Below are 141,302 nucleotides of genomic sequence, written 5' to 3' on the forward strand. Positions count from 1 at the left end.
TTCTAGACACCATAGCTAACTACATTCCAGTCAATAAATGCCAACTCACTTACTGGAAAACAAAAAAACATTACTATAGAAGTCATTTCACAGCTTACCACTGACCTTCCTGTAATACAAAATGAAATACTTGTGCAATAAGTCATTCTCAATCATGGCTGTGTACTAGAGAACTTGAGTCCATTTTACATCCAGATGTTTGGTTTCATACGTACAGCACCTTGAGGTCAATGTTAAGAAATGTTCTGTGCTGCACACGTTTTACAGTGATGCCATGATGGCCTCTCTTAGATGCATATACAGATTCACAGCCTGATATGGGTCTGTTGGTGGAGTCCGATGGGACTCACTCATAAGGATACTGCATAGTTCATATACATCTTGATCACATGGTTTGGTCTGCCGAAAAACACACTCATTTTTGCACAGTTCAACATGCTCCTCCTCAACGTGGCAAATGAAGTCTCTTGTCCTGTAGAGCTCAGGTAATGTATACATCACATTGGGCCGGCCACTGGGGATGTTGATGTTTTTTGATGGCCTGATGGAGTGTGCATTCCAAACCTGTGCAGTCTCATCCAGCTCATCCTGTTAAAAAGAGTGCATAAATTGAGGAACTGTGCGTATATGGTGGTCTAAAAATAGATGCTAAATATAGCAATTTCAGTTTTCATTGTATTTACTGTCCTGGTCCTCTTGATTCTGTTAGGGATTATTTTTTACTCAGTGAATAAAGGACAAATGTTTAAAGGTAAACTCCAGTAAATTAAATAATGAACAATGGATCAACCAAATAATAAACAATTAAACAATACATTAGACAGAGAGCAACAGATCAGAAAGTAGTAGACTAACTTCTCTGTTTCAGTACATCTTATCTTGAGGACTAGCCACAAGGACACATAACTAAAACATCTGGAAGATGATGTGCTTCATGACTCCACAGCTGAGGAATCATGAGTCATGAAAACCAGCTTGTGATGACGGTCAACTCATAGCGCCCAGAGATTGTTTATGTTTAAGATAACAGAAGGCTGACAGTATAAAAATGTTTTGGTTAGACAGGAACACGAGCTCAGAGAGAGAGAGAGCACACAAACAAGCCTGTCTCTTCTGAGTCCCCGCATGCATGTGTACTTTTTCTGATCCTTTAATACAATAAATGATTTACTTTTTTAATTAAAGTGTCTCAGGTGTCTTCCTTCACAAAAAACCTGTTTACCTGACAATTCCTCTCTCCCTTTTCCATCTCCCCTGTCTCATTGTTCCTCCAAGTCTGTCTATTCCCTCTACCTGCCCCTACTCTCATCTCTCGCTTTACTTTCTCTCCTCTCTCTCTATGCTTCCTCCTTTCTTTCAGCCCCCCACTTTCTCTTTCAGTCACATAGACATACATTCACACACGTATGAAAAAAGCAATTTATTAGCTCACCTGGATAGGGCCCATAAAACAATACTGAAGGAGGTTTTTTTCCAGAAATCCACCATCAAAGTATCCATTGTTTCTGATGTCTTCAAACAAGGACAACCAAAACTCCAGACACTGGCTGCGAAGAAAACGCCACCAATATTCAATTCTTTGATTGCCAGAACTTGCTCCCTCCAAGTAACTGTCAAGGGTGTCATTTGGGTTCACGGGCACAAGAAAACGCTGAAAGCCTCTAACATGGCCATTTTCGGTTCCAAGATCGCCCCTCACAACTCTAGGGCAGCCCCTTAAACGCTGTACCGCTTCTATGTAATAGCCCTCAATAACCTTTGGATTACTATTTGTTGTATAGGCATTAAGCCAGACTATTTTCCTTGAGAAACCATCAATACTCGCATTAATACAAATGCCATATGGCTTTAGTTTATCATATGAGTCCAGGTGCCAGATGAAGTTCGGTCCTTTGGAAAAATAGTTCCTTCGCCTGAGACGTCTTGCTTGCCTTAATGCCACTCCTCGGGGATCCATCTCCTTCAATACCAAGCGCACATCCTCTTTTCTTACACGTAGTCCATGTTCTCTGCATTTAGCGTACATCCATCGGTATCCGTGAAGCTGTCCAGAGTACTGCAGCTCGTTGCTAATGAAATCAACCAAGGCTGCGAGGTCAGAGTACGCTTTGCGACGAGTGTGTCCCCTTGCGCTGAGAACTCTCTTCAGATGTCTCTCACTAATATGAAAGCCGTGTCTACTACCAAGCACCGACGTAATGTCTTTATAGTTTAAACCAAGATCGAAATAAAAATCTATGTATTCCCCCCATGGATGTGCGTCCTCCATTATTGTGATTGTTTCTAAGGTCGCAAGACTCACCCGGAAGTGCATGGCCTTAAATTGAAAAGTATTGCGAGATCTCGCAAAAGTAACTCGAGATCTCGCAAAAGTATTGCGAGGTCTCGCAAAAGTAACTCGGGATCTCGCAAAAGTATTGCGAGATCTCGCAAAAGTAACTCGAGATCTCGCAAAAGTATTGCGAGGTCTCGCAAAAGTAACTCGGGATCTCGCAAAAGTTTTGCGAGGTCTCGCAAAAGTGCCTCTTTTTTTTTTTTTTCCTCCCATGTTTTTTTTTTCCCCCATGTCCCTTGCGGGGTTCCGTAAGATCATGTTTTGAAGCCACTGTCAAGTGACCATTCAAGGAACTGCAGTTTTTTTGCACTTGTGCACTGGATCAAGTTTTCAGCCCTGGTGCCTGCTGCTTGCCTGGTGGTCCCTTCTTATTTAACAGACAGATGAAGTTGTATTTAATCTCCTTGTTTAACTCTTGACAAGACAATGTAGAATGATTCCTTTATATTGGATGAAGGATAATATGTGCACAGGTGAGGTTAAATGAGGAGTTACAGTTAGCACTGTGTTAGCCACCGGATTCAAAGTACTTTGTCGTGCTGTCATTTAAAAAAATTTTTTTTTTGGCCATTCCCCCCATTTCACTTATTCTTACCTTTCTATTGGCACTGCCACCGACACAGTACGAAGGCAACAGACTGAATGAGGAGGTGAGTGAGGGTTAGGAGGGTACGTTATTGTCTGCTCTGTGTGTGTTTCCTCCCCCCGTTTGTTGGAGTGCAAAGGAGGAGGTGGGCCTGGGATGACAGGCCACGGCCCTCTGTCCATGGTGATCATGCATTGCCTGAGCCAGCATCTCCCCTCCTTGGTTTGGTCTTTTGTGTCGACCTCTCTCCTACATATTGTGCACATACATTCTGTTTGGTTCATGTGTTCTCTAGAATCCCATCAAAGAGATGTGCCCAGATGTGTTGCAATCCTGTCTTCAAAGTTACAATATTTGATGCATTTACAGTTGCAACAGTCTGTCTGCTGAGACTGAATTGACACTCGTGTTTAAGATGCATCACAGTGATTTGGAGAAGGAAGCAAAAACATTTGAAACTCATGACTCTGCCCTAGAACTGGATGTTTTGGAGAGTGTTTTTCTGCTGTGAAGGACTATGGCAGGTTAAACACAGTCTTAATGCGTTTTCTTCTTTGACAGGCTGAACTTACTTTCTGTGTCGGTGATGTCATGACAGTTTTTGGTGAAATAGATGAAGATGGCTTTTACTATGTAAGTACACAGAATTTGCATGACCTCATTGGTAGACAAAGTAATATGAAGGTTATGGAAGAGAAGTCAGCTAATGGATTTGGGGCACTTAAAGTGAACGTGCTTTCAGAAAAACATGCCATGAATAAGCTTTATAGAAATTTATAGAACATGCTGTAGTCTAGTAGACCACCTTTTGTCTACAGCACCAGTTTGTTAGATTTAGGCTGTCTCTGTTGCTTCTGCTGTATATAATCCTGGACTGAGGCCAGACATTGAGCTCTTGGCCAAACTTCTTATGTTCTTTGTCTTATAGCTGAAGGTGGTTCATTAGGGGTTGGTGATCAGATTTCTCCCTGATTCACAGCTATGCACATGATCAAATAATACCCTATATTACATTTATTGTTTGATAGTTCAAAATACCATGTTTCTTTGTGAAAGAACATATATGATTACCAAGATGTTGTCTCATATGGGATGATTCTCTGGCAGTCAGAGGACAAAGATATTGTTTAGAACAGCTAAAGATGCATATTTTTGAATGAAATAATATCAGATGTATCAGAAATATAATAGTAGAGCATTAACAAGCCTAAAACTGCAACACAAGAACAATGATGTGCCTTTATTCTCATTCAATGGATTATCAACTCTGAGGATGATGAATTTTAACACGGGACATGCAGCTTTGAGCTTCAGCCTTTCAAAAATACTACAGATGTAGCTTCTAGGGCACACTTAAGACTTGTTTCTCAATATAAAAGTAACATGGGAACATTAAAAGGCAGCCTGAGACAAATTCATAATTATACATGCCAAAAAAGAAAGAATTAAATAAAAAAAAAACACTTTTATATAAAACATGATAATTATTTAATTTAATATTCAAAGGAATGGTATGAGTGATTAACACTATGGTAGGAGTTGAGTGGCAGGTGGGCTGATTAGGTTTCGGGGGGGGGGGGGGTTTGGAACGGTTCACGTGGCCCCTTGTGTCTCTTCTTCCCTTCCCCTGCTAGAAGAAGTGCCTGATGATGTGGAGGTTTTTCTCACTGACTCACCATCTCGGTACCCCCAGGACACTCCAGCACGGATAAAGACCAAAAGGGTACATGCTCCTTCGCAGTACTAGCCCTCTGTCATCCTTTTTTTTTCAGTTCCCTCTATCTCCTTTAGTTTTGTGTCTGTGCATGTGTGTGTGTGTGTGTATGTGTGTGCGTTACATTGATCAAAGGGATTTCTGAAGATGAGTCTAGTGTAGTTCAACTTTTGTATCTGCTACTGAACGCCTTGTTTTGTAAATTGCTTTCTTGTAAAGTAGCACAAAGGTCACTTCACCTATGTTGCCATCAGAGGAGCATTTCAGAAGTATCTCTTTACTAAATGTAAATATGTGATGTTATTTTTGTGTTTAACAAATAATGCAATTGTTAAAATATTAATAGTTGTCATTAGATGTTTCCTTCCATGTGTTCTAATTTGCCATTGTCATAGTGCAAACTATTGAAATGCCATCACCATATATATATATATTTTATTTCTTTTCCTCACCTGCTTGGCAAAACAGAAGAAGAGTGTTCATTTCACACCTTAAAGGCTCTGTTTCCATCACATAAGTGAGCAACTGAGGATACCAAGATTACGCTCCCCTCGTCTAATGCAGATGTCATGGGTACCCTTAGTTTCTGGTATGCAACATGTATACTTTGTATGACATTCCTGTAGGTAGTTTTAGGAAACCTCTCTGTGTCACCAAAACACTTGATGCTGTTTGTTGGTAGGACATAGCAACCCTAGCCAATGCATTAGACAAAAAAAACAAAAGTGTGGTATCTTCAGTTGTTTCTCTGAGTGTTGTACATGACAATGTCCGTCTCCTGAAGCAAGTCTCCTGCTGTAAGTCATGGTAAGCTAAAAGGCCATTGTTGCACAATAACCCTCAATTGTGGAAAATTAATATTTGCTATACTAAAAGGAAATGCAGAAAATCTACCAATTCTATGCAAAACTACACACACACACACACACACACACAAAAACCCCCCAAAAATTAAAACAAGCTTCAAGTTGTGGCTTTTTAAATTATTATTATTATTGGTTTTTTTTTTTTTTTTTTTTTTTAATTTGCAAACTTTGTTCATTTTTTTCTTAAAGATTGCCATTAATAATACCTAAAAAATGAACAGCTTTTAATCAAGTTAACAAACCTGCAAATGTTATTTCTATTATTTTTCTATTATTATAGACCTCTATTTATTTATCTATCCATCTATAGCACAGTAACAGTGTTGTAAACACTCAAAAACAGAACATGCAGGTTTGATGCCTGTACCCTAAACATACATGAAGTATTTAAAATTTATAATTATCAGAGAAAGTTATTATTATTTTTGGTGCCTATCAGTTTTCCAATATGTTTTAATGAATATGTGAAAAAGACACATTAACATAAAGAACTTTGTAGAAAGGTGCTTTATGAAGTTCAGTCCATTTATTTGCATTACTTTACGGCGCAGATCTGCCACATCCAATATGGCGCTGACCTGCAGTGCAGCCTCTACTTTTATATGTCTGTGCACAGAAACAGTACTATTTCAAACTTTATTGCCAATTTCTGAGGACTTTTTTGTTTCTGTGCTTATAATTTGGTTTGGTTTTTTTTTTCTTTTTTAAATATTATATATAGATAATATATATATTATATTATAATATATATAATTTGGTTTCTTTAAGGATTTTGATATGTACTGTAGACTCAGGAGGCCCACCAACTGCCCTGGGGCCCCTGAGGAGGTTGATCCAGCCATGATGAAGACTGTGGATGAGGAGATGCTGGAAACAGACTGGAGTGGAATGAAATGTTCAGAAGTGATGTTACCATGTAACCACTCTGCAACATTCTATAGCAACTAAAGAGAGATTCACATCACCTTTGAAATTCAGTGTGTGAAGACGTACTCTCCAGAGCTCGAGGCTTTCCAAGCAGTTTTGTAAAAACATTTTACAATATAGACCAGAAGCACCTCTGAACATCATTGGTAAGTACTTATATAGGCAGTTTTAAGGTAATTTAGGTTTATACAGTGGAATTCTTCATCCACAATTTGAGTTTCTACATAAATATTTTCTCTAAATCTTGTCGTTGGCTGTTGAACACAACCCTTGAACACAAATTGTCAAAAGAACAGAATGTGCACCAGTATTATCAGGAAAAAATATACGTAAAGGAGCAGCTTCTGTCACACAGTACACTGTTGGTACAAATTAATGAACTTTTGGGATGATTTAATTTCTAACAATGCATCAAAACAGTATTAGTTTGTCACAGGAATGCCTGTAAAACTTTAATCTTCAGAGTAACTTGTTACTACAGCTGTTAAATAAATGTACTATATTTCCCTCTGCAATCTAGTTCAGTTTAATCAGTTACCAAATCATAGATGTCAGTATTTGTATTAATGTTGTGAACTGGTTGAGCTGAAGCTGAACTAAAAAGAAAGGAATTTTTTGAATCAAATCAAAATACAGATACTCATGTACCTTGTTGGTATTATTAAATTAATAAAGATTATATATATAAAAAAAGAGGGGTGACTATGTATATCTAAAACAACTGAACTGAACATACATATATGTAAAAAACAAACTGAAAACAAATCACTATATTATGTATACCTGGGTAACGGCATGTGTCACAGTGCATTATACTTGACTCTGATTGTGTTACAAAGTACAGAGTAAGAACTATAGCTTGGTTTCAGTTAATTCATAAATACAACACTTTTACAGGTATTTTACTTCTTTATATAAAGTTAAATCTCAAATAAAAGTTTTTGCTTAATACTCTAAAACTAACTGATTTAACTGGTAAGTTGTAGCTTGTTTCCACAAAATTCTTGGCCGTAGTTTAACTCTGTAGGATGTTTAAGATGTTGGTCCCATTCTAAGAGGATCAAAACCTCCTATGAATGTGTGCCACAGGATCTCAGACAGTTTTTCATTCTTTTGTTCAGACACACAGCACATGATTGAGATGAAATCCATAAGACAAGAGCTCAAAAGTGCCATTGAGGGATTGGACTGGGAAGAGCTGGATTCTATGTTCAATTGTGCCTTAAATGACCTGTGTGGTGAAACAGCCGATCCTTCACCTCCACCTGGTTTGCCTGCTGAGCCACCCGCCTCCCCTCAGCCAGCAGCAGACAGTGCCATTGAGGAACTGGAGTTGGAAAAGATTAATTTTATACTTGAGAGTGTCATAAATGACCTGTGTGGTGAAACGGCCGATCCTTCACCTCCACCTGCTTTGCCTGCTGTGCCACCCGCCTCCCCTCAGCCAGCTGCAGAGAGTCCTCCTGCAATTGTGCAACAATTTCCCCCAATGACTGCTCCCCCCACCACAGTGCCAGCTCACCTCTATAGTCAGCCGGTGATAGGTAGCCAGGAACAGGTAAGACATGCAGAGGTGGTGACCAGTGTCATTAGACTTTTATTGATAAAGGTACTTAAAACTGTTGGATGCTTCAGGCCGAAGGAAAAATGTCTGCTGTCACCTTCCTTGTATTTTAGCCGTGTATAACTGTGGTGTGATGCTTTGCTGATCAGTAAATGTAATCACTGCCACTGAGTCATAATTCAAAAGTAATAATTGAGGAGAGCAAAGTGAAGCTGTCAAGAACAATAAAAACTATGGATGAATCTAGTTACATGAAGATGTTCTCCTCCCATTGATCACTGTGCTCTGTGTTGTTCATGTAATCTTCTCTGCATCTGGTGACGATTAGATTACCAAGGGTTCAGTCTCTCTACACATACTGTATGTTTCTATGGTCCTCATCATGTGGTCTTTGAAAGGCTGTACTAAGTGTCAGTATTGCGGATTTTGAACTTTCTCCATCCCTCCACAGAACCTGCTCTATCATTGGCCTGTGAGCAGCATTCCCACAGCAGCCACTGCTCCTCCTGCTGCTCCTGTTCTCCCTGCTGCTCCTTCTCTCCCTGCTGCTCCTGCAAACCCAGTAAGCTCCTGTTCTCCCTCATATTACTGACCTTTGTGAGCCTCAGCAGAAACATTCAGGCACATTGTGATTATTCACCTGCATATTTCAGCCCCCCACATGTGTTTTCATCTCACAGATGTCACATGTTCAGAGTCAGTATTTACATCTAAAAGAGGGGGTAAATACTGCCATCTAGCGGATAGATGATACTATTGCATCTTGTGTGATCACCTGTTCTGTGGTTTTAATGTTTCCAGAATAACAACATACTGCAGATTCCAGACAGCATGTTGCCATACCTGCGTCCTGTCACAGTATTGTAAGTAAAAGACACAAACACATAAGTGAACACAGCTGCTGAACATCTGTTATCTCATACCCGTCTCTCTGTGTCTGTGTAGGAACGGTGTGTTGGTGTGCGACTTCACTCCACCCTGTCCTGCAGTCAACACACCCACTCCAAAGTAAGTTTGCTCTGCTGCTTTTAGACTTTATTGAGTGGGACTGGATCACGATCTGCAGCTATCTGTCATTTATCTGCAGATGCCTGCATGAATGTATTCAGCCTTCTTTCATGGAGCTTTGATTCAGCTATACAGCTTCACTTGTGTTTTTAAAATCCATTCCTCAGAGTTGTACACAGTGGTAACGTGTGCTCTTACTCTGTGTTATTCCTATAGAAAGAGGAAGCGTCAGGACGAGCAGGAAGAGCAGCACATCAAGAAGCCACCAAACGCATTCATGATCTTTCTGAAGGAGCAGAGGGCAAAGGTTAAAGCAGAAATGAAGATCAGTGGGAATGCCACCCTTAATGCAGTCATGGGAGAGAGGGTAAGTGCATGCATCTGTTAATGTTTTATGCTCATGTTTGTGCCTGTGTACCAGCTGTCCTGTAGTTATGTGTAGTAGCAGTGTGGATGCTGACAGTGTGTTCTTCTGTCCACAGTGGAAATCGCTGTCGTCGGACCAGCAGGCAAAGTATTACGAGCAGGTGGATCAAGAGAGAAGGCTCCATGCCCAAAAATACCCAAACTGGTCTGCCAAAGTTAACTACGTAAGTCCAAAGTGAAAACATACAAGTCATAAATGTCCACATCACTGCACTGAAGCTGATGAAACACTGTCACAGCACAACTTGTATCAGCTCATGAAAAGTCTAATGTGTTTGTTTTCAGGGCAAAAAGAGGAGGGGAAGCCGCAGCTCCACCTGCAGCTCAGGTAAGAGGAGATTTCTGTGAATCACAGTGACTTTTTCATGGGAAATGCCATGACAAAACAACTTCCTCCAAAACAATCCAACTGACGTACAGAACCTCCTCATATCCTGAAGAACTGACCTCGTTCTGATTTCATATCAATTTATTCAATATATCCATTAAATGTTGCTCACTGCGGGTTTAAGAATCAACATCTTGTCTTGAAGGTGGTTTTAAAAATCTCAGAAGACTCACTGCATTCTTGTTTGTGTTGCAGTGTCTGCATTTGAACCAGGAGCCATTCGACCCCTTTAAACCATTGCCACTGCAGTGCTGTCACTTCTGTCTGATCCCTTAGTCTGCTTGATGTATAATTTTCTGCTGCTCCTTCTCTCCCTGCTGCTCCTGCCCATTATTTCCCCCCTCAGACCCCTGCAGACCTGTCCCCATTCACCTCTATCCACTTCTATCCTCTATCCATTTCTTAACTGAATGTTTAAACTTTATTCAATTTAGTTTAGCTTTTTTACCTTGTATTTGTTAATTTTTATGAACTGTTGAATTTTTTACTTGTTAAGTTTTCTTTTTTAACTGAACTTTTTTTGTTTATAAAGTCATGCTATTGAATTATATTATTGTTATTTTTGTTCATCTTTATACGAATAAATAATTGCAAACTAAACAAAAGTGTTTTCTGTCAGTATGTACAGCAGGATGAGAGGATATAGGAAGAACTAACTCATGGCCTCATCGCTTCATGAACTCATTTGATTTATAGCTGTTTATCACAGTATTTTACTGATCCTATGAAGTGCCTCCACAAAAATTGTTTTGTGCATTTTCTGAACACTGCACACCTTATTTAATTCTTTTGTTTTCTTTTCAAACATATTCCTCATATACCACATATCTTCTCTCAGTGTCCACTACGTGTCAGGGGAAAGCTAGATAAAAACACTCAGGTCTGTGGGGACACATTCTCATCGGGTTTAGATGTTAACATTGGTGTGACTGTTTCAGTTGCTCAGTAGTTCAGTGGAAGACACAAGAAATCAATTCACAAACTAAAATATACTGAGAAAAGATGCTATGTTTATTGTGATAGCCACACAGTTGTTCAGTCGGCTTCGGTTTTTGCCAGCCTTGGAAAAAACAACTAAATGAAAGTTTGGATGTGTTGGGTTGACTTTTAAACTTTCTGGGTGTTCATGTCATTAGGTTTGTTCTACACACTGTCAAACAAGCCTGGAAGCTTTTGGCTTTATTTAATATGCATTCAAAAATAAATGTTTAGATAAAGAAAAGCTCTAAACCTTTTCCTTCTTTAAAATTCAATTCAGTTGAACTGAATTGAATTAAACTGAATTGAACTCAATTCAGTTCAATTCAATTCAATTCAATTCAATTCATTTCAGTTCAATTCAATTCTATTTGTACAGCACCAAATCACAACAAACAGTCGCCTCAAGGCGCTTTGTATTGTGGGTAAAGACCCTACAATAATACAGTGAAAACCCAACAGCCAAAACGACCCCCTATGAGCAGCACTTGGTGACAGTGGGAAGGAAAAACTCCCTTTGAACAGGAAGAAACCTCCAGTAGAACCAGGCTCAGGGAGGGGCAGTCATCTGCTGCGATTGGTTGAGGCTGACGGGAGGGAGACAGAACAAAAGACATGCTGTGGAAGAGAGATAGAGATTTATAATAACTAAAGATTAAATACAGAGTGGTGTATAAACAGAGTAAATAAGGTGAATGAAAAGAAACACTGCATTATGGGAACCCCCCAGCAGCCTGGGCCCATAGCAACATAACTAAGGGATGGTTCAGGGTCACCTGATCCAGCCCTAACTATAAGCTTGATCAAAAAGGAAAGTTTTAATCCTAAGCTTAAAAATAGAGAGGGTATCTGTCTCCCGATTCCAAATTGGGAGCTGGTTCCACAGAAGAGGGGCCTGAAACCTGAAGGCTCTGCCTCCCATTCTACTCCTAATTATCCTAGGAATCACAAGTAAGCCAGCAGTCTGAGAGCGAAGTGCTCTATTGGGGTGATACAGTACTATAAGGTCTTTAAGATAAGCTGGGGCCTGATTATTCAAGACCTTGTATGCGAGGAGAAGGATTATGATTTACAGTTTTTATTGATTGCTTTGACCTGTTTGAAGAAACTGGGAACCTCACAGTCTTCATCATCACCATCTCAGCAGAGCAAAAGACACCTCTTGTAAATGTGTTAACCCATTCTCATTGGATTGACACAGTTTTCCCACCCTTTTGCAAAACAGTTAATGCAGATGTCATTCAAGAAATCTAAACTCCATTGTTTTAGCTGTGGTTACAGAACAGAAACCATATGCTCCGAGCTCTTAGAAACTCCCTGATCAGTATGAAATCACTGAAAGCACCTGTTTGACACTTCTTCACAGAATTTTTCAGTTTGCAATCAGTCTGCAGGCCTGTGTTGTTCTTTGCAAGCATGGACCATCAAGGAGGTCTAAGGCAGATGAGAGGTAGAGTGAGAGTAAGAGGTAGAGGGGTCAGAGGAAGAGGAGTCCGTGTGCGAGGTGGAGGTATAGCTGGAAGGGCTCAAGTTACAGATGAAATTCGGGCAACTGTGATTGAGCATGTCGTAAATCATGGCCTTTCACTTAGAGAGGCTGGACAAAGAGTCCAACCTGTTCTAAACAGAAACACTGTTGCATCCATTGTTAGAGTTTTTCAACAGGAGAACAGGTAATGTTGCTATACAGTATATACAGAAATATCTGCAGTGATATACAGTACTTCATGTAATTTTTTCCACATTTCATGTATTCTTTATAGAATCGAAAGGCTACCAGTCAGTGGTGGTAGGTGTCTGTCCATTATAGATGCACATGCGCCACCTGCACAATAAACTGACTTTTATCCTGCCCAGCTGGTCTGGACACTTCATTTGACAAATGTGTGTTCAATTGGGAGTTGCTGTGTGTAACAGCTGACAGCAATGTTGGAGTTTTGTTCTGATTCTCCTGCCATTGTCAATGATTTTTCAACACGCGTGTGAAATGACTGAGACTGTTTAAGGTTCAGCAACACATGTGTGAAGTGTGTTTAGTGACTGAGAATGTGTTTGCTGTTGTGCAAAAGAGAGTGATTGAGTTGCTCCGGATGTGTCCAAGTGCCTGAACTGTGTTCGTGGTTTGGCAAAAAGAGTGTGTGATTCGAGAAATTCATTTAGGCTTCTGTGAATTTGCTTTAGGGAATGGGGTTTAGTGTTTTGGCGATTGAGAAACGCTGTAAGTGTTTGATGGACACAGAAGTAGCTTTTAAAACTAATGACATCAGTGTTTTCTGATTTCTGATAGTTACTGTAACACTTTGCAGTGGTTTGTTTATTCTCAAGTTATGAATTTATTGCACTAAACTTTTTGCTGTCTAAAAAGTTATCAGCTCTTTTACTTACAATGTAGCAAAAGTGTAAAATTAATGAATTAAAAGCAAAATATGTAGATTGCACTTTTAAAAAGTATAAAATTACTTTCAGGCTCAGTTCACAGTTTTTTAATTCTGTCAAATAACAATTGTCAGATGCCCAAATCAGAAGTAATAATTCCTTGTGTTCACGAAAGACACTAAAAATGCAATTTTTGTTTCTCAATAACCACCGTGCCTCTGTAAAAAGAAATCTACTTAAAGTGGATTTAATGTGGAATTTCTGTTGTCAAAACAAGTCTTTTTTTTTTGTTAAATCCTCCTGCCACAACTCAACAGTGCTAACACTGCAAACGAACAAATTCAGCATTGTAAATTTAACAGTTATTAACTTAATATAACAAACTCAGACTAACCCACATTTAAAACACAATGAAGGGGGATCTTTCAAGAGAGATGGAATGACCTGATTGTTAAGACAGGTGTGAAAAATTAATAAAACCAGGTGTTCTGTTTGGTATAATTCATCTCTGTGTCTCAGTTTTTAGACAAAAGCATTTTCTTTGGCCCACAACACCAGTATTTTAGAGTGGATTGAATGACATACCAAAGCCTCTGCTGCCATCTGGTGATAAAAATTTGAACCACAAGATTTAAAAAAAAAAAAAAAAAAAAAATATATATATATATATATATATATATACACACACAGACACTGTTTCTACCTAACAGAGGGGGGGTGGGGGTGTAAACTTACCTGAGTGCACAGGTCAACATCCAGGGAGGGAGGGAGGTAGACCTCAGAGCTATGCTGGCCCAGCTGAGACAGAAAGGACTTAAGAGAAGGAGGGGGAGTAGTGATAGAGACAGTTGGCTTTTTAACACCCTCAACTGTCCCTTACGGGTCTCCCATTAGGTCCCGTTGGAAAAATCGGGTTCCCCCAGAAGAGCAGCCTCTTCCACAGTGCGTCCACACATTGCTGGCTCTGGCCCTGCAGTCCCATCAGGGCCCTAATGGACATGTACTCCTCCAAAAAGAAAAAGGGACTGCTCTCCAAAGGGAAGAAACTATTGCAAAGACTTGGCACTGTAAAACAATTCCTTGACATACTTGGAGAGTGTCGGCCGCATCCTTGTAGTGTTTTTTTTAAAAAAAAGAAAATCCAAATATCATACAGTGGACAGATGGCATTTGTGAGCTTAGCAAATGCTTTATTCTTGTACATCTCTTGTACACTAGAATATTTGTATTTTGTCAAACAGTATCAACTACATACTTTCAAAAACACATTTCATATTACGGTCCCAAGACCTCATGGTGTCAGACGATGTAGTAATGAGCATCTTACCTCCAGTTCTCTGGCTGATGAAATTTAGCAGTAGAAAGGAAGGGCAGGGCCTGCAGCAATTTCCAGTTTCCACTTGGTCGAGGGTGACACTTAAGAGACAGCCTGGGTCAAAAGTGTTGCTGTATACAGAAACCAGAATGTCATTCAAATAGCGAGGGCTCAGTTAAACCTTGGAGTCCATTTTGAATCTGACGTGAGCAAAATAATTTGAGTTTCTTTACTTGAGCTAGTTCAAAACAGCCAGTCATAAATCGTACGCAAGGTTTGCATGCTTTACTTCAGTACATTCCCTCCTGGCCCCTTCAGAATACATACAATGCTCAGTGTGGAACCTACAGCATGCAGTACTTTAACAGTGTAGCTGACATACTGTGCAGTATAGTCAGACCAGTCAGCAGGATTAACTCCTTCTCTTCTGCCCTACTTCAACAGCTGTGATACAGGAATATTTCCCTCCCCAGAGACATGTCGGCAACAAGCACATACTGTATCTACTACAGGGTCTTTGCAGTGAAATCAGCCTAAATGACAATGCCTGGTATATCCAACCTCCATGTATTTGCCTTATAATTGCACAATGGGTAGTACGTTGTCCAGTAGAGCATGCAGTTTCATGCCTACTATTCACTGATGTTGTTACTTCATTATATGTTTGCAGATGTTAATCCCAACTTGTGACATGCAGGGTATTGTGTGACTGTTGTTTCCATAGGATCAGAGCTTACATAAAACTGTCTCCTGTGTTGATGTTCACCATCCATTGTTAAACCCCTCAAAAATAAACATTTTTGTAATCTTGGGAAATCCCTTTTGGAAATTGTCCCCTCACAGCAAAATTATCTGTGGAGAAAATGACTTTTCTTTTGTTTTTATTTCACTGTCACACTAATGCTCCCAATTTAAAACATAATCGACTATAATGTCACTTTAAAGAAATAGTTACTGTGTAATCAGCAAATTAAGTCTGTCATCGTACCGCTGTGAATTTGTAACATGCAACACTTCTGAGCTATAGGTTTGACCATCACAGTAGAAAACAGTGAGACACAAGGCTACCTCTATGCTGCCCCCTCTATCCCTCTGACCCAAAATCTAAAAGATCTGAAATACTTTTTTTTCCCAAGCCAATCTGTCAGTGATGCCTGTTCAGTGTCCCACTTTATGTTGGCGCAGGATACAAATACTGTAATATATATATATATATATATATATATATATACACATACACACACACACATATATATCTACACCTTAATGTAGTGAATGTACAATGAATTGAAGGCCAATGTATTTTTAAAGCTGCCCAAAAGAATTGTGCAGATGTCCGTCTTCGTGCGTGAAACGGAACTGTCCACCTCCTCCAACCTTCCCCACTTCATCCTCATCCTCCCATACTGCTTAAAATCTATTTTCTATATACGAGTTGAACTGAAACTGCCAAAAAAGAAAAAAAAAAAAAAAAATGTATACAAAACATTCTGATACTTTCTGTACAACTCTCGGCCAAACAGCCATTTTAACCTACAATAAACTATTTATGGAGCACTTCCTCGGACATTGCTTCTGTTCATTTTGAGTGACTGTTGCTTTTTTTGTACTTTGTCCATTTGTAAAATTGTTTTTAAATGTTTATACTTGATTTTTAGACTGCCTTTTTTGTACATTTAAATTTATAATCAAACAGCCTATATTGATGGTGACTAATTATTGTGTGGGTGTGCATGTGCAATCTTTTATATAAAAAAAATAAATTTGATATTTTGTAATGTAATGCTTGTCTGAATTATTTTGAAATGCCAGAAATTACAAATGCAAACATTTATTTCAACAGTTTTTTTGGGAACCAAGTACAAAGAACTTTTAGGCAGAAATCACAAGAACCTCAAACAAAACACAAATTTGGGGCAAACAAAGACTTTTCTCCTTGACTACACAACAGCCAAGTACACATTCCTATTACACTTTCCTTGGGGCGCATTTGTGGCACTTGGACCCAAACAGATTTGAAAACTAGAACAGATCAAAACTTCTGTGAAACATACTTAACTGAATCAATACAATACAAATGTATAAGCTGAAAGAACAAAAATGATCAAATAACAGTTGTTTCAATACATTGGATCCTTAAAGGTAGAAGAGGAAGTCATCCAGTTTCACACTGGGCTCTCTGTGGAGGCTCTGACCCACAAGGAAGGCCAACTTGTGAGCGTACTGGCAGGGAGCGGGCACTCGGATGATCCCCTAAAGCACAGAAAATGAACGCAATGTCACGATCAGTGACATTTATGCATTTCCTGGGGTAAATTATACAGCTCATCAGAAAGGTAGTAATAGCTTTCACCTAACACTAGCAGCCAAATGTCTCCAGATACACATGTACAATTCATAGCAGGGAAATACTTTTTTTTTTTTTTAAAGTCTATTTGATTGAAGTTTATCAAATGTCATGATTTAATGAAGCCTCCCCACAAACATTTTGAATAATAATTTTAAAAAGAGCCTATTTCCTGTCTGTAAGAGCCAGGTTAGATGAGGACATTTTCAGTGTAGACAAATTTCTAATTTGATTACTTTCCCAAATAAAAAGGTCACTTCAAAGCCAGTCTACCTGCCAGTTGTAGTACATGTGGCACAGCTTGTAGGTGAGCCGCTGCATGTGATCAGGCTTGAGTCCGCTGGTGTCATACACGACATTGTAGTGGGTTGGTGAGACGCTTCCACAGCGAACAGCTTGGCTCACAATGTAGAAGTCATACCTAGGAAACAAAGGTGCAACAGTACTAGTACTACCAGTAGTATTTAAATAGAGCCAAAGATTAAAACCAAAAACTATACATACCACTCTGGCCGGGTGACCTCTGAGTCGACGACGGTGCCGGGGGGAGGATTGGACACCTTGGCATTGAGGCGGGCGAAAAACCTGCTGCTTATGCGCTTCTTCACCACCACCACACTCAGCTTAGGGCTACAGCAAAAGGACAGAGGCTCTAGCAAAAACTCAATCTGAGCTTTGTTCTTCTGTTCCAGTCAATTTCACTTTACTGGCTTCACAGATTTTTTTCATTGCAATTCCCAAATCAAAGGAAATTTAATAACGTGTCATCAGTAACGCTACACTGGAAATGGAACCGCTTTTAAACATACTAATTTTGGAGATGGAAAAACTCACACGTAGTCATGCCCCATTGACCTGATGGAGTCGATGATCTGCGGAACCTCATAGCTAACCACACTGTGCAGCTGGCCATCGCCCACTCCATCTCTGTACACAATGATGCGTGCAGGCAGAGAGTTGTTGAACTTCAGGTAGTCTTTCAGGGCACCTGGAAAACAGTTACGACAGTTTTGCCAAGATCCTTAGTGTGAATATTAAAGTCGAAATCTCTGAACTGAGAAAAGAAACTTGCCAGTCAAGGCCATCTTCAGTCCATCCATGATCTCCTGGCCTTTATGCTGCAGCACACACTTTGAGTACCACCTTTATGGGAAACCATAAAAACAAGTATTGTAAGGCCAGTTTTTGCACATGTGAAAAAACACTGAACTCTGTGGGAAAACTATGGTCACAATCTGGATCAGCACTGCACTGCTCACAGTATGGATGCCCACCTCAGTTACACATACCAACCTGGTCATGGTCTGGTTGAGGCTGGCCACTAGAGCTCCAATAGATCTTTTCCCAGCAGCAGTGTCATGGTAGCAGTCGATGCCCACGATCATCAGCTGTTTGAGCTGCACAAACGTGACAATTTAACAATATAGTGTTACATCCCCATATTTGTACAAGTATTTTGAGCTGCTCCCTCATTCACAGAGGGTCACCACAGTGGGTAGCTTCACATTCGATTTGGTGATGATGATGCACTTCCAGACACAACCCAAATGGACTAGTTCTTATATAGCGCTTTTCTACTCAGTATGAGCACTCAAAGCGCTTATACAACCTGTTTGCATTCACCCATGCACTCCCATTCATACAAGCACTTCCATTTTTTATGAAGCTAAGTGCTTTTAATTAACTAACATTCACTCACATTCATACTCCGACAGAACGGTCGGAGAGCAACTTGGGGTTAAGTATCTTGCCCAAGGATACATTGGCATGTAGACCGGAGTAGCCAGGATTCGAACCGCTGACCTTCCGATCAGTAGGTGACCTGCTCTACCTACTGAGCTACAGCCACCCCAATATAAGGATCCCAAAAGGATCAGAGATTCATCCCCAAATTCAAACGGGGGATCTTTTGCTTGTAAGTAAAATAAGTAAACCACTACACTAATGAGCCACTATAGGCCCATCTTTATACTTCACTGTTCTTGACCCCTGTCTTAACCACTGACCAGAATCAGAAACTGTCAGACCAATGCATGGTTACTCCTGCAGCTCTACAAGTTATCTAGGTTCACATATTTAGACCAAATCTATTCTCATCTACAGTACCTGAAGGTTTAGTTCATTCAAAAGCTACTAAATTTTTTTTCCTCAACACCTCAATATTTATTTTCTTCAATGTCTAAACTATTTAGTGTGCACAGGACTTACAGGGATTTCCACGCTCCAGAGTTCTCCTCCCATCTTGCAAGCCATCTGCAGTGCAATCTTGGTAGCCACAGTCATGAGTGCCTGAGGTCGGCTGAGGGTACGGGACAACACGCACTGGCTGGGGGTGGGGCAGTCCACACAAAGGTACTTCTTAACACTGTCATACTTATCCTTCCTGTTGCTGGGGAGAACTACCACCACCTAACAAGCAAGCGCAGAAGTTTGGTACTATTTCGGTGATCCTTGTCAAAATTAAGATATTTATGACATAGATAACTATAATACACTACTCTGTAACTGAGCTGAAGTTCCTGTCAAATATGAAAGTGCAACTATGGTTGATAAACACCATTACAGAACTAAAAACACTGTCAGCTGTCACTGCAACCCCTCAGCTTCCTGGCAGTAGTCATTAGGTGGTACAAATCCTGTGAAAATATAAGCTCTAGAACACATATGTACCAGGTCTCAGTAGATCCTAATGGGGTGCATACAAGCCTTTGTGACTTAATCCACAATATCTATCCAAAAGCAAATGGCTAAGAGCGAGCCAGGAATTAGAAATGCAAAAGTCATAATAAATACTGTCACTTTCTGTGATTGACCCATTATGGTAAGAATGAAGTTATCCCAGATTTTTAGCAGAGGTGTGTGGTGTTATTTTAAACATGCTAGGTCACATGGTTCTTGAGTTATTGCATTCAACGTTGAAAATTGGCCGCCCGCTCACCCAACCAGCGGGGTGACAATAATAACCCCACAACAATACCCAGGCTGAGGGGTATGTAAAAGAATCTGCTGTACTGCCAGTGTACAGTAGATTCATCACCAACCATCTGTGTTTGGGGTCCAACATTGTGCTGCAGAGCTCTAAGGAGAGACTCCTGATGATCTTCATACTGGATCCTAAAGAAAAAGATTCATGCATGATTTAAAAGAGTGCAACAATACATCAAATTTTAAGTTAAATTAAAAAAATAAATAAAAATAATCAACTCACATTATAGCTTTCACCATGTGGATTCCGAGTGGGCCTGAGACTCTGCTGAGGGTGTGCAGAAGACCGCTGGCTTCATTGCTGTTATGACGGGTGTGAAACAAGAGCCAATTACTCAGCGGGGGACAGCTGATCAGAGGTACTCCACGCATCTCTTTGGACCAGTCAGCTGCCCAGGCGTTGTACTCATACTAGGTGAGAATTCATTATGTTAATTTCTACAAGCATACAAGTGTATGCACTTAATAAACTGAGAAGAAGAAATTATACCGATCTTGGCCCCTGGTAAATCCTCTCCACTGGGAGGACTCTGCCAGTCAGACTTAGAAGTTGCTTATCAAAGCTGAGTCCCCACTTATCCAACTCAGCCTGTGCGTCAGCATTCCTGTGAAATCATTTTCAAGCTGTAAATCAAAGCCAGTGATCATACTGACAGGAAAGTTTGCCATTAACTTTTGTGCATATGATCAGATTAGCCAAGTGTGGCTGAGTTGAGGACAACTTCTGGGAAAGAATGAAGAACTTTAATCATCATGCTCAACTAAAAATATACATTGAAAACCATCTCTTCTTTTAGGTAGGCAGATTATAGATGTGATCAACTCACTGTTAACATTGTTAAAAACACTTGTGATGTTTGTCATGATGGCGCTAACAAGCAGCAACTAGTCCTTCAGTTAACAATTGCTTGCAACAGAGTTTGACGCATTTAGCCCTAAGCAGACAGTCAACTGTTTAATTCCACTACATTAATGACCTACTTCTGGATATTAGTCATAAATCTGTTGAGGCGTCCCTCCCTCTGCTCTGGGGTCAGTCTGGTGTGGGTACTCAAGTCCTTCATGATGCTGAAATCAGCCCTCATCTTATCAGTCAAGCCTGTTAAACATGATCAGTTATGTTAACATTTTATGAATGATTTCAAATGCTTTCAGATTAAAAGGAAGACCGGTACATGTGAAAAGCTCTCAACACAACAGAACAAGATTAAACCTGTAAGGTAGCACAGCTCTGGGATAAGCATGGCTGGGCCAGGAGGTGGAGCTCCAGCAACAGCCATCTTCTTCACATAGCTGATCAGCAGCACCTGGTTTCCATCACTGATATCCAGGCCATATTGCTATGAACACAAAGTTAAATATTTAAGTGTGGACTGCAGCTCAGGCCATGTGCCACTAAGGTGGTATTCAACTTTAAATGCAAATTGTTTACATTTTGCACAATCCCAATTTAAGTCTAATAATCTACTTTATTTCTCAGATTTGCTTGTGCAAATCACTGTTTGTGTATTGAAATAAAGTTTGTGTCAAATATTTCTCAGCTACACCAATACTTATGCTGAGTGCATAACACTCACTCTCTTGTAGTAGTTCTTGAAGGAGATGTCTGCCTCTCCCCTCTTGAATGTGTTGTTGGGAGTGTGATCCCAAGCAATGCCATCAACCCTGTAGGTTTTGTTGTTGTACCTAAACATTGGAAATAAACACAAGTAGCAAGCTGTGTATTATACAGATGTACTGTGAAACAAATGTATCTGTCAGAGTGATAACCTCTCAAGTACTAAATAATCAATGCATGACTTGGTGGCGCTTACTTGGTAAGGACTATGAGCCCAATGAGCTCTTTCTCACAGATGTCATGGAAGCGTTGATCTCCACATTGCTGCCTCAAGTTGACCATAAAGTCCAGGACCGTCTCACTGCGCAGCACCTTGTGGCTCACGTCAGTGCACATCATGATGGACGACTCGTAGTGCAAGATGGCGCTGCTATAACCTGGCCAGATGGTCAGCCTAACATAAAAGGACAGAATCTCTCTTTCACTCCATATTAATGTTTGATAAGCTGAAGAGAACGGATGGATGGGAAGCATCGCATTGCTTTGATCAACCAACACAGAAGATATTTCAGTTTGATATAGTGACCAAGGAAAGTAGCAAAATATGAAGCTACAGAAGTTCTTTAGAATAGTTAGTACATTGTTCTCTTTTGTTTTTTTGTTATTAATGAGTTTGAAAGGCTCCAGATGTAACAGAATATCACACAATTTAGGCTGTTTTTTTAAATGCCTGTAGATAACAGGGTTTATGCACCTTTTCCAGGGTCAATTTCAAGCACCTTTTAAGCACATTCAAGGTCTTCAAGATTTTACTCAATTATATCACATTTTTAATCACATTCAAAGATGGTATTATGCAATTAGTCAATTGACAGAAAACAACTACTGATAGTTAATTCTGGAAACTTTTTTTCTCCAGATTGTGAGCAAATCCGGTTTAAAACAGCCCTCACGTTGCTGCCACGGTCTAACGCAGCAACATGAACTATCTATCAAAGTGATCAATCTCCATAGGCTCCGCCCAAAGGTCAAAAGTCAGTTTCTTCACGGGCAAAGAATTCAGCTCTGCCCTCTTAGTTTCCTGATGAGAGCGTGAACCTGCAGCAGCGCGGGCGCGAAGCTTCTTTGTGCGCGCGGCTGCTGAGTTCTAAGCACGTCAGTTGTTGAATTTACTCATGAGGAACGAATACCTGCGCTCGCAGAAAGACATCATTTGTGCGGATTATGTTTATTCTCACGTGATTTTTAAAAAAAAACAACCTAAATTCCATACTGGTCTTATCCATAGTTGGAATTTGCAGTTTTCCAGCCAACACTCATTAAAACAAACGGCGACAATTTGTCTCCAGGGGGAGGGGCGGGACTGACAGGCCACATGCAGACGTGCAGGCCAGGCAGAGAAATTTTCATTTAAGACTTTCAATCTCATTTTCTTTCTCCATCTCATAAGCAGATATATATATTTTTTTATTTAAAAAAAATTATAATTTCAAGCAGTTTCAAGCACTATATCCAAAATTCAAGCACTTTTCAAACCTTGAAAATAATATTAAAATCCAAGCATTTTCAAAGATTTCCAGCACCCCAATACGAACCCTGTGATAAGCAAAAGTTGATAAACAATAATCGTCTCAAATTAAACAGTCTGTGGGAACCGGTTCAGCTGGTAAAACTACACCGTCCACAAGTGGGAAAAAATTAAGGCCTGGTGTGGGAACCTATTGTGCTGTGAATATGTAATACAAAGGGTCCATGCTTTTCTGTACTGACAAAATGAAATACAGTATATTTGTTATGCCAATACATACCAATGTTATCTGTATGTTAGGCCTCAAATATTAAAAACCATGATATTTTACATTAAAAAAAATTACTATACTTGTGCTGTGGGATGTTAAGTGGATCGCTGGGGTTGTAGTAGTTGCGTCCAATCTGCTGCATGTTGAGAATTCTCAAGATCCTGTAGAAATTAAACAGGAGACATTGAAGTTTCCAGTCATCTGAACCACTTTGGTGAGTTGTACTGATATCAAAACTTTTGTCATCACACGTGATGACTTTAACAAGGAACAAATATAACTACAAATCAGCAGCGAATCAAATCATTAAATTGGCAGATGCATTACAAATTATTGCTGTGCATCACTTTTTGAAGAAGCCCTGAACTGTGGAAGACCTACCTTCTGAATATGATATTGTAAAACTGAATGCACACTAGTGAAGAGGGTGGCAGTTCATTGGTCAGGGTGATGGTTATCTGAACCTTCTCTCCATTCTTGGTCTCGCTATAGACCACCGTCTCCTAAACAAGGGGAAATCCAGGTTTGTCCAAAGGACACAAGTGTTTTCAAATTACCAATGAAGAGCCAACAAAATTCTAAAATCAAATTCCAAGTAACATTTCTGCAAGTGGCACAGGAGTGTCAGTACCTTGCTGTGCAATCTGTGAGGCAGAAAGAGCAGAGCGCCATCAAAGCTTCGTGCTGAGCCAAGTGTTTCCTCGTGCTGGAAGAGGAGGGCAGATCTCAGGCGTCGAGACTCCATTTGTGGTTCAAAGTCCACATGGTACTGATACAAAACCCACTGAGGGCGGGACAGGATGCGAAAGAAGTTTGCAGTCAACTGGATTGCATTACCAGTTACTCCTGTGGAAGTGAACATGCAAAGAGTTTTAAAGAGTAATTTACAATCCTCCACAAAGATGATATCAAGTTACATTTGTGTGTCTTGACTTTGAATGACAGACCACATTTGGAGTCCTTCACATGCACCATCTCCTGCCTGGTGTGAACTCCTGCATCATGAAAATCCCGGCGGCGTCCACCTCTTTCTCCAAGTTTCACCTGCTGAAATCCAGCCGAAATCTGTAGAACAGCTAATGAAAACAAATGAAGACTGTTAACAGTCGACATTCATTGATATGAATGTAAAAACAAAATGCTAACAGAGTACAGGTCTACCAATTTAGAATCTGCACATTTAGCAGTTGTAGGAATGCACAGAAAATGTTTTAACTAATCACAAGTATATAGAGTGTATTTTTTTTCCAGTCCAACTCCCAAGTTTAAAGAACCCAGTTCCCCGTATTGTGATTAACATCTCGGTCTGCAGGTTACACTATACTGAAGACCTGTCAGTTTACATTTTTAACAGCATTTCTACATGGATTAAAAAAAAGAAAGATCATTTGACACAAATACAAATGTAGCACAGCCTTCTGTTTGAGCGTACCTTCTGCACTAAAGGGCCCTGGAGCACCTTTCTGTCTCCCTCTACCACCCAGGTCTCCTTCTGTGGAAGGAGAAGCTGATGGTGCCGGCTCTTGGACCTGGCTCTTAAAAAAGAAAGAAAAAAAAAAAAAAAGGCTGGAGATGTGATGTACCGTTAAGCATGTCAATTCGCTGCAAGAACGGTAACGTCTTTGCAGACACATTTTCTCTAAGCAGAATTAGGCTTGGACAAACATTTTCCATGTCTCTTTAATAAACACGGCATCCCTCATAGAATCTACTCAATTTGCTTCTGAATTTTGTGCAATACAGTGTCCTCACAAATATTTCATACTAGGGATGTTCCTGGCAATTAATTTCATAGTTGACTAAACAAGGGAAAAAAAAACAAAAAAAAAAAAAGAGACTGACTAGCCTAAAACTAAGAAACGCTCAGATATCAAATTAAATTTTATGCTTGTTTAATGGACAATGACAAAAGCTGTCTAACCAGAGGAATCTGAAACCATTAATCGCATTCTTCTTGATCAATCACTTTAAATGCTGCTTAACTGTGCAGCACCGAACATCGCGCATTGTGAACACTGCATGTTATACTCCAAATGACAAAGGATAAAAGCATAAAATCAATTGATATAAATATATGAAAACGCGTTACTGCAAACGATGTTCACGCATCATTGAATATGAGAAAATAACATCCAAAAAAAAATTAATAAATTGCGAATTAAAAGTGTGCCGCGCATTATCTTTCTTCCTCCTATCCAGGTTGGTATCAGCAGAGCCCAGCCCTCCCTCTCGCCCAGCCTCCTCCTCCTCCAGCTTACCCCGATTCAGACTTCAGCTGCTACGACATAAGTGGCCGATGTTGTTGCTGCGTTCATACCTGTGCCGGTGCATTGTGTGTGTTAATTACCTTTCGGTTGTGTCCCGGTGTTTTGCATGCAGTTTCGGCCAACAGAAACATAAAATGCTGGCACTTTTGTCCCCTCCTGGGTCCTACATTCAGTGTTTAAGGCACAAACACATTTGTCCCACTAGTTTTTTTGCTTCTTTCTACAAACTGGAAATGCAGGGCAGGAAGGGTGTTTCTCAGGAGGTGCGCTTACATTATGACATTTTTCTATAATGATGTAAGGGCTGCAGCTCCATCTGGTGGCAGATGGCTGCATAACATTTAGGACAAACTTACCAGCACTGGGTTAATTAAAACCTTAATAATTAGGCTAACAATAGCTACGATTAGTCATCTTGTCGAGTAATCGCGGATATCCCCATTTTATACTGGTACAAAAATAATGACATTTCAGTTAATACAGGGAAGGAGAACAAGTCCATTGTTATGGGCAATAACAACAATGAGCCCTGTGGATGACAGATGTGACATTTGCAAATGTTTAATTTATGGCAACAATGCTGCAAAAACATACACCCTACACAGACTTTCTCTACTTTTCTTGACATTCACTTCACTTTTATTTATACAAATACCAGCTGTCGAGATTGTTTTGTCAGGTAGACTTTAATAATGGACACCAGAGCAAAAGGAGTGACTATGCTGGTGAGTGAGATAAATTTCAGGGGGGGAGGGGGGTGACAGTGGCAATTGCTTTTTTTTTTTTTTTTTTTTTTAACATTACAGATACAGAGCATTACAAATGTAATACTGCAATGTGGACTGCCGTCTTCCAATCGGTCATGCCGTTTTAGAAACTATCAGGGTTTATACAGGAATCCTAGAGTTTAATTTACTACCTTTTACTACCTATTTTTACTACCTCTAAAATATTTTTACTACCAGGACGAAATCGAGCAGCAGCCTTTTTTGTGGTAGCGGTGGATTCACAGCACTAAGCCATGTAAGATGATCGCCCATCTCTCACCAAAGATAAGACTTTATCCCACTTACTTGAAGGTGTAACTGTGACCTTGTCTTGACTAAGACCTCATACACATTAATATTCCGAACACATTTCAAAAAGTTGCGCAGTAGGTAGGCGCCTGTCTTGCAGCCGGTGAGTTGCCGGTTTGAGTCCCTGTGCTGCGTTGTGTCCTTGGGCAAGACACTTAAACCACATTGCCCAGCAGTAGTGCCAGTCTCTGGCTGCATGACCGCAGATGCTTGTCTCTGGATGAGTGATCTGGAACAATCATTTCATCGTGTGCCTTGTGCGCACAATGACAATGAGTTGAATCTGTCTAAATTTGTTTTTTTAAGAATATAAACAAAATGCAATGAAATTCAAGTTTCACAAGCTGATGATTTATTTTTCAATACAATATTCAGGGTTCGTACACCTTTTCCAGGATCAAATTCAAGCAACTTTTAAGCACTTCCAAGGTCGATTTTCATGATTTTCCAGCACAATAAGGGGTCATTCACAATTATCAACATTTTCCAAAGTTTACTCTTTTTCAGACCCCCTCCCCAAAAGTGTACAAAGAAAATGTTGATATTTTTTCATGACATTTAATTTCTCCTGGTTTGGTGGTATTTTAATGTAATAGGAAGTATTAAAAACACATCCCGGTGTTGAAAAATTCTGGATATCTTGGTAGTAAATATACTCTTGCCTATCCATTAAAACATTGTATTGCACTGCATGTACGCAAAATGTACATGGTTTAGGGGAAGGATCCAAAAAGCTCTCTCAGAGATTTCAGCTGTCAGTTTCCACTGTGAGGAACATAGTGAGGAAATGGAAGACCACAGGCACAGTTCTAGTTAAGGCCTGAAGTGGCAGGCCAAGAAAAACCTCAGATAGGCAGAGGAGAAGGATGGTGAGAACAGTCATAGTCAACCCACAGAGCAGCTCCAAAGACCTACAACATCATGTTGCTGCAGATGGTGTCACTGTGCATCATTCAACTATTGAGCGCACTTTGCACAAGGAGAGGCTGTATGGGACAGTAATGCAGAAGAAGCCTTTTCTGCACACACGCCACAAACAGAGTCGCTAAAGCATATTTGGACAAGCCAGCTTCATTTTGGAATAAGGTGCTGTGGACTCATGAAACTAAACTGCGTTATTTGGACATAACAAGGGGCGGTATGCATGGTGGGAAAAGAACACAGCACTCCAAGACAAACACTTGGTGCCCACAGTAACATTTGGTGGTGGTTCCATCATGCTGTGGGGCTGTGGGGCCAGTGCAGGTACTGGGAATCTTGTTAAAGTTGAGGGTCACATGGATCCCAGTCAATATCAGCAGATTCTTGAGAACAATGTTCAAGAATCAGTGACAAAGTTGAAGTTGTGCCGGGGCTGGATACTTCAACAAGACAACAACCCTAAACACTGCTCAGAATCTACTGAGGCGTTCATGCAGAGGAACAAGTACAACGTTCTGGAACGGCCATCTCAGTCCCAGACCTGAATATTATTGAAAATCTGTGGTGGGATTTAAAGCGGGCTGTCCGTGCTCAGAAACCATCAAACCTGACTGAACTGGAGATGTTTTGTAAAGAAGAACGGTCCAAAATACCTTCAACCAGAATCCAGACTCTCATTGGAAGCTATAGGAAGAGTTTAGAGGCTGTTATTTCTGCAAAAGGAGGATCTACTAAATATTGATGAAATTTTCTGTTGGGGTGCCCAAAATTATGCACCTGCCTAATTTTGTTTAAATAATTATTGAAGACTTTCTGTAAATCCTGTAAACTTTATTTCACTTCTCAAATATCCCTGTGTTCATCTGCTTTATGATATATTTAACTGAAACTGCTGATCTGAACAACCAATGATTTATAAAGGAAAATCATGACAATTATCAGGGGTGGCCAAACATCTGCATACCACTGTATCATCTGAATAGCGGGTCTTGTGCCAAAAAATGATTTCCAGTATTTTCCAAAAAAATGATTGCTGGTATTTATATAGTTGTAAATTACTTGCTGACGTATGGTCTGTCAAGCATATCTCGAATATTATCTCTCATGAATGATGTCAACTCATTTTGAGTCATAAATAACACTCCTGTCACATGGTAGAAGCTGCAATTTTTGGCAACACCGGCAGATAGTGTTGCCAACTTAGTGACTTTGTCACTTGGACTTTTCAGACCCCCCTAGTGACTTTTTTTTTTTGTCCAAAAAGTGACCAGCATCAAATTTAGTGACTTTTCCCGGTGTCATCGGGGACTTTTGAGGAGTTTTAGAGATATGCCGTGTTGTTCCAAAAAAATGATTTCCAGTATTTCCCCCCAAAAAATTATTGGTTGTATTTAAATGGCTGTAGATTAATTTTTGGCCTAACATCTGTGAAACATCTGTGTCAAACACATCTCTCGTGAATGATATTATGTCATTCTGAGCGAGAAACAACACTCCTGTCACAGGTAGAAGCTGCAATCACTTCTTGGCAAAGTGCCTTTCATATATTCTTTATTAATGAAGGTCAAAATTATCATTGACATTAAAAATGTATTTTTTCCTGAGAGATCTGCCAAGAGGGCTGCAGAAATTGCAACAAATGTAACATTATAGTTCTATAAAGGGTAGCCAAAAACGACTGGACTGATTATAATGCTGATACAGTAATGCAGTCATAAATATATTTGCAAAACAAGTCATTTCTTCATTTTATATATAAGCCCTTCATAAATCCTGTGCAGCAGCACGGTGGCGCAGTGGTTAGCACTGCTGCCTCACAGTTAGAATAACATCTGGAAGCCCTGGGTTTGATTCCACCTTGGCCTGGGCCTCTCCCTCTCTCTGTGTGGAGTTTGCATGTTCTCCCCGTGCTTGCGTGGGTTTCCTCCGGGTACTCCGGTTTCCTCCCACATTCTAAAGACATGCACTTACTGGGGTTAGGTTAATTGGCTACACTAAATTGCCCATGACAATGACAGCGTGAATGTGTGTGTGTGAAAGGTTGTTTGTCTCTGTGTTGGCCCTGCAACAGGCTGGCGACCTGGATGAGCGGAAGCGAATGGATGGATGGATAAATCCTGTGCGCCACAGTCTATTTACCGATATAAGAAAGATAATACAGTAAAAAAATAAAAAATAAAATCGGAAATCACTTTTTGGCACAACACCGGAAACATGAAAATTCCGTTGTCGCCGTGTTTTGTGTACATACAGCAATACTGCGGCCCTTCCTACGCTGTGGCATCGCCCGGACCTCTCTTCGGCACTGAGGGGGACACCTAACCCCACCCCCGGTCCTCGATTCGTCCTTTGGCGAGTTTTAAGACAGCCAACAGCGAGTTTTCTTACACAAAACTTGGCAGCAGTGCCAGCCGTCAATCACCAGATTGCGTACAAATATAAGCATAGATGACAACACGCCAGGAACATATAGAATTAATGTACATACCTTCTGAATAAAATCCATCATGGTTTTCTGCGGTTTACTGCGTACGGCTTACATTTTTGATTCAGCTTTTTGGAACAATACTTCCACTTCCTTGTTGAATTTATCTTCGGCGGTTTTGGCTGCTTTCCACACCTGCTGCGCCGCACTCAGCTTATTCCTGTCTAATATCGTTATTGAGTCTTTCTGTGAATCGATGATGGCCTATTTTAGAAAATTCAATGAAGCCTTTGAATTGATCCGCCAGATCGGAGGCCATATCGCTGCAGACCACAAAACGGCGCAGTGGTGTACAAGTGAACGAGAGCGCCTCCGTGGATGCGCTGAGTTCTACGCTGTTGAATTTACTCGCGAGGAATGACATTATTTGCGGGGATTATGTTTGTAACTTTTGACTTAAAAGTATTCCATATTCGTCTGATCCATAATTGGACTTTGCAGTTTTCCAGTGAACACTCATTAAAACGGCCACTCTCTGTCTTCGGGGGAGGGGCGTGGTCACAAACAGAGTGACAGATCACATGCAGACAGGCAGGCCAGACCCACGCGGAGAAATTTTCATTTTAGACTTTATGACTCATTTTATTTCTCCGTTTCATAAGCGAACTGTTCAACCAGATAGTTATATTTTTATTTACAAAAAAAAGCGGTTACAATTTCAAGCACTTTCAAGCACTATATCCAAAATGCAAGCACTTTTCAAACCTTGAAAGGACAATATTAAAATTCAAGCATTTTCAAGGATTTCCAGCACCCGTACGAACCCTGAATATTGGAATACTGGTTTGCTGCTGAGGTGTGACGGCAATACTTGTGCTCGTAGCTGACCTTGAGGTTGCAGTCGCAGCGCTTTGTGTAGCACCAAAAAACAAAATAGGGATCTGCTCAACATGAGCACAAATCCACTACTGGTGAATGGTGGATGCTCGGCGTTATTTGATCGCCGTCACACCGCTTCAGGTCAAATTTATATTTTTTATGCACACTTTAGAAAACACCTCTTGATCATTCTGCATGATCTTCTGGGGTCCAGGGTATATTTGGCCATTTTTGACTATTTTTGCTTTTAGCTTCATAGTTGACCGTAGAAACTGTTTACCTTGCTTTGTTTGGTATCATTTTTTTTTTTTTCCAGCACGACCTCATGTGTGTGACTGTATAGTTATTTTTTCATTTTGACATACTGTATTAAGACATTGGACTTACAATCACATAAAAACATAAAATCAGAGTAGAAAAAAGTTAAAAATCACAAACATGCTTAACGAATTATTTTTACAATTAAAATGCAAATATAATTTGTAAATTTGCAAAACTTGTGTAAAAATATAGTAAATAAAGTTAAATACAATTATTCACATTAAAAGCAGGAATGGCCTCAGGTGTTTTTGTGTACAACTATTGGCAGAGCAATCAGGACTCACATTAAGATGCTAGACAAATTATTTATGCCACCTCAAAAAACAGTTTGTCCTCCACAAGACTGAGGGGCCCATCACAGGCAAAACTTGCCAGTAATGTTGTCTCTTTTACCACTTTTTCACCTGCTCCTCAGCAGTCAAATGCACCCAAATGCATCGTGTTACTGCATAATTTTCTGATTGGTTGATTTTCCCACCAATAGGAAAGGGGTTGTCGGGAATTTTTTTGTTTGTTTGTTTTTATTAGCAAGCACTTCCTGTTAGCGAAACTCACATTTTCGCCGTTTCTTTCTGCACAAAATGCACATCGAAGGTGAGGACAATATACAGGAAAAAGCATGGTGTAAATTATTGGGCATAACTCTGGTTTTACTTGGCCTATCAACGTAATTTAAAAACTGGTACATAGTTTGAAGTCTGCACTTTCGATTCATGGCATCAGGTCCCGATGCTACGTCATCTAAAATCGGCGATGTCATTTTGACGCGCCAGCGCACTCCGGAGGGTTAAGCCAGTCTTTGCCGGGTCATCGAGCCAAAGTTGTGAAAACTACATTTTCCCATGACGAGGCGCAAAATGGCTCCGCGCATGCGCACAGCAGATCGGACAGTGGAACCGCTCGTCTATCAACGTCAGCTCGGGTTCTGCTGAGTAGTTATATTTCTATACAGATCTTATAGTTAAACAACTTAAAACAAAAAGTTTGCATCAATGGAAAAGTCAAAATATATTGAAGGGGTGATGAAAAATTTACTACCAAGTCAAATTCTGTTTACTACCTTTTACTAGCCTTAATTTGACCTCATTTAATTTACTACTTTTTACTACCCTGCGGAAACCCTGTGTATGCACCACTTTTGCTTCTTGAATCAAGCTGCCCCCGACCCCACCCCAAAAAAAGCCTATCCATCCATCCCATTCACCAGTGGAACGATAAAAATAAAAATCAAAGTCCCCTTCAAACAGATTCAGAGCTCTTACCGCTCCAGGTGCTGCCGTCTCCTGCCCGCGTGCTCTGCCTCTTGACCTCGCTCTTGCCCGGCCAGTCATCCTTACGGAAAAAAATTGCTATGATTACCGTTTATCTTTTCACTAACAAAAACATCCAGCTGAAAAAATCTGATACCCTTGCAGACACACTGACATCCGCCATCTTTGGGTCAAATTGCAAGGTTAAACCCGATGCTAGCTAACCACCACATGTTAGCAAAAATCCGAAAAAAATCTAACAAAAACCTCTCACAGTTGAAGAGTCGATATTTTTGTTAGCACATTAATTGCACGCGTTACCCAAGACCTCTAACTTTACATTGTAGTTCGTTTGTTTTTTTTAAATATACCCCCACCTGTTGTTAGCTAATTAACGATTAACCATGAGCTGAAGGTCTGTGAGAATTTATATTAAACCTGACATTGAGAGTCACTCACAACATTTTAATGTGGTTATCAACACATGCTGGGTAATATCTCCTAAGAATACTCACCTTTGGAGATTTTTTTTCGTGTTACAGCCCACAAAACTCTTAGCAGGTTCGTTGGGCAAATGGGACAAAAACAAAAAGGCGCAATTTTCTTATAGGTGGCTCAACCGACAAAATTAATACGCTAGTGAGTTCCGTTGCCTTTCTCCAAACACATCTTCAGATTAAATGATGTATCACTGTATATTATAAATACATATCCTCAAAATAAATCCGACCACGACGGTATTTAAGTGTTGCTGGAAAAATAAATGTCCACAAAACCTCTGAACTATATTTTTAAGCGGAGTGGTCTATTTAACCTGATACTGTTGTGTGTCCATTTTTTACAGTGTGATTTCAATTTTGGCCACTAGATGTCAGCAAAGTTGCAGAGTAGATTTAGGCTCTGGCTGCCTACTAACATAATTCACCCAGACTCTGATGGGGGCCTCAAAGGTTGCTAGTTTATGAATCACCAGTATACAGCTAAACTGACCTTTCACCCCACAGCTCACTAAGAGGAAAATGTTTCCCAAAACGCCAGCTTTTACAAGGATAACTTAGAGTTTGTGAACACTGTGAGATATGATCTGTGAGAGATTACCTTTTTAAAGAGGTATTTATCAATGTTCTTCTAGTGAGCAGTCAACTCAGTAAAGGTGAAGAAAAAAAAAAAAAGTCAGGTGATACTGGCATGAATAGTGCCTGAACCTTTCATGATTAAATAGATGAGGGAAGTGTGTGTGTTAACAAGCTTTTGAACAGGTGTAACAAATTAAGTGGTCTGTGAGTGTACTTCCTTTTTTTTTTTAATTAAAAAGTTCTTAAGCGAAGAAGAAAAAGTGTTAGCTCATTAAGTATAAAATGTAATTTTCTGTAGGTTAGTACATGTGGTGTAGGCATAGATTAATTTTCACCAAGTTGCAAAACTCTGAGTACCACATGATTGGAAATAATGGGCAGAATATGCAGCCTGCACACTTTAAAAAATAAATATATTGAAAATTAGTTAGATAATCAAGATGAAAAGGGTCACTGTTGCCACATATTGCAACACAAAAAAAATGTTGTTAAAAATGATATAAATACAGAATTTTTAAAATATATGAATCTCTACCAAATAATCTTTCTTAGCATCATCACCACTACAGCCACAGCGAGGAGTACTACACAGAGATCAGCCGAGGATCTGACCTGTCTGACATACTGGAGGAGGACGAGGAAGATCTTTACTCTGAGATGCAGCTGGAGGAGGGCCGCAGACACAGTATCAACTCTCACAACACTCTTAAGGTACATACTTAACTGCATGCCTTCAGTCTACAGTGGCCCCGTGGAGGACAGAGGAAGGTGGGGAGAAATAAGGATATAGGAAGGGAGGGCTCTACCACCTCTGGAGATAACTGCTATCTTTCACATGCTCTATAACCAGGCCCTTCCTGGCTTTGCCTGGCTAAACATCCATGCCTGTTAGTTGCGTTCTCTCTGCCAGCTGCTGGCTTCATGTGTTGCTCTCCATGTCTCACCCTCTAGAGCTCCTGCTTTTCATTGCTTCACATAAAAAAAATAAGTCGAGGCTTTTAGCCTGTTGGAATTCATTTACAGTTTTTATTGATTGTTTTGACGCAGCCGTCAACTCAAAATCCACATTTTCAAAACAGTTAACGCAGAGGCCTAAACAGTGCCACAGTCGTCAAAATGACACATTTTGTTTGCAAAAGGCTCTAACTGTGCCAAAACATTTAAAATATGAAACAAAAGCAAATTTTGCCATCAAACAACTCAACTATGACACAAGCGTATGAGCACCTCCAATCAATCATTACACAATAGGCAACAAAATCCAAAATACAGCACCCATGTGTGAATCAGTGCACCGTTGCTTGTCATTGTAACCTATGACTGTACTTAGCTTACATGCCAGTGCCGTTTGTAGTCAAATTTGCCCTCTTGCAAAAAATGCATCCAGAATTAGATATGCTGTGATGCAAATTTTATTGATTACATTCTTTTTTTCAGACTGTGGCTGACAAATGAAATATTCCAACAGAGAATACATGGAAATAAAAATAAAATCCATTACTGTGTGAGAAATTAGGAAAATAAAAAAAACAGTCTTTTACAGTAAAGAACAAAAATCTATAGTAGGCCGATACTATAAGAGTATAAGAGATAGCCACAAGTGATACACTTCTGTCTCTTCTAGTCTCTTCTTTCTTGAAGAATGGGCCACATGGCCTCATCCACATCGCAGTCAATATTCTCTCGTGCAATGCACCGAGGGAAAAATCGTCTAGCATGCCTGATCCATCCTTGACATGCCTCTGCATCTATATCTTGGGCAGCAGCAGTCATTGCATTGAGCAAAGGCATCTGTTCATAGGGACGGTGATCATATACCTTCCATCTCCATGCACTAAAGAATTCCTCTATGGGATTTAAAAATGGAGAGTATGGAGGAAGGAATTGTACCATCATCCGAGGATGCACTGCAAACCACTCATTCACAACAGGAGAGTGGTGGAACGCCACATTGTCCCAGATAATCACAAACAGTGGCATGCCAGGCCCCAACAGGCCTCTCTACTGAGGCAGGATCAGGATGTCATGAAGGGCATTCAGGAATGCTATGAGACGCTTGGTGTTGTATGGGCCAATGGTAGGGTAATTGCACAGGACGCCATCATTGGAGATGGCAGCACACATAGTTATGTTGACGCCCCTCTGCCCTGGAACAGTAATAGTGGCCCAATGCCCAATGAGGTTCCTTCCACGTCTCCTTACTTTACAAAGATTGAAACCGGCTTCATCGACATAAGTGAAGACATGATGTGCCCCCTCAGCTTCAAGCTCCATTATTCGCTAAAGAATGAAAAGGCAAAATTACAATTACGTCAAAGTGACTCCAGTTCATTCTACAGTAACTGCATGATATGACAAGGTATAAGAGTATAGTACTGTTGTGTTTCCTTACGGTACCTCCACATATTGGCATCTGGCCTCCTTCACAGCTTCAGAGTTCCTCTGAAATGGAACTCTATAGAGCTGTTTCATGGCCATATGGTTCCTTCTGAGGACGCGGTCAATTGTGGCCTCGCTCACAGTATGGATGTTCCTAAATACTCCCTGATCAGCAATCACTGCTGCTCTGATTTCCCGCAGCCTAATGTCATTATTTGCCAGAACCATGTTGACAACGGCTGCCTCCTGCTCGGCATTAAAAATTCTCCCTCTACCACCACCGACTGGTAGCCTTTCGATTCTATAAAGAATACATGAAATGTGGAAAAAATTACATGAAGTACTGTATATCACTGCAGATATTTCTGTATATACTGTATAGCAACATTACCTGTTCTCCTGTTGAAAAACTCTAACAATGGATGCAACAGTGTTTCTGTTTAGAACAGGTTGGACTCTTTGTCCAGCCTCTCTAAGTGAAAGGCCATGATTTACGACATGCTCAATCACAGTTGCCCGAATTTCATCTGTAACTTGAGCCCTTCCAGCTATACCTCCACCTCGCACACGGACTCCTCTTCCTCTGACCCCTCTACCTCTTACTCTCACTCTACCTCTCATCTGCCTTAGACCTCCTTGATGGTCCATGCTTGCAAAGAACAACACAGGCCTGCAGACTGATTGCAAACTGAAAAATTCTGTGAAGAAGTGTCAAACAGGTGCTTTCAGTGATTTCATACTGATCAGGGAGTTTCTAAGAGCTCGGAGCATATGGTTTCTGTTCTGTAACCACAGCTAAAACAATGGAGTTTGGACTTCTTGAATGACATCTGCGTTAACTATTTTGCAAAAGGGTGGGAAAACTGTGTCAATCCAACGAGAATGGGTTAACACATTTACAAGAGGTGTCTTTTGCTCTGCTGAGATGGTGATGATGAAGACTGAGAGGTTCCCAGTTTCTTCAAACAGGTCAAAGCAATCAATAAAAACTGTAAATCATACCCTTCATCTCTGCCTTGTCTATTTCATTTGTCTTGCAAACACAAGACATGATGAACCATCGCTTCTCTCTTTTGTGCCATCATTTGCTTCCTTTTCTCATCAAGGAGCTGACATGCACAGAACAAAACGAGCCAAACAAATGGACTTTAGTTTAACATCCGACCTCTCCTAAACCTCAGTCCATGTTGTTGTGTTGGGGATTGATTTGATTTACTTTTTTTTTTTTTTTTTGATGGTTTGTTGGGTTTCTTTATCATTATTATTATTTTTCCTATTATTTTGCCTTCCTAAGGACAAATGGAAACCACATCATTTGCTCTTATGTAACCTCTTCGGGCTGCACCTGGCCAGGCACCATGGGCTAATGCCCGGCCACCAGACGCTCTCCCTCGAGCTCCCTCCTCAGGCCTGGCTCCAGGGTGGGGCCCCGGTAACCCTATCCCGGGCAGGGTAAACTGTTCCCTCATTGTTGCAGACATAGGGGTTGATTTGATTTACTTTTTTTTTTTTGATGGGTTTGTTGGGTTTCTTTATCATTATTATTTTTACTATTATTTTGCCTTCCTAAGGACAAATGGAAACCACATCATTTGCTCTTATGTGTTTATTTTTTATTAGCTGTTTTAACAGGATTTTGGATTTCTTTTAAATGTTGCCTTCATATTGGAGGTGGATTGCACTTCTAACTTCTTCTCTGTTGTTTCTCACTCTTAAGATCATTGGGAACTCGCCGTCACATGGAAGCGCTGATCGTCTGGACCATTCAGGGAGGAGGCCGGTTCACATTGGCACCCCCCCTCAGCGATGTCCACTCCCATCCATTGGTACTAACCAATGGATGGGAGTGGACAAAAAAAACAAAAAACAAAAAAACTGCTTGACACGTTTCCTGCCTGTGTTGTGTTGTGTGATGTTTGGTAACTGACACGCCAGCAAGCAGAGATGTGTGAATGAAGAACCCCGGTGAGCAACAGAAGAATGGCTTTTTTTTTTTTTTTTTTTTTTTCCCCAAGTAAAAACGGAAACCAAACAAAAACTGCAATTATTGCATTAGACCTCTGGCTCTTTTTTCACACATGCATCTCATCAGTTGCAAATTGATAGCAGACAGATTCAGTCTTGTTGTCATTTTATCACCATTTGAAGTACCAAAGTTGCTTTGAAGATGTCAGCTGACTGCAAGTGGCCGCAGGCCTGTTCCCTGTCTTTGAAGCAGCCCTTTAAATGGCAACAAGATTGCAAGTTCATTGTGCAGTGTCGCAAATAGTTGCAAAAATTTCAGTCATGCCGTAGTCTTCAACCAATTTCTTTTAATTTTTTTTTACTTGGGATTATTGGGAGATCATGTTTTGAAGCCACTGTCAAGTGACCATTCAAGGAACTGCAGTTTTTTTGCACTTGTGCACTGGATCAAGTTTTCAGCCCTGGTGCCTGCTGCTTGCCTGGTGGTCCCTTCTTATTTAACAGACAGATGAAGTTGTATTTAATCTCCTTGTTTAACTCTTGACAAGACAATGTAGAATGATTCCTTTATATTGGATGAAGGATAATATGTGCACAGGTGAGGTTAAATGAGGAGTTACAGTTAGCACTGTGTTAGCCACCGGATTCAAAGTACTTTGTCGTGCTGTCATTTAAAAAAATTTTTTTTTTGGCCATTCCCCCCATTTCACTTATTCTTACCTTTCTATTGGCACTGCCACCGACACAGTACGAAGGCAACAGACTGAATGAGGAGGTGAGTGAGGGTTTGGAGGGTACGTTATTGTCTGCTCTGTGTGTGTTTCCTCCCCCCGTTTGTTGGAGTGCAAAGGAGGAGGTGGGCCTGGGATGACAGGCCACGGCCCTCTGTCCATGGTGATCATGCATTGCCTGAGCCAGCATCTCCCCTCCTTGGTTTGGTCTTTTGTGTCGACCTCTCTCCTACATATTGTGCACATACATTCTGTTTGGTTCATGTGTTCTCTAGAATCCCATCAAAGAGATGTGCCCAGATGTGTTGCAATCCTGTCTTCAAAGTTACAATATTTGATGCATTTACAGTTGCAACAGTCTGTCTGCTGAGACTGAATTGACACTCGTGTTTAAGATGCATCACAGTGATTTGGAGAAGGAAGCAAAAACATTTGAAACTCATGACTCTGCCCTAGAACTGGATGTTTTGGAGAGTGTTTTTTTGCTGTGAAGGACTATGGCAGGTTAAACACAGTCTTAATGCGTTTTCTTCTTTGACAGGCTGAACTGACTTTCTGTGTCGGTGATGTCATGACAGTTTTTGGTGAAATAGATGAAGATGGCTTTTACTATGTAAGTACACAGAATTTGCATGACCTCATTGGTAGACAAAGTAATATGAAGGTTATGGAAGAGAAGTCAGCTAATGGATTTGGGGCACTTAAAGTGAACGTGCTTTCAGAAAAACATGCCATGAATAAGCTTTATAGAAATTTATAGAACATGCTGTAGTCTAGTAGACCACCTTTTGTCTACAGCACCAGTTTGTTAGATTTAGGCTGTCTCTGTTGCTTCTGCTGTATATAATCCTGGACTGAGGCCAGACATTGAGCTCTTGGCCAAACTTTTTATGTTCTTTGTCTTATAGCTGAAGGTGGTTCATTAGGGGTTGGTGATCAGATTTCTCCCTGATACACAGCTATGCACATGATCAAATAATACCCTATATTACATTTATTGTTTGATAGTTCAAAATACCATGTTTCTTTGTGAAAGAACATATATGATTACCAAGATGTTGTCTCATATGGGATGATTCTCTGGCAGTCAGAGGACAAAGATATTGTTTAGAACAGCTAAAGATGCATATTTTTGAATGAAATAATATCAGATGTATCAGAAATATAATAGTAGAGCATTAACAAGCCTAAAACTGCAACACAAGAACAATGATGTGCCTTTATTCTCATTCAATGGATTATCAACTCTGAGGATGATGAATTTTAACACGGGACATGCAGCTTTGAGCTTCAGCCTTTCAAAAATACTACAGATGTAGCTTCTAGGGCACACTTAAGACTTGTTTCTCAATATAAAAGTAACATGGGAACATTAAAAGGCAGCCTGAGACAAATTCATAATTATACATGCCAAAAAAGAAAGAATTAAATAAAAAAAAACACTTTTATATAAAAAATGATAATTATTTAATTTAATATTCAAAGGAATGGTATGAGTGATTAACACTATGGTAGGAGTTGAGTGGCAGGTGGGCTGATTAGGTTTCGGGGGGGGGGGGGGGGGGGGGTTTGGAACGGTTCACGTGGCCCCTTGTGTCTCTTCTTCCCTTCCCCTGCTAGAAGAAGTGCCTGATGATGTGGAGGTTTTTCTCACTGACTCACCATCTCGGTACCCCCAGGACACTCCAGCACGGATAAAGACCAAAAGGGTACATGCTCCTTCGCAGTACTAGCCCTCTGTCATCCTTTTTTTTTCAGTTCCCTCTATCTCCTTTAGTTTTGTGTCTGTGCATGTGCGTGTGTGTGTGTATGTGTGTGTGTTACATTGATCAAAGGGATTTCTGACTTTATAGCATTACACTGTAAATAAATAGATGTCTAAGATCTATAAAAAAAAATGAAATTTTAAGACTAAAACATGACAGAGGTATTTTATTTCATGTTTACTGCTGTGGGTGGGGGTGGGAGTTCTACACTGTATAATACATGGATATATTGTATTCATAAAGCATTCTCAATGAGAGTAAAATTAAAGGGCAAGAAGCTCCTGTGAATTTTTACTTGTCATGTCTTGTCTTGGAAAAGATCAGTTAACACTTTTTTGCACATGTGTATTCAGCATTCTAACAGATGCTTTATGAATATATTCTGTGTTTGATCTCAATTCATTTCTAATAGAGTAAATAGTTTTGTTGTACTGAAAGATGAACTATGTAGTGTGTAGCCCAGCATGTTATATAGTCCAGATGCATGAATTCTTGATCATTTTATATAAAGATGAGTCTAGTGTAGTTCAACTTTTGTATCTGCTACTGAACGCCTTGTTTTGTAAATTGCTTTCTCTAAAGTAGCACAAAGGTCACTTCGCCTATGTTGCCATCAGAGGAGCATTTCAGAAGTATCTCTTTACTAAATGTAAATATGTGATGTTATTTTTGTATAATGCAATTGTTAAAATATTAATAGTTGTCATTAGATGTTTCCTTCCTTGTGTTCTAATTTGCCATTGTCATAGTGCAAACTATTGAAATGCCATCACCATATATTTTTTTTATTTCTTTTCCTCACCTGCTTGGCAAAACAGAAGAAGAGTGTTCATTTCACACCTTAAAGGCTCTGTTTCCGTCACGTAAGTGAGCAACTGAGGATACCAAGATTACGCTCCCCTCGTCTAATGCAGATGTCATGGGTACCCTTAGTTTCTGGTATGCAACATGTATACTTTGTATGACATTCCTGTAGGTAGTTTTAGGAAACCTCTCTGTGTCACCAAAACACTTGATGCTGTTTGTTGGTAGGACATAGCAACCCTAGCCAATGCATTAGACAAAAAAAACAAAAGTGTGGTATCTTCAGTTGTTTCTCTGAGTGTTGTACATGACAATGTCCGTCTCCTAAAGCAAGTCTCCTGCTGTAAGTCATGGTAAGCTAAAAGGCCATTGTTGCACAATAACCCTCAATTGTGGAAAATTAATATTTGCTATACTAAAAGGAAATGCAGAAAATCTACCAATTCTATGCAAAACTACACACACACACACACACAAACAAAAAAACCCAAAAATTAAAACAAGCTTCAAGTTGTGGCTTTTTAAATTATTATTATTATTGCTTTTTTTTTTTTTTTTTTTTTTTTTTTTTTTTGCTATAGCCAAATTTTGGACCCTTTTTTGCTTTTTTTCTCATTTGTGATCTGGTTTTCAAATCAGTCCTAATTCTGTAAACAAAGATTAGCTAGTTGATGACCAACAAATGGTTGTTAATTTCAAGTGAGACTATGCAACTTTTGCTGTGCAGCAACCACTGCAGCTGCAGCTGGCACTTAAGGTACAGTGCTAAACATCTGCACTAGTGTTTAGCTAAAATGCCAAGGCAGAAGCCTGACTCTGAGCAGTGCGGTGTTTTTGCTTTATTTGATTTGTAATCAAAGAAATAGTTTTCTCTCAAAAGTTACATAGTCTAGCTTTCAAATCGCACACTGCTTTTTCTTTTTTTCCTGGGGTGTAAATTGCTGTGTGTTGACACATGTATATAGAAATGCAACTTTGTACAAATGTGATCTTTTGTCGTGTGTCTTCCCAACGTGCCATTTAAAGGAGCCTTTTAGCTCCTGATTACAGAAAAGGAATATGGTAAATGGACTAGTGCTTATATAGTGCTTTTCTACTCAATCAGAGCACTCAAAGCGCTTATACAACCTGTTTGCATTCACCCATGCACTCCCATTCATACAAGCACTTCCATCATTAATTAAGCTAAGTGCTTTTTTTTTAATTAACTAGCATTCACACTCCGACAGAATGGTCGGAGAGCAACTTAGGGTTAAGTACCTTGCCCAAGGATACATTGGCATGTAGCCTGGAGTAGCCAGGATTCGAACCGCTGACCTTCCGATCAGTAGGTGACCTGCTCTACCTACTGAGCTACAGCCACCCTGGGTTGGTAGTTTCTCTGTAACCCAGTTGTATCAGTAAATATCTATTTATGTGTAAGAGGAAGGAAGGTGAATGTGATGTAGATCTGTCCCATTTGTCCCAAAATGCAAATGTATCATTTTGTGTGAGAAGAACGGCCCTGCCTTTGATAGTCATTGTTGGGAAATGTTGTCACCTTACACTGAAGTGGAAGTTAGTCAATGTCAGGTCTAAAATTCTATGTTCCTGTAGTTTATTCATAGCAGCTTCATTAAGTGAAAACAGATATCTTTAGTTGAAAAGTAAATAAGAAGATAGTAAAATAAGAATTCTGCAAAACATTTTAGCACCTAAAATGTGGGAATGAGCTCTGTTACACCAGCCGTTTATTGTTAGTTACTGCCTTCTTGTTAATTCGCTATGTAATAACAACTAATGGTAAATGGCATTTAATGAAAGGTCATAAGAACCTTGTATTTATGTTGTGAATGCTACTAAATGTAAAAAAAAAACAAAAAAAAACAAGCATACTCTCCTTGAAAAATAAATTTTGTTCCTATCACACGGAGAATTCTGATTGGCAGAGTACACAGCGATTACCACTCCAGAGTTGTCCTCAGTGAGAGGCAGGGGCATAGGGGGGGCATACTTGCATACTGTTCTCTGCATCACAGTTTGTCCATAATGAACGCCATGCTTGAGTATAAGGGTGCTCATTAATTTACTGGGCACTCGGTGAGGTCGCAGATTAATGAATGATTTTGCAATTGTATCATCAGATCTGCAGCCATATGTCTTAGCCAAGCGCTCCTGTAGACCTCCCAGGAATGTGAGGAGATGTCCCGTGTTGTGTGGCCCCAGGTTAGCATGACGGTGGAGGACACCCCCCTCCAGTTACCAAAGGCTGCACAGAGGGTGACACTGCCATCCCGCTGGCCAGGGACTTGCACATGTTGCGTGAAGAGGGCGCTCCTGCCACCCACAAGTGGTTTTTCTTCAATTCTGGGAAAGGGAGAGTGCACTTATGAATGTATATTGCCAGTGGACATTGCGTTGTAACGCTAAATAGAAACTCATCTTAGAGACACCAAACTTTTCTATTTGTTTCCAAGACTTGCAAAAATGAAGCCGACTGAGCCCAAAGAGCCGTCTGTGGTTATCACAATAAACACAGCATATTTTCACACATTTGTTTATTTTATAAATTGGTTTATTGGATGTTACAGTGAATTACTAAGCAATTGTAACAGGCTCACAAATGTTAACAGAGCAAAAACTGTCACAGCTTGCTGTCTTTAATAGTCTCCTTGTTTCTCCAAAACATGTGTTGATCATAATTATTGATAGTCAGGTATAATCAGTAGCTTTATTTGGCCTTGTACGGAGCGTGTCTCTGTCAATGTTTCATTAAACAGCATCATAGAGATGTGGTGATAACCAAAATTTGCCAGCAGGTGTCACTGTGGAGATGGAGGAGATCATTTCCTGCTTCTAAATTCAGATAAAAGTGAAATTCTTGTACTCGGCCCCACAAATCTTAGAAACATGGTGTCAAACCAGCTGGATGGCATTACTTTGGCCTCCAGTAACACTGAGAGAAATCTTGGAGTCATTTTTGACCAGGATTTGTCCTTCAATGCACATATTAAACAAATATGTAGGACGGCTTTTTTTGCATTTGCACAATATTTCTAAAATTAGAAAAATCCTTTCTCAGAGTGTTTGTTGTGATTTGGCACTATATAAATAAAATTGAATTGAATTGAATTAACATAAAAGATTAATATGTATCTAAATTTTCCTATCATGTCCCCACGTCATTTGATCACTAAAAAAACAAAGGAGGGTGATGATCCCTCCTGAGGGCGCAGTAAAGGTGATCAGCTGAGCATTTTATATGCCAGTCAGCATCAGGGCAAACTGAGAAAGAGTCCTTGATTTCTTTCTTGTGATTTGGTGCAATACCAATAAAGACTGACTGATGTAATCATAATAATATTTCTACATTTAATTTATAAAGCACTTTACAAAAGTTGGAAATAGCTCTTTTTTTGTTTTACCTTTTTAACCCTATCAATTTTATTGTATGCAATAAAACATGGAGCTATAATTTTACTGTAGTCTCATGAATGAAGTGTCTGCTGCAGTCTAATTTTAATTTGCAAACTTTGTTCATTTTTTTCTTAAAGATTGCCATTAATAATACCTAAAAAATGAACAGCTTTTAATCAAGTTAACAAACCTGCAAATGTTATTTCTATTATTTTTCTATTATTATAGACCTCTATTTATTTATCTATCCATCTATAGCACAGTAACAGTGTTGTAAACACTCAAAAACAGAACATGCAGGTTTGATGCCTGTACCCTAAACATACATGAAGTATTTAAAATTTATAATTATCAGAGAAAGTTATTATTATTTTTGGTGCCTATCAGTTTTCCAATATGTTTTAATGAATATGTGAAAAAGACACATTAACATAAAGAACTTTGTAGAAAGGTGCTTTATGAAGTTCAGTCCATTTATTTGCATTACTTTACGGCGCAGATCTGCCACATCCAATATGGCGCTGACCTGCAATGCAGCCTCTACTTTTATATGTCTGTGCACAGAAACAGTACTATTTCAAACTTTATTGCCAATTTCTGAGGACTTTTTTGTTTCTGTGCTTATAATTTGGTTTGGTTTTTTTTTCTTTTTTAAATATTATATATAGATAATATATATATTATATTATAATATATATAATTTGGTTTCTTTAAGGATTTTGATATGTACTGTAGACTCAGGAGGCCCACCAACTGCCCTGGGGCCCCTGAGGAGGTTGATCCAGCCATGATGAAGACTGTGGATGAGGAGATGCTGGAAACAGACTGGAGTGGAATGAAATGTTCAGAAGTGATGTTACCATGTAACCACTCTGCAACATTCTATAGCAACTAAAGAGAGATTCACGTCACCTATGAAATTCAGCGTGTGAAGACGTACTCTCCAGAGCTCGAGGCTTTCCAAGCAGTTTTGTAAAAACATTTTACAATATAGACCAGAAGCACCTCTGAACATCATTGGTAAGTACTTATATAGGCAGTTTTAAGGTAATTTAGGTTTATACAGTGGAATTCTTCATCCACAATTTGAGTTTCTACATAAATATTTTCTCTAAATCTTGTCGTTGGCTGTTGAACACAACCCTTGAACACAAATTGTCAAAAGAACAGAATGTGCACCAGTATTATCAGGAAAAAATATACGTAAAGGAGCAGCTTCTGTCACACGGTACACTGTTGGTACAAATTAATGAACTTTTGGGATGATTTAATTTCTAACAATGCATCAAAACAGTATTAGTTTGTCACAGGAATGCCTGTCAAACTTTAATCTTCAGAGTAACTTGTTACTACAGCTGTTAAATAAATGTACTATATTTCCCTCTGCAATCTAGTTCAGTTTAATCAGTTACCAAATCATAGATGTCAGTATTTGTATTAATGTTGTGAACTGGTTGAGCTGAAGCTGAACTAAAAAGAAAGGAATTTTTTGAATCAAATCAAAATACAGATACTCATGTACCTTGTTGGTATTATTAAATTAATAAAGATTATATATATAAAAAAAGAGGGGTGACTATGTATATCTAAAACAACTGAACTGAACATACATATATGTAAAAAACAAACTGAAAACAAATCACTATATTATGTATACCTGGGTAACGGCATGTGTCACAGTGCATTATACTTGACTCTGATTGTGTTACAAAGTACAGAGTAAGAACTATAGCTTGGTTTCACTTAATTCATAAATACAACACTTTTACAGGTATTTTACTTCTTTATATAAAGTTAAATCTCAAATAAAAGTTTTTGCTTAATACTCTAAAACTAACTGATTTAACTGGTAAGTTGTAGCTTGTTTCCACAAAATTCTTGGCCATAGTTTAACTCTGTAGGATGTTTAAGATGTTGGTCCCATTCTAAGAGGATCAAAACCTCCTATGAATGTGTGCCACAGGATCTCAGACAGTTTTTCATTCTTTTGTTCAGACACACAGCACATGATTGAGATGAAATCCATAAGACAAGAGCTCAAAAGTGCCATTGAGGGATTGGACTGGGAAGAGCTGGATTCTATGTTCAATTGTGCCTTAAATGACCTGTGTGGTGAAACAGCCGATCCTTCACCTCCACCTGGTTTGCCTGCTGAGCCACCCGCCTCCCCTCAGCCAGCAGCAGACAGTGCCATTGAGGAACTGGAGTTGGAAAAGATTAATTTTATACTTGAGAGTGTCATAAATGACCTGTGTGGTGAAACGGCCGATCCTTCACCTCCACCTGCTTTGCCTGCTGTGCCACCCGCCTCCCCTCAGCCAGCTGCAGAGAGTCCTCCTGCAATTGTGCAACAATTTCCCCCAATGACTGCTCCCCCCACCACAGTGCCAGCTCACCTCTATAGTCAGCCGGTGATAGGTAGCCAGGAACAGGTAAGACATGCAGAGGTGGTGACCAGTGTCATTAGACTTTTATTGATAAAGGTACTTAAAACTGTTGGATGCTTCAGGCCGAAGGAAAAATGTCTGCTGTCACCTTCCTTGTATTTTAGCCGTGTATAACTGTGGTGTGATGCTTTGCTGATCAGTAAATGTAATCACTGCCACTGAGTCATAATTCAAAAGTAATAATTGAGGAGAGCAAAGTGAAGCTGTCAAGAACAATAAAAACTATGGATGAATCTAGTTACATGAAGATGTTCTCCTCCCATTGATCACTGTGCTCTGTGTTGTTCATGTAATCTTCTCTGCATCTGGTGACGATTAGATTACCAAGGGTTCAGTCTCTCTACACATACTGTATGTTTCTATGGTGCTCATCATGTGGTCTTTGAAAGGCTGTACTAAGTGTCAGTATTGCGGATTTTGAACTTTCTCCATCCCTCCACAGAACCTGCTCTATCATTGGCCTGTGAGCAGCATTCCCACAGCAGCCACTGCTCCTCCTGCTGCTCCTGTTCTCCCTGCTGCTCCTTCTCTCCCTGCTGCTCCTGCAAACCCAGTAAGCTCCTGTTCTCCCTCATATTACTGACCTTTGTGAGCCTCAGCAGAAACATTCAGGCACATTGTGATTATTCACCTGCATATTTCAGCCCCCCACATGTGTTTTCATCTCACAGATGTCACATGTTCAGAGTCAGTATTTACATCTAAAAGAGGGGGTAAATACTGCCATCTAGCGGATAGATGATACTATTGCATCTTGTGTGATCACCTGTTCTGTGGTTTTAATGTTTCCAGAATAACAACATACTGCAGATTCCAGACAGCATGTTGCCCTACCTGCGTCCTGTCACAGTATTGTAAGTAAAAGACACAAACACATAAGTGAACACAGCTGCTGAACATCTGTTATCTCATACCCGTCTCTCTGTGTCTGTGTAGGAACGGTGTGTTGGTGTGCGACTTCACTCCACCCTGTCCTGCAGTCAACACACCCACTCCAAAGTAAGTTTGCTCTGCTGCTTTTAGACTTTATTGAGTGGGACTGGATCACGATCTGCAGCTATCTGTCATTTATCTGCAGATGCCTGCATGAATGTATTCAGCCTTCTTTCATGGAGCTTTGATTCAGCTATACAGCTTCACTCGTGTTTTTAAAATCCATTCCTCAGAGTTGTACACAGTGGTAACGTGTGCTCTTACTCTGTGTTATTCCTATAGAAAGAGGAAGCGTCAGGACGAGCAGGAAGAGCAGCACATCAAGAAGCCACCAAACGCATTCATGATCTTTCTGAAGGAGCAGAGGGCAAAGGTTAAAGCAGAAATGAAGATCAGTGGGAATGCCACCCTTAATGCAGTCATGGGAGAGAGGGTAAGTGCATGCATCTGTTAATGTTTTATGCTCATGTTTGTGCCTGTGTACCAGCTGTCCTGTAGTTATGTGTAGTAGCAGTGTGGATGCTGACAGTGTGTTCTTCTGTCCACAGTGGAAATCGCTGTCGTCGGACCAGCAGGCAAAGTATTACGAGCAGGCGGATCAAGAGAGAAGGCTCCATGCCCAAAAATACCCAAACTGGTCTGCCAAAGTTAACTACGTAAGTCCAAAGTGAAAACATACAAGTCATAAATGTCCACATCACTGCACTGAAGCTGATGAAACACTGTCACTGCACAACTTGTATCAGCTCATGAAAAGTCTAATGTGTTTGTTTTCAGGGCAAAAAGAGGAGGGGAAGCCGCAGCTCCACCTGCAGCTCAGGTAAGAGGAGATTTCTGTGAATCACAGTGACTTTTTCATGGGAAATGCCATGACAAAACAACTTCCTCCAAAACAATCCAACTGACGTACAGAACCTCCTCATATCCTGAAGAACTGACCTCGTTCTGATTTCATATCAATTTATTCAATATATCCATTAAATGTTGCTCACTGCGGGTTTAAGAATCAACATCTTGTCTTGAAGGTGGTTTTAAAAATCTCAGAAGACTCACTGCATTCTTGTTTGTGTTGCAGTGTCTGCATTTGAACCAGGAGCCATTCGACCCCTTTAAACCATTGCCACTGCAGTGCTGTCACTTCTGTCTGATCCCTTAGTCTGCTTGATGTATAATTTTCTGCTGCTCCTTCTCTCCCTGCTGCTCCTGCCCATTATTTCCCCCCTCAGACCCCTGCAGACCTGTCCCCATTCACCTCTATCCACTTCTATCCTCTATCCATTTCTTAACTGAATGTTTAAACTTTATTCAATTTAGTTTAGCTTTTTTACCTTGTATTTGTTAATTTTTATGAACTGTTGAATTTTTTACTTGTTAAGTTTTCTTTTTTAACTGAACTTTTTTTGTTTATAAAGTCATGCTATTGAATTATATTATTGTTATTTTTGTTCATCTTTATACGAATAAATAATTGCAAACTAAACAAAAGTGTTTTCTGTCAGTATGTACAGCAGGATGAGAGGATATAGGAAGAACTAACTCATGGCCTCATCGCTTCATGAACTCATTTGATTTATAGCTGTTTATCACAGTATTTTACTGATCCTATGAAGTGCCTCCACAAAAATTGTTTTGTGCATTTTCTGAACACTGCACACCTTATTTAATTCTTTTGTTTTCTTTTCAAACATATTCCTCATATACCACATATCTTCTCTCAGTGTCCACTACGTGTCAGGGGAAAGCTAGATAAAAACACTCAGGTCTGTGGGGACACATTCTCATCGGGTTTAGATGTTAACATTGGTGTGACTGTTTCAGTTGCTCAGTAGTTCAGTGGAAGACACAAGAAATCAATTCATAAACTAAAATATACTGAGAAAAGATGCTATGTTTATTGTGATAGCCACACAGTTGTTCAGTCAGCTTCGGTTTTTGCCAGCCTTGGAAAAAACAACTAAATGAAAGTTTGGATGTGTTGGGTTGACTTTTAAACTTTCTGGGTGTTCATGTCATTAGGTTTGTTCTACACACTGTCAAACAAGCCTGGAAGCTTTTGGCTTTATTTAATATGCATTCAAAAATAAATGTTTAGATAAAGAAAAGCTCTAAACCTTTTCCTTCTTTAAAATTCAATTCAGTTGAACTGAATTGAATTAAACTGAATTGAACTCAATTCAGTTCAATTCAATTCAATTCAATTCATTTCAGTTCAATTCAATTCTATTTGTACAGCACCAAATCACAACAAACAGTCGCCTCAAGGCGCTTTGTATTGTGGGTAAAGACCCTACAATAATACAGTGAAAACCCAACAGCCAAAACGACCCCCTATGAGCAGCACTTGGTGACAGTGGGAAGGAAAAACTCCCTTTGAACAGGAAGAAACCTCCAGTAGAACCAGGCTCAGGGAGGGGCAGTCATCTGCTGCGATTGGTTGAGGCTGACGGGAGGGAGACAGAACAAAAGACATGCTGTGGAAGAGAGATAGAGATTTATAATAACTAAAGATTAAATACAGAGTGGTGTATAAACAGAGTAAATAAGGTGAATGAAAAGAAACACTGCATTATGGGAACCCCCCAGCAGCCTGGGCCCATAGCAACATAACTAAGGGATGGTTCAGGGTCACCTGATCCAGCCCTAACTATAAGCTTGATCAAAAAGGAAAGTTTTAATCCTAAGCTTAAAAATAGAGAGGGTATCTGTCTCCCGATTCCAAATTGGGAGCTGGTTCCACAGAAGAGGGGCCTGAAACCTGAAGGCTCTGCCTCCCATTCTACTCCTAATTATCCTAGGAATCACAAGTAAGCCAGCAGTCTGAGAGCGAAGTGCTCTATTGGGGTGATACAGTACTATACGGTCTTTAAGATAAGCTGGGGCCTGATTATTCAAGACCTTGTATGCGAGGAGAAGGATTATGATTTACAGTTTTTATTGATTGCTTTGACCTGTTTGAAGAAACTGGGAACCTCTCAGTCTTCATCATCACCATCTCAGCAGAGCAAAAGACACCTCTTGTAAATGTGTTAACCCATTCTCATTGGATTGACACAGTTTTCCCACCCTTTTGCAAAATAGTTAATGCAGATGTCATTCAAGAAGTCTAAACTCCATTGTTTTAGCTGTGGTTACAGAACAGAAACCATATGCTCCGAGCTCTTAGAAACTCCCTGATCAGTATGAAATCACTGAAAGCACCTGTTTGACACTTCTTCACAGAATTTTTCAGTTTGCAATCAGTCTGCAGGCCTGTGTTGTTCTTTGCAAGCATGGACCATCGACGAGGTCTAAGGCAGATGAGAGGTAGAGTGAGAGTAAGAGGTAGAGGGGTCAGAGGAAGAGGAGTCCGTGTGCGAGGTGGAGGTATAGCTGGAAGGGCTCAAGTTACAGATGAAATTCGGGCAACTGTGATTGAGCATGTCGTAAATCATGGCCTTTTACTTAGAGAGGCTGGACAAAGAGTCCAACCTGTTCTAAACAGAAACACTGTTGCATCCATTGTTAGAGTTTTTCAAAAGGAGAACAGGTAATGTTGCTATACAGTATATACAGAAATATCTGCAGTGATATACACTACTTCATGTAATTTTTTCCACATTTCATGTATTCTTTATAGAATCGAAAGGCTACCAGTCGGTGGTGGTAGGTGTCTGTCCATTATAGATGCACATGCGCCACCTGCACAATAAACTGACTTTTATCCTGCCCAGCTGGTCTGGACACTTCATTTGACAAATGTGTGTTCAATTGGGAGTTGCTGTGTGTAACAGCTGACAGCAATGTTGGAGTTTTGTTCTGATTCTCCTGCCATTGTCAATGATTTTTCAACACGCGTGTGAAATGACTGAGACTGTTTAAGGTTCAGCAACACATGTGTGAAGTGTGTTTAGTGACTGAGAATGTGTTTGCTGTTGTGCAAAAGAGAGTGATTGAGTTGCTCCGGATGTGTCCAAGTGCCTGAACTGTGTTCGTGGTTTGGCAAAAATAGTGTGTGATTCGAGAAATTCATTTAGGCTTCTGTGAATTTGCTTTAGGGAATGGGGTTTAGTGTTTTGGCGATTGAGAAACGCTGTAAGTGTTGATGGACACAGAAGTAGCTTTTAAAACTAATGACATCAGTGTTTTCTGATTTCTGATAGTTACTGTAACACTTTGCAGTGGTTTGTTTATTCTCAAGTTATGAATTTATTGCACTAAACTTTTTACTGTCTAAAAAGTTATCAGCTCTTTTACTTACAATGTAGCAAAAGTGTAAAATTAATGAATTAAAAGCAAAATATGTAGATTGCACTTTTAAAAAGTATAAAATTACTTTCAGGCTCAGTTCACAGTTTTTTAATTCTGTCAAATAACAATTGTCAGATGCCCAAATCAGAAGTAATAATTCCTTGTGTTCACGAAAGACACTAAAAATGCAATTTTTGTTTCTCAATAACCACCGTGCCTCTGTAAAAAGAAATCTACTTAAAGTGGATTTAATGTGGAATTTCTGTTGTCAAAACAAGTCTTTTTTTTTTGTTAAATCCTCCTGCCACAACTCAACAGTGCTAACACTGCAAACGAACAAATTCAGCATTGTAAATTTAACAGTTATTAACTTAATATAACAAACTCAGACTAACCCACATTTAAAACACAATGAAGGGGGATCTTTCAAGAGAGATGGAATGACCTGATTGTTAAGACAGGTGTGAAAAATTAATAAAACCAGGTGTTCTGTTTGGTATAATTCATCTCTGTGTCTCAGTTTTTAGACAAAAGCATTTTCTTTGGCCCACAACACCAGTATTTTAGAGTGGATTGAATGACATACCAAAGCCTCTGCTGCCATCTGGTGATAAAAATTTGAACCACAAGATTTAAAAAAAAAAAAAAAAAATAAAAAATATATATATATATATATACACACACACACAGACACTGTTTCTACCTAACAGAGGGGGGGTGGGGGTGTAAACATACCTGAGTGCACAGGTCAACATCCAGGGAGGGAGGGAGGTAGACCTCAGGGCTATGCTGGCCCAGCTGAGACAGAAAGGACTTAAGAGAAGGAGGGGGAGTAGTGATAGAGACAGTTGGCTTTTTAACACCCTCAACTGTCCCTTACGGGTCTCCCATTAGGTCCCGTTGGAAAAATCGGGTTCCCCCAGAAGAGCAGCCTCTTCCACAGTGCGTCCACACATTGCTGGCTCTGGCCCTGCAGTCCCATCAGGGCCCTAAAGGACATGTACTCCTCCAAAAAGAAAAAGGGACTGCTCTCCAAAGGGAAGAAACTATTGCAAAGACTTGGCACTGTAAAACAATTCCTTGACATACTTGGAGAGTGTCGGCCGCATCCTTGTAGTGTTTTTTTTAAAAAAAAGAAAATCCAAATATCATACAGTGGACAGATGGCATTTGTGAGCTTAGCAAATGCTTTATTCTTGTACATCTCTTGTACACTAGAATATTTGTATTTTGTCAAACAGTATCAACTACATACTTTCAAAAACACATTTCATATTACGGTCCCAAGACCTCATGGTGTCGGACGATGTAGTAATGAGCATCTTACCTCCAGTTCTCTGGCTGATGAAATTTAGCAGTAGAAAGGAAGGGCAGGGCCTGCAGCAATTTCCAGTTTCCACTTGGTCGAGGGTGACACTTAAGAGACAGCCTGGGTCAAAAGTGTTGCTGTATACAGAAACCAGAATGTCATTCAAATAGCGAGGGCTCAGTTAAACCTTGGAGTCCATTTTGAATCTGACGTGAGCAAAATAATTTGAGTTTCTTTACTTGAGCTAGTTCAAAACAGCCAGTCATAAATCGTACGCAAGGTTTGCATGCTTTACTTCAGTACATTCCCTCCTGGCCCCTTCAGAATACATACAATGCTCAGTGTGGAACCTACAGCATGCAGTACTTTAACAGTGTAGCTGACATACTGTGCAGTATAGTCAGACCAGTCAGCAGGATTAACTCCATCTCTTCTGCCCTACTTCAACAGCTGTGATACAGGAATATTTCCCTCCCCAGAGACATGTCGGCAACAAGCACATACTGTATCTACTACAGGGTCTTTGCAGTGAAATCAGCCTAAATGACAATGCCTGGTATATCCAACCTCCATGTATTTGCCTTATAATTGCACAATGGGTAGTACGTTGTCCAGTAGAGCATGCAGTTTCATGCCTACTATTCACTGATGTTGTTACTTCATTATATGTTTGCAGATGTTAATCCCAACTTGTGACATGCAGGGTATTGTGTGACTGTTGTTTCCATAGGATCAGAGCTTACATAAAACTGTCTCCTGTGTTGATGTTCACCATCCATTGTTAAACCCCTCAAAAATAAACATTTTTGTAATCTCGGGAAATCCCTTTTGGAAATTGTCCCCTCACAGCAAAATTATCTGTGGAGAAAATGACTTTTCTTTTGTTTTTATTTCACTGTCACACTAATGCTCCCAATTTAAAACATAATCGACTATAATGTCACTTTAAAGAAATAGTTACTGTGTAATCAGCAAATTAAGTCTGTCATCATACCGCTGTGAATTTGTAACATGCAACACTTCTGAGCTATAGGTTTGACCATCACAGTAGAAAACAGTGAGACACAAGGCTACCTCTATGCTGCCCCCTCTATCCCTCTGACCCAAAATCTAAAAGATCTGAAATACTTTTTTTTTTCCAAGCCAATCTGTCAGTGATGCCTGTTCAGTGTCCCACTTTATGTTGGCGCAGGATACAAGTACTGTAATATATATATATATATATATATATATATACATACACACACACACATATATATCTACACCTTAATGTAGTGAATGTACAATGAATTGAAGGCCAATGTATTTTCAAAGCTGCCCAAAAGGATTGTGCAGATGTCCGTCTTCGTGCGTGAAACGGAACTGTCCACCTCCTCCAATCTTCCCCACTTCATCCTCATCCTCCCATACTGCTTAAAATCTATTTTCTATATACGAGTTGAACTGAAACTGCCAAAAAAGAAAAAAAAAAAAAAATGTATACAAAACATTGATACTTTCTGTACAACTCTCGGCCAAACAGCCATTTTAACCTACAATAAACTATTTATGGAGCACTTCCTCAGACATTGCTTCTGTTCATTTTGAGTGACTGTTGCTTTTTTTGTACTTTGTCCATTTGTAAAATTGTTTTTAAATGTTTATACTTGATTTTCAGACTGCCTTTTTTGTACATTTAAATTTATAATCAAACAGCCTATATTGATGGTGACAAATTATTGTGTGGGTGTGCATGTGCAATCTTTTATATAAAAAAAATAAATTTGATATTTTGTAATGTAATGCTTGTCTGAATTATTTTGAAATGCCAGAAATTACAAATGCAAACATTTATTTCAACAGTTTTTTTGTTTTTTTTTGGGAACCAAGTACAAAGAACTTTTAGGCAGAAATCACAAGAACCTCAAACAAAACACAAATTTGGGGCAAACAAAGACTTTTCTCCTTGACTACACAACAGCCAAGTACACATTCCTATTACACTTTCCTTGGGGCGCATTTGTGGCACTTGGACCCAAACAGATTTGAAAACTAGAACAGATCAAAACTTCTGTGAAACATACTTAACTGAATCAATACAATACAAATGTATAAGCTGAAAGAACAAAAATGATCAAATAACAGTTGTTTCAATACATTGGATCCTTAAAGGTAGAAGAGGAAGTCATCCAGTTTCACACTGGGCTCTCTGTGGAGGCTCTGACCCACAAGGAAGGCCAACTTGTGGGCGTACTGGCAGGGAGCGGGCACTCGGATGATCCCCTAAAGCACAGAAAATGAACGCAATGTCACGATCAGTGACATTTATGCATTTCCTGGGGTAAATTATACAGCTCATCAGAAAGGTAGTAATAGCTTTCACCTAACACTAGCAGCCAAATGTCTCCAGATACACATGTACAATTCATATCAGGGAAATACTTTTTTTTTTTTTTTAAAGTCTATTTGATTGAAGTTTATCAAATGTCATGATTTAATGAAGCCTCCCCACAAACATTTTGAATAATAATTTTAAAAAGAGCCTATTTCCTGTCTGTAAGAGCCAGGTTAGATGAGGACATTTTCAGTGTAGACAAATTTCTAATTTCATTACTTTCCCAGTTAAAAAGGTCACTTCAAAGCCAGTCTACCTGCCAGTTGTAGTACATGTGGCACAGCTTGTAGGTGAGCCGCTGCATGTGATCAGGCTTGAGTCCGCTGGTGTCATACACGACATTGTAGTGGGTTGGTGAGACGCTTCCACAGCGAACAGCTTGGCTCACAATGTAGAAGTCATACCTAGGAAACAAAGGTGCAACAGTACTAGTACTACCAGTAGTATTTAAATAGAGCCAAAGATTAAAACCAAAAACTATACATACCACTCTGGCCGGGTGACCTCTGAGTCGACGACGGTGCCGGGGGGAGGATTGGACACCTTGGCATTGAGGCGGGCGAAAAACCTGCTGCTTATGCGCTTCTTCACCACCACCACACTCAGCTTAGGGCTACAGCAAAAGGACAGAGGCTCTAGCAAAAACTTAATCTGAGCTTTGTTCTTCTGTTCCAGTCAATTTCACTTTACTGGCTTCACAGATTTTTTTCATTGCAATTCCCAAATCAAAGGAAATTTAATAACGTGTCATCAGTAACGCTACACTGGAAATGGAACCGCTTTTAAACATACTAATTTTGGAGATGGAAAAACTCACACGTAGTCATGCCCCATTGACCTGATGGAGTCGATGATCTGCGGAACCTCATAGCTAACCACACTGTGCAGCTGGCCATCGCCCACTCCATCTCTGTACACAATGATGCGTGCAGGCAGAGAGTTGTTGAACTTCAGGTAGTCTTTCAGGGCACCTGGAAAACAGTTACGACAGTTTTGCCAAGATCCTTAGTGTGAATATTAAAGTCGAAATCTCTGAACTGAGAAAAGAAACTTGCCAGTCAAGGCCATCTTCAGTCCATCCATGATCTCCTGGCCTTTATGCTGCAGCACACACTTTGAGTACCACCTTTATGGGAAACCATAAAAACAAGTATTGTAAGGCCAGTTTTTGCACATGTGAAAAAACACTGAACTCTGTGGGAAAACTATGGTCACAATCTGGATCAGCACTGCACTGCTCACAGTATGGATGCCCACCTCAGTTACACATACCAACCTGGTCATGGTCTGGTTGAGGCTGGCCACTAGAGCTCCAATAGATCTTTTCCCAGCAGCAGTGTCATGGTAGCAGTCGATGCCCACGATCATCAGCTGTTTGAGCTGCACAAACGTGACAATTTAACAATATAGTGTTACATCCCCATATTTGTACAAGTATTTTGAGCTGCTCCCTCATTCACAGAGGGTCACCACAGTGGGTAGCTTCACATTCGATTTGGTGATGATGATGCCCTTCCAGACACAACCCAAAAGGATCAGAGATTCATCCCCAAATTCAAACGGGGGATCTTTTGCTTGTAAGTAAAATAAGTAAACCACTACACTAATGAGCCACTATAGGCCCATCTTTATACTTCACTGTTCTTGACCCCTGTCTTAACCACTGACCAGAATCAGAAACTGTCAGACCAATGCATGGTTACTCCTGCAGCTCTACAAGTTATCTAGGTTCACATATTTAGACCAAATCTATTCTCATCTACAGTACCTGAAGGTTTAGTTCATTCAAAAGCTACTAAATTTTTTTTCCTCAACACCTCAATATTTATTTTCTTCAATGTCTAAACTATTTAGTGTGCACGGGACTTACAGGGATTTCCACGCTCCAGAGTTCTCCTCCCATCTTGCAAGCCATCTGCAGTGCAATCTTGGTAGCCACAGTCATGAGTGCCTGAGGTCGGCTGAGGGTACGGGACAACACGCACTGGCTGGGGGTGGGGCAGTCCACACAAAGGTACTTCTTAACACTGTCATACTTATCCTTCCTGTTGCTGGGGAGAACTACCACCACCTAACAAGCAAGCGCAGAAGTTTGGTACTATTTCGGTGATCCTTGTCAAAATTAAGATATTTATGACATAGATAACTATAATACACTACTCTGTAACTGAGCTGAAGTTCCTGTCAAATATGAAAGTGCAACTATGGTTGATAAACACCATTACAGAACTAAAAACACTGTCAGCTGTCACTGCAACCCCTCAGCTTCCTGGCAGTAGTCATTAGGTGGTACAAATCCTGTGAAAATATAAGCTCTAGAACACATATGTACCAGGTCTCAGTAGATCCTAATGGGGTGCATACAAGCCTTTGTGACTTAATCCACAATATCTATCCAAAAGCAAATGGCTAAGAGCGAGCCAGGAATTAGAAATGCAAAAGTCATAATAAATACTGTCACTTTCTGTGATTGACCCATTATGGTAAGAATGAAGTTATCCCAGATTTTTAGCAGACGTGTGTGGTGTTATTTTAAACATGCTAGGTCACATGGTTCTTGAGTTATTGCATTCAACGTTGAAAATTGGCCGCCCGCTCACCCAACCAGCGGGGTGACAATAATAACCCCACAACAATACCCAGGCTGAGGGGTATGTAAAAGAATCTGCTGTACTGCCAGTGTACAGTAGATTCATCACCAACCATCTGTGTTTGGGGTCCAACATTGTGCTGCAGAGCTCTAAGGAGAGACTCCTGATGATCTTCATACTGGATCCTAAAGAAAAAGATTCATGCATGATTTAAAAGAGTGCAACAATACATCAAATTTTAAGTTAAATTAAAAAAATAAATAAAAATAATCAACTCACATTATAGCTTTCACCATGTGGATTCCGAGTGGGCCTGAGACTCTGCTGAGGGTGTGCAGAAGACCGCTGGCTTCATTGCTGTTATGACGGGTGTGAAACAAGAGCCAATTACTCAGCGGGGGACAGCTGATCAGAGGTACTCCACGCATCTCTTTGGACCAGTCAGCTGCCCAGGCGTTGTACTCATACTAGGTGAGAATTCATTATGTTAATTTCTACAAGCATACAAGTGTATGCACTTAATAAACTGAGAAGAAGAAATTATACCGATCTTGGCCCCTGGTAAATCCTCTCCACTGGGAGGACTCTGCCAGTCAGACTTAGAAGTTGCTTATCAAAGCTGAGTCCCCACTTATCCAACTCAGCCTGTGCGTCAGCATTCCTGTGAAATAATTTTCAAGCTGTAAATCAAAGCCAGTGATCATACTGACAGGAAAGTTTGCCATTAACTTTTGTGCATATGATCAGATTAGCCAAGTGTGGCTGAGTTGAGGACAACTTCTGGGAAAGAATGAAGAACTTTAATCATCATGCTCAACTAAAAATATACATTGAAAACCATCTCTTCTTTTAGGTAGGCAGATTATAGATGTGATCAACTCACTGTTAACATTGTTAAAAACACTTGTGATGTTTGTCATGATGGCGCTAACAAGCAGCAACTAGTCCTTCAGTTAACAATTGCTTGCAACAGAGTTTGACGCATTTAGCCCTAAGCAGACAGTCAACAGTTTAATTCCACTACATTAATGACCTACTTCTGGATATTAGTCATAAATCTGTTGAGGCGTCCCTCCCTCTGCTCTGGGGTCAGTCTGGTGTGGGTACTCAAGTCCTTCATGATGCTGAAATCAGCCCTCATCTTATCAGTCAAGCCTGTTAAACACGATCAGTTATGTTAACATTTTATGAATGATTTCAAATGCTTTCAGATTAAAAGGAAGACCGGTACATGTGAAAAGCTCTCAACACAACAGAACAAGATTAAACCTGTAAGGTAGCACAGCTCTGGGATAAGCATGGCTGGGCCAGGAGGTGGAGCTCCAGCAACAGCCATCTTCTTCACATAGCTGATCAGCAGCACCTGGTTTCCATCACTGATATCCAGGCCATATTGCTATGAACACAAAGTTAAATATTTAAGTGTGGACTGCAGCTCAGGCCATGTGCCACTAAGGTGGTATTCAACTTTAAATGCAAATTGTTTACATTTTGCACAATCCCAATTTAAGTCTAATAATCTACTTTATTTCTCAGATTTGCTTGTGCAAATCACTGTTTGTGTATTGAAATAAAGTTTGTGTCAAATATTTCTCAGCTACACCAATACATATGCTGAGTGCATAACACTCACTCTCTTGTAGTAGTTCTTGAAGGAGATGTCTGCCTCTCCCCTCTTGAATGTGTTGTTGGGAGTGTGATCCCAAGCAATGCCATCAACCCTGTAGGTTTTGTTGTTGTACCTAAACATTGGAAATAAACACAAGTAGCAAACTGTGTATTATACAGATGTACTGTGAAACAAATGTATCTGTCAGAGTGATAACCTCTCAAGTACTAAATAATCAATGCATGACTTGGTGGCGCTTACTTGGTAAGGACTATGAGCCCAATGAGCTCTTTCTCACAGATGTCATGGAAGCGTTGATCTCCACATTGCTGCCTCAAGTTGACCATAAAGTCCAGGACCGTCTCACTGCGCAGCACCTTGTGGCTCACGTCAGTGCACATCATGATGGACGACTCGTAGTGCAAGATGGCGCTGCTATAACCTGGCCAGATGGTCAGCCTAACATAAAAGGACAGAATCTCTCTTTCACTCCATATTAATGTTTGATAAGCTGAAGAGAACGGATGGATGGGAAGCATCGCATTGCTTTGATCAACCAACACAGAAGATATTTCAGTTTGATATAGTGACCAAGGAAAGTAGCAAAATATGAAGCTACAGAAGTTCTTTAGAATAGTTAGTACATTGTTCTCTTTTGTTTTTTTGTTATTAATGAGTTTGAAAGGCTCCAGATGTAACAGAATATCACACAATTTAGGCTGTTTTTTTAAATGCCTGTAGATAACAGGGTTTATGCACCTTTTCCAGGGTCAATTTCAAGCACCTTTTAAGCACATTCAAGGTCTTCAAGATTTTACTCAATTATATCACATTTTTAATCACATTCAAAGATGGTATTATGCAATTAGTCAATTGACAGAAAACAATAACTACTGATAGTTAATTCTGGAAACTTTTTTTCTCCAGATTGTGAGCAAATCCGGTTTAAAACAGCCCTCACGTTGCTGCCACGGTCTAACGCAGCAACATGAACTATCTATCAAAGTGATCAATCTCCATAGGCTCCGCCCAAAGGTCAAAAGTCAGTTTCTTCACGGGCAAAGAATTCAGCTCTGCCCTCTTAGTTTCCTGATGAGAGCGTGAACCTGCAGCAGCGCGGGCGCGAAGCTTCTTTGTGCGCGCGGCTGCTGAGTTCTAAGCACGTCAGTTGTTGAATTTACTCATGAGGAACGAATACCTGCGCTCGCAGAAAGACATCATTTGTGCGGATTATGTTTATTCTCACGTGATTTTTTTTTAAAAAAAAAAACCTAAATTCCATACTGGTCTTATCCATAGTTGGAATTTGCAGTTTTCCAGCCAACACTCATTAAAACGGCGACAATTTGTCTCCAGGGGGAGGGGCGGGACTGACAGGCCACATGCAGACGTGCAGGCCAGGCAGAGAAATTTTCATTTAAGACTTTCAATCTCATTTTCTTTCTCCATCTCATAAGCAGATATATATATTTTTTTATTTGAAAAAAAAATTATAATTTCAAACAGTTTCAAGCACTATATCCAAAATTCAAGCACTTTTCAAACCTTGAAAACAATATTAAATTCCAAGCATTTTCAAAGATTTCCAGCACCCCAATACGAACCCTGTGATAAGCAAAAGTTGATAAACAATAATCGTCTCAAATTAAACAGTCTGTGGGAACCGGTTCAGCTGGTAAAACTACACCGTCCACAAGTGGGAAAAAATTAAGGCCTGGTGTGGGAACCTATTGTGCTGTGAATATGTAATACAAAGGGTCCATGCTTTTCTGTACTGACAAAATGAAATACAGTATATTTGTTATGCCAATACATACCATTGATATCTTTAAATTAGGCCTCAAATATTAAAAACCATGATATTTTACATTAAAAAAAATTACTGTACTTGTGCTGTGGGATGTTAAGTGGATCGCTGGGGTTGTAGTAGTTGCGTCCAATCTGCTGCATGTTGAGAATTCTCAAGATCCTGTAGAAATTAAACAGGAGACATTGAAGTTTCCAGTCATCTGAACCACTTTGGTGAGTTGTACTGATATCAAAACTTTTGTCATCACATGTGATGACTTTAACAAGGAACAAATATAACTACAAATCAGCAGCGAATCAAATCATTAAATTGGCAGATGCATTACAAATTATTGCTGTGCATCACTTTTTGAAGAAGCCCTGAACTGTGGAAGACCTACCTTCTGAATATGATATTGTAAAACTGAATGCACACTAGTGAAGAGGGTGGCAGTTCATTGGTCAGGGTGATGGTTATCTGAACCTTCTCTCCATTCTTGGTCTCGCTATAGACCACCGTCTCCTAAACAAGGGGAAATCCAGGTTTGTCCAAAGAACACAAGTGTTTTCAAATTACCAATGAAGAGCCGACAAAATTCTAAAATCAAATTCCAAGTAACATTTCTGCAAGTGGCACAGGAGTGTCAGTACCTTGCTGTGCAATCTGTGAGGCAGAAAGAGCAGAGCGCCATCAAAGCTTCGTGCTGAGCCAAGTGTTTCCTCGTGCTGGAAGAGGAGGGCAGATCTCAGGCGTCGAGACTCCATTTGTGGTTCAAAGTCCACATGGTACTGATACAAAACCCACTGAGGGCGGGACAGGATGCGAAAGAAGTTTGCAGTCAACTGGATTGCATTACCAGTTACTCCTGTGGAAGTGAACATGCAAAGAGTTTTAAAGAGTAATTTACAATCCTCCACAAAGATGATATCAAGTTACATTTGTGTGTCTTGACTTTGAATGACAGACCACATTTGGAGTCCTTCACATGCACCATCTCCTGCCTGGTGTGAACTCCTGCATCATGAAAATCCCGGCGGCGTCCACCTCTTTCTCCAAGTTTCACCTGCTGAAATCCAGCCGAAATCTGTAGAACAGCTAATGAAAAGAAATGAAGACTGTTAACAGTCGACATTCATTGATATGAATGTAAAAACAAAATGCTAACAGAGTACAGGTCTACCAATTTAGAATCTGCACATTTAGCAGTTGTAGGAATGCACAGAAAATGTTTTAACTAATCACAAGTATATAGAGTGTATTTTTTTTTCCAGTCCAACTCCCAAGTTTAAAGAACCCAGTTCCCCGTATTGTGATTAACATCTCGGTCTGCAGGTTACACTATACTGAAGACCTGTCAGTTTACATTTTTAACAGCATTTCTACATGGATTAAAAAAAAGAAAGATCATTTGACACAAATACAAATGTAGCACAGCCTTCTGTTTGAGCGTACCTTCTGCACTAAAGGGCCCTGGAGCACCTTTCTGTCTCCCTCTACCACCCAGGTCTCCTTCTGTGGAAGGAGAAGCTGATGGTGCCGGCTCTTGGACCTGGCTCTTAAAAAAGAAAAAAAAGAAAAAAAAAGGCTGGAGATGTGATGTACCGTTAAGCATGTCAATTCGCTGCAAGAACGGTAACGTCTTTGCAGACACATTTTCTCTAAGCAGAATTAGGCTTGGACAAACATTTTCCATGTCTCTTTAATAAACACGGCGTCCCTCATAGAATCTACTCAATTTGCTTCTGAATTTTGTGCAATACAGTGTCCTCACAGATATTTCATACTAGGGATGTTCCTGGCAATTAATTTCATAATTGACTAAACAAGGGAAAAAAAAAAAAAAAAAAGAGACTGACTAGCCTAAAACTAAGAAACGCTCAGATATCAAATTAAATTTTATGCTTGTTTAATGGACAATGACAAAAGCTGTCTAACCAGAGGAATCTGAAACCATTAATCGCATTCTTCTTGATCAATCACTTTAAATGCTGCTTAACTGTGCAGCACCGAACATCGCGCATTGTGAACACTGCATGTTATACTCCAAATGACAAAGGATAAAATCAATTGATATAAATATATGAAAACGCGTTACTGCAAACGATGTTCACGCATCATTGAATATGAGAAAATAACATCCAAAAAAAATTAATAAATTGCGAATTAAAAGTGTGCCGCGCATTATCTTTCTTCCTCCTATCCAGGTTGGTATCAGCAGAGCCCAGCCCTCCCTCTCGCCCAGCCTCCTCCTCCTCCAGCTTACCCCGATTCAGACTTCAGCTGCTACGACATAAGTGGCCGATGTTGTTGCTGCGTTCATACCTGTGCCGGTGCATTGTGTGTGTTAATTACCTTTCGGTTGTGTCCCGGTGTTTTGCATGCAGTTTCGGCCAACAGAAACATAAAATGCTGGCACTTTTGTCCCCTCCTGGGTCCTACATTCAGTGTTTAAGGCACAAACACATTTGTCCCACTAGTTTTTTTGCTTCTTTCTACAAACTGGAAATGCAGGGCAGGAAGGGTGTTTCTCAGGAGGTGCGCTTACATTGTGGCATTTTTCTATAATGATGTAAGGGCTGCAGCTCCATCTGGTGGCAGATGGCTGCATAACATTTAGGACAAACTTACCAGCACTGGGTTAATTAAAACCTTAATAATTAGGCTAACAATAGCTACGATTAGTCATCTTGTCGAGTAATCGCGCACATCCCCATTTTATACTGGTACAAAATAATGACATTTCAGTTAATACAGGGAAGGAGAACAAGTCCATTGTTATGGGCAATAACAACAATGAGCCCTGTGGATGACAGATGTGACATTTGCAAATGTTTAATTTATGGCAACAATGCTGCAAAAACATACTCCCTACACAGACTTTCTCTACTTTTCTTGACATTCACTTCACTTTTATTTATACAAATACCAGCTGTCGAGTTTGTTTTGTCAGGTAGACTTTAATAATGGACACCAGAGCAAAAGGAGTGACTATGCTGGTGAGTGAGATAAATTTCAAAGGGGGGAGGGGGTGACAGCGGCAGTTGTTTTGTTTTTTTTACATTACAGATAAAGAGCATTACAAATTTAAGACTGCAATGTGGACTGCCGTCTTTCAATCGGTCATGCCGTTTTAGAAACTGTAGGCACCACTTTTGCTTCTTGAATCAAGCTGCCCCCCACCCCACCGCACCCCACCCCCAAAAAAGCCTATCCATCCATCCCATTCACCAGTGGAACGATAAAAAGAAAAATCAAAGTCCCCTTCAAACAGATTCAGAGCTCTTACCGCTCCAGGTGCTGCCGTCTCCTGCCCGCGTGCTCTGCCTCTTGACCTCGCTCTTGCCCGGCCAGTCATCCTTATGGAAAAAATTGCTATGATTACCGTTTATCTTTTCACTAACAAAAACATCCAGTTGAAAAAATCTGATACCCTCGCAGACACACTGACATCCGCCATCTTTGGGTCAAATTGCAAGGTTAAACCCGATGCTAGCTAACCACCACATGTTAGCAAAAATCCCCCCAAAAAAATCTAACAAAAACCTCTCACAGTTAAAGAGTGATATTTTTGTTAGCACATTAATTGCACGCGTTACCCAAGACCTCTAACTTTACATTGTAGTTCGTTTGTTTTTTCAAATATACCCCCACCTGTTGTTAGCTAATTAACGATTAACCATGAGCTGAAGGTCTGTGAGAATTTATATTAAACCTGACATTGAGAGTCACTCACAACATTTTAATGTGGTTATCAACACATGCTGGGTAATATTTCCTAAGAATACTCACCTTTGGAGATTTTTCTCTTAATACTATCCACAAAAGCCGTAGCAGGTTCATTGGACAAATGGGACAAAAAAAAAAGGCGCAATTTTCTTATAGGTGGCTTAACCGACCAAATTAATACGCTAGTGAGTTCCGTTGCCTGTCTCCAAACACATCTTCAGATTAAATGATGTATCATTGTATATTATAAATACATATCCTCAAAATAAATCCGACCACGACGGTATTTAAGTGTTGCTGGAAAAATAAATGTCCAAAAAAACCTCTGAACTATATTTTTAAGCGGAGTGATCTGTTTAACCTTATACTGTTGTGTGTCCATTTTTTTACAGTGTGATTTCAATTTTGGCCACTAGATGTCAGCAAAGTTGCAGAGTAGATTTAGGCTCTGGCTGCCTACTAACATAATTCACCCAGACTCTGATGGGGGCCTCAAAGGTTGCTAGTTTATGAATCGCCAGTATACAGCTAAACTGACCTTTCACCCCACAGCTCACTAAGAGGAAAAATTTTTCCAAAACGTCAGCTTTTACAAGGATAACTTAGAGTTTGTGAACACTGTGAGATATGATCTGTGAGAAATGTTCAATGTTCTTCTAGTGAGCAGCCAACTCAGTGAAGGTGAAGAAAAAAGAGCAGGTGATACTGGCATGAATAGTGCCTGAACTTTTCATGATTAAATAGAAGAGGGAATTTTCTAAGACAGGGGTGTCAAACTCAATCATATGAAGAGCCAAAATTCAAGACACAGTCTGAGTTATTCAGCAATATGATTTGAGTGGTCAGAATACAGCAACTTTTCCTCAACACATTAAATAAAATATAAAATTATATTTTTATTCAAAAATGACATCCGGAAAAATGAGAATATTTCAAGCTGATGAAAATTTGCTAATTCAGGTAAAAATTGTGATGTCAATTTTTAATATGCGGAAAAACGCTGCATAAACTGCGCAGTGCGTCCAGTTTATCAGCAAAAAGTGCAGCTGCAAACACAGCGGTGGAGACCTGCTCTGATTTCCATCCCTGCAGCTGCAGGGACAAAGGTGCCGCCATTTGCGACTTTTTACTGTAATAAAGCCTAAATTGGATGTGAAGCGCAATTTCTCAGCTTTCAGAAACTGTTTGTCAGAAAGGACAAACGGTGCGGAATTACGGTGAAACACTCAGCGTTAAACAGCTATTCACGCCAGGTATAGGGCACGTAACGGGTGCGTCAGTTACGATCGCCGGCACTGTCTGTGTTATGGTGCTAATGACGCGCTGTGTCTTCGGGACTTTGCTGCGCAGCGTTTCCTGGTGTGAGGCAGTGATGCACTGTCAGCTCACCTGTGCAGGTCTCCCTCTGCACCTTCTCCCATAACTGTCCCACCAATCTGCACATCGCAGGCGGGGAAAAGAGCAACAAGTCAGTTTGACGCATTCCACAGTTTGATTTCTGACTATATGAATCCTTCAACAAGCTGGTTAATCTTTTCTTTCATCCAGTTTGAGTTAAATAAACCTACAAAGCTGATGCTCCAGACCTCAAACTAACCTAATGCAATGCTGCTTTTGACCCACAAAATAATTTTAAGATCTGCTTGTCCGAAAAGAAGATGTTTGTAATCATATATTAGCCATCTGGCATGATCAATTTGCATTAAGTACCAAAATGTGACACTAAAACACAGGACTGAGTGATGCTAAAAATGAGCTTCTGCATGTGTGTGTAGAGATTCACTTAAACATCACAAGTGATTTATGCTGAATGATTTTGTTAAGAAACAACTGGCAAAGCTCATGTAATGAGACATTAAAGCCATTTGTCATATTAAAATCCTGGACGTTTCTAAGTGACCCCAAAGATTTGAGCAGTAGTGTGTATTGTATGCATGTATGTGATGAGGATTTTGTTTCAAAGATCAGAATTTTTGAACTCTGTCTTTCAAGAAAACTTGAGTTGAACCGTTTGAAGGCTGATAGCAAAATGTCCCTAACAAGTCCACTTTATTGCATGCTCATTTTCTGTGATTAGTGGTGCATAGGTGTTTAAGAAGTCCACGTTGTTGATGCTTATTAATCTGTCATGCTTATGAGTGGCTCATGGTTGCTTAAACCTCAGAGGCAGAGCATCATTTAATCCTGCCAGCTGCCTCTCTTGGCAGCATTTCCAGGATGACCGACTCCACTTCCTCTGCAGGAAGACAGCTCATAACTTTTTAACAGTCTCTCCCTGTACTGATGCTCCTGTATCATGTGCTGTAATTAATAATCACACTCTAAGTGCAATCTACACCACAGCTCAAAAGTTTTAAGTCAGTTAGAAAGGTTTGGTTTTCTGAATGAAATTTGGTTTTATGTTGAGTAACACTAAACCAACCAGAAATGTAAAGAAATGTAAATGCTTCATTGTGACACTGACCCTAAATTCTGAATAACTTTGAATGGAATATCTACTAATATCCAGATTTTGAGAGCAGTTTTAATCAAGCTCTCCTGTGTTCCAGCGGTACATTGTGGTACCTAATGCAAGTTTTTCCTGTTAAAGTCCAGCTTATCAGTCAGAAAACCTTTTTCCAACACATTAGCACAGACCAACACAACCATAGTGATCAAAGAAACAATACATTTGCACATTAGTGTGTGGATCATTAATTAAACCCAGGAAGCTCAAACTCCAGACCCCAAACAAAGTTTATACAATGCTGCTTTTGATCAGCACAGTTGTGTTCAGTTGTGGTAATATACTTGCAGCTAACCAGGGCTCACCTACTTTGACCTGCACTGGTTCCAGGAGCCTGACTACCTATTGATTGATTTTCAGTGGTGTGGAGGCATGTGATAGATTCACTGAGCCTGTGCTCCAAAGCTACGAAGAAACCAAATTTCTTAACAGTACCATTAGAATAGAATAGAATAGAATAGAATAGAATGCCTTTATTGTCATTATACAGGATGTACAATGAGATTGGAGGGCCACTCCTGTTCAGTGCCATGTAACAGAAAGTCAAACTCTCTAAATGGAAATAAAAATATTATAAAAATATTATAGTCTAGTATAATCAAGAAATATACAGAAAATAAACAATGTGTAAAATATACAAAAAATAGAATGTATAAAAATATATACATACATACCTACATTGGCACTAAAGGAGGCCAAGGGTTTCTAAATATTTGACACAGCCAGCAGAAGGAAAGAAGGAAGAAACCCTCCTCCAGTTTTATTAGTACAGACCAAAACTATCGTGCTGTTAAGAAAACAATAAATTTTGCCACATTACTGTGTGGATCATCCCATTTTGTCTTTGTAATCTGATTAGAAGAAGTTTGCACTTTTGTGTAAAGGGCATGACACACCCAGTTGTAGAAAACATTGAGTTTTTATCAGTTTGACACATTCCACAGTTTGATTTCTGACTATATGAATCCTTCAACAAGTTTTTGAATTGTTTCTTTCATCCAGTTTGAGTTAAGTAAACCTACAAAGCTGATGCTCCAGACCTCAAACTAACCTAATGCAATGCTGCTTTTGACCCACAAAATAGTTTTGAGCTCTGCTTGTTGGTAAGAAGATGTTTGTAATCATATATTAGCCATCTGGCATGATCAATTTGCATTAAGTACCACAATGTGACACTAAAACACAGGACTGAGTGATGCTAAAAATGGGCTTCTGCATGTGTGTGTAGAGATTCACTTAAACATCACAAGTGATTTATGCTGAATGAGTTTGTTAAGAAATACCTGTGAAAAGATTACTGGCAAAGCTCATGTAATGAGACATTAAAGCCAATTTCCTATTAAAATCCTGGACTTTTCTAACTGACCCCAAAATTTTGAGTAGTAGTGTGTATTGTATGCATGTATGTGATGAGGATTGTGTTTCAAAGATCAGAATTTTTGAACTCTGTCTTTCAAAAAAACTTGAGTTGAACTGTTTGAAGGCTGATAGCAAACTGTCCCTAACAAGTTCACTTTATTGCATGCTCATTTTCTGTGATTAGTGGTGCACAGGTGTTTAAAGCTTATGTTTTAAAATCAGAGCTTGGATCTGTATGTGAAGTTGATGATTTTCATATTGTGAAACATCCTGCAAAACAAACTGAGGTAGACTAACTTTGTGTTATTCAAAATGCTGCAGTTTAGTGCACTATAAACGGGTTAGTTTGGTGTACTGTGGTGAATTTAGAGTAAAGCTCTGTGTTGGACTGGTGCACAGCAGCACTGGTGTTTGTGCTCCTTGTTAGGTTGCATCAAGTGTAGCAGAGATTAATTTGAATTTAAGTTGATGCTTAGATTCATTCACTGAATTCAACCTTTATGCCAACTGCATACTGTCAGTATAAAGATGGTATAAACAGTTTACAGTCAGTGTAGGGGATGGAAATGAGCTATGATAACTCGTTAAATACTGGGTTAATCCCACTGTAACCCCTTTCTGTGCTCATTTTCCTGTTCAGGTGGAGTCACCCTCTACAATGTAGGTAACAGCAAATAGAGTTTGTTAAAAAATTCTCTCTTTTTCCCTACTCATGTTCAAGCTGAGTACATTCATTAGGATAAGCATTTAGATTGAAATAAAGTTTGTATTCTCATGCAATAATATTGTTTTATTATTATATTATTATTATAGCACAAGGTTCAGTTAGTTTTGCACAAAAATAACTGGTAGAAACATCCTCCAAAGAGCTACTTTTACTTTCTTACTTTGAGTACATTTTAGAGCCTGTACTTTGCACTTTTACTTGAGTAAAGAACTTCAATCAGTTCTTTAACTTTTACTGGAGTATTTTTTAACACAAGTATCTGTACTTTTGACACCTCTGTCCATTTCTAGGTGATGTTATAAAGTACAATAGTGCAGGCCCTACTTTTGATGGGTGCAAATGTACACATCTTTACTACACGCTTTTTTTGGTCATTCGTGCTTGACCCAGGGGGTTTTTCAAGTGAGAGGAATTTTGTGTTGTGCAGAAATGTGTCAAATCAGTGCATGTAACATGATAACACATAATTATTAATGAAGACGTTTGAAAACATGCTCTACTGTTCATTAACTTAGTGAACAGCTAATGCTGATGAGCCTGTTGATTGTATTTTATCAAAAAAACAAGTAGGAAAAATATCAAAACCATAGAGTCATAAAGGAAGACATGTGACAAGATTTTTTTTGAGTATTTTATGTGTATTGGAACAGCCATGCAGGAACACAAAATGTTTCCTCCATCAGATGTTTGGGTTGATAATCTTGCCCATGAAAAGAATGTTTTCTGTGTTGCGCTCAGTGATCATGACCATAAATGGACGGTCAAACTTCAAGACCGGGATGTAGTGGTAGGACAGGAGCATGATACCAATGCCTGTGGCAGCTGCTGCTGTGGCTCCAGCTTCATCAACATCCAGGGTGGCTTGGTGTACAACCTACAGCATAATGGAGTGAGAGAAGGGTGAGAGAATAGAATAAAAGGGGGAAGTGTGTGTTTAATGATGCAACCTTTCTGTTCTTACCTCTGAGACTGCCAGTTGATGACCCTCTGAAATGCCAGTCAAATTTGCACGACCACTAAACATGTCTGCCATTCCCATTTCAGTCAGCACATTGTTCAGTTTGTAGGAAGTCTTGATGGAGAACTTTGGGACATATATTTTGTATTTCCTAAAAATTGTGAAAGAGATCAGTAGGTTTGATATTCATCTGGCAAGCATATTCAGTGCTGTGAAATAGTATTTGCCCCCTTCCTGATTTCTTAGTTTTTGCATATTTCTCATCAAAAATGTTTTAATATTAGACACAGATAACCCAAGTAAATACAAAATGCAGTGTTTAAATGCTGATTTCATTTATTCAAGGAAAAAGCTACCCAAACCTACCAAGTAAAAAAGTAATTGCCCCCTCTTGTTAAATGATGAATTAACTGTGATTAATCACATTTTTTTTTTTTGGAAAGATTGCCCTACTTACATCCAGGTCTGATTACTGCCAGACCTGCTGAATCAAGAAATCACTTAAATAGAACCTGTCTAACAAAATTAATTTGGCTCAAAGATCTAAAAAGCAACACATCATGCCACAGATCTAACGGAAGAGTTGAGAAACAAAGTCACTGACAACTATCAGTTTGATAAGGGTTCCAAAGCCATTTCTAAGGTTTTGGAACTCCAATGAACCATGGTGAGAGCCATTATTAAGAAAACTTGGAACAGTGGTGAACCTTCCCAGGAGTGGCCGGCTTACCAAAATTATTTCAAGCGTGCACTGAAGACTCATCCAGGAGGTCTCAAAAGAGCCCAGAACAACCTGCAGGCCTCACTTGTCACAGTCAAGTTCAGAGTTCATGATTCAATAATAGGAAAAAGACTGGGCAAAAATGGCATCCGTGACAGAGTTTCAAGGAGAAAATCACTGCTGACCAAAGAGAACAAAAAGGCTTGTCTCAGCTTTTGGGAAAATATTCTGTGGAGACAAAATTTAAACTTTCTGGAAGGTTTGAGTTCTGTTACCTCTGGCATAGAACCATAAAAAGAACATTACCGCAACAGTCAAACATGGTGGTGGTAGTGTGGTGGTCTGGGGCTGCTTTGCTGCTTCAGGACCTGGACGACTTGCTGTAACTGATGAAGCCATGAATTCTGCTCTCTACCAGATAATCCTGAAGGAGAACATCTGGCCATCAGTTCATGCCCTGAAGCTCAACTCACTCAGGTTATGCGCAGCACAATGATCCAAAACATACCACAAAGTTCACCTTTAAATGGCTCAGAAACAAAAGCAATATGAAGGTTTTGGGCTGACCTAGTCAAAGTCTGGACTTAAATCTGATTAAGATGCTTTGGCATGACCTTAAACAGGCCATTCATGCTCGAAAAGTCTCCAGTGTGGATGAATGAAAACACTTCTGCAAAGAAGAGTCAGCCAAAATTCCTCCACAGTGATATGACTCAATGCCATTTATAACAAATGCTTGATTGCAGTTGTTGCTGCCAAGGGTGGCACAACCAGTTATTAGGTTTGGGGGGGGGGGGGGGGGGGGGGGGGGCAAGTAACTTTGGATAGTCATTGTTTAAAAACTGCATTTTATAATTACTCTGGTTATCTTTAATTTTAAAATTTGTTATGTGCAAAAAACTAAGAAATCAAGAAGGTGCAGCTACTTTTTCACAGCACTGCATAGCATCTAAACCAAGAAATTGAGCATGATTTGAAATTCTACCCAACCTGGACTTCCTCCATTTCAGCCATTTGGTGACATGACCTGGGCTTATGGCATTCTCCAGCCTTGCCATATCATCAGGCAACATCAGCATCATGGAGTGGGTGCCGTTGAAGGGGAGGTGGAGGACTGATGTGTTGATGGCCTGGTCATAATAAACATCAACATCCTCTTCCATATACATCATCTGGACTGGAACCTGGAAAATTGACAATTAATTGGAAAAGAGTTTGAAGGAGGCACAATGATGCGTAATTGTTGTAACTTATTTCTGTTCTGTTTGTTTAGAGCTGTTTGAACCTTAGCATTAGGTGCATGGAAATGGTCTTCCCTGGTGCTTTCAGGATCAAATGGAGTCTCCCACCTTCCTGTTTTATGGTGATGAGCAGAAATAAAGCACACCTTACAGCTGACACATCAATCTTAAACCTCAGAATAAATGAATCTCATCTCATGTGATCTCTTACCTTTAAAGTATATGTAACTGATGAGGTACATGACTGTATTCTCATCCAGGCTTTCAACCAGCTTGTCAATCTTCCCGTTGGTCTTGGTCTCCACATACTTATTGATGGTATCGGCACTCTCTGTGGTTTGGGTGAAATCAACATTGAACCCTTCTGCAAAATAGGACTGCTTCAAGACCTCCAGGAACTCAGGCTGCGGCTTGAAGCGGTTATCCACAAACACGGCTGTCCCTTCACTGGTATCGTCGCTCTTTGCAGTTTGAAGGAGCGTACGGAAGGACTGATCTACATCTGTTTGCGTGAGCTGGGAACTGTTGAAACCCAGACCACTGAAAAGCTGCCGGTGGGTCTCCCCCCGGGCTCCTACGGACAAGGCAGCCAAGGCAGTAGAAACACTAACCGGTGAGAAGAAGATGTTTTTGCTTTGAAGGTCAGCATGAGCCGCTAACTTTCTGTACAGATGGAAGGCAAACTCTTTGTTTGCTGCGGTCACCTGTGAGAGGCTGGAATCTGTGTCTTGGGCTTCGTTGGCATAGCCCAGATGGTGATGGCCTCTCCCCACGCAGAACACTGCTGATAAGATCCAGATAGCCAAGGCTGCATGCATCATGGTCAACTGAGACAAAAGTTCAAAAGTGACTGTTCGTTTGCATTATGCAATGTTTGCTGTTGCATTCAGTCATCCAAAAAGTTACAAATAATTAGTTCTTTGAAGGGCCTGGAAACTGTTTTATTCATTCATACTGTGAGATGAGTTTGTGACTAACACTGCATTGGTACATTTTTTGCTTAATTCACGTAGAAATTTCTGTTTCTTTCTCTTCTCACCGGTTTGAACTGGAGGGGCCTGAGTTACGCACTGATGTTAGATACTTGTGTGCACCCATCAGAATATAGTTACATTAAAATCTGAAATGATCGTTTGGTGTTTTGCTTACAGTGAATCAAATTTAATGAAATTGCTTTATGTATTTCATGAAACAGAATTTTAAAGCCCATTTAAATTGCTGGATAAGTAATCAAAACTATTCAGTGGTGTTAAAGAAACTCTTTAAAAAGCAAATCAAATCAAAATTACAATTTACAGATGTTACATTTTAAATATAACTGTGTGCATCTGATGGTGGAACAGCTAAACATGCTATTAAAACAAAAGAATAATACTTACTTTCCTCTGGCTGGAGCTCACTGTATGTATTATCAACCACAGCGAGAAAAGCTGCACAGAGGAAGACCTCTTACTTATAAGAGTGATCAGACTGAACTTTGACTTTGTTTGCTCTCTGTCCCAGAGACAGCACTGATGTTAAATACTTGTGTGCTCCCATCAGAATTTACTTACAATAAAATCGGAATCTGTTGTTTTGGTGTTTTGGTTGCAGTGAATTAAAACTGATTAAATCGCTTTATGTACTTCATGAAACAGAATTTTAAAGCCCATTTAAATTGCTGGGTAAGTAGTCAAAACTATTCAGTGTAATTAAGAAATGCTTAAAAATAATCAAAATTACAATTTAGAGATTTTATACTTTAAATATAACTGTGTGCATCTGATGACGGAACAGTTAAATATGCTATTAAAACAAAAGCACTTACCTTCTTCTGGCTGGAGCTCACTGTATGAATTATCAACCACAGAGAGAAAAGTTGCACAGAGGAAGACCTCTTACTTATAAGAATGATCAGACTGAACTTTGACTTTATTTGTTCTCTGTCCCAGCCTCTGTATTTGTTCTGTGCAATGATTCCTCTGCAATTATGGCATCAAACACAGTTTACACAAGACACACAGAAAAGCCACTGTTTGTTAATGCGGAGGTGCAAGAACTGCTGTAGTTGATTGCCACCAGTTGTGTAATACTGCACTGTACAGTAGGAAGTGAAAATGTATAGCGACTCAACGTTGATATTAAGAAATAAGAGCGCTTCTACTCATGTCAGTGGGAAAGTTTTATCTGTTGTGTAATGAAACACTAAAAGGTGTTTAAAAAGATCATTTCTTTATTTATAATGAATGGCACAAAGAAAATAAGAAATAAAAATCCACAACAGCTATTGGCCAAGTTGCTGTTTTAAACACTGGCATTGATATCAGCCCAGTATCAAAAACATTTCATATTTGACTGTCTAAGAGGCGCTGTGGAACTACAGTACTGCGCAAAGGTCTCGAGCCACCCCTCGGTTTTTTATATCTTGTTTGGGAAATAGTAAAATGATAATTGATAGGTGCACAAACATACGTGGAAATACAGCATATGAGGCAAAAAGTTTGTACAATTCTAATGAGCTTAAAAGTCAATATTTGGTTTGACCACCTTTATTCTTCAGCACAGCCTGAACTCTCTGAGGCAGCTTTGGTGTAATTTATTTAAGTAGTCTTCAGGAGTAGTTTTGAAGGCTTCTTGAAGGACATTCAAAGCTCTTCTTTGGATGTTGGCTACCTTTTGTCCCATTTTCTGTCAAGATGATCCCACGCTGCTTCAATAATGTTGAGGTCTGGGCTTTGTGTGTTCCATTGTGTGTTTTTCTATCCAGGTATGCTTTTACTGTACTGGCAGTGTGCTTGGGATCAGTGTCATGCTGAAAAAGGAAGTCACTGCTAATTAGATGCTTTCCAGATGGTATTGCATGATGGATCAAAATCTGACACTACTTTTCTGTGTTTGCATTTCAATCAATCTTATAATCAATGTTATAATCAATAATCAATGTTATAATTTTATATAATCTGCCACAAGCACAGTTGTATTATTGTATCAATTTATAGTTTTTAAGATTAAACTAACTGCAGTTTAACCATGCGGCGGTACGTAGCAGTAATGTGCTTCGTGAAGTCTGCTCAGCACTGCTGGTGAAGTCGCTGCTCTGTGTCTTCCTGTCAGGATCCGTGTCCAGGAGAAGGTCAAAGGTGCTGAGCAGCAGTTTCGGAGCTTCCCACAGCACCACTGGGATCTGCTGCCTGGCATTTTTTCCAACCTAGCCTGAATCAGCCAGTGGGCCAACCACAACCAGAAGGTACTGCAGGCCATCGGTTTTTTTGTTTTGTTTTGTTTTTTTTCTCTTCAGCTCCTCAGCGGAGACGGTCACACTTTTCTTCTCTCCCCAGCCCTTCCTTTTTCCCCTGCTTTGCTGCTTTAGAGCATCTCTTCACACAACTTCCGAACTGGAATTTATAATTATGGATCTGGTCAGCTGGTCTCTCAACGCCATTGTTTTGATCAAATTTTCACCATGAGGAGATTGGGGGAAGGAGAACCCTATTCTCTCTTATTAACTGACATTCTAGCTGGCTACGTTATGGATTCCTGTGTGGTGTGGAAGATGACGTGCCTGGCCGTATTGTCAGTGGAGGACACACACATTCGGCTTATTGACACTGGGATATCTCCATATTGGACTGGGAGATACCTGGCTTGTCGTTGCAATTAAGGAAGTCTAGGCAGCTGTCTGGCCTTGGTAAGGCTGCTTATGACGGGAATGCAGGAAGGTACAGACTCAACTCAGACTCTGTATATCTGGAGCTGATTGGAGGGGTAAGATCTTGGAGATGTATGTATCTGTCTCTCATACAAAGTATGAGATGATTTTTTTTCCTCACTCATCCCTATATGATTTCACTATTGTTTCTGTCTTTTTAATGGCAGCACCTCCAGAAGGGGGCAGCATGGCTACAGTTCACCTATCTCCCCATGTTTGTTCTGTTTGTCTTCTTGGATGGGTGGTCTGTTAACTGTAATTTCCCCATTGTGGGATCAGTAAAGTATCATCATCATCATCATCATCATCATCATCATCATCATCATCATCATCATCATCATCATCACAGTAGTCTCCACATGTTTGAGAACATGGAGTATGGAGAGAGGCTACGGTTTAAATCAGCTACAGAAACTTTACTCAGAGATTCAGAGCTGCATATTTGTAAGTGAGGGCAGTTTTGAAGGAGATGATCAGTGTCCTGTGAATGGCATACCTGTGGAGGTGTGAAAATATCTTGGAGAGAGTGGCAGTGGACTTTTTAAAGTTCATAAAAGTAAAAAAAAAAAAAAAATCTCAGAGAAAGGATCAGATGATGCAAGACCCTAAAAGTAAAAAAGCAAGAAGCATTCATGAGATGACACATCATCCTAATATTAAAGAGTATGCTTTAACGGACCCATGAAAGCTGTTAGATAGGTTTCAGTGATGTTTGCCAAAGAGCTGCTCATCCAGTTTGATGAGCTGTCGAAGGAAACCCCGGTTAGGAATCACACCACGGCTCTCTTTCACAGCACAAATAGCCTCCACGAGAGTGAGGTTCTGCTTCAGCATCAGGTAAGCCAGAACCAGGGTGGCAGACCGGCTCACTCCTACATGACAGTGGACCAGCACTTTGCCTTCAGAGGGAAACAGATTAAATTCCAGACACCAAATCTATTTACCTTTAAACTGTCTTTGTATAATTTTTAACCCTCCCCTCTTACCTCCTCTGCTAAGTGCCTTGTGGATAAAGTCTGCTGCTGCCTGGAAGTTGACACTCATGTCATAGTTACAGGAGTCGTGAGCCTCTATACCCAAGTAGGTGATCTTCATTCCCTTATAGATATCTGGTTGTCCCCTATAATTACTGTGAGCTGCATTCAAGATGTGACTGATCTGGTGCTTGTGCAAATCAGCCTGGTTCTCTGCACTGTGCCTGGAAAATACAACATTCTGTATTTACCGACAGTAGAATACAATTAAATCCTGCAGTTTATACTGTATACACACAGTATTTCATAGTGATAAACTGACACTTAGAAGAACAGGTCAGGCATGTAATTAGAACAAAACAGAGACCTGAGGCATGCTTTCAATGCCTGGGTATCAGTGGAAACTCTCACATAGCGTAGCTGTAGTTTATGCAAGTTACTAATGTGGAACGCAGCCTGAAAATCTCACTTTACTCATTCTGCATTTCAATCTGATTTGTGATCAGTTCATCTCTCACCTATGTGGACTGAATCCAGGACTGTTCTGTTGATTTTTGTATTTCTCTAAAGGTTTCACTTGACTACCTCAACACAAGAATAACATCTGGACATCAACAAGTTAGGAAGTGTCCCCAGAGTCATAATTTTCAGTATATAAATAAATATTAACTCTAAAAGGAATGGTGCAGTAAGATTATGTGAGCCAGTTGATCAAAAAAAATAACAGGGAGTTACTTACTGGTCACCAATGTACAGCCTAGGCCACACTTCATCTGCGTGGCTGAGGATGGCTTTGCCAGTATACAAGAGTCTTTCCAACTCAAACACTGCTAATCCAGGTGAACTCAGGTCAATTTCCACTTTCCGCGGAGGCGGCTCTGCATTCCACCACGAAGGAAGTTTAGATGCATAGGACATTGTTTTTTTTTTTTCTGTTGAAACTGCAATTTAATCTTTTGCAATAGTTCATTAAAAGTATGCAAAAAGTTTTAAAGTGGAAAAATTATGAAAAAGTTTGCAGTGACTGCCTGTTACAGCTTCACTGATGAAGAAAATAATTCCACAGTCAGTTGTCTGTAACCAGTGGGTCAAACGGAGCAGGTTGAATTCCAGGTGTATTCAGTGTTGGGCTTCTTTGCCTCAGATATACTCACTGCCGGGTGTTATCAAGCCATTTGACCCTTGAACTAAATTAGCCTGTGCACGCTGAGCCTCCACAGGCAGGCGTTAATGCTTTTGCATCAAAATAGCTGTCTATTTAAAGATCCCGATGCAGGCCTGCAGATGACGGCTGCGTGTCCCCAAGCACCAGTTCCTACTTGATAAAAACAAGCAGCCTTCCTTTGTTTTGTTTTTAAACAGAATGAGATTCAGAAATCTAATTATCTGACCTGTACCTAAAGACTTCAATGTTTCTGTGTGTTTGAATCAAATGTAAAGGCAAAAGAATCTGATCAGAAGTTTAAAAAATATTCTGACATTTAATAATCTTTTTTTTTTTTCCCCCGTTGTGATAATTTCAGCGTTTATCAGGCAGGTATCCCCCTCTTGTGTTGGAAACATGCATTACATCTAAAACACAATGTGCTGCATTTAAAGAGGATTGGAAAAATGAACACACAGGAGATCATTTTCTTTTCCATGCAAACCTTGTGATATTTTTTTATATATTTTCCCCCTAATTATATAAAACCATCCTCTTAAATTTGGCACTCTTTTTTTGCTAAAACACATCAATGTCTGGGGGTGAAAAACAAAAATGCTATACACAAGACAGACTGGTGCAAAAATCAGTTTGATATAAACAAGGATTTCAGTCCTTGTTATCAAAAGGATGGAAACAAATATTTAATCCATTTGTGACCAACTTCGCCCTTCAACAAGAAACATAACTGACAATGTTCAAGTAGAGCTTTCTTTTATATACATATGAATGTTCAAAGAGGGAGAAAAGGAACTGCTTGTCCAGTCATACTTAATCATGTCCTTATCAGTAAGTGAAGTGAAACACATGGCATTCATATGTAGGTCTGATTCTAGGGCTTCATCAAAAAAGATGAAACAATGGGGACAGCGATCTTCAGGGGGTTTTCTCTAATCTGCTACACTCGAGGCCCAAGTATGAGCTCTGAGATGTCACGATTGTATCAAGAGCCTATCTGATATTACAGTGCATGCAGGGCTTAAACCATGAGTGAAAAAGAAAAATTGCTGCTCCTACTGAGGTGGGGACATGGAGAGGTAAGTGGCTATGGGCAACTGAAAGTATTCACTCTATTAAGTGAAAAGGACAATATCCTGATCATGCAAAAAAGGACTGTGGGATGAAATAACAGACAGCTAAGGAAGTGCAAGAGTCGATACAGTCGGATCAGAATAAAACCGACCCACGTTCCTGAGGGACAGCGTGATGATAATCTGAATCTGCCTCATGAGTCAGAGACAACAGAGCTGCAATGTGGCACTAAAGTTCACCTTCCAGTGACTCGGTCCTACTTTGCAGCTAACAAAGTCACTCACTGAGGCTGACACGAGCAACCATGAGCCTTCATGTCTAATACTACCATATATTTCATACGAGCATTAATAGGCTTTAAAGTTTGATTCCATGTGCCAGTAACTGCTCTTTGTTCTTTGGTCCATGCCACTTTTTACAGGCATTTTATAATATCATGGTGGTGGGGGAAAAAAAAAAAAAAATCCCTACAGATAACACAGGTCAGCAGAACAAGACAAGAACCTCAACATGGACGATCAGGAAGATGAAAACAAAGTGATCCATGAGTGAAATCAGTCCAGTTCAGAAAGCTTTCTTCTCCAGCTGGTCCAAAATAGCCTGAATTCTCATTAACACAAGATTTTGTAAAAGAATGCATTTAAAATGTGTGATAATATAAGCACAACAGCTGTAAACTGACTTAATCCAACTTAGTTAAATTTGTTTTGTGTTTTTAATTTATAAAATCTTTTCCCACCAAGACCAGATGCTGTCCATCCAGGACAGATGTGCGATTACAGTTTTTTTGTTATTAGAATTTCCGTAGTGTGGGAGCGTCGCATCTGTTATGGTTCATAGGCACTGACAGTTCATAGGCACTGACCTAACCCTGCTATGAAGAGCAATATTTGAGAATGGTTTTTTGTGTGTAAATAAAGCCATGTTGCATTTAAATAAACTGGTTTCAGAGTCTGCATTTGAGTGACTTCCTAGTTGTGATAATAAGGAGCTCAGAGCCGATCCCTGACGTAATCCCACCACCGCCTTGAACCCCTCTGTCACTCCTACCAAACAGCTCACCACTGTCTTATTGTCCTCATACATGTCCTGCACCACCTTCACATACTTTTCTGCCACTCCTGATTTCCTCATGCAGTACCACAGTTCCTTTCTTGGCACCCTATCAAATGCTTTCTCTAGAGTCACAAAGACAGAGTGGAGCTCCTTCTGACCTTCTCTATAATTTTCCATCAACACTCTCAAAGCAAACACACTGTTTCTTGGCATGAAGACATACTGCAGCTCACAGATCATCACCTCTCTCCTTAGCATAGCTTCAGCAACTCTTTCCCATATCTTCATGGATTGGCTCATCAGCTTTGTTCCTCTGTAGTTACTCCAGTTCTGCAGATCACCCTTGTTCTTGAAAATCTTCATTCCTCAGGCATCATCTCACTCTCCAAGACTGTGTTAAACAATCTGGTTAAAAAGTCCACTGCCCTCTCTCCAAGATCCATACCTCCACAGATATGCCATTCACAGGACACTCGTCATCTTCTTAAAAGCTGTCCTCTCTTCTTCCTTACTAATCACAGTAAATAGACAAAACGCTGAAAAAAAAAATGAAGTAGAAATATGCAGCTCTGGATCTGTGACTAAAGTTTATGTAGCTGATTTAAACAATACCCTCTCTCCATACTCCATATTCTCAAACATGTGGAGGCTATTGTGAACGATGGCCTGCAGCACCCCCTGGTTGTGGTCCGCACACTGGCTGATTCGGGCCAGATTGGACAAAACGCCAGGTAGCAGATCCCGGTGGTGCTGTGGAAGGCTCCGAAACTGACGCTCAGCACCTTTGACCTGCTCCTGGACATAGTATTTATTTTTTTGTCAACTTTTTACTTTTACTCCCTACATTTTTACACAAATACCTGTACTTTCTACTCCTTATATTTTCAAAACAGGCTCGTTACTTTAGGTTCAACACATCTGAGGGAAGATTTTATTTCTGATCACTGCGCGACTTCAAACATCAAACCAACCGGAGCCTAAATGAAGGAACAATAACACACGAAGGACAGACATACTGGCGTATCCACCCCCGGGGTTTTTCGCATACAAAGAGATGAAAGAGTTAAAGCCATATAATTTATGTATCATTTATAACACTGTTCTCAGGGGTTACAGTGGGCCGGACCGAGTGCAGATGTCCCTAAGTTGTGGTCATGGTACTTCAGCATCTACTAGCTAGCGCTACAGAAAAGTAGCAAAAATAAACGGAGTAATGTGTTGCAGATAATTTTAAATCCTACATTTTTAAATGCTCAACAAATATCAGCAAACACATAAAGTGTCAGCAATTTGTCATGCAGTGTGTCTGCTAGCTAAAAGAACAGCTGCTGTATTTCCAGGGAGAGAAAAGAAAGAGAGAGAGAAGTGAGATGGAGAAAGATGGAGAGAGGAAGAAGAGAGGTTAGATTTAAAGGTAAGGAGTGCTCGGTGACATCTGATAAACTGGACATTTAAAGCCTATGTTTTAAAATCAGAGCTTGGATCTGTATGTGAAGTTGATGATTTTTCATATTGTGAAATCCTGCAAAACAAACTGAGGTAGACTAACTTTGTGTTATTCAAAATGCTGCAGTTTAGTGCACTATAAACGGGTTAGTTTGGTGTACTGTGGTGAATTTAGAGTAAAGCTCTGTGTTGGACTGGTGCACAGCAGCACTGGTGTTTGTGCATCAAGTGTAGCAGAGATTAATTTGAATTTAAGTTGATGCTTAGATTCATTCACTGAATTCAACCTTTATGCCAACTGCATACTGTCAGTATAAAGATGGTATAAACAGTATACAGTCAGTGTAGGGGATGGAAATGAGCTATGATAACTCGTTAAATACTGGGTTAATCCCACTGTAACCCCTTTCTGTGCTCATTTTCCTGTTCAGGTGGAGTCACCCTCTACAATGTAGGTAACAGCAAATAGAGTTTGTTAAAAAATTCTTTATTTTTCCCTACTCATGTTCAAGCTGAGTACATTTATTAGAATATGCATTTAGATTGAAATAAAGTTTGTATTCTCATGCAATAATATTGTTTTATTATTATATTATTATTTTAGCATAAGGTTAAGTTAGCTTTGCACAAAAATAACTGGTAGAAACATCCTCCAAAGAGCTACTTTTACTTTCTTACTTTGAGTACATTTTAGAGCCTGTACTTTGCACTTTTACTTGAGTAAAGAACTTCAATCAGTTCTTCAACTTTTACTGGAGTATTTTTTAACACAAGTATCTGTACGTTTGACACCTCTGTCCATTTCTAGGTGATGTTATAAAGTACAATAGTGCAGGCCCTACTTTTGATGGGTGCAAATGTACACATCTTTACTACACGCTTTTTTTGGTCATTCGTGCTTGACCCAGGGGGTTTTTCAAGTGAGAGGAATTTTGTGTTGTGCAGAAATGTGTCAAATCAGTGCATGTAACATGATAACACATAATTATTAATGAAGACGTTTGAAAACATGCTCTACTGTTCATTAACTTAGTGAACAGCTAATGCTGATGAGCCTGTTGATTGTATTTTATCAAAAAAACAAGTAGGAAAAATATCAAAACCATAGAGTCATAAAGGAAGACATGTGACAAGATTTTTTTTTGAGTATTTTACAGTCGTGCTGGAACACAAAATATTTCCCTCATCAGATGTTTGGGTTGATAATCTTGCCCATGAAAAGAATGTTTTCTATGTTGCGCTCAGTGATCATGACCATAAATGGACGGTCAAACTTCAAGACCGGGTACATGACGTAGGAAGTGAGCATGATACCAAAGCCTGTGGCAGCTGCTGCTGTGGCTCCAGCTTCATCAACATCCAGGGTGGCTTGGTGTACAACCTACAGCATAATGGAGTGAGAGAAGGGTGAGAGAATAGAATAAAAGGGGGAAGTGTGTGTTTAATGATGCAACCTTTCTGTTCTTACCTCTGAGACTGCCAGTTGATGACCCTCTGAAATGCCAGTCAAATTTGCACAACCACTAAACATGTCTGCCATTCCCATTTCAGTCAGCACATTGTTCAGTTTGTAGGAAGTCTTGATGGAGAACTTTGGGACATATATTTCGTATTTCCTAAAAATTGTGAAAGAGATCAGTAGGTTTGATATTCATCTGGCAAGCATATTCAGTGCTGTGAAATAGTATTTGCCCCCTTCCTGATTTCTTAGTTTTTGCATATTTATCACACTTACATGTTTTTGATCTTCAAAAATGTTTTAATATTAGACACAGATAACCCAAGTAAATACAAAATGCAGTGTTTAAATGCTGATTTCATTTATTCAAGGAAAAAAGCAATCCAAACCTACCAAGTAAAAAGTAATTGCCCCTCTTGTTAAATGATGAATTCACTGTGATTAACCACATTTTTTGGAGTTCAACTGCACTACCTGCATCCAGGCCTGATTACTGCCAGCCCTGGAGAATCAAGAAATCACTTAAATAGAACCTGTCTGACAAATGAATCAGGCTCAAAGATCTAACAAAAAAAAAAAAAGCAGAACATCATGTTACGGATATAAAGGAACAGCTGAGAAACAAAGTCACTGACATCTATCAGTTTGGAAAATGTTCCAAAGCCATTTCTAAGGGTTTGGGATTCCAGTGAACCATGGTGAGAGCCATTATTAAGAAAACTTGGAACAGTGGTGAACCTTCCCAGGAGTGAAAAGTTACTCTGACTGTGCACTGAAGACTCATCCAGGAAGTCTCAAAAGAACCCAGAACAACATCTAAAGAACTGCAGGCCTCCCTTGTTACAGTTAAGTCAGAGTTCGTGTCAGTCTCAACTTTTGGGAAAATATTCTGTGAAGACATATTTTCCAAACTTTTTGGAAGGTTTGAGTCCTGTTACCTCTGGCATAGAACTAACAGCATTTCATAAAAAGTACATCACCGCAACAGTCAAACATGGTGGTGGTAGTGTGGTGGTCTGGGGCTGCTTTGCTGCTTCAGGACCTGGACGACTTGCTGTAACTGATGGAGCCATGAATTCTGCTCTCTACCAGAAAATCAGGAAGGAGAACATCCGGCCATCAGTTCATGCCCTGAAGCTCAACTCACTCAGGTAGTGCAGCAGCACGATGATCCGAAACATACCACCAAGTTCACCTCCAAACGGCTCAGAAACGAAAACAAAATGAAGGTTTTGGACTGACCTAGTCAAAGTCTGGACTTAAATCTGATTAAGATGCGTTGGCATGACCTTAAACAGGCCATTCATGTTCAAAGAGTCTCCAGTGTGGCTGAATGAAAACACTTCTGCAAAGAAGAGTGAGCCAAAATTCCTCCACAGTGATATGACTCAATGCCATTTATAACAAATGCTTGATTGCGGTTGTTGCTGCCAAGGGTGGCACAACCAGTTATTAGGTTTAGGGGGGGCAGGTAACTTTGGATAGTCATCGTTTAAAAACTGCATTTTATAATTACTCTGGTTATCTTTAATTTTAAAATTTGTTGTTGGTATAAAAAAACTAAGAAGTCAAGAAGAGGGCAAATACTTTTTATAGTGTCTAAACCAAGAAATTGAGCATGATTTGAAATTCTACCCAACCTGGACTCCATTAATTTCAGCCATTTGGTGACATGACCTGGGCTTATGGCATTCTCCAGCCTTGCCATATCATCAGGCAACATCAGCAGCATGGAGTGGGTGCCATTGAAGGGGAGGTGGAGGACTGATGTGTTGATGGCCTGGTCATAATAAACATCAACATCCTCTTCCATATACATCATCTGGACTGGAACCTGGAAAATTGATAGTTCATTGGAAAAGAGTTTGAAGGAGGCACAATGATGCGTAATTGTTGTAACTCATCTCTCTTCTGTTTGAACCTTGGCATTAGGTGCATGGAAATGGTCTTCCCTTGTGTCCTGTGGATCAAACGGAGTCTCCCACCTTCCTGTTTTATGGTGATGAGCAGAAATAAAGCACACCTTACAGCTGACACATCAATCTTAAACCTCAGAATAAATGAATCTCATCTCATGTGATCTCTTACCTTTAAAGTATATGTAACTGATGAGGTACATGACTGTATTCTCATCCAGGCTTTCAACCAGCTTGTCAATCTTCCCGTTGGTCTTGGTCTCCACATACTTATTGATGGTATCGGCACTCTCTGTGGTTTGGGTGAAATCAACATTGAACCCTTCTGCAAAATAGGACTGCTTCAAGACCTCCAGGAACTCAGGCTGCGGCTTGAAGCGGTTATCCACAAACACGGCTGTCCCTTTGCTGGTATCGTCGCTCTTTGCAGTTTGAAGGAGCGTACGGAAGGACTGATCTACATCTGTTTGCGTGAGCTGGGAACTGTTGAAACCCAGACCACTGAAAAGCTGCCGGTGGGTCTCCCCCCGGGCTCCTACGGACAAGGCAGCCAAGGCAGTAGAAACACTAACCGGTGAGAAGAAGATGTTTTTAGGAAGTGTCCCCAGGAAGTCTAGGCAGCTGTCTGGCCTTGGTGAGGCTGCTTATGACGGGAATGCAGGAAGGTACAGACTCAACTCAGACTCAGTATATCTGGAGCTGATTCAGAGGGGGAAGATCTTGGAGATATATGTATCTGTTTCTGCACGGCGAAGGAACGAACCAAGAAGATTCGAATGAATTGGTTTTTTTTTTTTTTTTTGCCACAGAGAGGTGCCAGAAAGATTGAAGGCTGTCAACAAATTAATCAGTACAGCCTGTACCCAAAACAAGTGGTAGAATCAGAAATTTGGCTCCCTGGCGGCCTTGGACTGCCGCTTATCAAATTGTCTCTGGGATGTTTTGTAAACAGATGCTTTACACCCCCACTGTCCTGTCTTCTTCTGTCCTGTGTTGGACTGATCTCCTTTGACCTAGCCACTGATGAACTCTACATCTTATCAGAACTGTTAGCTGAAGAGGGGAGTTTGAGTCAGCCCCACAGTAGCCCCCGCAGAGGGGGCTCTGCATTCCACCACGAAGGAAGTTTAGATGCATAGGACATTGTTTTTTTTTTTGTTGAAACTGCAATTTAATCTTTTGCAATAGTTCATTAAAAGTATGCAAAAAGTTTTAAAGTGGAAAAATTATGAAAAAGTTTGCAGTGACTGCCTGTTACAGCTTCACTGATGAAGAAAATAATTCCACAGTCAGTTGTCTGTAACCAGTGGGTCAAATGGAGCAGGTTGAATTCCAGGTGTTTTCAGTGTTGGGCTTCTTTGCCTCAGATATACTCACTGCCGGGTGTTATCAAGCCATTTGACCCTTGAACTAAATTAGCCTGTGCACGCTGAGCCTCCACAGGCAGGCGTTAATGCTTTTGCATCAAAATAGCTGTCTATTTAAAGATCCCGATGCAGGCCTGCAGATGAAGGCTGCGTGTCCCCAAGCACCAGTTCCTACTTGATAAAAACAAGCAGCCTTCCTTTGTTTTTGTTTTTTTAAACAGAATGAGATTCAGAAATCTAATTATCTGACCTGTACCTAAAGACTTCAATGTTTCTGTGTGTTTGAATCAAATGTAAAGGCAAAAGAATCTGATCAGAAGTTTAAAAAATATTCTGACATTTAATAATCTTTTTTTTTTTTTCCCCCCTTGTGATAATTTCAGCGTTTATCAGGCAGGTATCCCCCTCTTGTGTTGGAAACATGCATTACATCTAAAACACAATGTGCTGCATTTAAAGAGGATTGGAAAAATGAACACACAGGAGATCATTTTCTTTTCCATGCAAACCTTGTGATATTTTTTTATATATTTTCCCCCTAATTATATAAAACCATCCTCTTAAATTTGGCACTCTTTTTTTGCTAAAACACATCAATGTCTGGGGGTGAAAAACAAAAATGCTATACACAAGACAGACTGGTGCAAAAATCAGTTTGATATAAACAAGGATTTCAGTCCTTGTTATCAAAAGGATGGAAACAAATATTTAATCCAGTTGTGACCAACTTCGCCCTTCAACAAGAAACATAACTGACAATGTTCAAGTAGAGCTTTCTTTTATATACATATGAATGTTCAAAGAGGGAGAAAAGGAACTGCTTGTCCAGTCATACTTAATCATGTCCTTATCAGTAAGTGAAGTGAAACACATGGCATTCATATGTAGGTCTGATTCTAGGGCTTCATCAAAAAAGATGAAACAATGGGGACAGCAATCTTCAGGGGGTTTTCTCTAATCTGCTACACTCGAGGCCCAAGTATGAGCTCTGAGATGTCACGATTGTATCAAGAGCCTATCTGATATTACAGTGCATGCAGGGCTTAAACCATGAGTGAAAAAGAAAAATTGCTGCTCCTACTGAGGTGGGGACATGGAGAGGTAAGTGGCTATGGGCAACTGAAAGTATTCACTCTATTAAGTGAATAGGACAATATCCTGATCATGCAAAAAAGGAATGTGGGATGAAATAACAGACAGCTAAGGAAGTGCAAGAGTCGATACAGTCGGATCAGAATAAAACCGACCCACGTTCCTGAGGGACAGCGTGATGATAATCTGAATCTGCCTCATGAGTCAGAGACAACAGAGCTGCAATGTGGCACTAAAGTTCACCTTCCAGTGACTCGGTCCTACTTTGCAGCTAACAAAGTCACTCACTGAGGCTGACACGAGCAACCATGAGCCTTCATGTCTAATACTACCATATATTTCATACGAGCATTAATAGGCTTTAAAGTTTGATTCCATGTGCCAGTAACTGCTCTTTGTTCTTTGGTCCATGCCACTTTTTACAGGCATTTTATAATATCATGGTGGTGGGGAAAAAAAAAAAATCCCTACAGATAACACAGGTCAGCAGAACAAGACAAGAACCTCAACATGGACGATCAGGAAGATGAAAACAAAGTGATCCATGAGCAAAATCAGTCCAGTTCAGAAAGCTTTCTTCTCCAGCTGGTCCAAAATGGCCTGGATTCTCTGTACAGCCTCCTTTCGGGCTTGCCGGACATTCTCCTGTCCCTGAGTCTCAACAGAGTCCAGCTCCAACAGCTCTTTGGTCAGCAGTTCCTCCAGATAACGATAACTCTTGTCTGTCTTTTTGCCAACAAACTCATCAACATCCTCCTGAAGCAGCAGTACTCTGGCCATAACCTGTTGGACCTTAGCTAGGCCGGGATTATCACTCAGGGGCTGAGATCCAGCCTGACTGGCAGCTGATGCTGGAGCCTGGGTCGGAACTGGAGCCGAGGGTGGGGGTTCAGCTTGCGAGGCATTAGGATCACCTCTCCCATTTTTGTTGTACATTTGTGGAGGTGAACTTATTTCAGCAGGCTTTCCATTGGGGGGATTTGGGGATGGCGCTGGCTTCGATTTAGGTCCCACCTGTGGGGCACGCTGGTGCTGTTGGTCCTACATTAACACAAGAGTTTGTAAAAGATTGCATTTAAAATGTGTGATAATATAAGCACACCAGCTATGAATTTAAATTTAGAAAATCTATTTCCACCAAGACCAGATGCTGTCCATCCAGGACAGATGTGTGATTACAGTGACCAAAGTATAATGGGATTTCTAGTTTTAAAGTTTATCATCACAGTTTTCTGTGCTCATTTGTGTTTCACACCAAAACCACAATAACCACAAAAAAAAATCTTTAGATTCTTACCTTGGGCTGGTAAGGTGGAGGAGCACCAGTTCCAGTTCCTGGCCATGCTGGAGGATGTGCTGGACGGACAGGATTTCCATAATGATTTTGTGGAGGCTGCTGGCCTGGCTGCCACTGTTGCTGTGAGGGCACATATGCACCCGAGTGTGCCCATGCATCAGCCTGTGGGCTGGGATGAAGGGACTGGCTAGTTGGGTATGGGGGATTTGGAGGCATTGCATGGCCACTCTCACTGTAGTGAGGGTACGGTGCGGGAGGATATCCAGGACCCTGAGAGCAGAAATAAGACAAACATCTCACGTTTACAAAACGTTTCTTTTCGGTGTGATGTCATCTTGGTTCAGGAAAAAAAGATACAATTACTCTGGATAATATAACTCAATTGTAATATTATACTTAAACTACTATTCCATATGAACATGATGTGTGTGTTTAAATACACCAACCGCTTGGCAGTGTGGCCCAGGATAGTGCTGATGTTGGTGTTGAGAGTGAGGCTGACCAGATGAACCACTGCTCTGCTCTGCTGGGCAGCCTTGGTTAGGATAAGAACCTGGAGCAGGTCTCTGAGGGTCAGCACAGTAAAACGGGTTGGATGGGTGGAAACCACTTGTTGAATACTGACTCTGTGCTGGACTGTAGACTCCATGGCCATTTGGATAACCACCAGGCATTACCTATAGGTAAGAGACAAGAAGATGACCTAGTTATTTAAAAAAAAAAAAAAGTGTAAATGCATCACCATAGAGATGCAACAACTTTGATGGAACAGATGTTTAATTGAAAATGTAAATTAAAAAGAGTTTTACGGCTTAACACACCAATACATCCTTAGATTTAGAAGGACGGGTTATACTGTACCAGTATACATGTACCTGTGGACTGTACTGTGGCTGAACATCTGATCCGGAGTGATAGGTATTTGCATAGTGCCCTGTGGAATGAGACTGGGGATACCAGTAGTGTGGAGGGAAGCCTGGATACTGAGGAGCATCCTGTGAACACAGTACATCACAAAGCACAGATAGAGAAATTAGATGTCTTTCGTTATGCACCAGGAGTGCTTAAAGACAGATGTGCCCTTTGTACTTGTACAAGGGGCACATCAGTATAGAACTACCCGCCTTTAACGTCATTACCTATCCCAGAGCAAACACTAATAATTGTGCAAACAGAGGGCACAGATTATCTGCCTGCGGAGCCAGTTATGCAAAATTCCCAAGTACAGTAAAGCTAACCGGCAAAAAAGGACGCAACATATCTAAAGAAAGACACGAAAATGCCACGTATGTTTTGACACACGTGGAGTCCTGTTAGCACAGCCGTCACGTCAAGACAAACGTGAAATTCCCGGAAAACAGCTGAACTTGCTCGTTAGCCGCTCCTATTACATAAGGCTAGTTAGCGCAGCTAGCAGTGCAGCTAGCATGGGCATTGCTCTGAGTGAGCTGGCTGAAAATAATCTTACACAAATTCGTGCCGTTCTCTGAAATTTCAGAACACTAAAAAGAGACTGGGTAACCACCAGAATTCATCTAAGCAGTATCAACGTACTTACCATGCTGTTATTCCAGTTCCCGTGATTATTTCCCGAGTTACAAGCTGAGGGCCAGCCGGGTTTCGGATTGGACTGCATTTGATGATGGTGGCGTTTCAGCTAAGCGCGCTTCCCGGCAGCCGCCCTGTCATCTGTCATTGTGAAAAAATAAACAAACCTAGCCTAGCGTTATTTCCCTGATGTGTCAGGTCGGCTGAAACACCAACAACGTTGATGTTTGGCTACGCAAGTACAGACCGCTCGGCTAAAGTCGGGAAATGACTGAATGACTCGGGGTTAGCGCGTCGCCCCGCTGCGCCTTTAATACCGGGCACAGCTAAAACTAAAGAGGTCTTACTCGGCCGCATTTTTCTGGTACCGCCGATGCCAGGCTCTGCGCTCATTTTGCCCACTTTACAGTTACCACAAATGGATAATGTATTTAATGCGTTAAACGTCTACTGTCTGTGGGTGTTTCAAGAAAAAGATAAGTGTATTAACATAATGTATAGCTGCACGACCAAATGTTTTATTCGTTCCTGAGTTGTGACCATCGTTATGTATATACAATCTTCGATGGCGTATGCGCGTCACGAGACGTTATTAGCCAATGGGAGACAGGTCATAAAAAAGCAACATTATTAAAATATTAACCGCTATTTTAATCTTCAAAACCTACCCTTGGCTCACGTTATATTTATTTAACGATGATTTTTTTTAAAGCACTGGTACTGAATGTTAGAAATGTAGTGGGACTGCAGAGCGCACAGGGTTAAACGTATACAGGAAGTTTATCCTGAGCATCTATAAAGACGCTTCCTGTCCTCTTCTTGAGAGAAACATGTATTGAAACATTAATGGCTTGATGGTACGATACAGTAATTAAATAAAACGCAAGATGAACTACGTACCCGGAACGGCGAGCCTCATTGACGACATCGATAGTAAGTTGGAAGAGCGATCGGATAGAGATGGTCTGGTTTAACGAAATAATCGTTTCAAGCTGCGGCATCGTGTCTGACAATTCAAATTGCCATGTAACATGCTTGCATGCTTGTTTGTATCCTACAGAGAAACACCTGGTGTTGCTCCGAGATGGAAGGACGCTGATTGGTTACTTGCGGAGCATTGATCAGTTTGGTATAACTCTTTTAATTACACTCCCGTTTTAATGTTCTTAGTCAGGTTTCCACACTGGTCACAGCAGGCTCAGTTTAGCTGTCTGTATGATTCCTGTGATGATCTGGTCTCTTCTACTTTGTCCTTACCCCGATTCTCTTTTTCCTCCAGCCAATTTAGTTTTTCACCAGACAGTTGAGCGCATCCACGTGGGAAAAAAGTTTGGTGATATTCCCAGAGGAATTTTCATCGTGCGAGGCGAAAATGTGGTGCTTCTTGGCGAGATAGTAAGTAGGCATAACCTCATTTTCACTTTGTTTTTTGGTGTGGTCAGAAGGATGCAAAGTGAGGTTCAATAGAAGTGATATACTTGGATTTTTCTCATGTTATTCACACATTTCACCGATACGAGTCTGAGTGGAGGTTCAGCAAGTGGTTTAGGGGTGCATAGGTTGGAGCCTATTCAAGCTGACATTGGGTAAGAAGTGGTGTCCACCATGGACAGGATGCTGGTTCATCGCAGAGAGAACCAGTTAACCTAGCATGTGTGCCTCTGGACTGCGGGAGGAAGCAGAGTACCTGGCGAGAACCCACACGTGCAAACTCCACAAAGAAAGGCCCCAGAAAGGCTGGCGGGCTCGAACCCAGAACCATTTCACTATAAGGGCATAGTGATAACTGCTGACACATCCCTAAAATTTGGCTCCCCATAATCATCCTTCTCTGATGTACGTCAACCGCTGCAGTGACGCAGGACCTTCAAGGCCAGCACACTAAGCAAAAGTGACTCATGAACTCATCTCCCTCTGTTATTGTTACGCCTAATGCTTGACAGTAGTACTTTACTGTTAAAGGGATACGGAGCATGCAGTAGCTGTAAAAGGGCAATACAGCATGTGACTATATAAAACTCACTTTGAATCATACTGGAGGCTGGACAGTACCTGCACTCTCCTGAGATGTGGAAGATGTTGCCATCGGGAGCCTGATAATTGGATCAGCTTACCATTTTAGTTTCACTTGATTATTCATTTTATTTCTGTTTGAAATGCTGATTGAAATGGAGAGGTAGCAATTAAGTGGTTGGTGGCTTTTGGTGAGCTCTCTTCAGGTAAATGGCGACAGTAAGTTGGCATCGGTAGAAAAATGTAAACTTTTTGTTTGTTTAAAGAGCCTAGAGCATGAGTCACTGCTAAACCCTTTATAAAATAATAATAATAATGAAGCACGAAAGAACTCATAGTTTCAGTTTACTGAGTCTACTGCACATGGTCAGGTTTATGTACAGTTTGAGAAAATTTTATATATATTTTTAAACTCTGTTAAATAGGAACACAACCTCACTACACTAATGGCACACAAACAGTTGTACTTTTCAGGTCTTTATTAACCAAACTGAGTAATTGAAAAGCAACTTAGAACGTCCTTTGGAGCTGATGGTCTTCTTTCCTTGGCATGGACACAAAGGGATATATATATATATATATATATATATATATATATATATATATATATATATATATATATATATATATATATATATATATATATATATATATATTAGAAACAATTACAGAACACCTGGCAATTCCACTTACAGTTTTCTTATATCTGAGTTTATTTCAGGCCTTTGATAGATGTCTCGTGGTCTGTCTGTGCAGGACATGGATAAGCCCTGCGACACCGTCCTGCAGCAGGTCTCCATCGAAGAGATACTGGAGGAGCAACGGTTGCAGCAGCAAGCCAAACAGGAGACGGAGAAAGTCAAAATGCAGGTCCTGAAGGACCGAGGCCTTTCCATACCCAAAGCTGACAACCTCGATGAATACTAACACAGCCTTGTTGCCGTGAGCTTCTTTCTCAGTTTGAATTGGACTGACAAGTTTTACGTTGAATCTGAGAGCACATGGCAGCCTGACTTTTTGTTTTTAAGTGGGCAGAATACACCATTATACTGAGTATCTACTGTGCTGTACTAAATCAATTTAATTTGAATTTTGTGGAGGGGGGTGAGTGACAACTGTTCTCATTTTTGCAGTTTATGTCAAAGGTGTTTTTGTTTTTCTTTTCTTTCCTGAAATCATTTTGGCAGTGTAGACTCTATAGCACTTTGTATTCTTTCATAATTATGTCGAAAGTCTTTACATTTGAAGATAATGTGGGACAGCTGTTGAAAGGGAGGAGCGGAGGGCGGGGACTACACGCTTTTCCCCATTAAAGAGTTTAATTTTTCATTATGAAAGTCCTGCTTGGAAAAAAAAAATGTCTCCATGCATTAAAGGCACGTGAAGCTGGTCACGTTGGGTCAATAAAGGCCCAGTGCCCTTTTGTGTGATTGCCCTACAGTTTCAAACATGCAGACCACGTTGGCCGCTGCAATATGACATCAAACCGGAGGTTTGTGCATTTGTTAGGCCATCTGCGAGGAAATGCCATAATTCATTGAGGTAATTTCACTTAGGCGGGCGGCGTATCGGTGCATCAGGCTGCTTCATGTCCTGTTTATATAAACGAGAGCCCGTCCGGACTCTGAGAAATCGATCCTATCTGCCTTCATCAGTCAATAATAAGCTTGTTAATCGTTTGGACGGATACATGGTGGTTAATATGAAACAATCGCCGTGCAGGCAGCAGCCAGATTGCATTCACTCTTAAACGAGTTATCCTGGTACCGTTTGATATAATTTTAATGCATTTTTTTGTTTGTTTAATTTTATACTATGAGCCCCGACCAGCAGCCTGCAAGCCAAAGAGAAATAAATGTTTCCGCATACATATGATACTACAGTTTCCGGTCAAACTTCAGCGTAAAGCTCCTGCCTTCAGGAAACGGGGGTGGTCCAACATGAAGGCTTGTCGGGAAAGACGGTCCTGATTTTTCTAATAGTGATGTGAAACTCCAAGCAGATGCTATGGTGCACGCTTGGACTGTTTCATAAGCATTTTGAAGTAGAGAAGTGAAAATACAATAATACAGCAACAGCAGGTTTGTGTGAACGTAAACGATACAACAGGAAAAGGGTAATTTTTGTTAAACTGTACTGCGCTTCTGTGGATCCGTTCATTTGTAATACCTGAATTCGACCACCAGAGGGCGACTTTACCTCTTACCCCTCTATCTGCTGCTACTGTCAGAAGAGCTTTGAGTCTTTTTTTTTTTTAATAAGAGATTACTAGTTATAGGTAACACCTACCTAGGAGATTCGTGGCTGCTTGATATGAAAAGTGCGGGACCAAAGAAATGTGAACGTAAAATCCACAAAACGCATTTATTCAATGTGGCACTTCCTCAAAGTGTGCTTTTATTTTGCTGAGAGCATGGTCTAACTTCTGGTGGAGTTTGAGTCTGTGGCTTGACGCCGCTTGATGGAGAGGCCCAACCTATTTTGATTACGCACCAACAGAGGAGGAGGGGGCGCGTTGATGTCCTCTCTGGTGCACTCAGCCAACCCCTGCTGCTGTAAGGTAAAGCTGGTGGTATCTTAGTGTACCCTTGTAAAGGATCCGCCGCCGAAAGAACCCGGTTTGCATACATCGGATCTTCCAAAATAATTGTTTTCTGGGTCGGGGTGATTTCGTACCCAAATTACGCATGGAATGGTTTTGGGGGGATTGGAGTAGAAATGCAGCGCCGCACTTCCAGCCCACAACAAGAACCATGCCCAGCTTACACTGCAAGCAAATTTATGACATCCTGTTTTATCCTTTACGACTTTGATATGAGTGAATTTTTCTCGGATAGTGACGAGGAGTGAAGAAAAGAGAGGCATCGTACAGATCTGAAGGACGCTGTAGTCGGTGCAGACGCGTGTGTACCGAGAAACCTCTACGTTTAGGATTTTTTCTTTCTTTTTCTTTTCGTTTTTCTTTCTTTTTGATGGAGCTGGAGAACATAGTAGCCAACACTGTACTGCTAAAAGCCAGAGAGGGTAAGTTGACACATTTAAAAAAAAAAAAAAAAAAAAAGCTTAGTGCAAATAGTAAGTGGGCCTGGTTTTGCTACATTCTGAGCTCGATGTGCAGAAAAAGGTGGGAATAATCGTAAAGATGACGGCAGCCTGCGGAGTGTATGGCTCATTACGACAGGTAAATCCTACAGATGCAACATATAAAAAAACGGGAGCCCTGTGCAATACAGACCAGGCAACATCAAGTAATCACTGCGATCACTGCTCGTCTTGTGATCAGTCATAACCTCAAGTCAACCTCGCGGATTATTTCATCCATGCAGATTTTGACAGATCGTATGCGTTTTCCCCGTATATGTTGGGGGCGGCAGGGGGGGGGGAGAGAGAGGGGGGGGTCTGCCTCCCACATCCGCTTTCGCTGTCTGTGCAAATGAAAGCGGCTCTTTCGCAACATTATGCATGCTGGAGCACACAGTGAGACAGGGAATAACTCCTTTCCAGAGAGGGAATAAAATGAGTGTAGGCAGGCTGACATTTGAACGGTGATCAGATGACGTGACTGGTGTTGAAATCTATGTAAAGGGCCTGCAGAGAGACGGACCCTGGTTATCCGTGTAGAAAGAGTCAAATGTCCGTGAAGGCCAGTTGCAGCCCGACAGCATAGTCTAAAATATGAAGGCACATGGTGTCATTAATAGTTCATTCTGAGGAAGACAGGGTTGCACTGAGGGCAGGAAAAAGGCCTGGAGGTAAATGCTGCGCCGTGTGATACAATGACTGTTTTGAGCATTGGGACCATGCAGCTCTTTTAATTTCAGTTTTAAAGACTGGGGGAAGTTAAAAACAACATTCATTAGATTTTGCCAAATTAGGGATTGTTTTGGTTATGTAACCCTAAAGAGCAAGATAAATCATGAGAAAAATACTCATTCCTTTCGCTTTTTCAGTTTAGATAATGTCTAGTAATCCACACACACACACATATATATACACACACACAAACAGATTGCATTTTGTCCTGAGTGTACCTGGGTCCCTTTGAGATGCCCTTTAAACCCTGCCTGAGTGATTCCCAAACCTGTTTTGTGAACCCGTGGGTTTAAAACACACACACACACACACACACACACACACACACACACACATCCCACTTCCTTGGAACTGATTGCTACATACTTCTGTCTTTTGTAAATACATCATATCTTTTCCTCTAAGTTTGAAGAGACTCGGTAGGTGCATACACTCTTAAAATGCATGTATACACATGTTTGGTTGCAGGCAGCTCATAGTTTGATGTGACTAAAGTCTCTGCAGAGTTGCGAGATGACACAGGAAAAGACTTTGGTCCGCTGGCAACTCCTTCCATATATGTTACAACAATGACACATTTTAAAAAGAAAAGGGAGGGGGGCTTCTTGCACAGAAGGCTGTAAGTGTTTCTCAGGCATTAATAGAGTAATAGAATGAACCGGGAAGCTGACACGCTGTCAAAATCCTCATGAAGACTGCTTTCGCCTGTGGGTCAGACTGGACGTTTGTTTTATGGCAGCAGAACACAACTGGGCCGAGTGAATCAAGCTTCGTGAATTAATAAGAGCAGTTAATGACCCATGACAGATCTTGCTTGTCCCAGCTGCTCCAGTGGTGCACATCTGCCCCAACTGTGTGTGGGTGTGTGTATATGTGTGTGTGTGTGTGTTTGAGAAAGAGAGAGAGAGAGAGAGAGCGAGAATAAGGCCTTATACAATAATTGGATGAGATGGATCTTTGAGTTAATAGCTGAGGCACGACTTTCTCGGCGGCTTGATCAATGCCTCTATAAATGTAGCTATGTGGGACTGATTCAACAGTTGAGCTGGAACTGGCTGCATTGTACACACTGAACTATGTCACAGGTTGCCGTGAGTGCATTATTGGTTGTATCCTTTAATGGCCTAAATCATTAGAGTTTTTGTATTACATGATGCAGTGCCAACGGCTGTGCAGATCCATGTTTGCTGCTGGTAACTCTGCTGTTTCCAGTGCATGCATGCATGCATGCAGGCAGAGCACAGTATACACAGAGGCTCATTTTAGATCTTGTACTAGCAACAGTGAGAGAATGCGAGTGGAGCAAAGCAAAGAGTGTTTTTTCCTGTTTGTTTATGTGAGCATATCTTGAGCCAGGGCTGAACTAAGAGGCAAGCATCCTCTGTCAAAACTCCTCCAGCTACGGACAACAGGAAGGCCCAGTTTACACTGCAGTCTTTGGCTTGTTTATGCCAGCATCCTTACACCTCCCAAATCAGTAAAACTGTGTGAGTGGCAGCGAAGAGGAGGAATTAAGAAAATAAAAAGCTATGGGTATTCTCAGGCCAAGAGTGTCAAAACAGGCCCTGCGCCAGCCTCTTGTTGCTCTTTGACTCTCCTGTCTCAGTGATGGTTGTTCTGACAGTCCTGGTCTGGGATTTGCTGCCAAGTTTGGTGAGGGTTTGGAGTTTTTAAGAGATAAATTTGAGATTAAAACTAGCTGGAAGATTGGAAACACTTTTGAAATAGAGGATTTCTAATCAAAAAAGTGCTCCGTTTAATCACAGAGTGAAAAATCTAACTCGGTTTGATTTCCACAGAAAAAAGAAAAAAGGAGCTCTGACCATATTGAAGCATTTTGTTAAGTGACCGCTGTCTTACATAAAGCTAAATGGTATTATACACTATCAGTTTGATGCAGCCCATAAGCTATTTAATCAAATTGATTGTTACATAACAAACTGAGTGGGCTACTGCCATCCAAGCTCCATCTTCCTGTAGAGGTGCTCTCCAGTCTCTGCAGAAGATACTTTATGGATAATGAGCATGTGGTGAAATCAAACACTTCGATGGTCATCTGAGCATCATCCGACAGTGACAGTACTGCTCACTGGTCTTTAAAGCTGTGCTGTCTGTGTGAGTTTGTCAGCTGAGGAAACTGAGGCTTTACAACAGATCAAAAAGAACAAAGGCACTTGGGCCTGACACTGCTCTTTGTTTCAGTGGGATCTATTAGGCTGTGGCTTTTAATGTTAGAGTTATAGATGACATACAGTCACAGTTTGTGAGCAGTTATAATATCAGGGTGTACTGTAGATTTATGTGTGCGATAGCCGATGAGGGGTGTGGGGTGAATTCCTTTGTTTAAATGTAACCTGAACTTAGCCACTGTGACGCGAGCAACATCGGTGCAGTGGGCCTTTTGCATTGTGTGTGTGTGTGTGTGTGTGTGTGTGTGTGTGTGTGTGTGTGTGTGTGTGTGTGTGTGTGTGTGTGTGTGTGTGTGTGTGTGTGTGTGTGTGTTTGCAAGTCTCGGTCTGCCTGCCTCCCCATTCACAACTCTTGCTGGCAGCAGTCACAGATTCCAAGCCAGGCAAGTGAACGTCATCGGTTGTTTAAGTGAATGAGAGCAGGGGAAAAAACTGCATTGCTGCATCCAGATGCCTTTCTTGAATTGTGGTAACAGAGCAGGGGCATTTAGTTTGGGCGACTAGACAGAATTCCACTCTGCTGCCTGTGGGCTTTCTCATTCGGGCTGCAGTGCTTTTGAATGTTGTAGTTACATAAGTAAACTCTAGTTATATAAAAAAAACAAACAAACAAAAAAAAATAGCTGAGGTCCTGTATACCAATTTATTAAAAGTGATCCAGATACATATGGAAATTACAGTCAAATTTAGCTGCAGGGATTAATTATTTCAGTATCAGTTAGCTGAAATCTCAGTAACCCTCCTTTCTATAGTCTCTTAATTGATCTGGTAAATGGTAAATTGTTTTGTATTGTTATGAAGTTATGATATTTTCTGTGAAGTTGGCCGGGGTCTTTCTGTGTGGAGTTTGCTTGCTCCCCCCCATTTCTGCATTAGGTTAATTGGTGCTACTAAATTGCCCATAGGTGTGAATGTGAATGTTTGTCTGTCTCTCTGTGTTAGCCCTGCAAGAGACTGACAGGGTGTACCCTGTCTCTCGCCCTATGGCAACTGTGATAGGCTAGTAATAACTAGGTAATAACTGGTAATTACATAAATCCAGAGACACTACAGCTGTAACACGAAGAAAAACTCTTTTATTCACCAGTTCAGCAGCAGTAAAAGCAAGCCAATTTTTCTGTGATATTACCAAATTTTTACAATAATAGATTCTTGTGTGATCTCATGCGTCCTGTGGTGAAAGTTCGTGCTGATTGTTCCCTCTTCTATGCAGTCTATCACAAATTGAGATAAGAGCGTGGCAATACCATGGAAAACTTTTACAGTCCAGTTTCAGCTTAGTCACTGAGTAGGTTGTCATGTTCTTACTACGTAAGTGTGTTGCATTTCAATAGGCAATGGCATATTCTATTACAAAGGTTATAAACATGATAATACTGCAAACAAGTCTTCTTCTTTTACAGTTTGAGGTTACCTAACCATTTTCACACATACACTGCAGAACTTTTTGAAACATTACCCAAAGGATGTGCTTGTGCATATGCAAATGCACATTAATAAACATTAGTAGGCAGTGGTTGTCACTCTACTGAGGCAGCTCCCTCGTCGAAACCAAACAGCCCATTTCAGTAGTGTGAACGCGGCAGATGAGGGCAGCACAGTGGTGCAGTGGTTAGCGCTGTCACCTCACTCCAAGACAATTTCTGGTTTGAAATTGCAGGCCAGCTGGGGCCTTTCTGTGTGGAGCTTACATTTTCTCCCTTTTCGAGGGAACTCCGGCTCGCTGCTGCAGTCGAGAGACATGCTTGTTAGGTTAACTGGTGATTCTAAACTTGCTGCAGGTGTGGATATGAGAGAGTGTGTTTTCTGTCTGTGTTAGCCCTGTGATGGACTGGTGTCTGACCAGGGTGTACCGTGCCTCTTGCCCATTGTCAACTGGGATAGGCTCCAGCCCCATCCCTCAACCCTGCTTTGATAAGCAGTTAAGAAAATAGATAGATGGATTATTGCCTACACTAGCTATCTTGTGCTGTGTATATAAGTGAGAACAGACAGCTCTGGGCCATGTCCAGACCTCATTCTCCTGAACTTTTTCCAGATTTCACAGGTGAAAACAGCTTTAGTGAGTAAATTGTAAAACAATTGCAGGGACCTACTAAGTAACACAAAACTGTTCCTGAAGAGTTTGTTACTAGGTGTTTATTTATTTTTCAAAAACATTTCCCTTCTCAAAAAGGTAAATGTTCCAAGTCTTTTATAAAGAAATGTAAGCATGAAAAACAACTATATAATAAAAAGCATTTCCACTCCTAGATTGTACACAATTAAATTTGGGTTGGAATCACCAGTTAACTTAACAAGCATGTCTCTCGACTGCGGCAGCGAGCCGGAGTACCCACGAAAAGGGAGAAAATGTATACTTCACTGTATACTTCACACAGAAAAGCTCAGAACAAGCACAGCACAGAAAAATTTCAAACCAGAAATTGGGACAACCCAAATTTAATGGATGTCTATGGGAGGAGGTGTTACCAAGAGCAGCTAAACTACTTTCTTACATATTATCCAAGTATACCTGACTTATTGCCAAGCTAAAACTATCACAAATGCACCATAGTTAAGTTGATGAGTAATAGCCTTTTTTTCTTAGTATTTTAGCTGTAGATTCACTGTTTTTACCCATTTATTACCAGTGGTAATCACCCTAGAATACACTGTAATTTACCATATAGTTGCCTGTAAATAACTTAATCAGTGGAGTGAAAATGAAAGGCTGATAACATTATCAGCTATTTACATAATTATTTCATCTTTTGTGATATTTTTAACCAACATTTTTTTTGCTTTTTTAATATTTACTTGATAATAAAAATTTTTAAAAATCTGAAAAATTTTAATAATGAAAATAATGTTCCATTCAGTTTACAGTGTTATCACAAATAATGTTAAGTAGATATGTTTATAGGTTGTCCAAAATTGAAATAGGCATTAATTGTGGCTTTAACAAATGTTGGTTTTGTGTAATAAAGGCGCACATGGGGAAATCTAAAGGTGCATCTTTACATTTGATTATTAATTCTGATTTTGTCTGGATCTAAAATATTTGGAATTCTTCAAAAAGTTTGTCAGTCCCAGATTCAGATTGCACTGAACTATGATTGGAGTATGTTGTGTTTGAAGCCAGTCCTATAAATATTTTTTTTATTTTTATTTTTTCCTGAGGTTGTTCTTTTAAGAAGACATTTTATTACTACAAAGATTTCAGGCTGATAAGAACTGATTAGCCATTGCTAGAAGAGTTACAGTTATTGTGTCTGCAGGAGATTTACGGGTGTGTGTGGGAGAGGGGGGTTGGGGGTATCGGGGGTGGATGCTTCAGCATTTAATGGAACAGCAAGCCTAAGCAAGTCTAGCTGCCGTTGTTAGAGCGCACAAACGCACATTTCTAGAGAAATGAGCTGTGTCACCCGCCTGCACCCTCAACTATCAAATAACAGCATTGATCTATGTTGTTTGCACCTGCCAGCTAATGGTAATGTGAGTTTGAATACTATATTGTAGACGCTGTAGTCACATTGTTGTTGTCACGCACAAACGTTCTGCCCCATTTTCATATAAACAAAAATATTTGCCTGGAGTGCTCCTCTCTCAGGACCTGACTGAAAGGACGGACCCATAGAGTAAAACTGTCAGCTTTTGTTTAGTAGAGACCCTTATTGGAGGGAAACCAGCCTCTCGCTTCCTCACTGGGTCCTTCTAACAGGAAAGAAGCAAGGGCAAAAAAACAGACTGCCTGTGAAGAGCATATATTGCATTTACATGCGGACTGTTTATGGTGTACTCTTCCACATATTATATTAGAGACTTTTTTTTTTCTTTTTTTTTTTTAAAGGTGATTTTTTTTAAAGGATTACTAAAGAAATACTTATCAGGATGCCCCCCCCCCCCATTAACCCCAACACAATGTGTTTGTTGGATGTGAGATTACTGCAACTGCTATTAAAAATATTTGGTGCCTCGGCAGGTTGGGATTTGTGACTCTGAGCAAACTCTTTGAACTGTATAACTCTTTTCCTTGCACAGAGATTTGCAGATTTTAAAGGAGAAATTGTTCATTTCGTTTTTCAGCGAGCACTCATTTTTTTTCAAAGTGTGTGCTTGCCAGTGGGCTAATTGAGATGCTGAATTCCCACACATACCCACAGTTAGCTTGCTGTCAGCATGTACAGCCTGGCAGAGCTGCTTACATGGCTGTAGATGCGATAGATGTATCTTCAGCTATGTTTGGGGTATTATATATGACACTGTATGTACAGTTCGCACCGTTTCACTTCAAATTGATTGAAAACAGAAAAGTTTGGTTTTAGTCTGTTAATTCAAGGCAAATGCTTCTTTTCATGGCCCCTCATTCTCTCCCAGCAGTTTTGCATGGAGATTATAAAGCAAAGAAGAAGCAGAGATAGCCATATCTCCATCAACATCACGCCACAAGGCTCGCTGTGTTTTGAGTAGGAGTGTGACTCATTTTTTCTTGAGTAGAAAATTTCAGCTCTCTGTCTCCTACTATCTCTATTGTTATTGCTGCCTCTACCCACACATACAGTATACGTAACTCAGCTGGATGCAACAAGTTCACGCCTGTTCTCCAGGGGTTGTCGAGCAGAATTCTGGGAAATACAGAAGATGATTATCTAAAATAAAAGTGTGGTAGGCCAAGTGAAAGTGGATGCAGGAAAAAAAAGACTAAATTTTTAATGTTAAAGTACTCCAGGAATGCACTCTCAGACATACAGATTATTACTTAAGTACTATTTCACTGTCTCCATGTGGTTCTTGTGCTCTGCACTTCTGCCATATCTCTTTAATGGAACAGCCAATGAATTTTTGATGTGCATTAATCCAATAATCAATACAGTAACTTTTGAAGCTTCTTCTCTGATGTCTCCTGCTGGATGAAAAGCTAAATGCCAGACTGTACAAGTCAATGCAAAAACTCACTCAATGCTTAAAGGCTGCATGGGTTGACGTTAATGGCTATATATGTCCTTCAATGTAAGGACAATCCAACATAAAAAAGAAATAAGGGATATTTTATGTTTTAGGAAGGAAACACTACTGTGTAAAACTCTTGAGCCACCAATCTTTTCTTTTTATTTTGTTAGGAAAATGGGAAATGTGTGGTTTATTGAAACATGTGCAAACATACATGGAAATACAGTATATAAGGCAAAAACAGAGTTTGTGCATTTATAACAAACTTGAAAGTCTGTATTTGGTATGACCACAGCCTGAACTCTCTTAAGCAGCTTTCTTGTCATTTCATTAAGTCGATTTCAGTTCTCCAGGCTTCTTGAAGGACATTTAAAGCTCTTCTTTGGATGTTGGCTGCCTTTTGTTCTGTTCTGTGTCGAGATGATCCCATACTGCTTCAGTAATGTTGAGGTCCAGGCTCTGGAGAGGCCAATCTATGACTGATCCGTGCTTGGGCTCATTGTCATGCTGAAGAATGAAGCTCTTTTCAGTGAGATCCTTTCATGATGGTATTGCATGGTGTATCAAATCCTAACAGTGCTTTTCACAATTCCATCAGTTTTAACAGCATCTCCAACACCACTGGCTGAAATGCAACTGCAAACCGTGACAGAGCCTCTGCCGTATTTGGATTAATCAGTCTGTAAGACCCATTGCCACTGATTTTTAGTCCAGTTCTTGTGTAATTTGGCATACCTCAGCTTTTTCTTCCTGTTTTCCTTGCTTAAGAATGGCTTCTTGACAGCCACCCTTCCACTGAGACCATTTCTGATGAGGTGCCAGGAAACAGTAAATGGATCAAATCAAGGGCCAGATCTCTCAGCTTCTGTGTCAGGTCTTTACTGGATTTTTTTTCCTATTTCTTATGGACATGACTTTCAAATACTTCTTATCTGCTGTGGATAGCTTTTTAGAGCCTGCCATTTCTTCTTTTGTCCTCCACGTGTCCAGTTTCCTCAAATTATTTGAGGATACACTGCACAGCCTGCCAAAATATGCCAAGTTTTCAGTTAATAGCTCTTTGGGGATCACCTTGTTGGTGCAAAAGTATTATTTTATGTCTGTCAAGCTGTGTTATCTTTGACATTTTTCATAAATTCAACTAAAGTAATTGGAACAAATGATGTGTTTTTGCAAGACACTACTTGTAAAGTGCCTAAAATTTCAAATTGGTTCTTTGCTAAGTCGTCTGTTATGTGTAAACACAGCACTGGTTCATCCCTTGAGTTAGGTGCCTTTTTTATGCTCAAATGAGTCATAGGTCAGTGTTAAGTGGCTTAACAAACAAAACATATACAAAATATAAAGAAACGAGGGGTGGCTCGAGACCTATTCACAGTAGGGTCACTATAATCACATGTGGACCCCTATGTGTTGTTTATAGGAAACTGGGGCTTCTGCAGAGTGTATCAGAGTAAAATTGACTCCTTTATTACAAATAATATTGTAAAAACATAAATCTCAAGTAAAGTCCCAGAAAATTGATAATGCAGTTGAAAGAGCAGGTTTCTCTAAGGAGTTTAGCTTGTTTAAGGCCAAAGCACACTTTTTTTTTTTCTTACGAGGGATGTTATCATAGCAGGAACCATAGAACATGCAATGTCATCATAGGAGCGGGACAAGGAGCAAACATCTTCACGGAGAATCTGTGTGTATTTCGTGCAGGAGAGCAAGAGAGGGAGAAAGAAAGAAAGCACACACCCAGTAATGTCAGTCCACAATGTCCCATGAGTTCTATCAGATTGATGAGCTGGATCTCTGGCTTTCGAGCACTTTCCTCAGTGTTTGCGCACTGAACTTTGGATTTTCACTCTGGACAAAATAAAAATCACCCTTCATTGAGATGCAGTACTATATTGCTACAATATTCGCCGTATCAAAACATTTATCGAGGTAAACAGATGCCGTAATACCTCGTCAGAGCATAGGAGCATCCTGTTACAGCTAGCTTTATGTGGACTATGCTCTGTCCTCCTGGATCTTTATGGATGAGCAAACAGCAAGTATTACCCAGCGTGCCCTGCGCTGTGTGTGGTCCTTTGATCGGACAGCACGGTGGGTTATATAATTTCAGGGGGTTTTTTTCATGTTTTTTTTTCCCCCTTCACATTCCATACTTTATATATTTATAGAACAGGAAACTTGTGGCACCTGACTGTTCCCAGACAGGAAATGTACCCTGCCTTCTGCTGCGCTTGTCAGATTTGTGCCGTTGCATGCAAGTTTTGACAGTGAGTGTCTTCCTACACCATGGCTATTTGCACATGAACACATGAACTTTACCAGACGCCGCTTCTCTGGTGACAACTGCCACAGCGCACTAGCTCTGAGGTCATGGACTGGTTTGACCACCTCAGTTTGTATTAACACATTGCTGCTGCCCTTGGGCTGGTCTCTATTAATAGCAGTAATGTTTACAAGGACATAAAGACAGAGAAACGGGTACAGTTGTGTAGTTTTTTTTTTCTTCTTCTTCTTCTTCTTAATGCTTTGTGCGAATGTAGCTGTTGGCAAAAGGTTAAACCTGGAATTTATGTTGAATGCAGCTACTTCCTCGGGTCAAGCAAGATTTGGTTGTTGTTTTCAGCACAGCACACTAAGTTGTTGGGACACAACTGAATGGACCGCCAATACTGTTGCTGATAGGATCTCTGTTTTATTGTCTATGACTGATTTTGAGTTTATGACCCCTCATTAAGTGGTTTAACATGTGACCTTTACAGCAGCCAAAAGAAGCCGAGTGTTGCCAGGTAAAAAGTACAGTACACGTCATCAATGTTTGCTTCAAGCATTTTAGCAGATGTTACAGACAGACCATCCAGTTGTTATTATTGTGATATGTGTGGACACGGGGGCTCATTTAGGATGGTAATAAGAACAGAGGGACCGACATGACATCATGGTGGAACAGGCCAACAAAGACTGTCTTCCTGCTATAGTCCACCCCTCCTGCTCAGGTCTGCGCGGTGTTTCCCCTGCCTTCCTGTGGCATACGCACACACACTTATAGTGTGAGGACTAACTCTTCAATAACAAGTCTTTCACATCTTGTTTTTGGTTTGCTTGCAGTGCTGCTGACATGTGCATGCATATATTAAATATATTTAATAAACCAGTATACAGAATAGCACCTTATAGCTTTATTTATCTCCACATTCTTGTTTATACTGCATACATAAGAACAACGTTCACACGTGGCATGCTGCACAGCCTACAAACTCTGCCAAGGTGTGATTTTTTTTTTTTTTTTTTTTTTTTTTGTGTTGCTCCTCTACTGTCTTTGCAGCAGATGGATATCTAGTACGATGTCATCATATTTCTCGTGATAAAGCAAACCCATATAGTGCATACAGTCTCTCTACAGTGCCTTAAGAAGCACAAAGAGGATGTTTTGCAAATGCAAAGCTCTCGTCTTCCTTCGATAACATGCTTGCTGTGTCTTTACCCCGTCTTTTGCATACACAAGAACGTCGGCCCTTACCTGGAGCTCTCATGCAAATAAATCCTAAGCCATGAACAGTTGGATGTGCCGTGTAAGATGGAAGGAGGGGAACAAAGGTATTTGTATCATAGTCTGGTGCTGGTCAGCCACACTGTATTTGCAACTCGCTGACCGCCTCAGTATGACTCAACCATGAGGCCGGCATTTAACAGATCAGACAAAGGAGGTGATGTGAGAATAAGCGAGAGTTAGATAATCAGAAAGGGATAGTGAGTTGTTTGCGAACAAAGAGGGTCAGTGCAGCCAGGAGATGAGAGTGAAGAGTCACAGAAACCTGCTCAAATCTTTCACACTTTTTACACAGTGTAGGTGTAGAGAATAGCACATATTCAGAGCACTCCGCTCTGCTGGCGCTCGTGCTCTTAACATCACATTTCTTTTGCAGATGTTATTGCATATATGCCAGATGCACAGCGTGACTGTCAGGATGTGGTTTCAGCTGGTTGTCCACAGCACATCTAACTTCATGTTGGGAGTGAGACTGTAAGTGAAGGTGTTTGAGACCTCAGAGACTGTGTGTGCGTGGATGTGTGTTTGAGCCACTAGTTGGTTAATGGCTTGGATTCTTTTGAGTGTCAACACTTTATGAATATAACCTCACAGCTAAGCAGAGATGTTTTTGAACGTGTGGATGGATGGGGGCCCACAGGACTGCCCCGAGTTGGTTAAATTGAGCATGAGGACATTACTAGAGAGAGGTCACAGTAGAGACATTGTGCGCACACACACAAACACACACAGATGTTTGGGATGCCGGTAACCCCCTGGTGTTAAGCCAGACAGTTGTCGCTCCCTCTCTGACCTTATTTTTGCTTTACTTGACATGCCTTGATGATGTCAGAGCTGCTAAGCATGAACATAAATAAAGGGTGGCGACCACACTGCCCACATGGAACAAATTAGACTGACAAGTTCCTGTGTGCAGCAAATCCAGGGCACCGTGCATGTTTCAGCTCATGTGTAAGCGACAGACCACGTAAGAGTGAGAACTGTTTAATAGCGAAAGAAATAAACAGACAACCGAGAACAAGGTGGTTTATGGAGGACATTTACGAGCATATTCGTACTTTTAAGAGCCAAGTTTTGTTAAACAGGAACCCAGAGTTACAGATCTGGACATAAAACATGTGAATGTGGAGGTGCTATTTTTTTTTTCTTTTAGTCTTCATAACATGATTTTAATATCTCATCACCTGCTTTCATGTTTGTAAACCTCTCTCAAGATCTGGTTGGTCATATCCTGCCAGAACATTTCCCCTGTTGTCATAAAGCCACTTAACAGAAATGCAGCAATTTTGACCACTTTGAAATGATTAAAGGTTCCATTTTTTTTTTAAGCCCACAGACATGAGAGGTCAAAGGGCACTGAGACTAAACAGGAACATTTTTGTTACATTTGATGTGCAAGTCTGTGATATGGAAAAGGATAATTGATTCATAATATTTGCATGTTTGGGAGTGTTTCAGTGTGTCTTTGCACCAAACAGGCCTCTACTGTTTGGTGTTGGACAAATGAAATATGTTTCCCACGCAGCTTTATTTGCAGTGATGAGTAAGAGAAATTGAGGGATTGTAAGAATAACACATAAAGAAAAAAAAAGATTCTTTGCAACCCAAATGTGACCAGAGACCACACAAAGACATCACATTCAGAGGTCAAAAAGCCAAAAAGGAAGAGAAGCACTAATCTATAGCACTGTTCTATTTATATGGCCAGAGAGCTGTAAACTTATCCAGTCCTAAAACAAAGGGGGTTGATAGGCTTGAAGCAGCAAATGAGGTCAGTCACTGGCTGGCAGCAACTTGGTGACCGTGATATGATGATGACAGGAAATCTTCAACAGAGTATGAAAAGAGAAAAGAAAAAGATACTGGATTACAGGGAAGCAGCAGAAAGTGATGGCAGGAGTTTCAAAAGGCAGGGAGGGGGAGACGTGGAGGGAGAGAAAATGAAAAATAAATAGATTTGGAGAGCAATGAGAGGCAAAGAAAACAGGACACAGAATGAAAAAGGAGGAACTACATTATTTGTGGTTGTCTCAACATTGTGTAGAAGTTGAATGCCTGGGTGGAGCGCCCATGTTTGGTACAATTATTTGACATGGCGTTGACCCGTCGCAGGAAATCTATGCCATTTGGCGGACGCTTGTATCCACAAATGCCTCACGCTAGCACAAGTGCATACATTTTTAGCATGGCATTCCCCATGGGGAATGACCTTCTTCACACACTGTATTGTTTTGCTTTTTTGGCAGACGTCATGTTTTTCCTCAAGGAGACTCAAATATTGGACCACACAGCGACATGTGCTGGCATTCTGTGTGGTGAGCATAACTTTACATATGAACTGTTTTCAGTAGTGATTAAATAAGGAAGCTGGCCTGTTTATGGCTTGTTTTGTTTACAGTAATTCTAATGAGGCACAGGTGCTCAAAGTTAATGATTGTCTTCAGGGATATTTTTATGTAGGTTATTAATACATTCATGCTTCATGTTTGTCTTCGGTGACAGGAGTACCATTCTGAGTATGTGAGCTTTGGTGATGTAGGGTTCCTTACACGAGGAAGTTCGGCAACCAAATAATAACCGTGTTGCACCAGCTGCAGCAGCTTTACCACAACTGCGTAAAACAAGTCTGTCATACTCTCTAATAGACACATGGGCAAAATATATAGTATTGCTCAAAAGTCCTGAGCCACCCCTCATTCAAAGCCAGACTTTCTTGTAATTTTTAAAGCGGTCCTCTTGAGCAATAATTCTCCAGGCTTTCTGAAGGTCTTTCAAAGCTCATTTTGAGTACCTGACCATTTTTCTTTCTTTGTTAAGCCACTTAACACTGGCCTGTGAATCATTCAAGCTTAAAAATGGCACCTAACTCAAGAGATGAACCAGTGTTGTGTCTACGCATTACAGACAACTCAGCAAAGAACCAATTTTAAAATGTATCTTTAGGAACTTTGTTACTAGCAGCCTGTCACAAAAACACAGAATTTTGTTCCCACTTCTTTAGCTGAATCTATGAAAAGTAAGTAAAACTTATTTAGAAGAAGAACAAAAAGTTACCAAAGATAACACAGTTTGAGAGGCATACATTTTTGCATCAACAAGGTGATTCCCAAAGAGCTATTAGCTGAAAGCTTGGCATATTTCAGCTTGCTGTGCAGTGTGTGCTTAAAAAATGGAAGAAAATGGACAAGTGGAGGACAAAATAAGAAGTGGCAGGAATGAACACTATCTAAAAGCCATGTTCATAAGAAATAGGAAAAATGTCAGCAGAGACCTGACAAAGGACCTGAGAGATGCATCTGCTCCTTCAGTTGATTCATCTACTGTTCACCGAAGCCTCATCAGAAGTGATCTCAGTGGAAGGGTGGCTGTCAGGAAGCCATTCTTAAGGAATGGAAACAGGGAGACAAAAGCTGAGGTATGCCAAATTACACAAGAACTTGACAGAAAATCAGCAGCAGCAGGTGTTATGAGCGATTAATCCAATTTTGAAATTTATGGTGCAAATCATCGTCAGTATGTGCAGAGGAGATCAGGAGAGAGGTACAACAGTGAGCGTTTACAGCCATCAAACATGGTGGAGGCTCTGTCATGGTTTGGGGCTGCATTTCCGCCAGTAGTGGAGATGTTGTCAAAACTGATGGAACTATAAAATTTCACACTGTGTTTTTGCATTATACGCTATATTTCCATGTCTATTTGCACATGTTTCAATATATCCCTGCACCTATTTCCCATTTTCAAGCACAAAATAAAGAACTGATAGGTGCATTGAGACTTTGGTACAGTAGTGTACAGCAGAACATCTCTCTGGTGTACTGGATATTTCAGTATCAGACTGTATGGCAGACTTTGCTATCTTCTTTGTTCCAATCATGCTAGAGTGCACAGCTTTATTCACGAATATCTCACAGTTATAATTCCTTCAGTCACTTGAGTAAAACAAAAAAACACGAATATCTTATACATGAATACATTCAATGTGTTTGATAATAAAATAAAATAACAAAAAATTATTCATTAACACTTGTGAATATGGCCATGTATTTCTGTATAATCTTAATATATTCTTAAATTCAGCACTGTCTCACTTCAGGTGTCCAGTCTGTGACCCTTGGATTACTTTATCTCAGTCAGTATATGGCTTACTTTGGGGGAAAAAAGTTTCCCAGCTATGGTCTAATATCACACCAAAACATGCTAATTTGAGACTAATCTACGCCTTGTTGAGTGCAATTTAATTTTCTTGGCGAGTAAATCATATGATGTTACAAAGGCAACAGTGAGAGACTGAACAGACAGCAAGGCAGGAGGAAAGGATGAGACAGTAATGCAGCAGGATTGATGGGAAAACTGCTAAAGCTTTCACTCAGAGCCTCCACAATGACGTAGGGCCTCTCACATTCCTGGGTTATTACTTAAAGATGTCTGCTTGTCATTGCTCTCAATGCCTCTCACATTGGGAGAGCTGCTTGCAGCAAATTTCCACTGCACAGAGCGGTTAAAGGAAATCCCTGTCAGTTCATTAGAGCAGTCGTAACATATTAAGAAAAAACTAATGCAGAGGCGAACATGGTGTAGGGCACAGCAGGCTGCAGTGGACAGAAAGCGAGGAACTAAGAGCTTAAAAGTTGTGTATAATCACATCTGGTGGATACTATGAGAAAAAAGCAAAGGTGATTTAGACATGGTTTTGACAGGAAATGTGAAAGAAGTTAAAATTAAGATGGAAACTAATTAGATTCATTGATGACCACACAGTAAAATTTCTTTAGAAATCTAAGTGGGCGATGTAGAGCTAAGTGGTTTTTGTTCATGATGGTGTTACGTAGCTGCAGGAAGCTGAAGCATGATTATTCAGTGTGATGGAATCCAGTCTGGGTTCTGATGGGAACTGAGCCGGTCAGAATGGGGTTTCTGTCTGTGCGGACACAAAAAAGCACACACTCATATTAAACACACACACACACACACACACACACACACACACACACACACACACACACACACACACACACACACACACACACACAAGCTCTGTTCCACTTTCAAAAAAGCCACTCGCATGAAAAGTGAGGAAGAAAGTCAGTGGAGAGAGGAGAGCTTTATGGAGGAAGTGAGACATAATCTATGAATTATATATACACACAGAGACTATGATTTCATTCAGGGGAGAGCCCACACACAACCCCCCCACCACCACCACTTCTTTTAGCCATTAGGCCTTCATTTTCTCCTCACCGATGAAAATAAATGTTGACAACTTTATGAAGTTCTTTCAGTAGAACATTTTCACTTCTTGTTTTACTCTGTCACCACAGGTGGAGGAGGGAAAAGGAAAGGAAGGAGCAAAAAATGGAAGGAGATCCTTCGTTTTCCCCATATAAGCCAGTGTACTGAACTGGGAAACAGCATTGGTACGCGTTTTTTTACGTCTTTTATCTAAAGAGAGTGTGTTTGCCTGTTTGCTTCCAAGGCCCTGTTTTAAATTCTGTGTGCGTTTTGTTGCATTTAAATTTTTTGCAGAGAGGGACTATTTCAGCATCTGCGAGAAACAGCCCATCGGACGACTTCTCTTCCGTCTTTTCTGTGAGACCAGACCTAAACTGCAACGATGCATCCAGCTGCTCGATGCAATGGTACGCAAACAACTTACAAGGATCACTTTTCGATATTTGCCATTAAGAATACCGTTAAATAACTAAGGAATAGTGGAGGAAGTCAACCATCAACTCTCTTTTCTCAAAAGTTTTGCGAACAGTGACTCATCACTAACACCGCCCCTAAACCAGCCATTATGACTTGAACCCGATCTCAGTGGCATTTCAGTTTGATGTGTCTACTTTTGTCTTTGTCATTGTTTTACTGCTGCACAGAGTAGCTTTGAAAACACAGCTTACAGCTATGACTTACACATCCGGTGTCATTGCACTGGTACAAAACAGCTGGGACCTGAATTACAACACCTAGAAATCTTTTGCTCTAAAAGGCATTTGGAGAACTTTACCATTAAATGTTCTAGTAATTTTTGATCAAACCTTTTTAAAAAATGTTTAGCATTTACACTGACAGAAGATCTTGTTCTAAAACAGGGGTGCCCAAACTCGGCCCGCGGGCCGCTTCTGGTCCGCAAATTGATGTCATAAATAACATACAATTTGGCCCTTTAAGTTACTTTTTTTGACATTTCGCTTAACCCTCCTAATTGGAGGGGAAGGCAAAATGTCTAAAAAGTAACTTAAAGGGCCAGATTGTATGTTGAGGGGTAGACCCTGTGCAAGTCTGCACAGAGTGATATACAAATCATTCACACCTATGGCTGATTTAGCAATGACAGTTAGCCTAATGTGTAAGCCTTTGGGCTGTGGGAGGAAGCTGGAGTACCCACAGAGGCCACACATGCAAACTCCTCACAGAAAGGTTTAAACCCATCTTGCTTGTGAGGTGACAGCGCTGCAAGATGAAATGTTAAATCTGAAATCTGAATTTCTTTTAGTGTAATTCCTAAAGTGAAAAGATTGTTTTTCCCTTGGACTATATAATAAACTATTAGCATAGTTGCAAAAGTTGACATTTTGATCTAATTAGAGGCAAAGTCGTGTGGTCACCGAAACACATCATCCAAATGTTGTTAAATGTTTTTTTTAGAATATAGTGATAAAACTGCTACAGTGTTGTTTTCCAGCACATTAGCGATGGCCCATTGGTCTCATATTTTTGTATCAATAATCCATGATTTCATGCACTGCCTGACCAAAAAGAAAAGTCACGCACGCTAATATTTTGTTGGACCGCCTTTATCTTTGATGACAGCACGCATTCACCGTGGTGTAATTTTGATAATCTTACGCAATGTCACAACATGCATTTTGGTTCAGAGTTGCATAAACATTTTTCTGCAAAGATCTTGTTTTGATAATAATGTGTGAAAACCATGTCTCAAGACCAACTCTGAACCACTGTTTCACAATTTGAGCCTGATGAATCCTGGCATTGTCATCTTGAAATATGCCATACCATCAGCAAAGAAAACATCCACTGATGGAAGAACCTGGTCATTCAGTATATTCAGTTTAGACTGATGACCTCATTTTTTTGGGCACAAAATATAGCTGAACCTAGACCTGACAAATTAAAGCAGCCCCATCTCATAACACTGCCCCCACAGGCTTGTACGATAGACACTAGATATCACGGGTGCAACACTTCATCCATCTCAGCTTACCATGATGTGCCCATCACTGTGAAACAGTCATGAGACCACATGACCTTTTTTCCATTGCTCCAGTCTTTATGCTCCCTAGCAAACCGAACCTTTTTTCTGATTAGCCTCACTGATAAAGGGGCTTTCTTAAGGCTACACAGCTGCTTAGCTCCATTCACTTGAGTTCATTGTGCTTTAGGCAATGCTTTTACTTTCATTATTTAATATAGTTGTGAATCTACTGTTGATTTATTTATTTGATCATTTTATTTTTTTATCATTTGATTGTGATCATTCAAGTTTTGTTTTCTAACCACATTTCTTCCTATCAGATGAAAGTTCACTAGGATTTAATGATGCGTTGGACAGTTATTAACCCATTTTTAGACGTTTCTACAGTATTCTTAGTTGATTTCTTTGCTTGATGCAGGCTGATAATTTGGCCCTTCTGAGACAGAGTAACACCTTTTCCGCAGCCACAGCATATGCCTTCCAGCAAGGTTCTTTAAGAAATGAGAAGCTGCTCTTTGCAGGAGTTGAGGTTAATCCAATGGAAGGCTCAGAGAGGATGTTAACAGTGATTTTGTAGGTGGAGTTGTAGTTTTCTAGGAATGGAGTTCTTACAAGAGAGATATATATTTTTTTTTGATATGTTCTTTGATGCGTTCAAAGAGGGTGTTTTCTATTCTTCAAAAAAAAAGAGCCAAATTGTACAAAACTGAATAAACAGCACAGTAATTTTCTCTGTTTCTTTTGCTAATATTAGGCCGTATAATCCCTAATGTTAGCTAGCTACATTATTTCATGAAATTACATTTGAACAGTTCTTTCTAAGAACTTTAATTGACAGCACATGCAAACAAAAATCAGCTTTTCTTCAATGCAAAATATTATTTTCATAATAAAAGAAATCATTTATCTTTACAATTTAAACCAAACTGCATTAAGTTACAAGACCTTCTTAAACTGAAACAATTGAAAGTAAAGTGCTCGGCTGCTGGAAAGAGGTACCAATGAATGAGAATGAGATGCTGCACTCCTGACAAGTTTTACCCTACCAAACAAAACCAGGTGTCGTAGAACAAAACAAATATCAATCCCTTATATAATTTGATAACAGGACATGGTATCTGGGAAAAATTGTGCTTTTTCCTGGCTAAATGCAAGCCTGGAAACACACACTCATCAACTTTGTTAGTGTACTCACTTTGATTAGAACGAAGGCTGTAACTACTCTGATGTTGCTGGGTCATGCAGCAAGAGGAGACAATTAAACTGAGTAGTGATTATTCAACCAGCCAGATCCCCAGTCTCTCCAGCTTTTTGCCCCCTACCACCCCATCGCTACGTCTCGACAAAATACCTCCCACGTGACACGTTTAAGTCTTTATCTATCTATGCCCAGAATATCTTGGCAGACATGTGACAGGGCAGAAAGGACGCATTGTTTCCCCCACCACCCCTTCCAGTCCCAACACACCCCCATCCCTCCCCTTCTCTGCCCACTTTTTACCGCCCAGCCCTAAAAGTGACCATCATCCTCTGCCCCTCTCTGTGTGGGGGAAAGCACTTACACACACTCAAGCTCAGCACATGTTGGAGCTAATTCTGCTTTCCATGTGACAAACTCAGAGGCCATACTCACTGTTAAGCTTTATACACCCCATTTGACAATTAATCAGGTCAGAAGGTGTTTACAACCAGCCAGGTGGTTGTATTACAAGAGATTAAACAACATGTCAGTCCTTTGCGTTTGCTGTTATGAGGTTTACTAGACAGTTTTATTGTGTAATCTACTGAGTAGTAATTAGTGTGATCTACAATCTACAGTAATTGTTGTTGTTAAAAAAAAAACAAGCCATGTGAAAGTATGAGCACAGCGGTTCAAAAGGAAGAGGGCGTGTGTGTGTGTGCGCGTTTCGGTGTGCGCAACTTAGGCGGTTCCAACGGTTCCTCTTACATCAGGAGAAGGTGTTCGTATGTGGAAGCAGATCCACTCTGCTTCCAAAAGGCTAAAGAGGCATCTTCTTTCCCCTTTGGCTGACCCCTCCCCACCGGCAAAGGGTGGGAGTCAGACAGCTCATTTACTGCGTGTGTGTTTCTCTGAAACCTCTGATAACAAAGCCTCAGTTAATCAACACTTGGCAGCAATCACAGTGCTCTTTCTCTCTGTGTGTCTTTTAGTCATAATCTTACATGTTTATGTGCACTATGTTTTTATCACTGGATTCTTTAGGCTTTTTTTTTTTGTAGTGTCTTTGAGGCTGTGGCTGTTTAAAGCCAGTTTTTCCTTAAGCTCTGAGCTTATGTGTGCCTGGATGGTATATATTGTCTACATGTTTGTGTGTGTGTGTGTGTGTGTGTGTGTGTGCTGTAGTGGAAAGTCGGTGACGCTGGTGTGACACACTGTGACACTGCAGGACCTCAAGGAATCCTACCGTGTTTACTGTGTGGTTGCCAGGCAACACAGGACCATGTTGGAAAAAGCCCACTAATAGAAAGAGCCATGCCAGCGTGCCGCATGGATGCCATGTTGCCCTCCCCTCCCCCTTTTTGAGAGGTTAAAAGTGCCGGCTTCCAAATGCGTCACAGAGCTTTTCATGTCATGGCCCCTGCGAGAAGTAACGATCCAACCTGTCAGTGTCATCGGCTGCATGTGTGCAAACACAGAGCCAAGAGGAGCATATGTTTATGTGAGAGTGACAGCGACACACAGATATACAGAGAGTGAGAGGTGTGTGTCTGTGACTACACAGCAGCTGCTTCGTCTTTCACGGGAAAAGGAGGAAGAATCTGAGAGCCACTTTGCATTTTTGTTTTTGGGTTTTTTTTGGGTTTTTTTTCCCCACAATTGGAAAGATGGGGGAAAAGTTAAGCATCTAGTTTGAATCCCCTTTGATTATAAAACAGTTGAGCTGTGTTTAGTTTTTATGTTATTATTATTATTATTTCCTCTTCCGCTTTTTTTTAGGGGATTTTTTTTTTCCTTAACCAAATCTGCTACACAGATTATAAATAACATGAATTTGGGATTTGGGATGCTGGGGATAAAACTGGTTTGGCTTAGCTTGACTGTGAGGGAGAGGTTATTATTTATGTTTTAATAAATGCTGTTACTCAGCACCTGCAACAGAATAGTGGGTGTCTTTGAAGTCCACTTGGACTTTATGGTTAATGAAACATGTATGAATGCTTTGCCGTTAGAAAAAGTCAACAATCAAGCTGTTACAAATGTCAGTGAAGTAATTAATAAAAGGTCAGATTGAAAGACTGTTTCACAACACATCAGTCATCAAATCGTTGCATTACCAAACAAAGTGTTTTTACATTTCTTTTTACGCTCTGCCAAGTTTGTAACAACACAAATCTTACACAGGATGTTGTGAATGACACTGAGTTGTCTTCCTGTTTAGGAAGATTACGAGGTAACACCTGATGAAAAAAGAAAAAGCAGAGGGTACCAGATAATCAAGACCTTTCTATCAGAAAACGTAAGTTTCCTCATCTGATACATACAACTTCTGAGCCTTCTTTTCTCACATTTTATTCCAAATGAAAAGTTGTAAGCAGACAAAAATATTCTGTTATTGCTGAATTGAAGCTCACCGAGATGCCTGCAAGGGTATTGTACAGTACACATTAAAAAGCCAGCGTAGTGCTTGTTCAAAGTGAACAAGGGAAAGCATTTACACTGCATCTTCAATTCGATGTAGTGCGTGTTTTTCATTGTGTGTGTTACTGTGTCTGTTTACATGTTTTGATGCAGTCGCCTCAGCGTGTAGACATAGCAGAGGTTTTTGCAGACCAGTGCAAAGAGAACCTCGAGCTGAGTCCATGTAAGGAGATCTTCAGCAACTGCCGCAAGTGAGTTCGTGGTTCATTCACGCACACCTGCCTGCACAAGTCTCGCTTATTTTTCTCTTGCTTATCTCTGCATTTTTGCCCCACGACGTGCATTTTTGGTAACTGATTTTTTTATTTATTTTTTGCATTGCACTAGAGCTGTCCATGACTACCTGAGTGGAGCTCCATTTGTAGACTACCAGAACAGCATGTACTTTGACCGCTTTCTACAGTGGAAGATGCTGGAGAGGTTGATTGGTTTTTGTTTGCTTACACCCATTTCACATCTGTGTAATGAGCATATTCAAATCCTGAATGCAGATATTATCAATAATTTATTAATGTAATTGAGTGGATAAAGTCAGGAATAAGAATGTGAACTTGTTACCATATATCAGGGTGTTGAAAACTGGGGCTGGAATCAACCAAAGAATATTTTAGTTAATTCTTACCTTCTCTCAACCTATCACCCCAACAGGGCTAACCATAGAAAGCTAATATTTACAGAACATAAAATCATTTTAACCATTTTATTTGAATTGCCAATGTAATGAAAACTAGAGATTCAGAGCCTACCAATCTTCTCATAATCATATGAATTCAGAAAATAGAACGGTATTATCTAGGGATCCCAGCACAGAACCTGTATAGAAATAATGTTTATGGACCTGTCCCATTAAATAAATCACATAAACTTGGCAGACACTGGAGCTGCGGAAGCTGTGGCTGCAATTAAATATTAAAAACATTACTTGAACAAACATACTGAGAAGTGCCTATGCAATATTTTAAATGGGAATAATTTGGGGTACATGTCATTTCATTTGTAAAATAACTGGTAATGAAAAAAATAATGTAGCACATTAGAAACACTCAAGTTACAAAACTGTAAGAAGCTCACGACTGACAGCATATCTACTGAAAAAAATGTATTATTTTAAGAAAAATATTAGCTCATTTCGAATTTGATGTTGTTGGGACAGGGCTGTGTTTACCGCTGTGTAGCATTCCCTCTTGTTTTATCAAAGTCAGTAAATATCTGGGAACTGAGGAGAGCAGCTGCTGGACTTCTTGGAATGTTGTCCCATTCTTGTCTGATAGAGGATTCTAGCTGCTCAAATGTCATGGGTCTAATCTGTCATGTTTTTCATTTTATGATGCATCGATTATTTTCAGTTTGTGAAAAGTCTGGTGTGCAGGCAGGACAGTTCAGCACCTGGACTCTTCTTCCACAAAGCTGTGCTGATATAATAGATGCAGAATGCGGTTTATTGTTGTCTTGCTGAAATATGCAAGGCCTTCCCTGAAAAAGACATCATCTGGATGGGAGCATATGTTGCTCCAAAATCTGTATATACCTTTTAGTACTGACGCTACCTTTCCAGGTGTGCACAGAGATTTCTCCAGTCTCTGAATCTTTTGATGTTATTACATATTGTAGATATTCAGAGTCCCTGCAGTTTTGGCATTTTATCAATATTTGTAGATGCACTTTTTTCCAATTGATGATTCTCTGCCCATCTTTACTTCTAAGAAATTCAGCCTCTCTAAGCTCTTTTACACCCAGTCATGTTATTGGCCTGTTGTCAGTTAACCACCAGCCCTTTCTTTTTAGTACCATTTACTTTTGCATCTTTTTTGTTGGCCCTGTCACAATTGTTTTGAGCTATGTTGCTATCATCAAATTCAAAACAAGCTAAGATTTTCAATGAAATAGCAAAATGTCTCTGTTTAACATGTTTAACATGTTTTCTATGCTCTATAGTGAATGAAAGATGGGTTTATGAGAATTTCAAATCATTGCATTCTGTTTATATTTATATTTTAGACACCATCCCAGTATTTTTGAAATTGGGGTTATAATTAATTTTCAAAAAAAAAAAAAAAAGGCAAGGCCCAATGAATAGTTATAAATTAGTTTGCATTATTGATATTACTTGTTTTTCAAATTTTCTGTTGATTTTGCGATAATATTATATCTAGAATTTTTCGTGATAATCGTGAAATTAAAATTAGATGTCATGTTAGCCCTGACCATCATATTTGAAGATTTAAGAAGATATCATTTTGCAGATAAGAAATGATCTCACTCTAAACAGCACAACATTTTATGCAGATAGCATGCAAAAGTCAGTTGGAAGTAAACAGCAGGCTTTCAGAGCAGCCTTGATTATATCTGTGTCTGGAAAGTGAAATTATGTACAAGACTTCCCATCATCTATACAGGAAACAGACTCAGGATGGTATTGAGCTCTGCACATAATGTCTCTGTCTTAATCAATACTATGAGCATCTGTTAATGGGTTTTGCTGTGCCTGTGTTTTATCAGACAACCAATCACTAAAGACACGTTCAGGCAGTACCGAGTGCTGGGAAAGGGGGGCTTTGGAGAGGTAAGACATGGAGATAAATTTTGACGATAACATTAAAAGCATTGCCATTTCACAGTAAAATGTGAGATAACACGCCGTTTTTATCCTCAGGTATGTGCCTGCCAGGTCCGAGCAACAGGGAAGATGTACGCCTGCAAGAAGCTGGAGAAGAAGAGGATCAAGAAGAGGAAAGGAGAGTCCATGGCTCTCAACGAGAAGCAGATTTTAGAGAAAGTCAACAGCAGATTTGTTGTGAGTGAACATATAAAAGATATTAAGCGCAATATTTATGCCTTGCAGTTGTGTTCATGCATGTGTGTTCTTGTCTTCGACCAGGTGAGCTTAGCGTATGCGTACGAGACCAAAGACGCTCTGTGTCTGGTGCTGACCATCATGAATGGCGGAGACCTGAAGTTTCACATCTACAACATGGGCACGCCTGGCTTCGACAAAGACAGGGTCCAGTTTTACGCTGCTCAAATCTGCTGTGGTCTTGAACATTTGCACAGGGAATTGATTGTCTACAGGTAGCCCTGTAACTATCGCACAGTTTTAAAGGCATTTTAAGGTGTTGTTTTAGGTCAGTTAGAGGAGGAAAGTCTTTTAATATTAATGCAGTTTTTTTTTTTTCGTTTAATGCCTGTTATGAATTGATACTTCATGCTGAATGTTGCCTTTTTTTAACACGCGTGCTGTGCCATCTTTAGGGATTTGAAACCTGAGAATATCCTATTAGATGACAATGGTGAGTTTTGAAGCAGCAGCAGTTCTCATTTATAAATATTGCGTTGCAGCATTTTGCAAGTTAAACTGCACATGTACCTCATGATAAATGGCAGGCAACTAGTTTTACGCAAAGAGCCTCTCGGGTACATGTGCATCAGCAGTGCTCTACCTGACTGATGACTCTAACTCTGTGTTGCAGGACACATTCGCGTTTCTGACCTGGGGCTGGCTATCAAAGTGCCTGATGGAGAGCTCATTAGAGGCAGAGTGGGGACAGTAGGCTACATGGGTAAGAAGCATTGTAGTCAAAGTTTCCAAAGAAAAAAGGGAAACGTACAACTTTCAACAAGTTTCACCTTTTGTTTGCAGCTCCCGAGGTGATAAACAACGAAAAGTATGCCATGAGTCCTGACTGGTGGGGACTGGGCTGCCTCGTTTACGAGATGACCGCCGGGCGATCACCCTTCCGCGCCCGCAAAGAACGAGTGAAACGAGAGGAAGTGGAGAGGAGGGTGCAGGAGGAAGAGGAGGAGTACAACGACAAGTTTACAGAGGACGCCAAGGCCATCTGTAGAATGGTGAGGCTTGATGGAAAGATGTTTGTATAGCGAGAGATGAATGATGAATAATTGAGTGATTCATCTCTGCTTCTACTCACTCAGCTGCTCACCAAAGACCCTAAGCAGAGGCTGGGGTGCAAGGCAGATGGAGCAGCAGGCGTCAAGGCCCACTCGTTCTTCAAAAACATCAACTTCAAGAGGATGGAGGCTGGAATGGTGGAGCCTCCCTTTGTGCCTGATGTGAGTTGATATTATTCTGCACTGGAGGTTTAACTCAAACACACGGCTAAAACCGAATATCCTTACTGACTCTTCCTGCATCAGTAAGGACACTTTTTAATTTGTTAAAAATAGCCGTCACAAAAAAAAAAAAAAAATCAAGAACAGCAAGTAAAATTCCATGATGATAAATTATCTATTAAGATAAACTTGTCTCCTGTTTTTTTCCCTCAACCCAATCTTTGTCATGGTCATTGCCCTCTCTCAGCCTCGGGCAGTGTACTGTAAGGATGTTTTGGACATAGAGCAGTTCTCCACAGTCAAGGGAGTCAATTTGGACCAAACTGACAATGACTTCTACTCCAAATTTGCTACAGGCAGCGTTTCCATCCCGTGGCAGAATGAGGTAAGCGTGTGCATTTTATATGACATTTTTAAACGCTCGGTGCACTCTGTATAATCTGCTGGAAAAGCTCACTAACAGCTCACCAAATTTTCTCCTGCCCACCTCCTTCCTTCTTCTTTCTACTTATTACTCTCCCCTGATTCAGATGATAGAAACTGAGTGTTTTAGAGATTTAAATATGTTTGGGCCTCATGGGACGAGATCACCAGATTTGGACTGGAATCAGCCGCCAGAGCCACCTCGACGCAGCCTGCTGGACAGGATCTTCAGGAGGCACGTAAGTGAATGCGCAGACACACTCTGAAACCAGACAACACCAATTTAAATTAACCCACACAAATCTATCTCTCTTTATCTGCTGCAGCACCCGGAGGTGTCCATTTCCAACAGCCGTGTGCAGTCTTCCAGCGTAAACTCTGTGGACTCCATGTCCAACTCTGCCCCCTAGTGGCATAATTTCTGTGTGGGAGCCACACACACATATATACATATACACACACAAGGGAAGGAGCTACCAAGGGCTTCCCTGCTGCTGACTGGTCTACTGCTGGGGCCTGAGCAGCAGCCGGAGACGGCCTGTCTAAAAGCCTTGACGGTCAGCCCATGGGTGGGAGGGAGGGGTGGGGTGGGGTGGGCTGGGGTGGGGGTGGTGACCATGCCCTGATGCACTGGGCATTTGTAGAAGGATGGTCAGTGTTGCAGAGACGTTTGGAAATATTCAGACAAACCTTGCCTACCCTCAGGATTGTTGGACTATAGAACAGAGCCACTGATACTGATGAAATTAAAAAAAAAACAAGCAAATATTCAGGGGATCCACTGTATAATAAAGACCACCACAGGGAATAGAAGATGGGGTCTTGGTGAAATTTTTTTTGTTTGTTTGTTTTTCCAGAAAAAAAAAAGAAAAGGTTATCTTTTTCAGTCACTTTCAGTAGTGTACTTTCTTTCTGGCCTGTATCTCGTACCAATATCTCCCCATCTATCAACGTTCCCCCCCCACCGAGGTGTCAGCATCTGCCCAACTCTTAACATGCTCTTCCTTTCTTTCTGTATTTCACCTCCCTCATACCTCAGATCACTCCTAAACATTCAGAACACATCACCTCAGCAACCTCAACACATAATGTACATTGCCTTGCGTACACTCAGGCCAAAGATTACGGTTTAGTTTTGTGATATTGTTGTCATGTTGAATTATTGATTTTTGAAGGTTTTTAGCTGTTGTTTAGAACCACAGGAGGATCAGAATGCGTGATCCCTTTTATACACTTTTTTTCCTCTAAATATGAGCCTGCAGACATATCATACCGCTTAAAGCACACATGCATACAGTACATACACAATCAGATAGACGCACACACTCAGAATTGTGAGAATCGTGTTGTGTTTTCATTGCATGGACAAGTGTAAGTATGGACAGCTGTATCCCTTTCGCTTTTGCATACCTCATTCCACTGTTGTTACCATCGTATATACACAGACACCCCCCCCCCCCCCCCCCCCCTCCCCTTGGTTTACAGTGTCACTTTATATTTGAGATTATGTGGAGTTTGACAAACTAATTAACATGCTGTACAGAAACAGAACTCTTCTTCTTTTTTCTTTTTTTTTTGGTTGTTTTTTTGTTTTTTGCTCAGATTTTTCTGCACAGTCCCAATGGAGTGGAGAGGAACACATGCACTCAGCCTGACTGACAAGTTGCACAATTTCAAATAATGTCATGCTGTTTTGTTACCAAATGAAAATGTTTTACCTCTGATCATTAAGGCACATTATTGTTACGATATTGTCACGTCGCTTGTTTTCTACATCCAAAACTAAAGTGTTCTTGTTCTCCCTATGCCTTTTTTCCCCCATGTAAAAGATACTGCTGCATAGCCATTTGCTGTCACTTGTACAGGTTTGTTATGTTGAAGCCGTCTTACACCTACCCTTAACATGCTCCTCAAAATGCCTCATAAATCTAAAGGGTCTTCCTCTTGACACCCTGTGTCTTCGATTGCAGTTGGACACGCAGCTATGTGAAAGGTTTTTCTTTTGATTTTTTTTTTCCCTTAATCAGTCCAGTTCAGTCATACTAGAGCAGGAGGAGGAGAGGAAGACACCAGAGGATCTTCACATATAGAAGTGGCCTTCTCGCAGCAGCACCGCCAGTTAAAAGGGAGGAAGAGCTCAGGCTCTTGTTTTAAGAATGTAGTTTTTTTTTTCCCTGTTTTGAGGTAGTGAAAGCTGGTCCATGCAGTAATTTCAATCGTCCTTACCAATCTCACACAAGCCTGTTTGGTTTGGTTTTTTTGTTTGTTTTTTTTTCACTCTGCGTACTTGATAAGAAAAAAAAATCTGAATCAGACTGAAGTGCCTCCTTGTTAGCATGATCTCTCAGACAATGCCCACACAAACATCAGCACTTTGTTTATTCTCTGACTGTCATGCTCTGTTTGCTTCGCTGGGGAACATGTCAACACGAATATACACAAACTCACATGGTTTGTTGGAAGTGAAGGGAAGAAGACGTAAAAGGATGGAGAGGAGGGAATCAATGAGGGAATGTTCCTTCTTAAATGTGATATACAGCAAAGTGCTGAGTGCATGTGAAAGCCAAACCCACTGTGTCCTTCAAGTCCCAATAAACTCTGTATTATAGTTTGAGTACTCCACAGTTTGTCTGTCTGTTTATTTCCCTGTCTGCGCTGTCCTTTGCTGGTTGCAAAGACATTCTCTTCTTTGTGATATATAAGGTCTGTATCCAATGTTTCTTTGTAACCAGACGATATGAAATACTGCATTCCAATAGTGCAATATTTTACCATCAAATAAATGTAGCCAATTATTGTGCAGTAAGCAGAGGTGGCAAAAGTACTGACATTCTGTACTTAAGTAGAAGTACAAGTACTTGTGTTAAAAAATACTTTGGTAAAAGTCAAAGTACTGGTTCAACTTCTGTACTTAAGTAAAAGTAAAAAAGTACAGGCTCTGAAATTTACTCAAAGTAAGAAAGTAAAAGTAGCTCTTTGGAGGACGTTTCTACCTGCTATTTTTGTGTAAAGCTAACTGAACCTTATTATATATTATTGTAATAATATAAAATAATACATGAGAACACAAACGTTATTCCAATCTAAATTTTAATTCTAATGAATGTACTCAGCTTGAATCACAAACTGTGAAAGGGAATTTAAACACAGCTCTATTCTCTGTGTCCTCCATAGTAGAGGGTGACTGTGTCTCCACCTAAACACAAACATGAGGATACTCAGGGGTTACAGTGGGATTCAGAAGGTGGAGGAACCCTAGGATCAGCTGTAGTGGCTCTGCATGGGGAGAAGAATCACAACTTTCTATTGTGAGCTGCAGTAAATGATGTTGGTGTGCAGGCTGTGATCAGCTGACCTGCTGCTGCTGCTCTGAGGTTTACTGCTCTGTGTGGATGAACTGAACTCACAAAGATGTAACCCAGTATTTCACAGCTATCTGAGCTGATCTCCATCCCCTACACAGACAGCATACAGGCTGTAGAAATGTTGGATTCAGTGAATGAATCTCAGCATCAGCAGCTTTGTTTCAAACTCATCTCTGCTGCACTGATGTAACCTGTAACTCTGACCATGAACACAAAGTGCACCAACACAGAGCTTTACTGTAAATACAGTACAACAAGATAACCTGTTTATTACGTACTAAACTGCAGTATTTTCATACAATCTTTGAATTACACAAAGTCAGCATACTTCAGTTTATTTTCCAGTCCTTACCTTTAATTCTAACCTCTCTTCTTCCTCTCCTGTCCTCTTTCTCCATCTCTGAGTGAACTTCTCTCTCTTTGCTCTCCCTGAAATGCAGCAGCTCTTCTTTTAGCTAGCAGACACACTGTGTGACAAACTGCACACACTTTGTGTGTTTGCTGATATTTGTTGAGCATTTAAAAAACGTTGCATTTACCTGCCACACGTTACTCTCTTCATGCTCGCTCCTCTTCAGTAGCGCTAGCTAAGCTGTTTATGTCCTGCGAGCATAACTTACGGATTCGGTACGGCCCGCTGTGACCCCTGATTATAGCGCTGTAAATGAGACATTAATTACATGGGTTTGTGTATTTAATCCCTTTGTACCCGATAAGCCCCGGTGATGGAGGATACGCCAGTACGATTGTGTCTTATATGTTAATATTCCTCCGTTTAGGCTCAGATCGCTTGATGACTGACGGCGCACTGACCGGAAACGCAAACTTCTCCCTGACGTGTTAAAAAGTAACGAGTCTGTTTTGAAAATGTAAGAAGTAGAAAGTACCGATACTTGTGTAAAAATGTAGGGAGTAAAAGTAAAAAGTACTCAGAAAAATAAATACTCAAGTAAAGTACAGATACCTAAAAAATCTACTTAAGTACAGTAACGAAGTATTTGTACTTCGTTACTTCCCACCTCTGGCAGTAAGTTTGGAGCATTTTAGAACTTTACAAAAAGCTGATATTCTCTGTTATTCATTTTAAAGGATTATTTGTTTGCTAAATAGACACACTTTTGTCCTTGTCTGCATTTCTATGCATACTGGCCATGTAAGTGCTTAAATGCAGTTTACGAGATCAAGGGCCAACATGTGTAGAATATATCAAAATACATCCAGTAAAGCTGCAGCATTATGAGGCTTCATCATTATCCAGATTTTTAAACCATATAATGTGTTACTATCTCTCCACCATAGATTCATTTTCTTTTAGACTTATTATGGAAGTAACTATATATCCAATATGAGTACATGATGTTGCCCCAGTTTGGGCCAAGCTTTAGCAGTCAAACATGTGACCTCACATTTGACTCCAGAATGCACTTTTATGCAGAGGAGTTTGTGGTTGACTCAGTGACTGTGAGGCCAGAGAGTGTAGATGGTCCTGTGGCTGCAAAACAAGTTCAAATCATCACCCCTCCACCACCATGCTTGACAGTTGGTGTGAGCTGTTAGTGTTGATATGCTGTGTTTGGTTTTCTCTAAACACGGTGCTGTGCATTATGGCCAAACATCTCCACTTTGATCTCATCTGTCCAAAGGACACTGTCTCAGAAGTCTTGTGGTTTGTTCAGATGCAGCTTTACAAACCTAAGTCGTGTTGTTGTGTTCTTTTTAGAGAGACAGGGATTTCTCCTGGCAACTCTTCCAAACAAGTCATATTTGTTCAGTTTTTTTTTTTTTCTAATTGTACTGTCATGAACTTTAACATTTAACATGCTAACTCAGGCCTGTAGAGTCGGAGATGTAGCTCTTGGGTTATTTTTTAACACTTTCTCTGAACGTCAGCATAGTCGGACTTTGGGGTGAATTTTCTGGGACTTCCACTCCTGGGACGATTATGATGTTGCATTAACACACATCTGAATGCTCCAGACCAGCAAACCTTGTGACACACTTTGTAATGCTCAGTTACACAAGAGCATTTATTAGCAGCGCTTGGCTGCTACATACTCTTTTAATTCCTATTTAAAGACTGAGGGTGTACATACTGTTTCTCAGGACTACATGGAACTCCATGAAAACTTTATTTTTCACATGGCTATTATGGGAAGAACTGCACATCCAATATAAGTAGGTCATATATTTCCCTTACTCAATGCACCAACACTCGAGTCTTCATTATTTTCAGAATTATGAATTCACAAAGACAGAAGTGCCACACCATATTTCATGTTTGAAGTTGGATAATGAGCACAACATTGTTTTACTCAGCCTTTTATGCATTTCACAAACTTTTTTTTATGCATAAGTGTGCAATGTATAGGACATGCAAGTTTAAGAAAAGGAAGTAAAAAAATCTACTGTCCCACTGTCGAGTCAAACAAATAATGAGCTGATATGGTAAAACTGCCATACATATTAGCAGTTAGTAATAACTATCTATTTGGGCACGAGAAACTAAAGCACTTAATTTTAAGATATGTTACAGGGAGACCCTTTAACATTTGCCAGCCTAGAATCTACATTAATGCAGTTTGCTCCGAATTAAAGCCCATTCGAATTTGATGTTCTTGCTAGAGAGAAAGCCAGTAGAAACAGACCCATGCCCTACTCTGGCTCCCCATTCTTTGACCTAAAAGAAAAGAGAGAGATAGAATCTCTCAAAAGTTTGGACACACTCACCGATTCATATGAATGAATTGGTGAGTGTGTCTAAACCTTTGACTGTTACTGTATACACTGCAGGAAATGCGGATGTATGATCTGTCCACTGTGGCTGAGAAATGGTTAAGACTCTAGCCCCGTGTGTTCCTGTCGTAAATGAAAAAAACCCCGCAGAAGGCCAAAGGGACTGATAGATGATTCCTGCCATCAAGCCAGAGGGACGTGAGGTTGCAGGTTAAGGTGATTGCTCTGAATTTATTTATTCATTCTTGTTTTTTCTGCACTCATTCCCATTCGCTAATCAGATGACCTGCAACTCACTTGACAGCTTTCCATACCCGTGACTCCGAGCACGTGCTTGACGCACAGCCTGCTGAGGCAATATTTCTGTTAGATACTGAGGGCTTTTCTTAGACGAAGTAAGCAAGGTTCACAAAACATGCGAGCAGCTTGATAAAACACATTTTTCGCAGATGGTGGTGCAGTACCTGATGATTAAGCAAACATTCAGGAAGAGCGTTCAAGAAGAGTGTGATGTAATTGTAAAGTTAGGCAGCAACACATTCATGATGAAGTTTAGTTGTTGGCATTACAAAATGCAGTGTGTTTGACAAGTCTGTGGAAAAACTGATAAGGTCGCTTTTGAAACATTAAACCTTTAGGTAATTTTGTTTCAGCCTACAGTACAGCCTAGTATAATGAATGCTTCTGTAAGAACTTTCTGAGTCTATTCTGTGTAATCTGTATTGCTACAGTTGTTATCAGAATATCAGCTGTGGTAAATATTGTAATATAAAAAAAATAAATAAAAGGTGTTTAAGGAAGTTCAGTCCTCAACAACAAATTGTTACTCATACTTCCTGTCAGCTTGCACTTGAACAAAACAAAACATTTTGACCCTTCCTGTTTCTTCACAGTCAAAACACCCAGAACATGCACTTTTGTCAGAATCATCCACAGTCATGTACTTTCTTTGACCTTTCTGCTCCTGATAACTGCAGCTCAGTGGGTAGATTCACTTTTAACTCTTGCTTTTTACACACATTGCTGCAAAAATCAACATTTTTTTAAAGTTGTTTTTTAAACTTTTTTTCCTGACCTTAATAAAAACTCTAACCCCAAAGGGAAATCGTTTAATATGTATTGTTGGCTATGGAACAATTCACTAACAGAGAAAAATGCTGTCCCGTACACACAAGTAAGGCCACCAATTCTGTAGCAGACTTCTTAAGAACATCGCTGATTTAAAGTGATCTTCAAAAACATTTTGTCGTTGTTAAAGGGAGTCTCCAAACAGAACATTAATGTCTGATCATTTCGTTCAGTTACATTACAAGTATCATTCCGAGATCAGTCATACTGGGGAAGAAACAAACCAAACTGAATGGAAAATTTTTGCCCTCAAATTCCAGAGAGTGTTTAGCATGTAATGGACCATGAAGGGATGCATGAGTCACTCAGGGTCTCTCACACTGACCTCTCTTTTGGGTGTTTTCATCACTGACGAACGGCTGTTTCTCCCAGTGTCACCAACTGATATACGAATGTTTGTATCTTGGTGAGTGAGCGAGCCGGCCTGGACGCTAGATGCTATCTCAGAGTGTTTGTGAGAGAATTCTTGTTGCGTCCACGATGCAACCTTGGTGACATGGCCATTGGTACAGTGAAATGAGTGAGGGTGTGTGTGTGTGTGTGTGTGTGTGTGTGTGTGTGTGTGTGTGTGTGTGTGTGTGTGTGTGTGTTTATCTACATGGTGATAGCAAGGTGGCCTTGTGGGCAGAGCTCCTATATATAGGGATGCAGGAACCCCGCCATTCAGAATGTTAACAGCTTGGAGAGAATTTGAATCTCTGTGATCTTCTTGCCTTTACAGTTTTTTTCTCAACACCCTTTGAAACTCCTGCAAGAGAAAATGCTGCCTGCTACTTTTAAACTGTGTGCTGGCATCTCCTATCGGCACATGAGGAATATGACAGGTAAGTGAACGAATCCAGCTGGGCCTACGTTCGTTTTTACTCTGCATTAAAAATGCACAAATTCCAAGTTGCTGTCTATGTGAAGACCTGGCTCAGAATGAGTAAAGACAAAATAAAGACAGATGTTGTCCGATAATCTCTCCTGGAAGTTCTGGTACAGTAACTGAGTACTTTCTGTCTGTACTTTCCAGGTTTGAGAAAGAATGCTATGGTGGCCATTCATCATGAGCTGAACAGACTGGCGGGTCCAGGCCCCAGTAACTGGATCAGCCAAGTCCGCCGGCGAAGCTCTCTTCTTAGTGAGTTGTTTTATGATTGTTTCAGTCAGTATAATGCAAAATAAATAAATAAATAACATTTGTGATCAGACTTTTCATTATAGGACATAACAGGTATGATTTAGACACTTGCAACTTTGTTTTAAGGTTCTCGGATTGAAGAAGAGGGGTACAGTGAGGAGGAGATGACTTATTTGAAACAAGGTGAAGATGCACTGCAAAAGGCTATCAGTATCCTCAGTGAGCAGGACGGCTGGACCACTGAAACTGTTGCTGTGAGTATAACATTGAGATTATTGTTCGCTGAAAGTCATTTTAAAATGTTCTTTTTATATTAGCTCAGCTATGAAACATTGAATTTGAACACTTCTTGTACCCATTCCCTCCCTTCTGCAGGCAAATGGGGACAAGGTCCTGAGTAAAGTGCTGCCTGACATCGGGAAGGTGTTCAAGCTGGAAGTGATGCTGGAGCAACATCCTGATAATCTTTACAAAGAGCTGGTGGGAAATATGGAGCAAATGGGGGAGTGGAATCCTAATGTCAAAGAGGTCAAAGTAAGAAAGTTTGAAAATTTATAGGAATTCTTTGATTGTGCTATTTTTAAAATGTACTCTCACAAAATATTACACAAATATATTCAGAACCATTAATAAAGTTTTACACTGGGATGCCCCAGATTCTCCAAAAGATTGGCCAGGATACAATGATCACCCATGAGGTGTCCGCAGAGACCCCTGGCAATGTGGTGGGACCCAGGGACTTTGTCAGTGTTCGCTGTGCCAAACGGCGAGGCTCCACCTGCTTCCTGGCAGGAATGTCTACTCAGCACCCAAAAATGCCTGAGCAGAGGGGTGTTGTCAGGTAAGTCATGGGGAGTCATCACTTACTGGTGACATACGTGTGCATTTCTGTGAGGAGAAATTAATGGATGCACGGACTGTTTGTGTGCAATGAATTTAAATTGACATTGTCTATTAATCATTAAATTTTTCAGAGCGGAGAATGGCCCTACCTGTATAGTTATGAAGCCCTGTGCTGAAGACCCAAATAAGACCAAATTTACCTGGTTACTAAGTATAGATCTAAAGGTATGAATGATTGCTATGTTTATATTTTCTCGTTAATTTATTTTAGATCAAGATGTAAACACTGTGTAAAAATATCATTTTATTCAAACTAACTCTGGCTTCGTCTCTGTCATTGGCAGGGTTGGATCCCAAAGACAATCATAAACAAAGTGCTCGCTCAGACGCAGGTGGACTTTGCCAGCCACCTCAGGCAAAGGATGGCTAATAATGTTTCTCTGGAGATGACTCCTGCCTGGTGACACAAGATTTTTGAGCTTTGGCGCTAGAGAAGTAGTGGCAGAAGAGCAGCCTCTGCTCATTTACAAAACAACAACAACAACAACAACAACAACAACTCATATTTATCTGCTTAAATTGCTTTAGTTGGTAAATGTATGTTTTTCTTTCTCTGGGAATTAGAAAATCTGATTGTGTGTTACAGTCTCCAACACCAGTTTTAGCACTGTGTGCCTTCATCATTTCTGAACTAGGTTAGGAATTGTGGCCCTTGGTGTTTAGTGTCTCAGGTCCCTGTTTGGGTATTTTAAAACAACTAGGCTAAACGTGCTTCAGAGACATTCAGTCTCAAATAAGTGCACTCTAAATCTGATGCTACTAAATGCCATTTTTAAATGTATATCCAGTACCACGGCACTATAAACTGCATAAAAGACCACGGTCTGGTTTATGGTCTACTGCTCTGAAGCCTTTGGGTTGGACCTTTCACCTGTGGATATTTTTTCTTTTCTTTTCACAACCTGCTGTTGTGATCCCTTATTCACAAAGGATCACAACAGCAGGAAGCTGCGCATATTTGATTTGGCAGAGTTTTGCCCTTCCCAACACAATCCCAAACAGATTTGTGTCTTCTCCCAGGACTGAACCTGGGATCTTTTGCTTGCTAGGCTAATCAAGAGGCTATGTCCACTAATATCATACAATCTGTGCAACATGGTCCTTAGATATGCTACAACTAGCTTCACTGAAGAGCCACTAGACAGCTGAATCCAGCAACTGAACATAACAGGACATTCATGGTCCAAATAAGATTATAAAGTGAAATGTAACAAATCTCCAGCTCTCCATTTAGTGCATTTTGGTTCAGATGTTGTCCACTCATTGTTGTTTTCTTGTCTAAATTTGAGCAGACCAAGCCTGGTGAAGGAGCTTTGATCTGAACTGAAACTGAAAAGTCACATAGATCCTCAGAGTGAAATTTGGGGAAAACATTATATAGTTATTTCTGTTAAACAAAATGATGGAATTTAGTTTTCTCTCATCTTCAGGAGTTGGGTGGTACTTTTTGTCAAGCGGTGCTGGACTCACCCTGACATACAAAGTCCTAAGAAAAGCTAAACTTGGCCTGCTGGATTTTTAATCAGTGGAAGCTGTTTAAACTTATATTTTTATACTTTAAGTCTAATTAATTTACCCATCAGCAGGTGTCTTTAAAAAAAGCAGTATTAAAATAATTTAAAACTGAAAAAGAAAAAGAATCATATGATAATGTCACTGCCCTCAATGGCTCCCCCTCCTGGTGAGACCTTCTACTAAAGTCAGTGTGTGCTCTCTGATATGTTCAGACATCATCAGCCCACCGTCATTTACTGTCCCTGCCTCTGCTGTGAAATTGCACTTTTATGTCATTGTTTTATTTATTGATATTATGCAGGTGTATTTGACTATGAGCTGTTGTAAAATAAAGCAGTGTAATGATTGCAGTGACTGCCAGATGAATAAACGACAGCAGCATCATTAATATGTATTTTTATGCTTTTATTATGTTGTTGAGGGATGATTTTGTCTGCTCTTTCCTGTTGGGAAAAAAATCACATTAAACACTTTAACTGCCATTTGCTTAAGTTTTCAGTATTTATTGGCACACATATTTGATGACAAGGATTTGAAAAAATAACAAAAATTCAAATCTCAGAGGATGAAAAAAACATCAAGCTCAACATGAAACTAAAATTCATCTTGGAAATAGCACAACAATAATCATAAGAGTCATTCCACTTTGACAGGGAAGCAATGGGTGGATTTAGAAGGTCTTTTTAAACCCATGATAAATGTGGTTAATAAAAAATGTCTTCCTATCCCTTGATGGATTTTCAGGCTGACTGGTTGCCAGAATGAGCAGGTGTTTGGCCACTCGGAAACGTAAGGAGCCCAGTAGCTTGGAGTCCCACGAGAGCCAGCAGCACATTCCCCAAGATCAAGTAACAGTGGATTTCAGCCCAAACAGGAAATCACTCCTCCATTATTGCCAGTTGTGTAACATTTTGCCGATTCTGTGCGGTTTTATTTGATCCAAAATGTTTTGTAACTGCTCATTTTCTTGGCACGGCAGACAGCAGGGACCAGGATTAGTTAAATTGGAGAACAGAGATCTGACTTTCAATTTCTACTAATAAAGATATTAACCTGAACTACTTAGGATGATGCAGTTATGTCATACTAAACCCGTAGCTTAGCTGGTGAGGTCAAATGGGAGCCGTTTTCCAAGCCGGGGGTTCCAGTTTGGTCGCATCTGCCTGCATGCACTTTAAAAAAAAAAGGAACACTTTTTTTTTTTTTTTTTTTTTAAACCAAACGGCTCCAAGTGTAGGCTTGTGTAATGCAGGCCAAAGAATGTTCCAGGAGGTAATGACTGACATCTGTTTGAAAATGTTAAATTGGTCAAAATGGGAACATAAGTAGATGTGATATGAGTTGTAGCCATTTAGAGAGTCTGTTTCATTTAAGTGAAAATTCCTGGATTCTTGGATAGGAAAGGGGAAATTACACAGTGCAGATAAGCTGTATAACCAGGAAGATTTAAAAAAAAAAAAAAAAAAAAAACATCTCCTTGGCACTAACAGCCTTGATTTTTTTTTAAACCCATATCCATCTGTGTGTCTTTACGTGCCAAGAGAAAATAAATGATCATTTTTCAGAATCTTATATTTAGTTATTTCTTTTCGGAATAAACCTGAATTTTTTTACTGCATTTTCAGAAAACAAAAGAGAAAATCTGAGTTTACGAGAGGTGTCGGTAAAAAGGAGGTCGCGAGCTCCCTGCTCCTTTATACCTGAGCTGGAGATTGCGATGACGTAATGAAGCTAGCGCCGGACAGGAAACCACAATTCCCAAGATGCACTCGAAATTACCGTGGCCACTGGACGGGGGAAGGGAAGCCGAGATTGGAGGGAGAAACAATCATAAACTGAGGTAGTTTTAAAATGGTTTATATCGCGTAATATTTTCAGACAGGCCGAGGTACGCAATGTTTCTAGTGCATTTACTGGAACTTGGAGACAAAAGCAGATTTATTCGCGTCTTTGCGGTCGGATTTGGGGACAGAGCCCCCCATCTCCGTTACAGTTCAGCAGAGATTCAGCTAGCCCGTTAGTTAGCCTGGCAGCTGGCTTTTCATGTGTCAAAACCTAACTGGGTCCAGAGTGCTTAAATACAGGTGTTTTTTTGTTTTTTATGAACTAAATTGTTCATGTGTTTGCCATAAATTTCGGCGGGCTTGCATGCTGTATATACGCCGTGGCAGTCTCCGTTTGAGGTGAAGCTGTAGCTGCGTCTTTGTGCCTGCGGGGTTGCTAGCTGACATAATGCTAGCGTTTCTGTTGCTACAGATAATGGTAGCTGTCAGAGCGGCGTTATGTTACAGTAGGCAGCTGTCATCTCACAAGCTGAACTTATTCGATAGTTTGTTTGTTTTATTGTTTTGTTTTTTTATTTGTTATTCTGTTTCTGTCGCGACTGTATGCTTGCTCTCTGCAGTGCTTTGCTGTATTTTTTTTTAACTTGGTGTGATTTTTAAAACCCGGATGGGAAAGTATGCAGAGCGTTTGCTTTAGTGAAAGTGGCACTATTATGCTGTTTAAAAAAAAAAAAAAAAAAACACAAGTAAAAGTCATGCATTAGGAATGTTCTTTAGATAAAATTATAAAAACTGGGGGGCTTACAGGGCACTTGATGAAAGTGAGGCATTTTTTGTCTCACCTGTGCTTTTTTTTTTTTGCTGCTATGATGAGCCAAATATATGTTTGTAGTTGCATTTTTTCTTTAGTAATCTTGTCACAACTGAGCCCATATTTCTATACGCTTGTTGATTAGTTAAATTGTGTTTTACTTGTGTTGCACTCTTTAATCATGGTTTTGTTTTGCCTTTCACAAGACAAGGTCCCGCTTAAGAACTCCTGCCATACAAGATCTCTTCATAACCACGTCAGACAGCTGCAGCTTGGACATTCGCTGTTTCACGTGAGGCTCGAGGCATAGCACAGAATCAGTGTTTGTGGATTGAACTACGACTATACTGGTACTGCTTGGGATATTGTGGATTTATCTCGAGTGCCAAAGCGATGAAGTGTCTTGGACAGGGAGAGCCCAGCCCTGAACGGGAATGTCTTCATTCAGCTTTTGGGCATCTCTGGTGGGGTTGAAGAGTGGGGCAGGTCAGTGGAGGAGAGAAGAGAGGCAAGTTTCCAGGAAGCTTGTGTATTGATGGGAAGCCACTTCCTCCAGTCAGCTCTTGTGGACTGATACTGCACATTCCTGTTCACATCCACACTCATGGTTAGACTTTGGAGAAGCTGATAAAACCAGACTGTCGTCGAAAACCACGCAACTGTTGCTTTTACGGGAGTATGATGTGCACACAACATGGTTTTCTCCTGCCAGTGACAGCTTTGTAAAAATCAACCTGGTGACTGTGGATGTTGAGTTGTCTACATGTATAAGGACAAAATGAGAAACGCATAGATACTTGCAGTCACTACTGAGTGTGTGCAGCAGAAACCATGGTGGCCCTTTCATCAACTCCTCAACAAATCTCAGTTTATGACTTCAGAAGTCTGTAGAGGCCAGGATCAGAAACAAGCTCAACAGACAACACGCTTACATGCAATGGAAGAAGACATTGATGTCGACTCCCGCATTGAGGTAACCTTATTTGACCTTTGTTTTAATCTCATTCCAGTGTTTAGATTTACAGGAACTTAAAACCATTAAAACCGAAAGCAGCACCTGCTGTGTTGGTCAACAAAGCAGATGTACAGCCTGCCTGTCTGTTGTTGCTACACAGATTTTTATTGTCCTCAGAGGGATTGGTGTACTCTTCCTGCTTTGTACAACTGCTTAATGTCAAACAGTTAGCTTTATGTAAGTCACTCTGTCACATGAGTATAACCTGAGGTCTTAGGTCAACCGTTCCATTATCAGTGGCAGCTGACAGCGCATTTCCTTTATCCCCAGCTTGGTTTCCTAGCCAAAACATTACCTCTCGCTCCCTGGTCTCTATGCTCGCCTTGTGTACAGCTTCATTAGTAAACAGTTGGATCAGTAAGCATGTGCCATTTGAGGGCAACATAATTCAGGTTGTGGCCTTTTTCCCCAGTGGACATGCACTCTTAAATTACTTGCATAATCTTAAAGCACAAGTGTGCCAACACAGGAAGCATCCCAGTAAAACATAAGAAGTGACATATTTGCAAGCATTTAATTAAAGGATAACTGATATTTCATTTGGCCTATTATGCTTGTGTTTCACAAGTGTGTGTTAGTTTTAAGGCGTGCTCTCTGTCTTAAAAAGTCAGAATCACATAAGGCGTGGAGTGTTAATAAATTGCTCTGTATTAAAGGGAGTGAATGCTGCACTGTTTTTAGATGGCATATTTTCTGATGAGCCTGTTCTCTGCTGCTGCTCTGCTGTTAGGGTCTGAATGGTTTGTCTCGTGAATGTAAACCGTTAGAGGAGATAACCAATGGACACTCTAATCATAAACCTGTAAGTATAATTTAAAAAACTTCCATTGATTCATTCTAATTAGATTTTGCTCACATGTCCTTTTTGTTAATCTACAGATTGTCTTTTTTTTTCTCCTTCCCCCTTTAAAGGTCATGAATGGACTGCTTATTGGTCATAATGTCAAAGACCACACCAATGGCAGTGCACCTCTCAGATCTCTGCCGGTAATTAAAGCCTATTCGTATTGTCTCACTTCAAACAATGCGCCTCCTCCTTGAATTTAATGTTCTCAATTATTTTATTGTCCAGATTTCAGCATTAAAGCAGAATGGTCTCCTGCAGACCCTGGCAGCTGGAGACCAGCCCAAGCCTGCAGGTAATATGCACAACCTTGATTTTTGTCTCACATCCTCTTCTCATGGGGATGTATGCGTATCCTAGATACAGAGCAGTTATTGCAGGTAACACCTCACCCAGGAGTGAAGGTTGCCTGCTTGGAGGAGGCACAGGTTGTCAGAGGCACCCCTGGAGGATGCAGGTCTGTTAGACAAGAAGGATTCATGACTGGGTGGATGTCACCATTGCAACACAGCTCAGCCTGTCTGAGTGCTAAGTTAATATTTGGTTGTGTAAGATCAAATGAAGCTATTGATTGAATTAGTATGTTTTCTTACCTCAACTTTGTTATTCTCTTTACAGATGATAAGGAAAATGTGGAGCTGGAAAAGGCCAGGCTGGAGTGGGAGGCTCTAGAGCATACCCAGCCAGGTCAGATGAGTCTTGCTGTTTGAAGCAGGATGAAAATGACTCTGCTGAATTTTTTTTTTTTTTTGTCTATCAATGGATGCTCTTATAGTGTAACTTGTATATATTGATCTCCCAGCTATTACAGAGGACTTAAACCCAACCCCACTCATTCCCTTCAATGAAGCTCTGCAGTACTTTCAGACCACAGACCTTGGAGATTTGCTGGTAAGGAACGCCAACAACAAAACTGCAAAGAAAGTACAATCAGAAAAACTGGAAATCTGAATTTAGGTCTCATTCTCAAAAATCGCTATCAGTCTTCAGTGTAGTAATTAAAGAAATTTAAAGTATGAGAAAGTGAAACATGTATCAGCAGTGGTTTCCAGCATTTGGAAAACTGCACCAATTCAATTCAATTCAATTTTATTTATATACCGCCAAATCACAACAAACAGTTGCCTCAAGGTGCTTTGTATTGTGGGTAAAGACCCTACAATAATACAGAGAAACCATACCAGAACACTTTACTGCAAATACAAATCAATTTTTTTGTGGATTTAAAAAATTTTATTAATGTTCTAACTATAATTTTAAGGAGTATTTGTTTTTCTCAATCCCCACTTGCAGAAGAACATCCAGCCAACCCTTCGCAGGACTGGTATTGCCGCAATCGCACACTTCTTCTTTGGACCTCCGCGACTTCACAGGGAACTCCTGGAGGAGAGGGATCTCGTCTTTGCCATTGCACAGTGTAAGTGTGTGTTTGAAGGGTCTTTTTGGTCTAATCATCTTGCAAGGTGTGAAAAAAACAATTAGGTTGCCTTTGCATATTTTCATAGGCCCTGTGGACAACAGCCAAACAGTCCACATGCGTGTCCTCCAGACCATTTATAAGAAGCTGATTGGCAGCAAGTTGGACTGTCCTCGCTATGGTGCACACTGGGAAAACATTGGCTTTCAGGGTAAGACACTCTTTTGTTGTAAATAAGTAGTTCTGAAAGAGTTTATTTAAATCCTATGTGCTGACGACATATTGCTTTGTCTCTGCGTTCGTTTGCTTTCTGTGCTGCAGGTACAGATCCTGCCACTGACCTGCGTGGCACAGGTTTCCTGGGACTGATGCATACTTTATATTTTGTGATGGACCCAGAGACTCTACCCTTGGCCAGAGACATCTACAAATTATCACAACACCCTACACAGGTATCACCTGACAATAAAATTCACTCCTACAAGGCAGCTCGGTCATGCCAGAGTTGGAAAATGTCCACATGTATGGATACAATTTATTTGTTTAACCCTTTAATACTGAACCTGACGTCAGTGACAGAACGTACTTCAATGGTCCTGCTGTTTGCGGACTTCCAGCAAAAATTACCGTAATAACCCTATGTTGGGTGTGAAGCACAATATCTCAGCTTTCAGAAACCATTTGAATTTTTCCGATAGGACAAACGGTCGCATTATTGCATTTTGTCTGACGTCTCAGTGGTGATACGCTCAGTGTGAACCAGCTGTTCACAGTAAGTCAGGGCAGGTAACAGGTGATTCGGCGGTGATCGCCCGGTGTTAGAGGGTTAAAGTTTGTCTTCCTTGCTGACATTTTAGGACGCATTGTTTTAGACATAATTCCTTGTGTATTTTGTCTGGTTTAGAACTTTCCATTCAGTGTGATGTCAATCAACATGACCCGCATCGCTCTGCAAGTACTCAGAGAGGAGGCCCTGTCCAAGTGAGAGTCCTGATCTTAGTTTTTGTATTACTGCATCTTCAGAAGTGTGTTGATGGATGTCACACCAACCACTGTCCTTTGTGATTTCATTCATACCAGGGAGTGTAATCGTCGTCAGCAAGTGGTTGGCGTGCTGAACGAGTTCTACGTTGCCACGTATCTTCACCTGTATCAACTGTGGAAGACCCAGCAGAAGACCATTTCTGATTCTGGCTTTGTTCTAAAAGGTTGTACTTGTAGTCACATTGAGGCTTGGCACAAAGATCGGAAATGTCAGAAAACAAGCTAACACCCCATCCCACTTACCCCAAAAAACCAAACAATAAAAACCCTACAGGTTCAAGGCCAGCCTGGAAATAGTCTGGTGCAAAGCCTCTGGTTAAACCACAACCTGTGATTTTTGCATTTCTGTTTTTGTATGCATAACACAGATGACATGTTATTGAACCATTGGCACACCCTTAATATTGGTTTCCCCATATTTCCAGTCTTTGTGCTGTGCTAAGCTGCTCCCTCAGCATCCAAACAAATAAGGATTTTTCCAAAATGTCAATGATCTTTCTTTAAAACATGAGTCAAAGTCAAAACACAAATTTCTGTCCCCACACAAGTCTCACATTTTCTCTGTTTCATAACCCTCAGAGGTGGAGCTGTTCGCCAAAAAGAACCCCAAGCAGATGCTGCGCCGGCTAGAGGTCTTCCTGAAAGACAGGCGGGCAGGTGGAATCCCCCGTGGGACGTCGCCAGAACCTGTGGCTCAACAGCCCTCTCCCGGCCTGGGGGAGCGAGGGGCCAAA

At 40.3% G+C, this 141,302-nt stretch overlaps 10 protein-coding genes across 15 annotated transcripts in view; 4 read left to right on the forward strand and 6 right to left on the reverse strand.

Annotated features, from left to right (window-relative positions):
• Positions 1-16,326: 16,326 nt before the first annotated feature.
• Positions 16,327-65,603, reverse strand: LOC115785478 (piwi-like protein 1). Of its 2 annotated transcripts, none has more exons than XM_030737145.1 (21): positions 65,497-65,603; positions 32,324-32,393; positions 24,605-24,707; positions 24,120-24,248; positions 23,804-24,018; positions 23,554-23,675; positions 23,253-23,333; positions 21,630-21,827; positions 21,393-21,501; positions 21,029-21,155; positions 20,797-20,914; positions 20,306-20,420; positions 20,039-20,226; positions 19,872-19,944; positions 19,039-19,239; positions 18,124-18,227; positions 17,903-17,973; positions 17,665-17,818; positions 17,335-17,460; positions 17,104-17,251; positions 16,327-16,736 (listed from the first exon to the last, which is right to left on the reverse strand). In XM_030737145.1, the coding sequence occupies exons 2-21, from the start codon at positions 32,390-32,392 to the stop codon at positions 16,620-16,622; spliced, it is 2,568 nt and encodes an 855-aa protein (XP_030593005.1). In that variant the 5' UTR covers position 32,393; positions 65,497-65,603; the 3' UTR covers positions 16,327-16,619. The 2 variants fall into 2 exon arrangements, with proteins under 2 accessions (XP_030593005.1, XP_030593004.1); XM_030737144.1 differs by lacking the exon at positions 65,497-65,603 and adding an exon at positions 32,827-32,965.
• LOC115785477 (piwi-like protein 1) lies at positions 55,159-65,583 on the reverse strand. The gene is made up of 21 exons (XM_030737142.1): positions 65,497-65,583; positions 64,994-65,063; positions 63,160-63,262; positions 62,674-62,802; positions 62,358-62,572; positions 62,108-62,229; positions 61,807-61,887; positions 60,180-60,377; positions 59,943-60,051; positions 59,579-59,705; positions 59,347-59,464; positions 58,856-58,970; positions 58,589-58,776; positions 58,422-58,494; positions 57,589-57,789; positions 56,995-57,098; positions 56,774-56,844; positions 56,536-56,689; positions 56,206-56,331; positions 55,975-56,122; positions 55,159-55,606 (listed from the first exon to the last, which is right to left on the reverse strand). Exons 2-21 carry the CDS (start codon positions 65,060-65,062, stop codon positions 55,490-55,492), a joined length of 2,568 nt encoding a protein of 855 aa, XP_030593002.1. The 5' UTR covers position 65,063; positions 65,497-65,583; the 3' UTR covers positions 55,159-55,489.
• A 5,039-nt stretch (positions 65,604-70,642) lies between the features above and the next one.
• On the reverse strand, positions 70,643-74,875 carry LOC115785834 (hibernation-specific plasma protein HP-55-like). Of its 2 annotated transcripts, none has more exons than XM_030737734.1 (6): positions 74,753-74,875; positions 73,157-73,772; positions 72,990-73,057; positions 72,695-72,888; positions 70,987-71,134; positions 70,643-70,899 (listed from the first exon to the last, which is right to left on the reverse strand). In XM_030737734.1, exons 2-6 carry the CDS (start codon positions 73,764-73,766, stop codon positions 70,705-70,707), a joined length of 1,215 nt encoding a protein of 404 aa, XP_030593594.1. In that variant the 5' UTR covers positions 73,767-73,772; positions 74,753-74,875; the 3' UTR covers positions 70,643-70,704. The 2 variants fall into 2 exon arrangements, with proteins under 2 accessions (XP_030593594.1, XP_030593595.1); XM_030737735.1 differs by lacking the exon at positions 74,753-74,875 and adding an exon at positions 74,325-74,452.
• A 2,458-nt stretch (positions 74,876-77,333) lies between these two features.
• On the reverse strand, positions 77,334-78,543 carry LOC115786104 (dual specificity protein phosphatase 26-like). Its single transcript, XM_030738147.1, has 3 exons — positions 78,347-78,543; positions 77,620-77,831; positions 77,334-77,532 (listed from the first exon to the last, which is right to left on the reverse strand). The coding sequence occupies exons 1-3, from the start codon at positions 78,523-78,525 to the stop codon at positions 77,336-77,338; spliced, it is 588 nt and encodes a 195-aa protein (XP_030594007.1). The 5' UTR covers positions 78,526-78,543; the 3' UTR covers positions 77,334-77,335.
• Positions 78,544-83,531: 4,988 nt separating this feature from the next.
• LOC115786197 (hibernation-specific plasma protein HP-55-like) lies at positions 83,532-88,380 on the reverse strand. The gene is made up of 6 exons (XM_030738251.1): positions 88,335-88,380; positions 85,893-86,345; positions 85,726-85,793; positions 85,445-85,638; positions 83,814-83,961; positions 83,532-83,726 (listed from the first exon to the last, which is right to left on the reverse strand). Exons 1-6 carry the CDS (start codon positions 88,378-88,380, stop codon positions 83,532-83,534), a joined length of 1,104 nt encoding a protein of 367 aa, XP_030594111.1.
• On the reverse strand, positions 87,444-91,321 carry bag4 (BCL2 associated athanogene 4). The gene is made up of 5 exons (XM_030737974.1): positions 91,035-91,321; positions 90,352-90,471; positions 89,923-90,153; positions 89,477-89,746; positions 87,444-89,220 (listed from the first exon to the last, which is right to left on the reverse strand). Exons 1-5 carry the CDS (start codon positions 91,110-91,112, stop codon positions 88,744-88,746), a joined length of 1,176 nt encoding a protein of 391 aa, XP_030593834.1. The 5' UTR covers positions 91,113-91,321; the 3' UTR covers positions 87,444-88,743.
• A 487-nt stretch (positions 91,322-91,808) lies between these two features.
• On the forward strand, positions 91,809-94,460 carry lsm1 (LSM1, U6 small nuclear RNA associated). The gene is made up of 4 exons (XM_030738016.1): positions 91,809-91,957; positions 92,085-92,153; positions 92,304-92,419; positions 93,794-94,460. Exons 1-4 carry the CDS (start codon positions 91,912-91,914, stop codon positions 93,962-93,964), a joined length of 402 nt encoding a protein of 133 aa, XP_030593876.1. The 5' UTR covers positions 91,809-91,911; the 3' UTR covers positions 93,965-94,460.
• Positions 94,461-95,538: 1,078 nt separating this feature from the next.
• grk5l (G protein-coupled receptor kinase 5 like) lies at positions 95,539-125,503 on the forward strand. 3 transcript variants are annotated; one of them, XM_030737446.1, is made up of 17 exons: positions 95,579-96,061; positions 112,840-112,935; positions 113,045-113,157; positions 118,136-118,213; positions 118,489-118,586; positions 118,723-118,815; positions 120,895-120,958; positions 121,049-121,189; positions 121,274-121,464; positions 121,645-121,682; positions 121,863-121,952; positions 122,033-122,241; positions 122,326-122,463; positions 122,711-122,848; positions 122,994-123,125; positions 123,213-123,343; positions 124,620-125,503. In XM_030737446.1, the coding sequence occupies exons 1-16, from the start codon at positions 96,010-96,012 to the stop codon at positions 123,294-123,296; spliced, it is 1,755 nt and encodes a 584-aa protein (XP_030593306.1). In that variant the 5' UTR covers positions 95,579-96,009; the 3' UTR covers positions 123,297-123,343; positions 124,620-125,503. The 3 variants fall into 3 exon arrangements, with proteins under 3 accessions (XP_030593308.1, XP_030593306.1, XP_030593307.1); XM_030737448.1 differs by lacking the exon at positions 124,620-125,503 and having other exon boundaries at positions 95,539-95,597; positions 123,213-123,444; XM_030737447.1 differs by lacking the exon at positions 124,620-125,503 and having other exon boundaries at positions 122,994-123,121; positions 123,213-123,444.
• Positions 125,504-130,791: 5,288 nt separating this feature from the next.
• Positions 130,792-134,129, forward strand: star (steroidogenic acute regulatory protein). The gene is made up of 7 exons (XM_030737503.1): positions 130,792-130,936; positions 131,128-131,235; positions 131,362-131,489; positions 131,611-131,769; positions 131,892-132,076; positions 132,210-132,303; positions 132,423-134,129. The coding sequence occupies exons 1-7, from the start codon at positions 130,873-130,875 to the stop codon at positions 132,540-132,542; spliced, it is 858 nt and encodes a 285-aa protein (XP_030593363.1). The 5' UTR covers positions 130,792-130,872; the 3' UTR covers positions 132,543-134,129.
• Positions 134,130-135,427: 1,298 nt separating this feature from the next.
• The window catches only part of elmod3 (ELMO/CED-12 domain containing 3), a 9,635-nt gene continuing 3,760 nt past the window's right edge, over positions 135,428-141,302 (forward strand). The window contains exons 1-13 of one of the 2 annotated variants that reach the window (XM_030737982.1): positions 135,428-135,493; positions 136,455-137,221; positions 137,994-138,065; positions 138,176-138,250; positions 138,336-138,402; positions 138,726-138,794; positions 138,910-138,998; positions 139,401-139,524; positions 139,613-139,735; positions 139,846-139,976; positions 140,429-140,505; positions 140,605-140,732; positions 141,148-141,302. The exon at positions 141,148-141,302 is cut by the window's right edge and continues 3,759 nt beyond it. In XM_030737982.1, coding sequence (XP_030593842.1) covers positions 137,120-137,221; positions 137,994-138,065; positions 138,176-138,250; positions 138,336-138,402; positions 138,726-138,794; positions 138,910-138,998; positions 139,401-139,524; positions 139,613-139,735; positions 139,846-139,976; positions 140,429-140,505; positions 140,605-140,732; positions 141,148-141,302 — 1,212 coding nt within the window. In that variant the 5' untranslated portion in view covers positions 135,428-135,493; positions 136,455-137,119. The remainder of the gene's footprint in view (positions 135,494-136,454; positions 137,222-137,993; positions 138,066-138,175; positions 138,251-138,335; positions 138,403-138,725; positions 138,795-138,909; positions 138,999-139,400; positions 139,525-139,612; positions 139,736-139,845; positions 139,977-140,428; positions 140,506-140,604; positions 140,733-141,147) is intronic. The other variant, XM_030737984.1, reaches the window with a different exon arrangement.

The sequence above is a fragment of the Archocentrus centrarchus genome, chromosome 9 (genome assembly GCF_007364275.1).
Source record: "Archocentrus centrarchus isolate MPI-CPG fArcCen1 chromosome 9, fArcCen1, whole genome shotgun sequence".
Taxonomy (NCBI): Eukaryota; Metazoa; Chordata; class Actinopteri; order Cichliformes; family Cichlidae; genus Archocentrus; species Archocentrus centrarchus.

Bases quoted from the DNA above. Each gene is read 5' to 3' on its own strand.
- LOC115785478 (XM_030737145.1), bottom strand. From the start codon at position 32,392: ATGACTGGCCGGGCAAGAGCGAGGTCAAGAGGCAGAGCACGCGGGCAG. The intron at 21,502-21,629 runs GTAAGCGCCACC...TCCAATGTTTAG, and splicing joins GGGCTCATAGTCCTTACCAA to GTACAACAACAAAACCTACA. The intron at 17,974-18,123 runs GTTGGTATGTGT...TTTCCCATAAAG, and splicing joins CTCAACCAGACCATGACCAG to GTGGTACTCAAAGTGTGTGC.
- LOC115785477 (XM_030737142.1), bottom strand. From the start codon at position 65,062: ATGACTGGCCGGGCAAGAGCGAGGTCAAGAGGCAGAGCACGCGGGCAG. The intron at 61,888-62,107 runs GTAGGTCTTCCA...TAATTTCTACAG, and splicing joins TACAATATCATATTCAGAAG to GATCTTGAGAATTCTCAACA. The intron at 57,099-57,588 runs GTAAGTCCCGTG...ACGTTTGTGCAG, and splicing joins TCTGGAGCGTGGAAATCCCT to CTCAAACAGCTGATGATCGT.
- LOC115785834 (XM_030737734.1), bottom strand. From the start codon at position 73,766: ATGATGCATGCAGCCTTGGCTATCTGGATCTTATCAGCAGTGTTCTGC. The intron at 73,058-73,156 runs GTAAGAGATCAC...ACCATAAAACAG, and splicing joins CAGTTACATATACTTTAAAG to GAAGGTGGGAGACTCCATTT. The intron at 70,900-70,986 runs GTAAGAACAGAA...ATTATGCTGTAG, and splicing joins ATCAACTGGCAGTCTCAGAG to GTTGTACACCAAGCCACCCT.
- LOC115786104 (XM_030738147.1), bottom strand. From the start codon at position 78,525: ATGTCCTATGCATCTAAACTTCCTTCGTGGTGGAATGCAGAGCCGCCT. The intron at 77,832-78,346 runs GTAAGTAACTCC...TGTATTTTCCAG, and splicing joins AGGCTGTACATTGGTGACCA to GCACAGTGCAGAGAACCAGG. The intron at 77,533-77,619 runs GTAAGAGGGGAG...TTCCCTCTGAAG, and splicing joins CAAGGCACTTAGCAGAGGAG to GCAAAGTGCTGGTCCACTGT.
- LOC115786197 (XM_030738251.1), bottom strand. From the start codon at position 88,380: ATGAGGCAGATTCAGATTATCATCACGCTGTCCCTCAGGAACGTGG. The intron at 85,794-85,892 runs GTAAGAGATCAC...ACCATAAAACAG, and splicing joins CAGTTACATATACTTTAAAG to GAAGGTGGGAGACTCCGTTT. The intron at 85,639-85,725 runs GTTCAAACAGAA...TCAATTTTCCAG, and splicing joins TCCATGCACCTAATGCCAAG to GTTCCAGTCCAGATGATGTA.
- bag4 (XM_030737974.1), bottom strand. From the start codon at position 91,112: ATGCAGTCCAATCCGAAACCCGGCTGGCCCTCAGCTTGTAACTCGGGA. The intron at 90,472-91,034 runs GTAAGTACGTTG...CTGTGTTCACAG, and splicing joins GGAACTGGAATAACAGCATG to GATGCTCCTCAGTATCCAGG. The intron at 89,747-89,922 runs GTTGGTGTATTT...TTCTGCTCTCAG, and splicing joins CTGGGCCACACTGCCAAGCG to GGTCCTGGATATCCTCCCGC.
- lsm1 (XM_030738016.1), top strand. From the start codon at position 91,912: ATGAACTACGTACCCGGAACGGCGAGCCTCATTGACGACATCGATA. The intron at 91,958-92,084 runs GTAAGTTGGAAG...TGTATCCTACAG, and splicing joins CCTCATTGACGACATCGATA to AGAAACACCTGGTGTTGCTC. The intron at 92,420-93,793 runs GTAAGTAGGCAT...CTGTCTGTGCAG, and splicing joins TGGTGCTTCTTGGCGAGATA to GACATGGATAAGCCCTGCGA.
- grk5l (XM_030737446.1), top strand. From the start codon at position 96,010: ATGGAGCTGGAGAACATAGTAGCCAACACTGTACTGCTAAAAGCCAGA. The intron at 113,158-118,135 runs GTACGCAAACAA...CTTCCTGTTTAG, and splicing joins TCCAGCTGCTCGATGCAATG to GAAGATTACGAGGTAACACC. The intron at 121,953-122,032 runs GTAAGAAGCATT...TTTTGTTTGCAG, and splicing joins GGGGACAGTAGGCTACATGG to CTCCCGAGGTGATAAACAAC.
- star (XM_030737503.1), top strand. From the start codon at position 130,873: ATGCTGCCTGCTACTTTTAAACTGTGTGCTGGCATCTCCTATCGGCAC. The intron at 131,490-131,610 runs GTGAGTATAACA...TCCCTTCTGCAG, and splicing joins GGACCACTGAAACTGTTGCT to GCAAATGGGGACAAGGTCCT. The intron at 132,304-132,422 runs GTATGAATGATT...TGTCATTGGCAG, and splicing joins TACTAAGTATAGATCTAAAG to GGTTGGATCCCAAAGACAAT.